Source organism: Haliotis cracherodii, unplaced genomic scaffold, assembly GCF_022045235.1.
Source record: "Haliotis cracherodii isolate W230 unplaced genomic scaffold, xgHalCrac1.p SCAF_9, whole genome shotgun sequence".
In the NCBI taxonomy this organism is placed as follows: Eukaryota; Metazoa; Mollusca; class Gastropoda; order Lepetellida; family Haliotidae; genus Haliotis; species Haliotis cracherodii.
In genome coordinates, this window is record NW_027266343.1 from 20,730,387 (window position 1) to 20,850,576 (window position 120,190).

Genomic DNA, 120,190 nt, shown 5'->3' on the forward strand with positions numbered 1-120,190 from the left:
GGGAATACTGGAACAGTACAACATGTGGGGCTGATTATTTCAGGAATGACACGATAACATGATAATGAGATATATGCATGTGAAAGCCCACCAACACAAAATCCGTCAAATTGATTTTCAGAATGATCGACTGATTCGCTTTTGAATAACAATTACAGTGCATATAATTATATTATAGACACACATGAGGGAAGATTCTCATCCATTGTACGCTCCTTAAGTGTAACCGATTCGGCATTGTTTAAAACATATACACGGAACATAAGGACATCATTTCAAGAAAATGGTCGTTAAGGGTATAAAAGCCAAACAACTTCTACCACGCAAATGAAAGATCCTTCATGAAACATGGTGACAATAATCCCGGACCGACATAGCTGGTTGTGGTTCGGATGCTGATTTATGACATAAGTATATTGGGAGCAGCGGAATATATCCGATCATAGACGGACAATTTTTATTTTTGTATCAACAATGTAAACACTACATAGGGAGTAGACGTCCGATGTGTTGCCCCAGACATGGGGTCTGACAGACAGCAGCATCAGAGGACGCGTGAACTGCTGGGAGCATCGTACCTGGCAACATCAATGAAGTCGATTCGTCATCCGCCATCACAGATCCACTGCCTGGACATCAATCCAAAAACCTCGATGCTTTGCAACCAATCTAAAAGCCAGAAAGTCTGGCAACCCATCCTCTGCCAGGTATCAACTTCCTAGCAACTAATCCACTGCCTGGGGCTAACCCACTAGCCAAATGGAGATACTGGCAACCAACATTCACACCTGGTGAAAGAGGAACAGTAAAGAAACCTTCCACATCTGTCCAGTAGTCGCCATATGGAGGTGAATACGTACCTAGACCATGGGGCACCACACTTTTTACATAATAATCAGTGGACTTGAATCAGACCTTTATCAGGGAGTACAGGTGACCCAGATGTCTGAGGTACTGCAATTCCCCATGAAGGCTTGCGTCTCTTAGGTGTGCCAGAACACGACGATCGTCAGCCTGAATCCCGTTTTCCTACTCCTCATGTTGTTAGGTTTATCAGCCACATGTCCTCCTACATCAAGCCGACAAGCCACGGCTGTCCTACATCAAGCCGACAAGCCACGGATGTCCTCCTACATCAAGCCGACAAGCCATGGATGTCTTCCTACATCAAGCCGACAAGCCATCGATGTCCTCCTGCATCAAGGCGACAAGCCATGGATGTCCTCCTACATCAAGCCGACAAGCCATGGATGTCCTCCTACATCAAGGCGATAAGCTATGGATGTCCTACATCAAGCCGACCAGCCATCGATGTCCTCCTACACCAAGCCGACAAGCCATCGATGTCCTCCAACATCAAGCCGACAAGCCATGGATGTCCTCCTACATCAAGCCGACAAGCCATGGATGTCCTCCTACATCAAGGCGACAAGCTATGGATGTCCTACATCAAGCCGACCAGCCATCGATGTCCTCCTACATCAAGCCGACAAGCCATGGATGTCCTATATCAAGCCGACAAGCCATGGATGTCTTCCTACATCAAGCCGACAAGCCATGGATGTCCTCCTACATCAAGCCGACAAGCCACGGCTGTTCTACATCAAGCCGACCATCCATCGATGTCCTCCTACACCAAGCCGACAAGCCATCGATGTCCTCCTACATCAAGCCGACAAGCCATGGATGTCTTCCTACATCAAGCCGACAAGCCATGGATGTCCCCCTACATCAAGCCGACAAGCTACGACTGTCCTATATCAAGCCGACAAGCCACGGGTGTCCTCCAACATAAAGCCGACAAGCCACGGATGTCCCCCAACATCAAGCCGACAAGCCACGGATGTCCTCCAACATCAAGCCGAACAGCCATGGATTTCCTCCTACATCAAGCCGACAAGCCATGGCTGTCCTCCTGCATCAAGCCGACAAGCCACGGATGTCCTCCTACATCAAGCCGACAAGCCACGGATGTCCTCAAACATCAAGCCGAACAGCCATGGATTTCCTCCTACATCAAGCCGACCAGCCATGGATGTCCTCCTACATCAAGCCGACAAGCCACGGCTGCCCTACATCAAGCCGACAAGCCACGGATGTCCTCCAGCATCAAGACGACAAGCCATCGATGTCCCTCTACAGCAAGACGACAAGCCATGGTTTTATTGAAAACCCAACATTCACTCTTTTACAGTCAAGTCATTTTCATTTGTCCATCGCAAAATAGTAGCTTGAAACTTAAAAAAAATATATTCATGATATTGGGAATGTTACGGATTACAATGACCTTTACAAACCCTCTAGTCTGCGGATAAATGGCTTAGCATTATAGTATAATCATTTGTCCAAATGAAAGATTGCGTGGATCGATGCTTATGATATCAATCACTGGATTGTCTGGTCCAGACTCTATTATTTACAGACCGCCGTCAAATAGCTGGGATATTGCTGAGTGCGGCGTGAAACAACAAACAAACAAAAACACACACAAAACTGAAAGATAGACAGAAAAGAGAGAACGGGTTTACTATACATGTTTTATTGTGAGAAGATTGTTTTTGTTATCAAGTGCTACACTTTCCAGACCATATATGAATATTTCAATGTTATAATAATGTTTTTTTAATTTGATCAATTTGTATTTTTGGGGATTTGTGTTGATATATGTATCATATACCTGTTGTTTGATGATTGAACATTGAAGGCTTTTAAAAGAAGCTTGGGGTATCAAGGCACAGAAGGATTTTGTAGATTTCCAAATGTTGGTCTTTGTGTACCAGAGTTTGAATCATTTTTCCAACAAGTAAGTATTTCTAAACGTTCATATATGTCACTGCAAAATATGCACACATTTAACTGGTTTAGGACTGAATTAGTGGTGGGTGAATTTATATTTATTTAATTTATCATTTGCTTTATCTTACTATCTATAGTATATTTTTGAATTAACAAAACGCTGTGCCAAATGGTCGTCAGGTAGCTCTGCATGTAGTTTTGTTTCCCATTTCGTGTGAATAAGTTAAGGAGGCTTCTTCCGTGGACATAACAGATTATTTATGAATGTGCAACACTAGATAAACATTTATTTGAGTTTGTCAAACGTTCAATTGTGTCCAGTTTGAGGGGATATAAACCGATGTGAATAAAACTATAATCTCGCTCAAGTTCCTGGCCATTAAAGTAGCATGTCATATTTCGAAATCCTTGCAAACTACCTTCAATAATGTGAAAGCCATAGCCTATCCCCAGCTAAAGCTACTAACTATTTCAGTAATAAATGTTACGAGGGCATTCTGTGCAAATTACCCCTGTTGTACAGAAGCCTACAGATTTGCCCTGAACCGTGTGAGCTATTCTGATTTGGGTTAGTTTCATTTCACAACCCCACAACAATAGCTTTAGCTCACCGAGCATCACTGCACCTTAAGTATTGGTACAGCGCTCAAAATTAACTTGACCCCAAAATAAAGATACTTAGAAATACTGATAGAAATAAGCTCCAAAGCAAAGGACGTGCATCTAAAGTGTGGTCAGAAATATCTCGGACATGACATGATTAGTCCTGGGTGTGGAATGTGCCTCGAGTGTGACAAACTCTCCGACCTTTGTGATCTCGTCTCGCTTCCAGCACACCCTCACGGCTTTCGTGGACAAAACGAGACAACTCTCTCCTTTGGGCTTCCAAGTCTCGACACCGTTACAGGATTGGTGTTTGCTACGCGTATATCAATGAATGGATGTATTGGTGCTCTATAGCAATCTGCTACTACAAATACTCAATGAATAAAGCCTTACATTTTTTATAGGTTTACGGATACACCGACGTCAACAAAGTATAAGTCGTGTTGATGACATTCTAGCGATGCTCTGTTACACTGGTTTGGAAGATATTGTCCGATTATGAAATAATATATATAATAATACCTCGCTCTTTACATCCTTGTGCTCTGGGTCAGACAGACAGATACCCAGATAAAAGTCTCCATAATACTTGACTTACAGCTTCTTTTACGTGTAAACGTTTACAAACTGTACATACAGAGTTACATCTTCTCAGAGACCACAAATGTATTTTATGGTGATTGTAATCAAGGATTGGTGAAAGACGCCCCAAGCCATATGCCCATGTCACGCATGTTAAGTCTTAACTTCATTACAGATAGCTAAGACTAAATGTCAATCAGGTAAAGTCAATTTATTCATGTCCATTCAAATGAAATTGTATACTTTTCATTGCATATATTGTCCAATAAGAATGTAGTACGTACTTCTGTACTATATAATTGGACTTGTATAAGAAAGAGACACGGTGGGGGTGGCAGTAGACACACGGTACTGCACATCCAATAAGAAATGTCTGATGTTCGATACCATATGGTCAGCCTGTGACCTTGTTACACAATATATACTCAACAACAAAAGTTCCTGTGACCAATATTTTAGTGTATTTTTCAAACAAGTAAAGTTTGGTTTTCAATATTGTAGTACATGTATGGAATCAAGTCACAAAAACGCACCTGCTACAGAAAAGCATGCATTCCATGCAAAAGTTGAATTTTCTGCAAGCCCAATGCATTTCACTACCCAAGAATGGGTATAAACACATGTGCGTTAGCGGGATTCCATATGCATTGTTTAGCATCATGCTGACAACAACCACTCAGAAAAACAACAAAATTACGCAATTATTCAACATTACGAAATGCCACGCCTGTCCGAAAATGACCGTCTGCGAGCCATTGGTATGCTTGAAGCAGGATCGAGTCAACGTGATGTTGCAAGACAATGTAATGTCCACAGAAACACCATTTGGTGTTTATGGCAACGTTGGCAACAGATGAATGCAGTCAGAGACCATCCTCGTAGTAGCAGGCCACGCGTAATCAATAATCGACGAGACAACTGGATTCGAACAACACACCTACGAAATCGATTCCAGTCAGCAACAGTGACTGCAAGAAGCATCCCTGGCCTTCGACGAATATCTTCACAAACCGTACGTCGTCGCCTCAGATGTGCAGGGATTGTCGCCAGAAGACCTGCCAGACGTCCCATTTTGACAGGAAACTACCGTCAAGCACATCTACAGTGGTGCAGACAGCGTCTACGCTGGACGGACATGCAGTGGGGAAAAGTTCTATTCACTGACGAGTCTCGTTTTCACCTCAGCCACAGCGAGGGACGGATTCAAATGTACCGACGTCGAGGTGAACGTTACGTCAATCATTGTGTCCTGGAAGAAGATCGGTTCGGGGGCGACAGAGGACAAGTATGATAGTGGTAGAGGGAAATATCAATGGACAGCGCTATCGCGACGAGATCATCGGCACTGTTGTTCTACCGTTTTCGCGTCGTCATGGCCCAGGCATTACCTTTCAACATGACAACGGCCGGCCTCATATTGCTCGATTTGTTCATGATTCTCTTCAACAAAACAACGTGAATGTCATCCCCTGGCCGTCTCGCTCCCCTGACCAATCGAGCACATGTGAGTGAGTGAGTGAGTGAGTGAGTGAGTGAGTGAGTATGGTTTTACGCCGCTTTTAACAATATTGCAGCAATATCACAGCGGGGGACACCAGAAATGGGCTTCACACATTTTACCCGTGTCGGGAATCGAACCCGGGTCTTCGGCGTGACGAGCGAACGTTTTAACCACTAAGCTACCCGACACCCCCTAGCACATGTGGGATGAGATGGATCGGCGCCTTCGGCGTCAACCACGTGTTCCACAGACACTCCAGGAACTTCGATACATGTTCCAGCAGATATGACAGACATCCCACAGGACCTTGTGCGACGCCTGGTCCATTCCATGAGACGAAGATGTGTTGCTTGCATCGCAATCAGAGGCGGACACACACGCTATTGATTTGTAAATTGACATTTAGGCATGTTCATGTTTTTTATGGAATCACGCATTTTCTGAAGTCAGTATGGCAAATTAAACCATTTGAACACTTACAGGGGTCTTTATCTGTTGCAAACCAAAATTGTAAAAGATTTGGTAAAAAACATAACTTTGCATTAAATCTTATTTAATGTCACAAGAACTTTTGTTGTTCAGTATACTATACTTAGGATAAGTACGTTGCATAAATATGTTGGACATAATGAATCATGTAATCACGTAATTTTCTGAGTGTTACATAAAGCCAGCCTGTAAACTGATACTGTGCCAGGGATTTTCATAATCAGATCGTCGCGTATATAAACGTTATAACGACCGTACAGAGGACTGAAAAAACGAAATGTCTTATTTGTGAAAGAAAAGTCAACTTATCACAAGGGGGGTGTTTGACGTCACAATCAATCATCGCTATGACAACTTGAGTATACTTCATGGTACAAGTGTACAGTTAGTTTTAATTAGCTAATTAGTTTTACATTCTTTTCACAATCAAATCTTTTCATCTAAAGCTATTACACATAAAGGGCCTGATGTGAATGGCCTGGCGGTGGTACAGCTGCTGTTCCTTGGGGAATAGGAACATACTTGTGCTACGTTTACATTGTTTTCTTTCTGTCTATTGTATGCAATATTAGCTGCATGCAATCTGCTTTGACATTACAAAAGCCAACCATTTACTCTCGCATTTCGTGTATTAGTTTTAAACTGATATAAATCATAACAAGCATGAAATACTCATACCCCCCGCCAAAATGACATGTCCGGTTGTATGCAATGCATTAGCCTTTTTGTAAATGGCCTAATTGCAGCACTAAAAAAAGTTATTACTGGTGTTGTTTTGACATCTTCAGTTTATGATAGAATATGTGACTGTACTTGTAATGAGTAAGTATGAGACATATGGATAAACAACTTCTTTATTACAATTAGGAGGGATGGTTTCGGTGTTGGTTCTAACACCGTTATCAAGCAAGTGATGTACAGAGTATGGTTGACAAGAATATATACAGGATAGGAGGCAGTGTTTATACAGTTGAGTAGGTTTAAGATCACTTACACTGTTGTATTTGTAATAATGAGTTTTGTTTCGGCATGAAGTTAGTCAGTGAATGCAACAACCGTGTCCATGACACTTTTGGAGGGACATACACACAAGCGATGCAGAACTTACCAACAAGAAAGGAAATGTTTTCAATGCTGTGAGATGACATTATGTGCCATGTTTGGTGAAGAAATATGGTACGGTGTTCAAGATCTGCTCCGGACGAAGACTACCGCCATTTTCAGTCTAAGTCAAAGTCGTTGCCATGGAAACCCGAAAAATGTTTTTCTTAAAAATCCCAAATTATCAAAAGGCATCAGTTCACCACTTGACCTATCTATGTGCCAAGTTTGGTGAAGAAATATGGTACGTTTTTCAAGATCTGCTCCGGAAACGAAATGTGACGGACGGACGGAGGGAGGGAGGGAGAGAGGGACGGATGGAAGGACGGACGGACGGACGGACGGACGGCACCCATTCCTATATCCCCCTTCCACTTCGTACCGGGGGATAATAAACTATCTCAGTTCCTACTATTAAACCAGAGCCTTACACTAATCACCCTAAGATGTAATACTATGTGCATGATGGTATCTCACAATATCAATACAATCAGATCCTTCACTCTGACGCTGTATCAGGTGGCCCCTGAGTAAACGTTGACTGCCTAGTTTAAAAGAAGAATGTATGAGTTCACGGATCTCGGATTTCTAAAATGATTTGGCTTCAGTCTTAAACATCTCGATACGGAAGTTTCAATTGTATTTCGATCGTAATCCTTTTGTTTGGTGCAGATGCCATGTCTGGCGAAACATATCCACAACAATATAATGGCGCGACTTTAGTGTTTGGCAGTCGGAAGTCCCTGACTATATATATTTTGTGTTCGAGATACAGAAATCAGGTATGCTAGTCTGGATGCTTCGCTCACTCGTGCTGTAAAAGTCAACGCAGATTGGAAAATTCACATCACGCGACCTCCTATCGAGGTGTCCTCAGATTTACAAGCAGAGAGATATCACATCAGCGTAAAAAAGCTGACATTAATGAGAGTGGTTTTCTCATAACTGGATCGTTTTGACATTGCGAGTTTCAACTGTTTGCTCTTAAACTGCCGGGAAAAAATTTTAAAGATTACACCCGAAAATTGGATTTGACCAAAAAAGGAAAAACGTTATCATAATGTTTCTAGGCTGAAAGCTGTCGCTGAAACACTGCAAATAAAGGTTCAAAACATAACTATGATATCCGTATTAAAATCATCGAATAACTATTTATGTTTCTTTCATTTTAACCGCCGTCAAAGGTGGATGTGTTACTTTCCTTTGCCCGGCAGTTCATGTTGGAACCGAGATAAATCAAGTGTTACATGTCACATCCTACACTACACACCGAGGTTGTTCACACACTAACAGCTGGCCTGAGTACCATCTGCACCGCGTGGATTCCACGACACGCGATCGGCCATTCAAAACTCAAATTAGTTGTGGTTATAGCGGTGATCATGTTTCTTATAGGCAGTATACATGGCGGCGGTAGTAGAAGTAATAGAAGTATCCAAGTAATATGTAGCAATATAACAAGGGGGCGACAGATGTAGCACAACAGCGGTTAAGTGGTTGAACATTCACGCTGTCGTTAGCAAAAATTCATCTATGTCATAGTAGAAGTAGTAGTAGTAATAGTACTAGTAGTAGTAGTAGTAGTAGTAGTAGTAATAATAATAATAGTCATAGTCGTAGTTACAGTAGTAGTGGTCGTAATAGTAGTAGTAATAAAAATTATAATAATAGTAGTAGCAGTAGTAATAGTAGTAGTACTAGTAAAAATAGTAGTGGTTGTAATAGTAGCAGCAGAAATACTACTACTACTACTACTACTACTACTACTACTTCTACCCATTTTTATCAGAAGAGGAATATTTCAGGGCGATTCTCTCAGTCCTTTGCTTTTCTGTTTGTTATTTAATCCTTTAAGTATTTTGCTTGGCAAAGAGGAAGGTTATCATCCTGGAACTCCTCAGCACAGATCCACAACACCCCTTACTCACCTCCTTTACATGGATGACCACGAACTTATTGCCAATGGCGGATACACGCTAAAAAAACAGATTATCCTTGTCGTGTCCTTTTCTCATGATATCGACATGTCCTTTGGACTCGACAAATGCAACGTTCTTCATCTGAAACGTGGCAAGGTAGAAGAGAGAGGATCAGTCAGTTTACTTGGAGGAGGAGTTATTGGCCATCTCGTGGAAGGTCAGGCCTATACGTACTAAGGGATGCAGATTAGGGACAAACTTCAGAGTGCCCATATCAAGGAAAAAAGAGTACAAGTGTAGACTTAAGAAAATCTGGAGTTCAGAGCTGAACGCTCGCAATAAAGTAAAAGCCACAAATACTTATGCTGTACCCGTCCGTTCATGTTCTTTTGGTGTTGTTGATTGGACGAAACAAGAAATTCAGGGTACTGACACCATCACACGAGGAATCATGTCAGACAATCGACCCCACCACCCTCGCTCTTCCCTCAATCGCTCATATTTACCAATCATTATGGGAGGACGTGGTTTGATTAACGTTGGGCCTCTTCTTTATAGAATTGTTTTGTGCACTTTTGCACACATTTATTTGTCTGATGATCCTCTTGTGAAGCATGTCATGATGAAAACAAGGCATTCCACAGTTTTCTAAAACGAGCCAAGGATGTGGGACATAATCTCAATGTCGGTGTTGATTTTGTTGATGGTTCTGTACTGTTGGACGGTACAGAAATGAGTGTCAACCAAGCGAAGTGCCATATTAAGTCGGCCCAGACTCAGCTTTTCAAGGAGAGGCTATCTGAACGACCACTGCATCAAGATCAGCAATCCCACAGACTCCTCCGCTTGAATGAAGTCGTCTGGCCTGAAAAATAAAAAGGAAAGGCTTTCTGTTTGCTGCTCAGGACCAGTCACTTCCCACTCGAAACCGTCAATTTTGCATCAAAATGTAAATATGAATTGTAGATTATGCAATGAATTTAATGAGACTGTACAACACATTATCAGTGGATGCCCAGCTTTGGCAAAAACACCGTACGTGATGGAGTGGCTCTGGGTAAGTCTTCATCTTCTCCGAAAGTTCTGGGTTGGTTTGACTAGGCAGCGCTTCCTGGGAGAAGTCCCATTCGCTGTCAGGGCTGTGTGGAGAGGGGGCAAGGGCCCTGAGCTGACGATGAACCTTACCAGCCTGGCTGTGCCAGAATCACACCAACCATCTTTGCTGCATTTTTTATTTTAATCTGTAAATAATAATAATAATGATAATAATTATAGTAGTAGTAGTAGAAGAAGTAAAAATCATAGTAGTAGTAGTAGTAGTAGTAGTAGTAGCAATAATAGTAGTAGCAGTAGTAGAAATAATAATAATAATAATAATAGTATTAATAGCAATAGTAGTAGTAGTAGTAATAGTGGTAGTAGTAATAATAATAGTAGTTGCAGTAGTAATAGTAGTAGTAGTAATAGTAGTTGCAGTAGTAATAGTAGTAGTAGTAGTAGAAGTAGTAGTAGTAGTAGTAATAGTAGTTGCAGTAGTAATAGTAATTGTAATAATAGTAGTAGTTGCAGTAGTAATAGTAGTAGTAGTAATAATAGTTGTAGTACTAGTAAACATAGTAGTAGTAGTACTAATAGTAGTAGTAGTAATAATAAAAGTAGTAACAGTAGTAGTAGTAATAATAGTAGTTGCTGTAGTAATAGTAGTTGTAGTAATAATAGTAGTAGTACTAGTAATCATAGTATTAGTAGTAGTAATAGTAGTAATAATAATAGTAAAAACAGTAGTAATAGTAGTAGTATTAGTATTAGTAGTTGTAGTAGTAGTTGTAGTAGTAGTAGTAGTAGTAGTTGTAGTATAAGTGGTGGTAGTAGTATAAGTAGCAGTAGTTGTATAAGTAGTATAAGTAGTAGTAGTATAAGTAGTAGTAGGTAGTAGTAGTAGTAGTAGTAGTAGTAGTAGTAGTAGTAGTAGTAGTAGTGGTACCGGTGGTGGTGGTTGTGGTGGTAATAGTAGTTGACATTTGGGAAATAAACATATATAAAATAACACGAAAGGGCACCTGGTTAAGCGTGGGTTTGATTGGTTCTACATATGAAGCATACCCATGATACTGTTTGACTTGCTGCTGTGAACAACCCACTCACTGACCCACATCCCTCTCTGGAAACAGTTACATTATATTATGAACATGTACGAACTATCGACTAAGTGCCACTACACCTACTCAACATTTCCGATTTCCTGACTTTCATCTTAAAGTCCACTGGTCGACATAGATAGGAGAGATGGCCCTTAGCTGACTGCCAATTGCAAGCTAAACAACTGTTCCATGTTTGACATATGCGTATTTTGATGTGTGACATAATGAGTATGTGATGTCACGTAATGTGTATGTAATGTGTGACATAATGTCGATCTGATGTCACGTAATGTGCATGTGACGTGTGACATAATGAGTATGTGATGTGACATAATGTGTATATGATATGACAAAATGAGTATGCGATATGACATGATGTATATGGGATGTGACATAATGAGTATGTGATGTGACATGATGAGTATGTGATGTGACATAATGTGTATATGATGTGACATAATGAGTATGTGATATGCAATGTATATTTGATGTGACATAATGTGTATGTGATGTGACATAATGTGTATGTGATGTAACATAATGAGTATGTGATGTGACATAATGTGTATGTGATGTGACATAATGTGTATGTGATGTGACATGATGAGTATGTGATGTGACATAATGTGTATGTGATGTGACATAATGAGTATGTGATATGCAATGTATATTTGATGTGACATAATGTGTATGTGATGTGACAAAATGAGTCTGTAATATGACATAATGTGTATGTGATGTAACATAATGAATATGTGATGTGACATTATGTGTATGTGATGTGACATTATGTGTATATGATGTGAAATAATGTGTATGTTATGTGACATGTATATGTGATGAGTTATAATGTGTATGTGATGTAATATAATGTATGTGATGTGACATAATGTGTATGTGATGTGACATAATGAGTATTTGATGTGACATAATGAGTATGTGATGTAACATAATGTGTATGTGATGTGACATAATGTGTATGTGATGTGACATAATGTGTATGTGATGTGACATAATGTGTATGTGATGTGACATGCATATTTGATGTGGCACAATGTATGTGATGTGACATAATGTGTGTGTGTGTGTGTGTGTGTGTGTGTGTGTGTGTGTGTGTGTGTGTGTGTGTGTGACGGATATGAAATCGTGATGGGATTCAAACCACGGGCCTTCTGAACCAAGGTCGGACAACTTGTCGAACATGCCCAAAGACGTTAATCCCGGCAGCATGCTAAAAAGGGATGACTCCACGCCCTTCCACGTGTGACTCAATCTGTATGTGATGTTGGACACGATCTGCTTGTAATGGGTGACACAATATGTATGTGATGTGTGACACAATCTGTATGTGATGGGTGACACAATCTGTATGTGATGAGTGACACAATCTGTATGTGATGGTGACACAACCTATATGTGATGTGTGACACAATCTGGTTCAGATGTGTAACACAATCTGTATGTGATGAGTGACACAATCTGTATGTGATGGTGACACAACCTATATGTGATGTGTGACACAATCTGTATGTGATGGGTGACACGATCTGTTTGTGATGTGTGACACAATCTGTATGTGATGAGTGACACAATCTGTATGTGATGGTGACACAACCTATATGTGATGTGTGACACAATCTGTATGTGATGGGTGACACGATCTGTTTGTGATGTGTGACACAATCTGTATGTGATGGGTGACATCTGTATGTGATGTATGACACAATCTGTTTGTGATGTGTGACACAACCTGTATGTGATGGGTGACATCTGTTTGTGATGTATGACACAATCTGAATGTGATGGGTGACATAATCTGTATGTGATGTTTGACATCTGTATGTGATGTGTGACAGAATCTGTATGTGATGGGTGACACAATCTGTATGGGATGGGTTACACAATCTGTATGTAATGTGGCATAGCATATATGTGATGTGTGACACAATCTGTATGTGATGTTTGACAATCTGTATCTGATGAGTGACACGACCTCTATGTGATGTGTGACACAATTTGTACATGATGTGTGACAATCTGTATCTGATGAGAGACATGATCTGTATTGTGATGTGTGTCACAATCTGTATGTGATGTGTAACACAATCTGTATGTGATGTGTGCAACAATATGTATGTGACTTGGTACACAATCTGTATGTGAGTTGGTACACAATCTGAATGTGAGCTTTGGCCACAATCTGTATGTGAGTTGGTACACAATCTGTATGTGATGTGTGACACGATCTGTATGTGATGTGTGACACAATCTGTATGTGAGTTGGTACACAATCTGTATGTGATGTGTGACACGATCTGTATGTGATGTGTGACACAATCTGTATGTGAGTTGGTACACAATCTGGATGTGATGTGTGACACAATCTGTATGTGAAGTGTGACACACTCTGTATGTGATGTGTGACACAATCTGTATGTGAGTTGGTACACAATCTGTATGTGAGTTGGTACACAATCTGTATGTGATCTGTGACACAATCTGTAAGTGAGTTGGTACACAATTTGTATGTGATGTGTGACACAAGCTGTATGTGAGTTGGTACACGGTCTGTATGTCACGTGGCATACGTAGATCAGCAGCATACATGTATGTATTCTTGAATATGTTCCAAATTTCAGTTTGCTTACAAGATTATTAGCAAGTTTGAAATACTTGCAAATAGTTCATAGTTTGGTGTGAATACTCTCGATCCAAAAGCTGTACAAGCTAGACTATGACAAGGTATTCCTCCATTAGTAGGCTGTGGGTCGGACGACGGAGTACCACTCTGGGCTACACGGATCACAGACCGGTGCTACAGTTTGCTCTTTGTTGTATATTTAATCATTGTTGTGCGTTAAAGCAGTCAATATTCTGGGCGATTACATGTGTTTAATTTATATGTCAAGTTAAAAGATAATTTAGAAGACTTTATTAGTACAAGTCTTTGGCATCAAAAGAGTGAGTGAGGGAGTCGAAGTGTCGAGGTGTTCAGCCAAGCCATGTGTACCACCATACCACACATTGACACCCGATCACCAATGCCGCTAATTTCCACGACGTCGTCAGTCCAGGAGTGGGCCTGTCACACCCCCGAGCACAGAGTACCCCGATTGGGAATTGCTGACCACGCTTGTCCACGCTACAGGGTCAGTGGATAGACTATACCAACGAGGCGTCCCTTATGACAAATGTCGTATTTGGGGATAATTGAAATACGTCACACATCCACGTGGGACAAGAAATTTCAAAGCTCCAATTCCCCATAATCCACACCCAATTCACAAGAATTTTCCAAATAAAGTCACGACAACGTTGCTCAACTCACGTGCTGTGCAAACACGCTTGCTGTGACGATTTAAAAAACATAGCATGCTTCGTCATATGACTCATAGTACAGTATCTCATGACACGGCAATGATAAAGAGAGATGTTACGTTGTTTCCAAGCGTAAACATAGAGAAAAGCACGTGTTTCAGTGCCACGCTTCCTCATCCCCGTGCACGACATCCTCGTGGTGTCTCTAGTACGTTATCTAAGTGAGGACGCCCACGCCCGAGACATCCACGCAGTGGAACCAACGCTGAGAGCTGAAGGATAACTGCAACTCATTTAAAATGTCAAGGTCACAGCTAGACGCTTCGTAAAAAGAGAATCATGATCAAGGTTTCAGCACCGCGAACGATTGGCCGTGCGGTACAAGTGATGTTGGAATGATTCATTCACACTGAAAATAGAATCTGCCTTACAGGGACATATATTTTCCTTTAGCGGAACTCTATATCTCAATGCACAGAGATGGACTTAGGGAATCCTCAAGAAATATATACTTTCAATTTTTTGTGTATTTCTAGACAGAATCTGACTATTGAAAAGGTGGTATGTGATAGGCCTGGAATATCTAGGGCTGGAATATCCAGTTGGTAGAATTGAGAACACAAGTCTCGGGAGGGAGGTGTGCTCAGTGGGTTGACGCAGGGAAGTCAGTTTAGTACTTTACTGTTTGAGACCGTAACATTGTTTAAAGAACATACATGACATCACCTATATCATCTGTTACGAATCCCTGGTTTTAGAGGAGACTAAATTAAGGACAGGGTGGCCATAAAGTCTAGTACTGTTAGATGACAATTATAGGGGAATGACAGACACCTGGCTGCTATTCTTACTTTGCCAGTCAAGACTTCCTCCGACCTTTGCATATGACGTGTTCTGAAGCTCACTTTACATGATTATACATGGACATGTACAAAACTTAAAAGCAAAATTTAGATAAGATGGAACATGCCGGCAATGTCAACTTCGTCATTCAATCGGTATCAGGACGACATAAGTTCACTTGACTTTCAGTTCGGTGATTTAACCGGCAGCTGAAATTTCATCGAAACAAATAAATTGTCCCCCAAAATGCTTTACAAAAAACAATTATGCTTCAGGCTGTTGGAAAAAAAGAATTCGCCTGAGAGTGCATTGTTGCCAGATGTCTTTCTTTAAAAAAATTATCAGGTTTATAGTTGTAAATATAAAAAATATATCTAGTTTTGTAGCTGTTGCTGAAAAATATCTAATCTCGATACACAAATATGTCACATGAAGTCTGGTGTTGATTTGTTTGTGTTGATATGTTTTCAGATTTTCGTTGAAGTCGTTACATTAGTGGATCAACAACGGAATTACAAAAAACAAAGTTAAAAATGTTACATGAATTCGGTTGTTGATATATTTGTGTTAACTTGTTTTTCAATCACAATTAGTGTATCGACAAAGCCCCATCCGTAGTTCCTAGCACTGAATCCAGACGCAGTTACACTTAGGACAATTCCGCCTTGACCGTAGAACTGGGAATGGCAGTGAGTTAGTGTATTACTTAATCAATGTCATGACTAAATTTAGTTAGGTTAAGGCTACAACATTTCAACGCATCATTAAAGCTTTCAAACGGGTTTATGGATAGGCATGTGGAGAACCTTCCAGATTTGAGACATTACTGACAAGAATGATTTCCGATGCCATTCCCTATTTTGACTTGATCCAAATGTTCCCGTGTGAACAATTGAGTTGTCTTTGCATGTGTTTGTAACGGGTGCCACCGGTGGGTCAGAATACGCTCATCTTTTTGTGAACCCCTTGTATCATCACTATGTGATAGTGATTCATAAACACATGCTCATGATATAGTCGGAATCGTACAATCGACTCTGCTTTTGGCAGAGATTTGTTATAACACTGAAAAGGGGTTTTGTCGCTTTATATATATAGAATACTAAACGAGCTCCCGTGTAATACCAATTTTATGAAACGAGTGAATAGTTCTGGTATCTGACGAGCGAAAGCGAGTCAGATACCACAACTATTCACGAGTTTCATAAAATTGGTTTTACACGAGAGCGAGTTTAGTATTTTATTTATTACTTGTCATTTATAATGTTTTTAGAATTATACTGTTGAGTGTAAATAGGCTGACACCTACACGATCCTAATGGCATAATCCAATTGAGTTTAACAGAATAATACTTCAAACACGTCAAAAGTTGAAACGTATGAATTTAATATCATACAATGGTCCACCTTTAGGATTCAGGCGTTCGTCCCACAAACGTATCGTAGCGCTAAGGCTATCACAACTCACATAATTTAACTTAGACCAACGACTGTCGTTGCGCTACCGCACGATCGCCTTGTGGAACGGGGCCTTGCACCTCAAAGTTTACATTGACGTCACAATACCCGATGACGTAATTTGTGGAATTTTGTTGCACGATCCATCGGCGAAACAATGCCATGTGACGTCAGCCTAGCAACAAGGTTGCTGGGGTCATCGAGTGTGCATAAGCTCCTCCCAGTGATCTATCATCTCCACATACAATGTCGTTGAATACGCCAGGGGATGTTGAGAGCTTTCAATATTTGTTCGTGAAACGTGTTCCGAGAGTACATAAGCACGCGTTTTGGTATTACACAATGTGTAATAAAGCTGTATGTTTATTAAACGGGTGATCTCTTCACGGGCAAGTAATAAACATATTCATTCTATCGTGATTTATACCCTGGACTCATTTGCTGCCATAGCTTGGAAGTGACGTCATCGTACCCCTCTTTCTTATCACTAGCTGGGCACAGAATTTCTGTCACTTACGAACTGGCAACCAAATAGCGATCGATCTACTTGACTTAGGAACATGAGTTCGAAATTCAAAATGCGGTAATGGAGTCAGAAATTTATTTTATTATCTGGAAATATATCTTCCTGTTTATAAGGACAGGAGGATGCACGTGCTTTTTTACCTGAGCGACATCCCAGTTATTTACGGCGGTGCCCTTCCATTGACTTGTACCACAGGCCAAGCAACTGATGATCATCTGCTGTCAGTTACATAAAGGTGTTATTAACAACCGTTAGGAGATTATGTTTCACTTTTTACTCATACACTTAGGTGATGATCAGTGTAACTGTCCGTGAAGATACGAGTTAGAATAGGTCTTCAGAAACCCATGTTTTCCGTAAGACGCGACTATGCTTGTCGTAAGAGGCGATTAACGGGATCGCTGATTTGGTTTATACATGTCATCGTATCCCAACTGTGCGGATTGATGCTCATGATATCAATCTCTGGATTGTCTGGTCCAGACTCGATTATTTACGGACCGCCGCCATATAACTGGAATATTGCCGAGTGCGGCGTGAAACAATAATCAAATGTGTAATTGGGTCTGATGTCTGGGGGTTCACATGGTAGACACTCTGTGGGAATTACACTTCTTGAAAGGAACTCTATCTCTAAATATGTGCTAGTCACAGAGCAAAGTGTGAATGCAGTGTTCGTACTTATGGACAAGTCTGTATTGGTCTGTACGGATTAAAGGACAAAGTGTGGAATTACTCATCTACCAGATTCATTATTGCATACCCTCATAATTATTGGTGGTGTATATATTCTAATTGGGGGACTTTAATGCACACAGGAACAGTGCAAGATTTTATCGATGGTGATATGGCAGAGAGATTAAGTACTGATCATTTTAGCTATTTGTTTGACAAGATAAACTTTAGAAGGTCCTCTTGTAATAGAACTTTAAATGTCTTTGGGAAAAAGTCAATAAAACTATGCTCTACTTCGGGTTTGTTCATACTAAATGGTAGAGCCGGGTCAAACTCAGACATTGGCGACTTCAGTGTGGGAACCAGCGTTGCCGACTACATCCTCGTGTCGGGTGGCTTGTTTAGATTGTGTCCTGACTTAAATAACCAACGTAAGTCAGACTCTAGCCACCTGCCAACCACATGCTCTTTCCCCTCAAAAGTACGCGAAGAACGCAGAGAAGGTGACTGCCAACAAGTGAACTCACGGGCTGCCTACAACAAGTACAAGTTTGTCTGGAAACTAGAACACAAAGACGAATTCCGTGCTGACCGTTTGTCCTACAGTTCTCTCACTTTATAAATAATAGAAGTATAGATAACATCACAATGCCAAAGAACTATGGTGGTCAATTTTCACTCCAATCCAGTTTTACACCAGATTTGTATGCTGCGTTTGTATACTTTGCTTAAGCCTTTGATTTAATAGATAGGTCCAAATTATGATGTGTCCAAAAGAACAGAGGAGTTCTTCGAAGATGTTAAGTGTTTTGCAGTCTATTTATAACTCCATGAGATCATGTGTAAGATATAATACTATTGTTTCATATGTTTTTGAATGTCCATTGGGTCCATTTGACAAGGGGTGTGTGTTGAGCCCATTTTTGTTCTCCATGTTTATAAATGAACTAGCTGATGCTGTTGGATCCTCGCGTTCGCATGGTATACAACTGCATCCTGCCTGAGTCCAAGTGTTTCTCTTACTCTTTGCTGACGACGTTATACTGATCTCCGACACTGTGTATGGTTTACAGACAAGTAGTAATGCACTGGAACGGTTTTGTACTGACTACCATTTGACTGTAAAACTTGAAAAAAAGTTGTGACGTTTACAAATGGGGGTATTTTATCTAAACACAAAAGTGGTATTACAGAGGTTCTTAAATCGAACATGTTTCATACCACAAATATCTTGGGAGTTATCTTCTCTAAGACATTGACATAGTCGAATCATGTTTAAAATGTTCCATGGAAGCCATTCAAGTAATGTATGCTATTTTAGAGTCATGGTATGCTCTAAAACCTATCCCATTAGATATGTTTTTTTTCTAAAATTTCTGTAATGCACAAGCCTGCTTAATTCTGCTTTATGGGTCTGAAGTTGTGGGTGTTGATGTAAGCAATGCTATTGAAAATGCTTCTGCCTGTTAACGCTTGTTACTAGCGAGGAATGCCACTTCAAATCATATTGCAAGAGGAGAATGCGGCCGATATCATCGCTAACTTTCTGGCGTGTCCAAGGGACGCAACTCTGCCCAGCGAATCGCGGCGCCTTAGACGATTGGGCCATCCGTGCCCCCCTGCCACTTATGAACATGTTGACATAATGCATTGTATGATTGAGTACACAAACACATGTATGGATTACAACGTCTTTAGTAGACTGTATAGGCGACGTTTCGCTATAGATCCGTATACCTTTGTCAAGCAAGACTGAATAATGATACAGAATTATATATGGTAGGTAAAGGATTACCCAGTAACAACAATTATCATACATGAGTGGGAATAGCATGAGTAGGTTAACAAATAACAACAGAAGGGTAATATTTTAACAACACAATGGACGGAGAGTACACGACGAGGAAGCCAACTAAACAGGATGAAATACTCGGTGGGACGATTGGAAAAACTATTGTTTGATAAGTTCATGGTAGGCGGACGGGGTGAAATAGGCTTGCTATCTGTTCATAGCAGGCTTTCGGTGGGCTGCATCTGCGAGTGTTCTTTAAGTGAAGTCACGGAGGTTGTTGCAGAGGATTTGGGTGTTTTCCCAATGTGTGTTGTGATTTGAGCAGTTGCTGACCTGGCTTTTGATGATCGACGACTCAACACACATAAGTCAGCCAATACAGCAGGCATCTCTGATAAAAGTTAGGAACATTTTGAGGAGAGTACTGGGCATAACAGAGATTGAGTTGCAAGGCTTCTGACTCCTGATCATTTGATCATAAACGCACCATTTACCCGACTCTTACGACAGACATCGGTTGTTGGGGATCTATATTCTTACCCAGAATGTACTCGATCATTATAAGAGATGTTTATGCACAAATGTCCACTGCTTCCATGGCTGGAGAGACAACAGCAACACATCAGAATAGATCAGGACAGAGTTCTACTTACATCGCAAAACAATTGAGAGAATAAAAAGTTCATGTCACATTTGAAATATTTGTTCGGATTAAATTGTGACTACGTCAGTCATAAACTTAATGTCCTATAAAGTACTGTTAACAACGAGAAGTAAAACACACAGTAACATTTCACAGGATTACATTTAAGACAGGTTGGAGGTCTTTAAAATGTTTAACTAGCACACAAAGACACGTATATACAGATAGATTGTTAGAAGCCAATTAAGATCAACTTACATGGGAAAGTGGGGCCTTACGGAACTTGTGCCTGCAACCCACATGGTCACCAAGAAGGAATTACTCAATTCCTTTAGCAGCTGGCTATTGTGGAAGCTAAGTCAATATTTTAAAGAAACAAATATTCGACGATTAAAACAGTTTTACATTTTAACTGTCTTTGAATGATCTTTAAGAAACAATGCTCAAAGAATAGTTATTCCTTATGATGGAAGATCCAACAAAGTGAAGAAGGGCATGCTTGACAGTCATCCTCTCATCACAACAGATGAAAGACCTCTTTAAATCTGGATTGACTACCAAAGAAGGTGTCCCATTTCTGTTGTATTAATGTCTGATGTAGCATATAATAATGATAAGTTTGTAATAACTGAAAGGGATCAGAAGGGGTGTCGAAGGTTGGTTAAATGCTGCCTTTGTGTTGCAGACATCCGTATAAATTAATACCAAACATGAATTGGTCATTCATGCATGGATTTTGATTGATTTGTGCGGTAATGCAGAATTATGGTTAAAAGATGGAAAAATCGCAAAAACACAAGAATATGACATGCACGTGTAACATGGCTTTGCCAATGATAAGGATGGGCTTTCATTTGCAGGCCATAATAATCTTATAGCAAGTGAACAGCGAAAATATGCCACGACTGACGGAAGCCCAACGCAACAACGTCATCGGCCGACTGCCGAATCATCTCCAGCTGTAGCCAGGTTAATCCACGTAGCACCAAGCACTATTACTTTACTGTTGAACCGTTAACGCGCTTAGGGTATTCGCGCTAGACGACCAGTTCGAGGTGTCATTTTGACGGACCTGCATCGTCGACTGCGACGTCAATGGTGTCAAGGAGATGCAGATGAAGATAGGTTTGGTTTTGTGTCGAGTTACGTTTCATGCTTTGCCGCGCGGATGGTAGATGGTGCGTTTACAGACATCGCGGGGAACGTTATGCACGAAATTGGTGGTGGCTGTGTGATGATGTGGGCGGCCATCTCTTACTGTGGTAGAACAGACTTTGTGCAAGTTCTGAGGAATTTAACGACACGACGGCACACGGGTGGCTTTCTTTGGTCACACGTCCTTCCCATAATGCAACAAAACAACGCCCGACCTCACACTGCAGGACTGACAACAGCCCTTTTCAGGAATCACAAAATACAGGTTCTGACATGACCCTCCAGGTCTCCAAATTTAAAACAATCGAACATTTATGGGATGCCCTGGATCAACGACTGCGAGCACGTCAGCAACAACCACAGAACCGCCGACAGTTGGCACAAACACTGCAGGCAGAGTGGGTTAACATTCGCCAGGCTACAATTCGGGATCTGATTGCTTCCATGGGTCAACGATGCCAGTCAGTTTTGGACTCTAATGGTGGTCATACAAGATAATAAGAACGGATAACGTCCCATGTGTGTCATATGTAATCTTGGTCATTACGTGCCCATTTTGAACAATCGATTATCAGCTGTTGATGATTTATATGGTATATAAAATATATATATAAAATCACTATTGCGTGTGTTTCTTTGCAGTGTCTTTATAATTCTACAATTTCTTAAAAATGTGAATGATGATGAGGAAAATGTGACAAACAGATATTTTGATTGGCTATCAATATATTCTAGAACTGTCAAAATGGGTTTGGATTTGGCTGTAAAAATGGAAGAGGTATCTGGTAGTCTTGAGAAGATCATATTGGATCCATTGATAGTGGCGTTAGTATCTGCGTCACCTCTCCTTGGATCAACCTGGAAATATGTATTTGTATTAATTATTAAAAAAGCATCTTAATTGATAATATTAATAATAAATAATATTTCAGATTGATGTTATCACTGATTGTCTGTGAACCATTCATATAATTGTCGCGCTATTTTGCCTTTACGCCCAATGGAATCTGTTTCGGCGGATAATAGAGACTGGTTGTTCTCTGGAGTTGACGTTTTATATTTAGCCCTGATAATGTGAGATCTACCTTTGGGAGTAGAGGACAGAATCTGGATGGGAGATATATGTTTTTGAGGGTTTATCTACAGATTTGTATTTGCAGGTATTATTCTTATACAAAGGGCCGAATATGGGATGGATTCTAACTGATTACGTCTTCATAGAGAGGATTAAAATCGTAGTCACATATGTTGGATTAGATTGATTTGAATAAACTTTTGTGATACATAGTAAGGCTAGTTTTATGCGACGTTGTTTAAGGGACGGATCATCAGCTTCTACACACAGACTTGAATTTCATGATGAACGGACAAAGACATGCAGTCATGGGCACAATGTGCTCGAGGCGCCTGAAAACCTGTGTTTCGATGTATCGTGACAGAATCGTTGCATATCATTATCAGAAAGCAAACAACATTTACTACCCCTCAGCGTCAAAGGCGTTGTTTGAGGATCGAAGAATTGGGCAGATGCACGGCATGCTTGACAATGGGTCAACACAACGTCTGGTTTCAAACGTCTTTGGTGTCAAGGTGTCATCAGCAAGGCATGGAATCGATACAAGACGTTTGGATCATCTACCCAGCGTCGACAGAATTCCACCACACAGTGGAAGACAACTTTCTCCTGATTGCAGCAGTACGTTATCACTTCATCGCTATACCGTGAAGACTCCGGGGTAGAAAAGTCTTCAGCAACCCATGCTTGCCGTAAAAGATGACTATGCTTGTCGTAAAAGGTGATTAACGGGATGGGTGATCAGGCTCGCTGCCTTGGTTGATGCATGTCATCAATCCCAATTGTGTGGATCGATGCTCATGATGTCAATCACTGGATTGTCTGGTCCAGACTTGATTATTTACAGACTGCCGTCATATTGCTGGAATACTGTTGAGTGTGGCGTTTAAACAACTAACCAACCAACCAACCAGCTTCATTGCTGCCACCACAGTCAGTAATTACCTGTGGAACGCCAGTGTCGTAATCGTTTCCTTGACGGAGACATCTTAGGCAGACATGTTTGGATTGGGCTGCAGATCACGTCAATTGAACAGGATTGGGCTCCAGTGCTTTTTACTGAAAAATTGAGATACTGTCTATACCTCACAGATTGTCGTGCCAAAGCTTTCACGATTCCAATGTAGCCAAGCATGACCACTATGCTGGGGGTTCAATCATGATTTGGAGTGGGATCAGTAGAGCTGGAAGAATGTCTGATCTCGATGTCCTACAGCGGGGCGCGATGTCATGTGCACTTCACACAAATTTGCATTTGGATATTTCAACAGAAGCACGCAATTTGACATTTTACCTTTTAAAGTGGTGATCCTTAACACACTTTGAGTAGTATACATGGCTAGAGATTTGATGAACTTCGTTATTTGTCTCTAAGATAGAAGATGAACAGGAACAGTTGTGGGAACCATTGGACTGTATCTTATATCTCCAAAAATAAACAACTGTCACTCATCGTCTGCCTAGTACACAGAAAAAGTGCACCTCACAATGTATTTACACACCACTGCCCACTTTTCAATAAGGGGTATTTGGGGCTTCCTATACCATATAGTGATTATTTTCTTTGTACAACATTGACAAAAACATGTTTGATTCAACATGGCCCAGACCTACCTTAGTTTCTCACTTACATAACAACAAAGGCAATAATCAATAAATAATGAGTACTGGTGATTATACCTAGTTTACTAAAATGAAGAAGATGCCATGTACATGTTTAAGGAAGGTGCTTGTAGTTGGCAAAATGTCTCCTTCATAAAGAATATGTCATCTACATGGGCCATGGCCTATGTTTGTCTTTATCTGTCCAGCAAATACTTATTTCGGCAAATCACTTTCCACAATCAATATCACATATAACATCTATTTTTTACACCCTTTCACATAAGAAATGTCAAAAGGATAGCCACAGTAAGTAATGTACTATAAAGTCATTTAGCCAGGAAGCTTCTTAAGGGCACCTTCGTCAAGTCTTCCTGAAGGCAGTGAGGTGTACCTTGTGATGGTAGAACTAGGTGGGCAGCAGGTGCTTGCTGGGGAATTGAGAACCTTGTTAGTAATGCTGCTGATTTTAAGGTCTTCCTCTACACACTTATGTACATTCGGGAAAGAACTTACATCTGATCAGACCACAATAATTGTACGACAAGTAGGCTTCACCATGTGAACACCTATCAATGTTACTAGCATACACACATAATACTGTAGATTTCCAGAGGAAGTTAATGATATTGTATGTATAAAGCCACCTAGAAAAACAAATCGTGACAAATCATCTTGCAATTGCTCATTGTTATAACTTGAGAGGTTTCAACTAGACAGTTGTTTCAGCATAAGGGGCACAGTAATATATAAAAACAAATAATATAAACATGTTTATGAGCTACTTGATTAATAAATGATTTTTTAATCACTGCCTATCATTTAATAGTCAACACCCATCACCAGAAGACAATTCATTTCAAATGGTCATACAAGAATTTTCAAAATTGTTAAAAGACTATATTCAAAATAATAATAAGAAACAATCTAAGTCATATACAGTAATACCAGTCACTGTTGAGAACATATGTTTGACATAAAATATGGAAAGACTCAAATATATAAAATGAAAAGTGAAAACTTTTCCAGTTGGCTCTGTTAAAATCTCTATAGTTTATTTTAACATTTCTTTCTGTAAACTTAAAGTAAAAAGAAAATGTTGATCCTGCCAGGCACTGTAGCTCACATAAATGTTTCTGAAATTACTACTCATGAGATAAAAGTACTATCTATCTATTTAAAGCAACATTACCTGTATATTTAACCATGAAAAATTGAACTTGGAACTGAACATGCAGCATGTGTATTCAAATGCTATATTTCGTACAGTTAAATATACAGGTAACCTAGTTCTAAATTAGTACATACATACACAGTACATTTTCTTCATTCTACCAACATTAAACACAACTATTTGGGGTAAGCGAAGATGCTGCATGGGTTTATTTCATGATTTTGAAAGGGATGTTGATTTCAGTTCAGGAAACATTGATGATGGCCTTTAAACAAATAATGATGCTGTATGTGCTTGAACATATACTTATTTCCATCAATACTAAGTGACTCACATATACTTACTTCCATCAGTACTAAGTGACTCACATATACTTATTTCCATCAATACTAAGTGACTCACATATACTTACTTCCATCAGTACTAAGTGACTCACATATACTTACTTCCATCAATACTAAGTGACTCACATATACTTACTTCCATCAATACTAAGTGACTCACATATACTTACTTCCATCAATACTAAGTGACTCACATATACTTACTTCCATCAATACTAAGTGACTCACATATATGGCAGGTATAGAAAGTGTGTAGCAAAAGTACTTCATAATCCAACATGACGTGGGCACCCCTAAACATGAGTAACAAGCATGCAAGGTTTAGTTCCACAGCGTATGTCACCATTCTGATGCCACACAGTTAAGTTGTGACCAGTCTGTCTGACAGGTCCACACCGTAGAGGTCAGAAAAATTGTTGTTGTTGTTGCATTAAGTGTTTAAGGGGTCACCTTCTGCCTAAGCAATTTCGGCTGACCTGTCCCTCTTTATGACTCTTGTGTGTGAGTAGGGTTAACACATCTATTGCGAGTTTGGTATTCACCGAATTTCTGTTTTTACACAGGTTTATATGAGCTGTGACCAATATGTCCGACAGGCCCACACAGTAGAGGTCAGACACATGTCCAAACACAGGTTTATATAAGTCGTGACCGATCTGTCTGACAGGCCCACACAGTAGAGGTCAGACACATGTCCAGACACAGGTTTATATAAGCTGTGACTGATCTGTCTGTCAGGCCCACACAGTAGAGGTCAGACACATGTCCAGACACAGGTTTATATAAGTCGTGACCGATCTGTCTGACAGGCCCACACAGTAGAGGTCAGACACATGTCCAGACACAGGTTTATATAAGTCGTGACCGATCTGTCCAACAGGCCCACACAGTAGAGGTCAGACACATGTCCAGACACAGGTTTATATAAGTCGTGACCGATCTGTCCGACAGGCCCACATAGTAGAGGTCAGACACATGTCCAGACACAGGTTTATATAAGTCGTGACCGATCTGTCCGACAGGCCCACACAGTAGAGGTCAGACACATGTCCAGACACAGGTTTATATAAGTCGTGACCAATCTGTCAGACAGGCCCACACAGTAGAGGTCAGACACATTTCAAGACACAGGTTTATATAAGTCGTGACCGATCTGTCCGACAGGCCCACACAGTAGAGGTCAGACACATGTCCAGACACAGGTTTATATAGGTTTTAATCTGAAATGTCTGTTTTGAATACCCAAATGGAATTGTCATACTTTTCTCAGTCATACATGGGTACGTTCTGGTCATTGCTATCATAATCATGTTTTACACAACAGAACAACAGACGCTGAACATAAAAACAAAAACTCCTTTCACAAAAACAACTGTGTGTAACTTTATGTAATGCCACAACCCACTTTTTTTATCTAATTTTATGTAATCCTTAATCAAAACTATTTGTATAATTGAAAAAAGATGTCCACATCTTTACATCCCCTTAATGGTGATCAATGCCCTTACATGAGGGTTATATAAACCCCTGATATACACACTTACACAGAGCTGACCAGAATACATGTCGCAATGCTGGTCTATTGCAAAATACTCCCACTCACAGAAACATAGACCTTGGTTCTTCCGCCTCATGTTCATAATGACATTGACAACATGACAGAACAGACTGTTCCATTTCAGTTTTAAAGGGAAGACTATATACAAGATGTGTAAAGATGTGTAACCACAACGTCTGTAGTAGAAACACAATAAATGACAAATCTAGGTTGCAGTGAAGTGGAAGCCATTGCAAGGCATTGCGAGGGTGGGAAGCTATCACGGCAGTGTCAATCAATACTGCCACAGTGCAATGGAACCTGGTGACAACTAGGCTGAAACCAGGCCAGGTCCGTTCCTGGATATCTCACTATAACATCTTGCCCCTAACAAACATTAGGGAATGGGTATGCTTGCATAAGGCATGTGAGTGATTGTGAACACACCCTATAGATCATGGTGATATGTTTTCATGACCCCTGCAGGTGGAAGGGTTTTCCACTGCTTCCGAAGAATTTGGTGACCTTATCACATATTATCTAATACCATGTTCACCACTTTGGTTTACTCATGACGATATGTAGCTGTTGAATTGTTAATGTCATTATATTAGCAATCACTCACTATGGCTTGGGGATAATTAGCCATTGTCAACAAACAATATACTATTAAACATACCGATATGTAAACATTACATACATTACAGGGTGAACCACACTTTCACATCCATCATCAGGGTGAACCAGGTTTTCACATCCATCATCAGGGTGAACTAGCAACACTTTTACATCCATCATCAGGGTGAACCAGGCTTTCACACCAAACATCAGGGTGAACCAGGTTTTCACATCCATAATCAGGGTGAACCAGGCTTTCACACCCATCATCAGGGTGAACCAGGCTTTCACACCCATAATCAGGGTGAACCAGGCTTTCACACCCATCATCAGGGAGAACCAGGCTTTCACACCCATCATCAGGGTGAACCAGGCTTTCACACCCATCATCAGGGTGAGGCACAGCTTCACACCCATCATCAGGGTGAACCAGGCTTTCACATCCATCATCAGGGTGAACCAGGCTTTCACACCCAACGTCAGGGTGAACCAGGCTTTCACATCCATCATCAGGGAGAACCAGGCTTTCACATGCATCATCAGGGTGAACTAGCAACACTTTTACATCCATCATCAGGGCAAACCAGGCTTTCACACCCATCATCTGGGTGAACCAGGCTTTCACACCCAACATCAGAGTGAACTAGCGACACTTTTACATCCATTATCAGGGTGAACCAGGCTTTCACATGCATCATCAGGGTGAACTAGCAACACTTTTACATCCATCATCAGGGTGAACCAGGCTTTCACACCCATCATCAGGGTGAACCAGACTTTCACATCCATCATCAGGGAGAACCAGGCTTTCACACCCATCATCAGGGTGAACCAGGCTTTCATACCCATCATCAGGGTGAACCAGGCTTTCACACCCATCCTCAGGGTGAACCAGGCTTTCACACCCATCATCAGTGTGAACCAGGCTTTCACACCCATCATCAGTGTGAACCAGGCTTTCACACCCATCATCAGGGTGAAGCACAGCTTCACACCCATCATCAGGGTGAAGCACAGCTTCACACCCATCATCAGGGTGAACCAGGCTTTCACACCCATCATCTGGGTAAACCAGCCACACTTTCACACCCATCATCAGGGTGAACCACACTTTCACATCCATCATCAGGGTGAACCACACTTTCACATCCATCATCAGGGCAAACCAGGCTTTCACATCCATCATCAGGGTAAACCAGGCTTTCACATCCATCATCTCATCTGGGTAAACCAGCCTCACTTTCACATCCATCATCAGGGTGAACCAGACTTTCACATCCATCATCAGGGTGAACCAGGCTTTCACACCCATCATCAGGGTAAACCAGGCTTTCCCACCCATCATCAGGGTGAACCAGGCTTTCACATCCATCATCAGGGTAAACCAGCCTCACTTTCACATCCATCATCAGGGTGAACCACACTTACAATAACAACAATACATTCAGAAGACACTGTCAGGCATATGGCTTTCTTGTCTAACAACAATACATTCAGAAGACGCTGTCAGGGCATATGGCTTTCTTGTCTAACAACAATACATTCAGAAGACGCTGTCAGGCATATGGCTTTCTTGTCTAACAACAATACATTCAGAAGACACTGTCAGGCATATGGCGTTCTTGTCTGTCAACAAATACATTCAGAAGACACTGTCAGGCATATGGCTTTCTTGTCTAACAACAATACATTCAGAAGACGCTGTCAGACATATTGCTTTCTTGTCTGTCAACAATACATTCACAAGTGACTGTCAGGGCATATGACTTTCTGATCAGTCAACAATACATTCGTGACCACTGTCAGTGTGATCAACTTGACATTTTAGCTAAAGCACATGACTTTTAAGATATTCTCTACAGCTACTCTTGAACTAGCATCAAAATGTCAAAAGTCTTTCTTGCTCTTCCCACACATTCTGTTTCAGATATGACATTCAGACAAAAAAGACACTAACTGACAAGGATTTGAATACCGGTATAACAGGAATCAGTAAAAAAGAAGAAGCAAAGGGTGCTACCCTCAAACAGTGTTTCAAATAACAAAATTGCCAGGCTGCCATCACGCCCCTCAGACTTAAGAAGCTGCAGGCCTACACTAAACTCTTCGGGCCCTCATTTAGAAAACTGAATCTTTTTGTGACAAAAAAATTGACACATAAATTGACTACAGGCCATAAGGACCCCTACAACTTTGAAACTACTGGCCCGACATGAGATCTACCTGACACGGGCCCAACACACGATTTACCTGACACAGGCCTGACATGAGATCTACCTGACACAGGCCTGACACACGATTTACCTGACACAGGCCTGACATGAGATCTGTCTGACACGGACCCTACATGAGATCTACCTGACATGGGCCCGACATGAGATCTACCTGACACGGGCCCGACACACGATTTACCTGACACGGGCCCGACATGAGATCTGCCTGACACGGGCCCGACATGAGATCTGCCTGACACGGGCCCGACACACGATTTACCTGACACGGGCCCGACATGAGATCTGCCTGACACGGGCCCGACATGAGATCTACCTGACACGGGCCCGACATGAGATCTACCTGACACAGGTCTGACACACGATTTACCTGACACAGGCCCGACACACGATTTACCTGACACAGGCCTGACATGAGATCTGCCTGACACGGGCTCGACATGAGATCTACCTGACACGGGCCCGACATGAGATCTACCTGACACGGGCCCGACATAAGATCTACCTGACACTGGCCCGACATGAGATCTACCTGACACAGGTCTGACGCACGATTTACCTGACACGGGCCTGACATGAGATCTACCTGACACTGGCCCGACACACGATTTACCTGACACGGGCCCGACATGAGATCTACCTGACACGGGCCCGACACACGATTTACCTGACACTGGCCTGACATGAGATCTGCCTGACACGGGCTCGACATGAGATCTACCTGACACGGGCCCGACATGAGATCTACCTGACACGGGCCCGACATAAGATCTACCTGACACGGGCCCGACATGAGATCTACCTGACACAGGTCTGACACATGATTTACCTGACACGGGCCTGACATGAGATCTGTCTGACACGGACCCTACATGAGATCTACCTGACACGGGCCCGACATGAGATCTACCTGACACAGGTCTGACACACGATTTACCTGACACGGGCCTGACATGAGATGTACCTGACACTGGCCCGACACACGATTTACCTGACACGGGCCCGACATGAGATCTACCTGACACGGGCCCGACACACGATTTACCTGACACTGGCCCGACATGAGATCTACCTGACACGGGCCCGACACACGATTTACCTGACACTGGCCCGACATGAGATCTGCCTGACACAGGTCCGACACACGATTTACCGGACATGGGCCTGACATAAGATCTACCTGATGCGGGCCCGACATGAGATCTACCTGACACTGGCCTGACATGAGATCTGCCTGACACGGGCCCGACATGAGATCTACCTGACACAGGTCTGACACACGATTTACCTGACACGGGCCTGACATGAGATGTACCTGACACTGGCCCGACACACGATTTACCTGACACGGGCCCGACATGAGATCTACCTGACACGGGCCCGACACACGATTTACCTGACACTGGCCCGACATGAGATCTACCTGACACGGGCCCGACACACGATTTACCTGACACTGGCCCGACATGAGATCTGCCTGACACAGGTCCGACACACGATTTACCGGACATGGGCCTGACATAAGATCTACCTGATGCGGGCCCGACATGAGATCTACCTGACACTGGCCTGACATGAGATCTGCCTGACACGGGCCCGACATGAGATCTGCCTGACACGGGCCCGACATGAGATCTGCCTGACACGGGCCCGACATGAGATCTGCCTGACACTGGCCCGACATGAGATCTACCTGACACGGGCCCGACATGAGATCTACCTGACACTGGCCTGACATGAGATCTGCCTGACACGGGCCCGACATGAGATCTGCCTGACACGGGCCTGACATGAGATCTGCCTGACACTGGCCCGACATGAGATATGCCTGACATGGGCCTGACCTGAGATCTGCCTGACATGGCCTATGGGCAGGTGCTTATTTCGAACACTGCCCTAAAATGAAAATATCAATCTTCATGATGATCTCATATCACAAGTATTATTTCACAAAAGTCAACATATCAAGAAATATTATCCATTAGGCCATTGCATAATATGATTTTCATCACAACCCACTTTTACTATTCCCAAATTTCCACAGATGAAGAGAATGCTCCATTAGTTCCCTATAATGTGTACTGCCAGTAGATGAAATACACACACTTGCACGCTTGCACACACGGACACACGCACGCATGCACGCACTGATCATTCATGCTTCATATTACTCAGACGAATCACTCTTTTTTCAAAAGCCCTCTTGTCTCAGATGAATAAAATCTTAACAAACAATTTGTAATGAACTTACAATGTGACCTTATGGTCAAAATTTTAAACAACTTTCCTCAATTTCTGGTAAATCTGTTAATTTGCTATTTGTTATTTCATCAGCTCATTGTCTGTAATATTATATGATTGTTCCAAGGAGTGCTGGGTCGTAGCTAAAGATCCCTGCAGCCAGCAGGCTGATACCTAGCCTGGCCCAATAGAGGTTGATACAGACAGAAATAGACAAGACAGTGTTTGAATGACAGATTTCATTCTGCTACTGGCATCTGATGGAGGTGGGGTTCTGTTTATAGCCCATGTTAATAAGCTTGCTGATTGATAAGGAATGTCTCATGGCTCCTCAATGTGAACTAACTTGGTTACTAACTTGTGTTGCAATACATGGCAGAATGTATGTCACCTGAGCTGTGAACAATTTCACATGTACTACATTTTATTAATGAGACATGACAAAAAATATTTATCTATTTTCTCTAGACAAAAAATATTATCATAAATGACAATATTCTCCATAAAACAGATATATTAAAAAAATAGAAAAAATGGTATATTCGGTTGTTGTTTGAATTTTGTATGACATATATTGAAACATTTCACATTTTAATCACAAAGAATAAATGTATTTGGGGAACTAAGACAAACACTTTATTCGTGTACTAGTTCTCCAAAGATTGACTGCAATCGTGTACATGTACATCTGAAGTTCTCCCATGATTGACTGCAATCGTGTACATGTACATCTGAAGTTCTCCCATGATTGACTGCAATCATATATATGTACATCTGAAGTTCTCCCATGATTGACTGCAATCGTATACATGTACACCTGAAGTTCTTCCATGATTGACTGCAATCGTATACATGTACATCTGAAGTTCTTCCATGATTGACTGCAATCGTATACATGTACATCTGAAGTTCTTCCATGATTGACTGCAATCGTATACATGTACATCTGAAGTTCTTCCATGATTGACTGCAATCGTATACATGTACATCTGAAGTTCTTCCATGATTGACTGCAATCGTATACATGTACATCTGAAGTTCTTCCATGATTGACTGCAATCGTATACATGTACATCTGAAACAAGACTGATACTTCAGATCCCTGTCTCGTTATTCTCATGTGACTTGATGCTGAATGCTGCTTGTCCCAGCTATGTCACAGCTATGTCCCGGCCATGTCCCAGCTATTTCACAGCTATGTCACAGCTGTGTCCCAGGCATGTCCCAGCTATTTCACAGCTATGTCCCAGCTATTTCACAGCTATGTCCCAGCTATGTCCCAGCTATTTCACAGCTATATGTCACAGCTATGTCCCAGCTATCTCACAGCTATGTCCCACCTATTTCACAGCTATGTCCCAGCTATGTCCCAGCTATGTCCCAGCTATATGTCACAGCTATCTCACAGCTATATCACAGCTATATGTCACAGCTATGTCACAGCTATATGTCACAGCTATGTCACAGCTATATGTCACAGCTATATGTAACAGCTATTTCACAGCTATGTCACAGCTATATGTCACAGCTATGTCACAGCTATATGTCACAGCGATTTCACAGCTATATGTCACAGCTATTTCACAGCTATGTCACAGCGATTTCACAGCTATGTCACAGCTATATGTCACAGTTATTTCACAGCTATATGTCACAGCTATTTCACAGCTATGTCACAGCTATATGTCGCAGCTATATGTCACAGCTATATGTCACAGCTATCTCACAGCTATATCACAGCTATATGTCACAGCTATGTCACAGCTATATGTCACAGCTACGTCACAGCTATATGTCACAGCTATATGTAACAGCTATTTCACAGCTATGTCACAGCTATATGTCACAGCTATGTCCCAGCTATATGTCACAGCGATTTCACAGCTATATGTCACAGCTATTTCACAGCTATGTCACAGCGATTTCACAGCTATGTCACAGCTATATGTCACAGCTATTTCACAGCTATATGTCACAGCTATTTCACAGCTATGTCACAGCTATATGTCACAGCTATGTCACAGCTATTTCACAGCTATTTCACAGCTATGTCACAGCTATATGTCACAGCTATATGTCACAGCTATGTCACAGCTATATGTCAGCTATTTCACAGCTATGTCACAGCTATATGTCACAGCTATTTCACAGCTATATGTCACAGCTATGTCACAGCTATATGTCACAGCTATATCACAGCTATATGTCACAGCTATTTCACAGCTTCACAGCTATGTCACAGCTATTTCACAGCTATGTCACAGCTGTACGTCACAGCTATGTCACAGCTATATGTCACAGCTATTTCACAGCTATATGTCACAGCTATTTCACAGCTATGTCACAGCTATATGTCACAGCTATATGTCACAGCTATTTCACAGCTATATGTCACAGCTATATGTCACAGCTATATGTCACAGCTATTTCACAGCTATGTCACAGCTATGTCACAGCTATTTCACGGCTATGTCACAGCTATATGTCACAGCTATGTCACAGCTATATGTCACAGCTATGTCACAGCTATAAGTCACAGCTTTGTCACAGCTATGTCACAGCTATGTCACAGCTATGTCCTGTTTAGTCTTGTCATGCACAGGATCAATATCAGGGAAAACACCCTGTGACACAACAGTGAGTGAGTGAGTTAAAGTCCCATCGAGTTGAGTCCCATTGGCTGTATTTCAGACATTTCGTGATTTGTACAAGTTATATATTACTAATCTGTGACACAAGTTGATTTCATGCATTTTGTGTAATGACATGCTCAAAGTGAGGTGAGGTGAGGTGAAATGGGGTTTAACGTTGCGTCCAAGATTATTGCACTTATAAAGGGATGTGCTTGCACGTATATGCGTGTGTGTGGCTGCTTGTATTAGTCCGGACTAATGCCGATTTATAGTGCTAGCTCACGGAGATACCATGCAGCAGTTTAACATGAATACCCCACTCAGACACAGTATACTGACTCCGAGCCGACCAGTCCTTGTTTTAGCCTTTTTATGCCTTTATGTCTTTTGGTATAATGCGGCCGGGGATCGAATCCCAGACCTTCCGCTCTCCGGGCAGACGTTCTACCACTAGACAACTGAGGCGGTCTGCACAAAGTGTTGGAAACAAAGAGTATATAATCTTTTGATAATGGTCTTCATTGTCTTAAGCAGATGGGCTAAAACCCTGACATGGAAGAAGGTCTCAATTACTTGATTATCATGGAATACTGAACAAAAAGGTTTTAGAAAACTCACAAACAGTCAAACATCTATATTATTATCTTCAAGAACCTGTTCTCTTTAAGTGTGGGGATATCTTAGGTCCGTAGTTGGGGTATCTTAGATCAGTAGTGGGGGTATCTTAGGCCAGTAGTGGGGGTATCTTAGGTCCATAGTGGGGGCATCTTACGTCCGTAGTGGGAGCATCTTAGGTCAGTAGTTGGGGTATCTTAGGTCAGCAGTGGGGGTATCTTAGGTCCGTAGTGGGGCTATCTTAGGCCAGTAGTGGGGGCATCTTAGGTCCGTAGTTGGGGTATCTTAGGCCAATAGTGGGGGTATCTTAGGCCAGTAGTGGGGGTATCTTAGGTCCGTAGTGGGGCTATCTTCGGCCAGTAGTGGGGGTATCTTAGGTCCGTAGTGAGGGTATCTTAGGTCCGTAGTGGGGCTATCTTAGATCAGTAGTGGGGGTATCTTAGGCCAGTAGTGGGGGCATCTTAGACCAGTAGTGGGGGCATCTTAGGCCAGTAGTGGGGGTATCTTAGGCCAGTAGGGAGGGTATCTTAGGTCCGAAGTGGGGGTATCTTTGGCCAGTAGTGGGGGCATCTTAGGCCAGTAGTGGGGGTATCTTAGGTCCGTAGTGGGGCTATCTTAGGCCAGTAGTGAGGGTATCTTAGGTCCATAGTGGGGGTATCTTAGGTCTGTAGTGGGGGTATTTTCGGCCAGTAGTGGAGGTATCTTAGGTCCGTAGTGAGGGTATCTTAGGTCCGTAGTGGGGGTATCTTAGATCAGTAGTGGGGGTATCTTAGGCCAGTAGTGGGGGCATCTTAGGCCAGTAGTTGGGGCATCTTAGGCCAGTAGTGGGGGCATCTTAGGCCAGTAGTGGGGGTATCTTAGGCCAGTAGTTGGGGTATCTTAGGCCAGTAGTGGGGGTATCTTAGGTCAGCAGTGGGGGTATCTTAGGTCAGCAGTGGGGGTATCTTAGTTCAGCAGTGGGGGTATCTTAGGTCAGCAGTGGGTGTATCTTAGGTCCGTAGTGGTGGTATCTTAGGTCCGTAGTGGTGGTATCTTAGGCCAGTAGTGGGGGTATCTTAGGTCTGTAGTGAGGGTATCTTAGGTCAGTAGTGAGGGTATCTTAGGCCAGTAGTGGGGGTATCTTAGGTCAGCAGTGGGGGTATCTTAGGTCAGCAGTGGGGGTATCTTAGTTCAGTAGTGGGGGTATCTTAGGTCAGCAGTGGGGGTATCTTAGGTCAGCAGTGGGGGTATCTTAGGCCAGTAGTGAGGGTATCTTAGGTCAGTAGTGGGGGTATCTTAGGCCAGTAGTGAGGGTATCTTAGGCCAGTAGTGGGGGCATCTTAGGCCAGTAGTGGGGGTATCTTAGGTCAGTAGTGAGGGTATCTTAGGCCAGTAGTGAGGGTATCTTAGGTCAGTAGTGAGGGTATCTTAGGCCAGTAGTGGGGGTATCTTAGATCAGTAGTGTTGGTATCTTAGGTCCGTAGTGGGGGCATCTTAGGCCAGTAGTGAGGGTATCTTAGGTCAGTAGTGAGGGTATCTTAGGCCAGTAGTGGGGGCATCTTAGGCCAGTAGTGGGGGTATCTTAGATCAGTAGTGTTGGTATCTTAGGTCAGTAGTGTGGGTATCTTAGGTTAGTGAGGGTATCTTAGGCCAGTAGTGAGGGTATCTTAGGCCAGTAGTGAGGGTATCTTAGGCCAGTAGTGGGGGTATCTTAGGTCAGTAGTGAGGGTATCTTAGGCCAGTAGTGAGGGTATCTTAGGCCAGTAGTGAGGGTATCTTAGGTCAGTAGTGAGGGTATCTTAGGCCAGTAGTGAGGGTATCTTAGGCCAGTAGTGGGGGTATCTTAGGTCAGTAGTGGGGGTATCTTAGGCCAGTAGTGAGGGTATCTTAGGCCAGTAGTGGGGGTATCTTAGGCCAGTAGTGGGGGCATCTTAGGCCAGTAGTTGGGGTATCTTAGGCCAGTAGTGAGGGTATCTTAGGTCCGTAGTGGGGCTATCTTCGGCCAGTAGTGGGGGTATCTTAGGCCAGTAGTTGGGGTATCTTAGGCCAGTAGTGGGGGTATCTTAGGTCAGCAGTGGGGGTATCTTAGGTCAGCAGTGGGGGTATCTTAGTTCAGCAGTGGGGGTATCTTAGGTCAGCAGTGGGTGTATCTTAGGTCCGTAGTGGTGGTATCTTAGGTCCGTAGTGGTGGTATCTTAGGCCAGTAGTGGGGGTATCTTAGGTCTGTAGTGAGGGTATCTTAGGTCAGTAGTGAGGGTATCTTAGGCCAGTAGTGGGGGTATCTTAGGTCAGCAGTGGGGGTATCTTAGGTCAGCAGTGGGGGTATCTTAGTTCAGTAGTGGGGGTATCTTAGGTCAGCAGTGGGGGTATCTTAGGTCAGCAGTGGGGGTATCTTAGGTCAGCAGTGGGGTTATCTTAGGTCAGCAGTGGGGGTATCTTAGGTCAGCAGTGGGGGTATCTTAGGTCAGTAGTGGGGGTATCTTAGGTCAGTAGTGGGGGTATCTTGGCCAGTAATGGTGATGAAAATGATTCTTTATAACTTTGTAAAACATCACATACATCAATTTGATGAATATACAAATCGGCAGTTTGGATTAGATATGGCAAGGGTTCTGTCAGATAAGACATTATTTATTCATAAAATTATCCTGATTACGTGCCAGTCCTGATTAATCAGATCAAGGACAGGCAGTTATGACAAACAGTGGATGTAAGCACTGGTCACAGATGCCTGTTACAGCCTGACAGCCATACGAACAGCCATCAGCTGATCGGAACCATGCTACACACTAATCACAGCACTATGCAGTCCTACATATTCTAAGCCGTGCAAAGCACAACACTCCGATAACGCCTACACAAATGTGCATGAAATCTAAAGATCGTACTTGAAACAGAAGTGTGGTGCATCTACTGACTGTATCTCACATAAGCATGTAGGTACATAATACAAGGAAGTACATTGTAGAATTCATGAAAGAGGACATTCTGGCTACTTCTAGATTTGCTGTGTTTCATACTAAATGACACAAACACTCAGGTTTTTATAATTTAAGAAAATCTTAAAATCTTTTTACGCAAAGTGAGTCAGCTAAATGGATAAATTATCAGTTTCCTGCAAAACACCAAGGATATTAGACTCAGTTCTAAGAATTCACCTGTCCTGAATGAAAAATGGGTTGTTGACACTGTAGGGTAAAAGTCCTTGGATTTTCTGATACTTTATAACAATGGTGTCACAATATAATAAATAACTGTCAAGGGATTTTCAGATTTTTTAGAATAAGAAATTTCAGGAAGACAGTGGGTATCGGATACTACAGGATATCACAGAAGGTCTCTCTCATGTTTTAAATAATTAAATTAGCATAATTATTGATTTTGTTAACATTATGAATATTGGCAGATTGGCTAGAATATTTAAGTCATGTCTGATGGACCTGAAATATGTTATTGGGTCTAGAGGTCATGAGAAGACAGCTGGTCAATTACTGGTCTCATAGCCTTCCCAGCTACACCAAAGGCAGCTATGCACATTGGTGCAAATCCACATGTTCACTTTTGAGATGACCCCTTAATTGATTTCTGCTTTCCGAGCATAAACTTGATTCAATAACTTGTATATATTTCAAACCTTTTGAGAATGAATGAAAGAATGAATGAAGTAACAAATGAACCTATATATATGTGTCTGTGGGTGTGTCAGTGGGTGTGTCAGTGGGTGTGTCAGTATGCACTTGTGTGGGTGTCATGGTGGTATGCTGCTGTTTGATGTTGGCGTGCCGAGGTCAACTTAACATGACACAGATCTGCACTACAATGTCAGTGTCAGGACAAATTCAAAGTTTGTAACCCAGGGGAAATTTTGTAAAACAAATAAAATTTTATCATTTCAATCTTGAACATGATGTGTTGATGATATAGTCTTCTGAGGACAACATAATATTATGTCAATGTCAAGTGTTGATGTTTTTCAACACTGTGTCATGACTGAAGTATACTTTAACAAAACAACACTTTATTTTTTGACAATTATTTACCAATGAATGATAAAGTTTACTTGAAAAAATACCCTCTGCTTGAAAACAGTTCCGTTAACGGGAACTAAGTGTTACTTGACAAATACCAGCTAGGACAAGTACACACACAAACAAATCCATTATACAGTTGTATCCTCACAGCAGGAGTACAACAGTACCTGTCTGTCATCAGTCACAGCAGGAGTACAACAGTACCTGTCTGTCATCAGTCACAGCAGGAGTACAACAGTAGCTGTCTGTCATCAGTCACAGCAGGAGTACAACAGTACCTGTCTGTCATCAGTCACAGCAGGAGTACAACAGTAGCTGTCTGTCATCAGTCACAGCAGGAGTACAACAGTAGCTGTCTGTCATCAGTCACAGCAGGAGTACAACAGTAGCTGTCTGTCATCAGTCACAGCAGGAGTACAACAGTACCTGTCTGTCATCAGTCACAGCAGGAGTACAACAGTAGCTGTCTGTCATCAGTCACAGCAGGAGTACAACAGTAGCTGTCTGTCATCAGTCACAGCAGGAGTACAACAGTAGCTGTCTGTCATCAGTCACAGCAGGAGTACAACAGTAGCTGTCTGTCATCAGTCACAGCAGGAGTACAACAGTAGCTGTCTGTCATCAGTCACAGCAGGAGTACAACAGTAGCTGTCTGTCATCAGTCACAGCAGGAGTACAACAGTAGCTGTCTGTCATCAGTCACAGCAGGAGTACAACAGTAGCTGTCTGTCATCAGTCACAGCAGGTGTACAACAGTAGCTGTCTGTCATCAGTCACAGCAGGAGTACAACAGTAGCTGTCTGTCATCAGTCACAGCAGGAGTACAACAGTAGCTGTCTGTCATCAGTCACAGCAGGAGTACAACAGTAGCTGTCTGTCATCAGTCACAGCAGGAGTACAACAGTAGCTGTCTGTCATCAGTCACAGCAGGAGTACAACAGTAGCTGTCTGTCATCAGTCACAGCAGGAGTACAACAGTAGCTGTCTGTCATCAGTCACAGCAGGAGTACAACAGTAGCTGTCTGTCATCAGTCACAGCAGGAGTACAACAGTAGCTGTCTGTCATCAGTCACAGCAGGTGTACAACAGTAGCTGTCTGTCATCAGTCACAGCAGGAGTACAACAGTAGCTGTCTGTCATCAGTCACAGCAGGAGTACAACAGTAGCTGTCTGTCATCAGTCACAGCAGGAGTACAACAGTACCTGTCTGTCATCAGTCACAGCAGGAGTACAACAGTAGCTGTCTGTCATCAGTCACAGCAGGAGTACAAAAGTAGCTGTCTGTCATCAGTCACAGCAGGAGTACAACAGTAGCTGTCTGTCATCAGTCACAGCAGGAGTACAACAGTAGCTGTCTGTCATCAGTCACAGCAGGAGTACAACAGTAGCTGTCTGTCATCAGTCACAGCAGGAGTACAACAGTAGCTGTCTGTCATCAGTCACAGCAGGAGTACAACAGTAGCTGTCTGTCATCAGTCACAGCAGCATCATGGTGATACTCTCTCTAATTGGCTGTCACCCCCCTCCTGCTCACACGGAGCCAACAGACCAGTGAAGGGAGGGAGCCAAATTGACAAGCATGTTTATTGGGTCGCTGTAAACTCCACACACCTCCTCTGACCCAGTTAGGAGCAGCGGCGTCAGAGCCAGATGAACGCCCACACTGCTTCACTTGATTCACAAGCCACAGAGACACTGTGGACGTGGCCAAATGAACAACAAATTAGAAGATGACCCTGACCTTTCCCCACCCACTATTTCCCCCACCTTCTCTTCTCTGTCCAGTTTCCATGGCAACTAGAAAGCTAATGGTTGAATTCTCATCCCACCCACAGGTGGGTTCATCTAATAAAACATAAAGAAAAGATGGTACAGGCATGAATCAAGACTGAGCGATCTATCGACTAGTGATTACAACTGTGTCCAGCTATCTATCCCTCGTAGTATTTGTGTGTGGGTAGCGTACTTCACATTCCTATCTTACTATACAATAATTCAAGGGCTTGGCACCTTACTCATTTATTCCTCTTCTACCATATGGGTAGGAGCTGAAGCTTTTCTAGCTCTCAGAGAGAAAAATCTCTCTAATTCAAATTTCAAAATTTACTTAATTGCGAATTCTAAAATTTGATTTATGTTGAGTTTTGAGAAATTGTTTAATATGGATTATACCCAAATGAATATTGACACTGAAAATGTTGTCACAACCGACCAGGACTCACCCAATCCAGGGGCTGGTAAGTGTTTTATTCAACATCAGACTGAAAGTTTAAAGTTTTTTTTTTAATTTTAAAAGTCGACAAATATGATATGTTATTCAAATACATCAAATATTCCTCATGTTTCTTCTTCCTTATCTCATTTGGCAATGTCATCACATATAATATATTATTAAAAATCATAAAATTTTGAATGTTTCAGTCTGAATGTATCATATTCCCTTTTAATACTTTACGTGTGATGTCATACATGTCTTCAGTTACAGCTTCAGCCCTCTCATTATTTATGGGGCGGTCAAGTAGCCTAGTGGTTAAAGCGTTCACTTGTCACGCTGAAGACACGTTCAATTACCGACATGGGTACAATGTGTGAAGCCCATTTCTGGTGTCCTCCGCCGTGATATTGCTGGAATATTGCTAAAAGCGGCGTAAAACCATAATCACTCACTCTCTCACTCATTATTTATGAAACAGTGATTGTGTTGTCATGTATTATTTTATTGAACATGAATGAATGCTTATAAGGTATTTCAGATTTTGAAAAGTCCACATAGGTTATATCTGTGTATGTTTTCTGCTCAATGTATACTATGTTCCTTTTATAGCATCTGTCTAGCTATGTACAGTGTGGTATAGATTGTTCAGCTGTGTGTGGCACTATAGCTGTCTAGAAACAGGAAGTATAGCACTGTCAGAATCCCATTTGGAGTGTCTGTCAATTCAGACATTGGGATAATGTACATAGGCCATCAGTTCACAACACAGTTCAACTTATTCATTTATATCACATTTATTAATTCTCTGGTTCAGTTGTATATGGTTAGATAAATATCATATCCTTGTTAATAATTAAGGACAGTCACTTTCTAGCCCATGCCATTCTGTAGATTGCTTGGAATCTTAAGAACATGAAAACAAAATTTTCATAAAAGTATGTTTAATGTCATTTCAAAATATTAAACCATATCTCCATAATTGAACATTTACAGTCATTGTTTATTATAAGATGATTTAATGTTTTACCTATTCTTAAGTTAAATACTATAACATCTATAAATAGATTTGATGTCAAACATACCATATAATAAGGTACTGTTCCACAGTGCTGTAGACATACATAATGTACATATTATTATAGACTATGTTTGACACACTATCATATCATAATTCTTTCATACCAATCCATCTGACATTCATTATCTTAGACACAATCTTATATTATACTTGTTTGGCATACCAACGATAAAATGATATAGTTTACTATTACATACAATAATATATCATTGTTGATTTCCATGCCATCATATTGAGTTATAGAGCCTGTTCACATGCCGCCATATAGTGCTCTTTTACTTGCCATCATATAGTGTTCTTTTACATGCCATCATATAGCGTTCTCTTACATGCCGTCATATAGTGTTCTTTTACATGCCATCATATAGTGTTCTTTTACATGCCATCATATAGTGTCCTTTTACATGCCATCATATAGTATTCTTTTACATGCCATCATATAGTGTCCTTTTACATGCCATCATATAGTGCTCTTTTACATGCCATCATATAGTGTTCTTTTACATGCCATCATATAGTGTCCTTTTACATGCCATCATAAAGTGTTCTTTTACATGCCATCATATAGTGTTCTTTTACATGCCATCATATAGTGTCCTTTTACATGCTATCATAAAGTGTTCTTTTACATGCCATCATATAGTGTTCTTTTACATGCCATCGTATAGTGTTTTGTGTTTACATACTAATATACAGTATCTGTTATTAATATTATTATTATTATTATATATATATAAGTGTTCTTGTTGAATGTGCAATTTGATATTATATATATATTCCTGATATTATGAAAATCATCATCTTTCATCACCATCACCAATATTATAATAAGTTCTTTGATAATATTTATGGAAACAACATCTGCCTATCACACATTTTTTACGTTTATCTGTTATACAGTGTATGCCATTCTTGCTTGACATACCATAACATACATTCTCTTGTTAAATAGTCATTCATCATTTCTGTTTAACATATCTCTCTTCAGGTGTTATATTGATGACCGCATAACAACATTAATATAACATCGTTATTATTCGATATAGCATCAGATATTATTGTATCCTTATATTGATGACTGTAAAACAACATTAATTTATTCCATATGACATCCTTATTATTCTATATAGCATCAAGTATAATTCTTACTTATCCTTATATTGATGACTGTATAACATTAATTTATACCAAATGACATATCCTATATAGCATCAAGCATAATTCTTACCTATCCTTATATTGATGACTGTATAATAACATTAATTTATACCATATGACATCCTTATTATTCTATAAAGCATCAAGTATAATTCTTACCTATCCTTATATTGATGACTGTATAATAACATTAATTTATACCGTATGACATCCTTATTATTTTATATAGCATCACCAACTCATACCATTCCATTTCACTACATATCATGTAATGCACCTTTATATTCACACTGTGCTAGAATATTTCTTCCTATAAAACATTTTCCCCATGCGAATTCCATGTAAGAAGATACAAGTCCCCAACAACCTATATTTGTCAGAAGTGGTAACTAAACCAGGTGGTCAGACTCAGTGACTTGCCATGATATCTCACTTGCATGAAGTGATGCTCATGATGTCATTCACTGGATTGTCTGGTCAAGGCCTTATTTACAGAGTGCCATCATGTGGCTGAGTGATGTGTTAAACAACATATAAACAAACCTATAACACTCTTTATGACAACACTCTTGATGTACACAGGCTAATATGTTTGTTCAAACAGACAGATGCTGTGCTACAACTGTTACCTTATGATGCAAAACACTGATATAAAAACTTAATATATTATCAGGGTTTGATGGGACTGGGAAATATGTGTTCACTGTACACATACATGCATAGAATGAACGCAGAGAAATAGGTTGATTCCCAAGGAATACACAATAATATTCATTTGACCAAATTCTTGACGAGAAATATAAAGACCTGTAATTAAAATTAAGAATCTAATCTAACAGTACAGTACCATTTCATTACATGACACATAATAATATGATAACAAGGTTTCTGCATTGGTATTTCTGCCTTGATGTCAAATAATATCAGCAAAACCACAATATTTCTCAGCTAAAAATACATTTCTATTACCTTTAATGTCATATCATTGATTTAAGAATATCGGACCATGTATATGCTATTGCACTAAAAACCTGTAAATGTGGTACAACATATGACACTTCTAAATGAGGAAACTAAAGTTTTAGCACTTTAGTTTATTTCAACTATTTTTCATGAAAAATCTTGGTGTTATGTTGTGAAAAGCTGAACCTTGTCATATATGTTCCTACCAAATGATAACACTAAAGTCTTTTTATGAAAAATGAGAAGCAAACAATTGAATATAAAACACTCCTTTTCACCGTGAGGGGATTACTGTTTCTTGATTTACACATTTGTCTGCCTTTCTAACAATGTAAGTTGTTCACTGTTGAAACAGGCAAGTTTCAGTGATGTGATACTATTTCCTAAAACATCAGTGTCACTGTAGCTCACAGGGAAATGCAGTTAAAAATGTCACCAAAAACAGGCACTTAACAAAAGTTGCTATCAGTGCCCCTATAACAAATCAGATTCAAACCTCTGGAACAAATTGGGGTGTCCTCATTGGCAGGAACAGGCATGTGAAGTTTCAGTTTCATTTGTCCAGTGGAAAGGATGTTTACAGTGCAAAGAAATGCATTTTGAGAGAATTCAGGAACATGGTCAAAGTGCAAAGGTAAACTAAAAGTCAAAATTTAAGACATCACAATATGGCAGACTAACTAAGATAGGCCAGTACTAGCTACACATACAACAATTTTAATTAAATTTTGAATAAAATTGCCTGAGTAATGGCCATAAATATCATTTTACGTGGGGGCCATGTCGAAAATCGGATTCAAACCTCTTGAACAAATTTGGGTATCATCACTGCTAGGGACATGTAAGTAAAGTTGAAGTTTATTGGTCTAGTGGAAGTCAGACGACTGACACCAGAAACAGGACATGTTATTAGCTTACTGGATTTAGTCTGGTGAGCTAAAATTCAAAGATTGAATTTCTTTCTTCAATGAAAGCGATTGGCCACTTATGGAGAAGAAGACAAATTATACGTATGTCAAGATATGGTTTCATGTTGATAGGCTAATTGATAAGTGAAGCATGAAGCTTAATGAAGTGTGTACACTAGAAATAATACCCTTGTCTTGGATCATTATTCAGAGTGTTTTGATAGGCACTGGATCATTATAATATGAATCTAATGCAAATCCAATCATATGGTAAATCTTGTTACAAAGCCACTCAAGACCAATTATCTGGACAACCCTTGCATAAATCCAACCTTGTAAGGATTCCTTGGAGGAAGTGGTGTCCAGGAACCTGTTCTTGTCGAATGGATCCACTAAAATGGAACAGGTGATCAGGTTCAGTGACTTGGCTGGTTAAGTGTCCCTATGCCTGATTATGTAGATCAGGATCTGTGACTAGGCTGGTGAAGTGTTCCTATGCCTGATTGTGTAGTTCAGGTTCAGTGACTAGGCTGGTGAAGTGTTCCTATGCCTGATTGTGTAGTTCAGGTTCAGTGACTAGGCTGGTGAAGTGTTCCTATGCCTGATTGTGTAGTTCAGGTTCAGTGACTAGGCTGGTGAAGTGTTCCTATGCCTGATTGTGTAGTTCAGGATCTGTGACTTGGCTGGTTGAGTGTCCCTATGCCTGATTATGTAGATCAGGATCTGTGACTAGGCTGGTGAAGTGTTCCTATGCCTGATTGTGTAGTTCAGGTTCAGTGACTAGGCTGGTGAAGTGTTCCTATGCCTGATTGTGTAGTTCAGGTTCAGTGACTAGGCTGGTGAAGTGTTCCTATGCCTGATTGTGTAGTTCAGGATCTGTGACTTGGCTGGTTGAGTGTCCCTATGCCTGATTGTGTAGATCAGGTTCTGTGGCTTGGCTGGTTAAGTGTCCCTATGCCTGATTGTGTAGTTCAGGATCTGTGACTTGGCTGGTGAAGTGTCCCTATGCCTGATTGTGTACTTCAGAATCTGTGACTTGGCTGGTGAAGTGTCCCTGTGCCTGATTGTGTAGATCAGGATCTGTGACTTGGCTGGTGAAGTGTCCCTGTGCCTGATTGTGTAGATCAGGTTCAGTGACTTGGCTGGTGAAGTGTCCCTCTGCCTGATTGTGTAGATCAGGTTCAGTGACTTGGCTGGTGAAGTGTCCCTGTGCCTGATTGCGTAGTTCAGAATCTGTGACTTGGCTGGTTAAGTGTCACTATGCCTGATTGTGTAGTTCAGAATATGTGACTTGGCTTGTGAAGTGTCCCTATGCCTGATTGTGTAGATCAGGTTCAGTGACTTGGTTGGTGAAGTGTCCCTGTGCCTGATTGTGTAGATCAGGTTCAGTGACTTGGCTGGTGAAGTGTCCCTATGCCTGATTGTGTAGATCAAGTTCAGTGACTTGGTTGGTGAAGTGTCCCTCTGCCTGACTGTGTAGATCAGGTTCAGTGACTTGGCTGGTGAAGTGTCCCTATGCCTGATTGTGTAGATCAGGTTCAGTGACTTGGCTGGTGAAGTGTCACTATGCCTGATTGTGTAGATCAGGTTCAGTGACTTGGTTGGTGAAGTGTCCCTCTGCCTGATTGTGTAGATCAGGTTCAGTGACTTGGCTGGTGAAGTGTCACTATGCCTGATTGTGTAGATCAGGTTCAGTGACTTGGCTGGTGAAGTGTCACTATGCCTGATTGTGTAGATCAGGTTCAGTGACTTGGCTGGTGAAGTGTCCCTATGCCTGATTGTGTAGATCAGGTTCAGTGACTTGGTTGGTGAAGTGTCCCTGTGCCTGATTTTTTAGATCAGGTTCAGTGACTTGGCTGGTGAAGTGTCCCTGTGCCTGATTGTGTAGATCAGGTTCAGTGACTTGGTTGATGAAGTGTCCCTCTGCCTGATTGTGTAGATCAGGTTCAGTGACTTGGCTGGTGAAGTGTCCCTGTGCCTGATTGTGTAGATCAGGTTCAGTGACTTGGTTGGTGAAGTGTCCCTGTGCCTGATTGTGTAGATCAGGTTCAGTGACTTGGTTGGTGAAGTGTCCCTATGCCTGATTGTGTAGATCAGGTTCAGTGACTTGGCTGGTGAAGTGTCCCTATGCCTGATTGTGTAGATCAGGTTCAGTGACTTGGTTGGTGAAGTGTCCCTGTGCCTGATTTTTTAGATCAGGTTCAGTGACTTGGCTGGTGAAGTGTCCCTGTGCCTGATTGTGTAGATCAGGTTCAGTGACTTGGCTGGTGAAGTGTCCCTATGCCTGATTGTGTAGATCAGGTTCAGTGACTTGGTTGGTGAAGTGTCCCTGTGCCTGATTGTGTAGATCAGGTTCAGTGACTTGGTTGGTGAAGTGTCCCTGTGCCTGATTGTGTAGATCAAGTTCTGTGACTCGGCTGGTGAAGTGTCCCTTTTTATCTTTGCTGAGGTAATGTTTTTGAAAACAGATATCATGACATATTGCTGTGTCATAAAGTTTTGTTCTACAATGGCTAGAGAATTCAAACATCTCGTCTTGACAACGTGGCTTCATAGGCAAATAGCATAAAGCCTCTACACAGGAATCCAAGACTCTCACTGGGTGTAAGAAATGACAGTGTACAACATAAAGTGACATTCGATAAGTGTACGGCATTCAGTCATAACCATCCCTGTCTGACCTACAGGTGGCGCTGCCCTCATTACTGCTGTCTGTTGTAGTGGGAGGAGACATGCATTTACTGCTGTCATATTGATTACATAACAAGTCAGCACTAGAGGCCACCTGTCACTTTCACACCACATTAACTTGTCAATATCATGTCAATTTCACCCTTTTCAGGAACTCTCTAGAATCAAGTTTCACAAATTAAAAACTCAGGAAAATTAATGAGCCATTTGTGTTGGTAACAGTCTTAAACCTAACCTTATATCCTTTCCACCTACATATTTAAAAATCTGATTTATTGTAAGTCATATATGGCAGTGATGTATCATGTCATATTTTATCCTATGTTAATGGCATTTGTGGACAGAATTGTTGATTCAAGTACAAATAATTCTATATGAAAAAATATAGGAACAGTTTTACCTACCTACCTACCTACCTACCTACCTACCTACCTACCTACCTACCTACCTACACAGAAGCAGTATGTTTATGTTTGACAAGATGCTTCTAGCTACCTACCTACCAGGGGGCATGGGTGGCCCAGTCATCTAAAGCGCCATGATTAGCTGTGCAGAGTTGTGTCCCTTGGGCACGCCAGAAACCTATGATTGTAGGTTCGAATCCCGGTTCGCCCAAATTATGTTTCTGGGTTTGGCAGCACCATATCCGTGTTCGGGCTTTCTTTCCACATTAAGCTGACACGCTGTGATATAACTGGAATACTGTTAAAAGCGGCATTAAACCCAACTCACTCACTCACACCTACCTACCAACACAGAAGTAGTACCGTATATCGCTGTGTATAAGGCGACCCCACGTATAAGACGACCCCCCTGTACACGCCTTAAAAATCAACCCCAAATCCTATACTCCGTGTATAAGGCGACCGGGAATCAAACACATCACAACTCTGACTGACATAGAAGATTTAACGTGCGCTTTCCGACTGATGCGTATTTCGCACACATCACAAGTGCGCACACAAACCTTATATATGCAATGAAGTAAGACAAGTTCTATGGATGAACAACTTCTTTATACAATTAGTGCAACCACAGAAGTAGAATGTTTATGTTTGACAAGATGCTTATAGGTACCTCCCTACCTACACAGAAGCAGCACGTTTAGGTTTGACAAGATGCTTATAGGTACCTCCCTACCTACACAGAAGCAGTACGTTTAGGTTTGATAAGATGCTCCTAAGTACCTCCCTACCTACACAGAAGCAGTACGTTTAGGTTTGATAAGATGCACCTAAGTACCTCCCTACCTACACAGAAGCAGTACGTTTAGGTTTGACAAGATGCTCCTAAGTACCTCCCTGACTACACAGAAGCAGTATGTTTAGGTTTGATAAGATGTTCCTAAGTACCTCCCTGACTACACAGAAGCAGTACGTTTAGGTTTGATAAGATGCTCCTAAGTACCTCCCTACCTACACAGAAGCAGTATGTTTAGGTTTGACAAGATGCTCCTAAGTACCTCCCTGACTACACAGAAGCAGTACGTTTAGGTTTGATAAGATGCTTATAGGTACCTCCCTACCTACACAGAAGCAGTACGTTTAGGTTTGACAAGATGCTCCTAAGTACCTCCCTACCTACACAGAAGCAGTATGTTTAGGTTTGACAAGATGCTCCTAAGTACCTCCCTGACTACACAGAAGCAGTACGTTTAGGTTTGACAAGATGCTCCTAGGTACCTACCTACCTACACAGAAGCAGTACGTTTAGGTTTGACAAGATGCTCCTAAGTACCTCCCTACCTACACAGAAGCAGTACGTTTAGGTTTGACAAGATGCTCCTAAGTACCTCCCTACCTACACAGAAGCAGTATGTTTAGGTTTGACAAGATGCTCCTAAGTACCTACCTACCTACATAGAAGCAGCACGTTTAGGTTGGACAAGATGCTTCTAGGTACCTACCTACCTACACAGAAGCAGTACGTTTAGGTTTGACAAGATGCTCCTAAGTACCACCCTGACTACACAGAAGAAGTGCGTTTAGGTTGACAAGATGCTTATAGGTACCCCCCTACCTACACAGAAGCAGTACGTTTAGGTTTGACAAGATGCTCCTAAGTACCTACCTACACAGAAGCAGTACATTTAGGTTGGACAAGATGCACCTAGGTACCTACCTACCTACACAGAAGCAGCACGTTTAGGTTTGACAAGATGCTCCTAGGTACCTCCCTACCTACACAGAAGCAGTATGTTTAGGTTTGACAAGATGCTCCTAGGTACCTACCTACCTACACAGAAGCAGTACGTTTAGGTTTGACAAGATGCTCCTAAGTACCTCCCTACCTACACAGAAGCAGTACGTTTAGGTTTGACAAGATGCTCCTAAGTACCTACCTACCTACATAGAAGCAGCACGTTTAGGTTGGACAAGATGCTTCTAGGTACCTACCTACCTACACAGAAGCAGTACGTTTAGGTTTGACAAGATGCTCCTAAGTACCACCCTGACTACACAGAAGAAGTGCGTTTAGGTTGACAAGATGCTTATAGGTACCCCCCTACCTACACAGAAGCAGTACGTTTAGGTTTGACAAGATGCTCCTAAGTACCTACCTACACAGAAGCAGTACATTTAGGTTGGACAAGATGCACCTAGGTACCTACCTACCTACACAGAAGCAGCACGTTTAGGTTTGACAAGATGCTCCTAGGTACCTCCCTACCTACACAGAAGCAGTATGTTTAGGTTTGACAAGATGCTCCTAGGTACCTACCTACCTACACAGAAGCAGTACGTTTAGGTTTGACAAGATGCTCCTAAGTACCTCCCTACCTACACAGAAGCAGTACGTTTAGGTTTGACAAGATGCTCCTAAGTACCTCCCTACCTACACAGAAGCAGTACGTTTAGGTTTGACAAGATGCTCCTAAGTACCTCCCTGACTACACAGAAGCAGTACGTTTAGGTTTGACAAGATGCTCCTAGGTACCTCCCTACCTACACAGAAGCAGTACCTTTATGTTTTACAAGATGCTTCTACCTATAAAAGAAATAATTTTGAGTCTGTTGTTATTTTGTTTCATCAGGTCTCTGACACAAAACAATTTGTTAGATGCCAATAACATAAACATCGTCTCATTCACAAATCACATAAACATGTGCTGTTACACGAGCCCTGTTATGCTGGGTAAAAACGAGTTGTGAATGAGTTCTGTAGTCATTGACTAGGCTTGACTGCAGGGACGGCACACTTCGTGGGAGGAGAAGCTCATGAATGCTGCCGCCCACGCTTTATATAACATGTTATCGTAGTCAATAAAACTCTATCTCTTGGTATCCATGCACTCACTGTCAGGGAAACTGACATGGAATGTGTGTTATTAAGAAAATCACACTAAAACACCATGCCTCGGGTGTAACATCACTTAAGAATTCATCCACTTAGAAGATATGACATACTGATTCCTACCTTTATCTATACATTTGATGCACTGTTACACTTCACTTGGGAAACAAGCAACCATTTTTAGAAATGATCATCATGGAATCTTACCATTTTGAAAGAACTTTACTCCTTGAGAGGCATGGGATTAATTGTATGTGGAAAAATAAACTTTGCGAAAAACTCTTTATATACATGAAAAAACATGCTTTGAAAAAAATCATTTTATAGTATACTAACATTATAACATTGGTCAATACACTGGACGAATTAAGTTTTTAAACTATTGAAAGGTGTATATATACAACTCAATTACCAGTATAATATTTAATGAATTGGGAATAAATCCATATACTTAACCTTCCCATGTTCTTGTCCGGAGCATGTGCATATACATATATACCCAAGGCGCAATACACAGTCTTATATATTTGTTGTAGAAACTACATAATCATTTTCCTACCTATACATACACTAAATCATTATAATTCTTCTTGTAGACTATATACATCATCACTATAATCATGATAATGCCACTTCACCAATACTTAGATTTTTCACCCTGATTTACATTTCATTGAAATATACTTTGAACAGCCTATAGTGACAGCCAACCATATCTTCCCAAAGATGTTTACTGTTTGTCATCCGAAACATAAGTACAATGTTATCCCGTGATGGTGTTTATTTCAAACATTGTTGTGACATTTTTGCAGCTATATAGTAAGATTTTGAAACACAATTTTTAAGAGGGTTAGGTGGTCAAAATAAAATTGATTTAATTTAACTTTTTCTGCTTCATCTTTTCACAAGATTCCTTGCATATTTTAATTCATTCAACACAAGCTATGACTGATTTCTTGAATGAATATGAGAATTAATTCAATGTATACAATAACTGCAGCCTTAATGAGAAATAGAAAACTGTCAAACGTCTTTCCACGACAGCTTGTGTCCACCCCGTGTAAAGGTTGGAAAAACATAATCAGTGTCAGAGAAAGTGGCATATAAAACCACTGATCCTTTGCTCAAAATATCCAAGCTTCATCAAAACATGCTGTGTGTCCATCGGACGCTGTCCATTCATCTTACAATCTACGTAAATAGGCTAGCTATTTCTGCCTGTATCTGATGTAACACACTCTAATTGACGGCTGGTGACCACTGAGCATGCTCCGATGTCCTCTGTAGCAGCAGTGAACAGAACATCAACCTACGTCACAATTCACAGCTGTCCTGCTAGCTTGGCTGTATTTGGTGCATTGCTCAAGTGTCCAGGAACACAGAACACTGAAACCCCAAACAGTGAGTTAGTAATGCTAGGTATTACAGCCTTGTATTTTGGTCATATGACAATCATAGTTTTATAACAGCATCACGCGATTATAGGCTCAAATAAATCTTCAAATTGTTTGGAGTTAGTCAGTTTTTGCTGTATGGCTGAAATTATTTCAATGTGACGTTAAACATAAACTCACTCACTCACTCTTTTAAGTAGCTTTGTACAAAATTTCCCACACCCATCAAAGTAATATGTTTGGACAATATTTTGCCACTGTGTCAATCAAAATGGACCATTGTCCATTTTGGCTCATGGGTCGAGGGTAGTCCTCATAATAGAACATAATAGAACTATCAAGGATGCACATAGCCTAGGACATATGGTACTATACTTCACAGTGTGTTGCTAGTGCCCTGTGAGAATTACTGAAATAGTTCTGAAACATCAAAAGTCAGCAATATGCAACTGGTTACAAAACATCAAAAACTAAATCTTAATCCTAGTTTTGAAACCTCTCTCATCAGCAACACAAAACTGGTTCTGAGACATCTGTAGACCACATCACAATATTAAACTTGCTCGGAAACCTCTCTAGTCAACATCACAAACTTGCTCAGAAATCTCTCTAGTCAACGTCACAAACATGTTCTGAAACATCAGAACCATGTCACAATCATGCTCTGAAACATCAGAAGTGAACATTATGAAACAAATGCTGCAACATCTAAAGTCTGCAATACAAAACTGGTTCTAAAACATCCAAATAAATAAATCTCAAACCTAGTTCTGAAACATCAGAAGTCAACATCACAAAACCGGCTCTGAAACAATTTTTAGGCAACACCTTGACAGATTTTTAGCACAATTGTTCTAGGATGACTCAGGTCCTGACAAGCAGTATGAAAAGATGCCAGTTGAGTATTAACCATAAATGAAATCAGTTGTAAAGTACATGATGGCAGATCTACAAACCAACTGCCATTGACATCTTGAAGGGCAGAAACAAGGTTTACTCTCAACACTTTGATATTTCCATCATAGACTTTGAGTTGACAAACTTGATGTCATACCCTCATATCACTTATGTAATGTCATCTGTAACAAGATATTATTTCCAAACAGTGTGGCATGTACAAGAACATGTCCACGTCTCCTCTCCCTCCTCCCCCACAGGAATTCAACATGATGAGGACAAGTGTGTAGGCGTGAAGGTGTTCTTTGCCAAGTTGTTTTCACTGTCAAGATCACTACATGATGTTTCATGACAAACACAGACCAAAATAACAGCAGGAAATTATCTATGTCTCTTCTGTGACATCCTCCAACATAAGCTGAGACACCTCAGGCAGATTTTAATATTTCATAGAAGAAATGAGATATTTGGCACCGATACTCCATCCATAGCCTTAAAATATAGCAGTGGTATTTGCAGTTCATTCAAGTCAATGTTATAAAAAGCACAGTGTCATCTGTCAAGTTATGTGTAGGAGCTACAGCTCACACAGACAAAGTGGACACAGATTTGTGTAGGAGCTACAGCTCACACACACAAAGTGGACACAGATTTGTGTAGGAGCTACAGCTCACACACACAAAGTGGACACAGATTTGTGTAGGAGCTACAGCTCACACACACAAAGTGGACACAGATTTGTGTAGGAGCTACAGCTCACACACACAAAGTGGACACAGATTTGTGTAGGAGCTACAGCTCACACACACAAAGTGGACACAGATTTGTGTAGGAGCTACAGCACGGACTCCTCCTGGGTTGCACACCGCCTCCTCCTGGGTTGCGCAACGACTCCTCCTGGGTTGCACATCGACTCTTCCTGGGTTGCACACATGGACTCCTCCTGGGTTGCACATCGACTCTTCCTGGGTTGCACACACCGACTCCTCCTGGGTTGCACACACCGACTCCTCCTGGGTTGCACATCGACTCTTCCTGGGTTGCACACACCAACTCCTCCTGGTTTACACACTGACTCCTCCTGGGTTGCACACACCGACTCCTCCTGGGTTGCACACACCGACTCTTCCTGGGTTGCACACACCGACTCCTCCTGGGTTGCACACACCAACTCCTCCTGGGTTGCACACATGGACTCCTCCTGGGTTGCACACCGACTCCTCCTGGGTTGCACACACCGACTCCTCCTGGGTTGCACACACCAACTCCTCCTGGGTTGCACACACCGACTCCTCCTGGGTTGCACACCGACTCCTCCTGGGTTGCACACCGACTCTTCCTGGGTTGCACACACCGACTCCTCCTGGGTTGCACACACCGACTCCTGGGTTGTACACACCGACTCCTCCTGGGTTGCACACACCGACTCCTCCTGGTTTACACACTGACTCCTCCTGGGTTGCACCACATTTAGAAAGAGGCCCATTGGGCCTGTATCGCTCACCTGGATATTTACGCAATCATGACAAAATATACATTTGCATTGTACATGTTAGGGCTGGGATGGGTAACTCGGGTACCCGGGTCAGGTGGGTACTGAGTAGGACCCGGGTACCCACAGGACTACCTGGCCCGTGGTTAGCCATGTGATATATAGTTTAATGACAAAAATTATCTAGAATTCTATGTTTACACAACAAGTCACTAATGTTAGCATTTCTTTGATGACTATGCACCCATTCCTTCTGACTTTTCATATGGTTGAATAAAGATATAACTTAAGTCAACTTCAGTGTATGCATGATCAAATCATTTAATACATGTATCTAAATACATTTTTGCAAGTGCTGTGGTAAAAATAAATTCCCAATTGGACATTTTGCTTCTCTTGAGTCCTACAGTGGGTACCCAGGTAGGGTCGGGTAATAGTGTGGTGGGTACCCGGGTAGGGTCGGGTAATAGTGTGGTGGGTACCCGGGTAGGGTCGGGTGATAGTGTGGTGGGTACCCGGGTAGGGTCGGGTAATAGTGTGGTGGGTACCCGGGTAGGGTCGGGTAATAGTGTGGTGGGTACCCGGGTAGGGTCGGGTAATAGTGTGGTGGGTACCCGGGTAGGGTCGGGTGATAGTGTGGTGGGTACCCGGGTAGGGTCGGGTGATAGTGTGGTGGGTACCCGGGTAGGGTCGGGTAATAGTGTGGTGGGTACCCGGGTAGGGTCGGGTGATAGTGTGGTGGGTACCCGGGTAGGGTCGGGTGATAGTGTGGTGGGTACCCGGGTAGGGTCGGGTAATAGTGTGGTGGGTACCCGGGTAGGGTCGGGTAATAGTGTGGTGGGTACCCGGGTAGGGTCGGGTAATAGTGTGGTGGGTACCCGGGTAGGGTCGGGTAATAGTGTGGTGGGTACCCGGATAGTAAATTTGGACTTGTCACAGCCCTAGTACATGTATATAATACTGCAAATATTTCTTAATTTTGACTCTGTCAACTTTTAAAAGGGGTGAATGGCAAATCTGACGGCATGACCGTGTACTTCTCTAGATACAAATGTGACATAAAGATCTGAACCGTTTCCATGTTATGATCCAGGATCTAAGTTTCCAGAGGCAAGGCTGGACCCAAGGGCTAATCCTAATGGCATAAATGTATTATTCTCTTCATAACAGACAAATGTATACAATGTATTTGTTTATTATAGGTTGGGGATGATATTGGTTTGCATGTTATAGTCAAGGTTGTAACTCCTTATGTAGTGCCAAACAGATGAACAGAAGGGCCAGTTCTGGTAGTATATGTATATTTGTCTTGTTAAACTATGCAATTACATGTATACATGTATATGGTAATAGGGTGGGTATCTCAACTGTTTCCAAGTTTTATCCCTAGTGGTGTGGCAAGACCCCAGGTTCAATTCTAATATCATGATTGTGTTTGTCTCTTTAAGCCCAGCAATTGAATATATGGCTTTGGGGTGGGGATCTCAACTGTTTCAAAGTTATGACCCAGGGGTTAAGTCCATCTGGGGCATCCTGGTAGCAAATGTGCATTCCTCTCATTATACTCAGCAATTGTACATATGGTTATACGGTGGTGATCTTAACTGTGTCCAAGTTATAAACCCTCAGCCCCTTGGGGGGTCAGCCCTTCCACTTGTACAATTTTGAATTCTCACCACCAGTGAATGCTTCCAACCAAATATGGTTGATATCAATCTCTTAGTTCCAGAGAAAAAGTCGTTTAAAGCAATATAGCCAAATGATCCCTATTTCACCCCGTCCCTCAGTCCCCTGGACTTTCATGCTGCATGTGATAATATCCATGCACACTTCATGCCCACAGAGGCCTCAAACTATTCATCCAAGGTGATGAAAATCTCATAGTTAATTTATTGTGGCCTATGATGACTTCAGTTATGTATATCACATTTTTCTATGTATAATCAGGAGTATACTGGTAGATTTCACATTTACATTCTGGTGTTCATTTCAGTTACTGCTCAATATTAATTGTCATAGTTGAAGTAAATGGGTCAGTTAAGAGTAGCCTTGTGGTTAATGCATTGACATATTCACCCCTGAATTTGATTCCTTCCATTGTCCTCTATGTCCTCTATGTCCTCCGTGTCCTCTATGTCCTCCATGTCCTCTATGTCCTCCGTGTCCTCCATGTCCTCTATGTCCTCCGTGTCCTGTATGTCCTCCGTGTCCTGTATGTCCTCCGTGTCCTGTATGTCCTCCGTGTCCTGTATGTCCTCCGTGTCCTCTATGTCCTCCGTGTCCTCCATGTCCTCTATGTCCTCCGTGTCCTGTATGTCCTCCGTGTCCTGTATGTCCTCCGTGTCCTCTATGTCCTCCGTGTCCTCTATGTCCTCCGTGTCCTGTATGTCCTCCGTGTCCTCTATGTCCTCCGTGTCCTGAGCTGTGCTGTGCTGGAATACTGCTGAAAGTAGAGAACTACTCACTGAGCAGTACAAAGACATGCCATACACCAATATACTTTATCCTTACTTAACCAATATATTGCCTGAAGTGGAATAAAATATCAACTTACAAGCTGGTCAAAGGGGGATAATTCTGTGGCGGTGAGTGTTTTTTTTGTTCCCTTATCAAGCATAAGTTAGAAACCAAACAGTACATATGAATGAATCCAAAATCTATGTTGGTCATAGAGCTGTTTGGGCAGATCTACGCTATGAAAGCAGTCTATAACTGGGGGAAACTCCTCTAATGCTTATACTGATGGTTATAGGTGAAACTTATAAGTACTTACCTTTTGATCATATTTGAAAATAATAATAATTCTTTTACTTACTTCAGTTTATTATTAGTGTAGTGTTTTACAAATATATAGAGGTTATCACGCTTGTGTGTTTTGCAATGGCAAAGAACTTGTATTTGGAATAAACATTGTATTTAGTAAGCCTTGGCAAGCTAAATATATAAAAATAATAATGTCTACTTATATTGTGCTACCCTACATCCACCAGTGCAGGCTCAAAGTGCTACAGTTAAACAATATATCAATTCATATAGGTAGCAACAGTAACGTGGCACAGTGCCCCAGAACAGTGTCTCCACATCTGCCTCATGCCTCACACACAGATACATACATAGTGACCCAGAACAGTATCTCCACATCTGCCTCATGCCTCACACACAAATACATACACAGTGCCCCAGAACAGTGTCTCCACATCTGCCTCACGCCTCACACACAGATACATACACAGTGCCCCAGAACAGTGTCTCCACATCTGCCTCATGCCTCACACACAGATACATACACAGTGCCCCAGAACAGTGTCTCCACATCTGCCTCATGCCTCACACACAAATACATACACAGTGCCCCAGAACAGTGTCTCCACATCTGCCTCACGCCTTACACACAGATACATACACAGTGCCCCAGAACAGTGTCTCCACATCTGCCTCACGCCTCACACACAAATACATACACAGTGCCCCAGAACAGTGTCTCCACATCTGCCTCATGCCTCACACACAAATACATACACAGTGCCCCAGAACAGTGTCTCCACATCTGCCTCACGCCTCACACACAAATACATACATAGTACCCCAGAACAGTGTCTCCACATCTGCCTCACGCCTTACACACAGATACATACACAGTGCCCCAGAACAGTGTCTCCACATCTGCCTCATGCCTCACACACATATACATACATAGTGCCCCAGAACAGTGTCTCCACATCTGCCTCATGCCTTACACACAGATACATACACAGTGCCCCAGAACAGTGTCTCCACATCTGCCTCACGCCTTACACACAGATACATACACAGTGCCCCAGAACAGTGTCTCCACATCTGCCTCATGCCTCACACACAAATACATACACAGTGCCCCAGAACAGTGTCTCCACATCTGCCTCATGCCTCACACACAGATACATACACAGTGCCCCAGAACAGTGTCTCCACATCTGCCTCATGCCTCACACACAAATACATACACAGTGCCCCAGAACAGTGTCTCCACATCTGCCTCACGCCTCACACACAAATACATACATAGTACCCCAGAACAGTGTCTCCACATCTGCCTCACGCCTCACACACAGATACATACACAGTGCCCCAGAACAGTGTCTCCACATCTGCCTCATGCCTCACACACAGATACATACATAGTGCCCCAGAACAGTGTCTCCACATCAGCCTCATGCCTCACACACAGATACATACACAGTGCCCCAGAACAGTGTCTCCACATCTGCCTCATGCCTCACACACAGATACATACACAGTGCCCCAGAACAGTGTCTCCACATCTGCCTCATGCCTCACACACAAATACATACATAGTGCCCCAGAACAGTGTCTCCACATCTGCCTCATGCCTCACACACATATACATACATAGTGCCCCAGAACAGTGTCTCCACATCTGCCTCATGCCTCACACACAGATACATCCCCTGTGCCCCAGAACAGTGTCTCCACATCTGCCTCACGCCTCACACACAGATACATACACAGTGCCCCAGAACAGTGTCTCCACATCTGCCTCATGCCTCACACACAGATACATACATAGTGCCCCAGAACAGTGTCTCCACATCAGCCTCATGCCTCACACACAGATACATACACAGTGCCCCAGAACAGTGTCTCCACATCTGCCTCATGCCTCACACACAGATACATACACAGTGCCCCAGAACAGTGTCTCCACATCTGCCTCATGCCTCACACACAAATACATACATAGTGCCCCAGAACAGTGTCTCCACATCTGCCTCATGCCTCACACACAGATACATACATAGTGCCCCAGAACAGTGTCTCCACATCTGCCTCATGCCTCACACACAGATACATCCCCTGTGCCCCAGAACAGTGTCTCCACATCTGCCTCACGCCTTACACACAGATACATACACAGTGCCCCAGAACAGTGTCTCCAGAACTGCCTCATGCCTCACACACAAATACATACACAGTGCCCCAGAACAGTGTCTCCACATCTGCCTCATGCCTCACACACAAATACATACACAGTGCCCCAGAACAGTGTCTCCACATCTGCCTCATGCCTCACACACAGATACATACACAGTGCCCCAGAACAGTGTCTCCACATCTGCCTCATGCCTCACACACAGATACATACACAGTGCCCCAGAACAGTGTCTCCACATCTGCCTCACGCCTCACACACAGATACATACACAGTGCCCCAGAACAGTGTCTCCATATCTGCCTCATGCCTCACACACAGATACATACATAGTGCCCCAGAACAGTGTCTCCACATCTGCCTCATGCCTCACACACAGATACATACATAGTGCCCCAGAACAGTGTCTCCACATCTGCCTCACGCCTCACACACAGATACATACATAGTGCCCCAGAACAGTGTCTCCACATCTGCCTCATGCCTCACACACAAATACATACATAGTGCCCCAGAACAGTGTCTCCACATCTGCCTCATGCCTCACACACAGATACATACACAGTGCCCCAGAACAGTGTCTCCACATCTGCCTCATGCCTCACACACAGATACATACACAGTGCCCCAGAACAGTGTCTCCACATCTGCCTCATGCCTCACACACAGATACATACACAGTGCCCCAGAACAGTGTCTCCACATCTGCCTCACGCCTCACACACAAATACATACACAGTGCCCCAGAACAGTGTCTCCACATCTGCCTCACGCCTTACACACAGATACATACACAGTGCCCCAGAACAGTGTCTCCACATCTGCCTCATGCCTCACACACAAATACATACACAGTGCCCCAGAACAGTGTCTCCACATCTGCCTCATGCCTCACACACAGATACATACACAGTGCCCCAGAACAGTGTCTCCACATCTGCCTCATGCCTTACACACAGATACATACACAGTGACCCAGAACAGTGTCTCCACATCTGCCTCATGCCTCACACACAAATACATACACAGTGCCCCAGAACAGTGTCTCCACATCTGCCTCATGCCTCACACACAGATACATACACAGTGCCCCAGAACAGTGTCTCCACATCTGCCTCATGCCTCACACACAGATACATACACAGTGCCCCAGAACAGTGTCTCCACATCTGCCTCATGCCTTACACACAGATACATACACAGTGCCCCAGAACAGTGTCTCCACATCTGCCTCATGCCTCACACAAAGATACATACACAGTGCCCCAGAACAGTGTCTCCACATCTGCCTCATGCCTTACACACAGATACATACACAGTGCCCCAGAACAGTGTCTCCACATCTGCCTCATGCCTCACACACAGATACATACACAGTGCCCCAGAACAGTGTCTCCACATCTGCCTCACGCCTTACACACAGATACATACACAGTGCCCCAGAACAGGTAGATGACACATGCTCCATCTGATCACAAATACTGCATCAAAGCAGGAGTAGAGAGCTTACATGTTATCTCCATCATTTTTCAAAGCTGATGTTTCTTCTGAACACCAATCATCATAAACATTAATATTTCATGCTCCCCTTCTTTTTTGTGAAAGTCTGTATGTAGAAATTTTCTGTTTCATCTGAACAATAACTACAACTTTTACTATCTACATATTACAACTTATATAAGGAGATATAGTTTCTATATGAAGCAAAATCTGATACTGAGCCATTGCAGCTTTGTCATATTTGTGCAACTTAAATGGATAGAATTGATACTCTTCATATTTTCAATATCGTGTCCAAGTTCGTATTCCCATTCAGCAAAGAAATTATTTTGTTCCCATATTTTGTTAACAAGTATTTTATAGAAGTACATTTGTATTATGAATCTCCTTTAGATTCGTTCAGATGACATACAATGGCAAAAAGTGAGATTGAAGAATAAAGTGAAATTTTAATAACAGTAATGGTTTCAACAGTGTGAACACCTGTGTAGGTTAAAAAAATGTTTTTCAAACTGAAAATGATTCTAAAAGTTTCAAATGACATGAATTGTCCATTAATGTCTACAGGATCATAAATGAATCGCATCCCTCTCAAAAACCATTGAATATAAAATATTCTGGTATTTTCTATTTTTATGTCCTCATTGTGCCATATATATTGTGCTAGGATACCCTTGTCATTATACGCTCCACGTGGATGTTATCTATGAACTTCCACCAGGCCTTGTTAAGGTTGTTCTAGTATGTGTTGCTTATCTTGGTAATCATGCATGGTCTCTTGCAAGTAACTGCATACTAGTGTCACAAACAGGGTGTATTTAGAAAGAGTAATGGCCACCAATGACACCACTGATACATCACATAGAATTTGATTTTTCATTACCTCCTCAAATGAATGAGAAAAACCTCTTTTGAAACTTTTAAACTTATCTGATGGCTCTAATAGAGTTCAGAATCAGCCTTTTATTTTACTTGCCATTACTCAGATCTAGTGAGTCAGGTACATACCATACAACAACCTTTATAGAGATCTAGTGAGTAACATACACACCATACAACAGCCTTTATAGATGATCTAGTGAGTCACATACATACCATACAACAGCCTTTATACAAATCTAGTGAGTCACATACATACCATACAACAGCCTTCATACAGATCTAGTGAGTCACATACATACAATACAACAGCCTTTATACAGATCTAGTGAGTAACATACACACCATACAACAGCCTTTATAGAGATCTAGTGAGTCAGGTACATACCATACAACAGCTTTCATACAGATCTAGTCAGTAACATACATACCATACAACAGCCTTCATACAGATCTAGTCAGTAACATACATACAATACAACAGCCTTCATACAGATCTAGTGAGTCACATACATACAATACAACAGCCTTCATACAGATCTAGTGAGTAACATACACACCATACAACAGCCTTTATAGAGATCTAGTGAGTCACATACATACAATACAACAGCCTTCATACAGATCTAGTAACGTACATACAATACAACAGCCTTTATAGAGATCTAGTGAGTCAGATACATACCATACAACAGCCTTCATACAGATCTAGTGAGTCAGGTACATACAATACAACAGCCTTTATACAGATCTAGTCAGTCACATACATACCAGACAACAGCCTTTATACAGATCTAGTGAGTCACATACATACAATACAACAGCCTTCATACAGATCTAGTGAGTCACATACATACAATACAACAGCCTTCATACAGATCTAGTGAGTCACATACACACCATACAACAGCCTTTATAGAGATCTAGTGAGTCAGGTATATACCATACAACAGCCTTCATACAGATCTAGTGAGTCAGGTTCATACCATACAACAGCCTTCATACAGATCTAGTAAGTAACATACATACAATACAACAGCCTTTATACAGATCTAGTGAGTCAGGTACATACCATACAACAGCCTTTATACAGATCTAGTGAGTCACATACACACCAGACAACAGCCTTCATACAGATCTAGTGAGTAACATACACACCAGACAACAGCCTTCATAAAGATCTAGTGAGTTACATACATACAATACAACAGCCTTCATAAAGATCTAGTGAGTCACATACATACAATACAACAGCCTTTATAGAGATCTAGTGAATCAGGTACATACCATACAACAGCCTTTATACAGATCTAGTCAGTAACATACATACAATACAACAGCCTTTATAAAGATCTAGTGAGTCACATACATACAATACAACAGCCTTTATAGAGATCTAGTGAGTCACATACATACAATACAACAGCCTTCATACAGATCTAGTGAGTCACATACATACAATACAACAGCCTTCATACAGATCTAGTGAGTCACATACACACCATACAACAGCCTTTATAGAGATCTAGTGAGTCAGGTATATACCATACAACAGCCTTCATACAGATCTAGTGAGTCAGGTTCATACCATACAACAGCCTTCATACAGATCTAGTAAGTAACATACATACAATACAACAGCCTTTATACAGATCTAGTGAGTCAGGTACATACCATACAACAGCCTTTATACAGATCTAGTGAGTCACATACACACCAGACAACAGCCTTCATACAGATCTAGTGAGTAACATACACACCAGACAACAGCCTTCATAAAGATCTAGTGAGTTACATACATACAATACAACAGCCTTCATAAAGATCTAGTGAGTCACATACATACAATACAACAGCCTTTATAGAGATCTAGTGAATCAGGTACATACCATACAACAGCCTTCATACAGATCTAGTCAGTAACATACATACAATACAACAGCCTTCATACAGATCTAGTGAGTCACATACACACCAGACAACAGCCTTCATACAGATCTAGTGAGTCACATACATACAATACAACAGCCTTCATACAGATCTAGTCAGTAACATACACACCAGACAACAGCCTTCATACAGATTTAGTCAGTAACATACACACCAGACAACAGCCTTCATACAGATCTAGTGAGTCACATACATACAATACAACAGCCTTGATACAGATCTAGTGAGTAACATACATACCAGACAACAGCCTTTATACAGATCTAGTGAGTCACATACACACCATACAACAGCCTTTATACAGATCTAGTGAGTCACATACACACCAGACAACAGCCTTCATACAGATCTAGTGAGTCACATACACACCAGACAACAGCCTTCATAAAGATCTAGTGAGTTACATACATACCAGACAACAGCCTTTATACAGATCTAGTGAGTCAGGTACATACCATACAACAGCCTTCATACAGATCTAGTGAGTAACATACACACCATACAACAGTCTTTATAGAGATCTAGTGAGTCACATACATACCATACAACAGCCTTTATACAAATCTAGTGAGTCACATACATACCACACAACAACCTTTATACAGATCTAGTGAGTAACATACACACCATACAACAGCCTTTTAACAGATCTAGAGAGTCACAAAAATACCATGCAACAGCCTTTATAGAGATCTAGTAACATACATACCATACAACAGTCTTTATACAGACCTAGTGAATAACATACATACAGACAGACAGACAGACAGACAGACAGTTTATTCAGTAAGAAGGCCATAGGCCCATAATACAGACAATGGTTGATTGCATGAACTATGCATGCCAAGGAAGTAGTCAACTTAAGTTTCTTTTAGCCATTGGACTTTATACATGTATAGATATAAACATGTGTCATATACAACATCAAAGTTTTCTGATGAAATAATTTCAGTTTAAGATGTTACAGTTTGAAACTTGATATACTATTTAAGATACATATTTCTTAGGGCTGAATAATGCTCACATACAAGTAAAACATGAAATTCATCTTCAATAAAATATACAATATTTACATAGTTGTTCAGTGTATGGGACATTTGTGTATATCCCCAAGTCAACTGCAAGTTTAAACTTGCTACATCTGAAACGAATCATGCATATTCTCAGATGTACTGGTATGGGGAGTGTAAGATATTTTTCTACATTTAACAGGGATTAAAAATGTTTATAATAAAAGGTATCAGATATACTATTGATAGAACTACACCATGATTGTTGAAGGTTATCAAATAATCTTTGCTTAAAAAGATGAATAAATATCTTCACATTGCCTACATCTTGTGTTAACCATACATATCCAAAACCTAATTTAAACAAAATATTCTTAATGTGAGTAGCCCATGTGGTGCGACCAGAATGGTCCAGTGATTTGAGCATTGAATAACATTGGCGAGGCAGTCTGCGCTCGTCCAAACGCAGTAGCCTGCACCAATACTTGATGGCCCTTGTGGTATACACAAGTTGGAGAGGGGCTCTTCCGCTCTCTCCTAAAACCATTGCATTGTTTGTTGTTTTACCTGTATTTAGAAACCATCTACACATTTTATTCTGTACATCTTCAATAATTTTACAATATGAGATGCCCCATATTTCTGCGCCGTAACAGACAATAGGCACAATCATAGCATCAAAAATCTTAAATAAATCTTGACAGGGTATATTACCAACTTTCTTTTGATATCTATATAATGTCATAATGGCCTTGTTACTCTGTGCAGCATGAGTATTTAGTGCCTTAGTCCAAACAAGTTTGGGCGTGAACACAATACCCAAATATCTATAAAACGACACAGTTTCAATATATCATTATTAAATTTCCATTTTTCATAATGTCTACGGGGTCCGCCATTTCTGAATACCATAACTTTAGTTTTCTTCAAGTTTACCTTCAGGCCTCTGGTAATGCTAAAATGTTCCAAGGCATTGATCTTCTTTTGTAAATTTAAAGGTGTATCAGCAATAGATGACACATCATCAGCAAACAAAAGTGCATATATTGCTGGGCAGTCTTTAGTAATAAAGACGGTTTGTCCTCCATAATTTTCCATAAAATTTACAAGTTTATTTATGAATATCAAAAACATCTAAAGGCTGAGGATGCATCCTTGACAGGTACCTATATATTTTTTAATTTTTATTTTATTTTAATTTTTTTTTTTTTATTCAATTCAGTATATGACATTACAGAGTTATACATGGAGTAGCATGTCTTGTAGCATACTTGTTAGGTATTGGTTACCTATACAGCAGACAGCAGGTCAGCAAGTTTAAGTTCGCTACAGGTGTCCATGGTGAAAACGGGCAAATGTTTGTCATATTTATTAACTAAGAGTGAAGCTAAATCCTTACAAATTGGTTGTGTAAAAATAATAATAATAATAATAAAAAAAAAAAAAAAAAAAAAAAAAAAAAAAAAATAGAGACATATTAACTGGACAATAATTTGGCAAATCTTTCCATTTTCTGTCAAACTGTCTTATTGTATTGTTTTTGTGTGGAATTGATTTCTCTATTCGAAATATATCAATTAAAGTCTTCAGAAACGTTTCAATTGTGACAATTTGTTTTTCTTAATACTTGATACATGTATATATTTTTTGCATGCCAGTATAAAGTGATTTAACAGAATGTTAGAGTTGTACCCAAGTAAAACAGAGCATTTTGTAAATGTAAATTGTTTTGAATATTTTGTATTCAGAAAACATTCAACTTGAGCCCAAAACTCTTTAACATGCTTACAATCCCAATATACATGAAGTAAGGATTCAGTATCAGTTTCACAAAATGAGCACAGATCATCATCGAGAATTTTCATTTTAAACAATTCTTTCTTTGTATAGATGGTGCGATACATAAATTTATATTGAAAATCAAGTAATTTTACATCTTTTGTACATTTTCTATATCTGATAAAAACATACTTCCATGATATATCTAAGTCGAGAATGGTATCCCATTTTTCACAGACTGTTGGGAGATTTTCTGTAGTTATAGTCTTATCATAAAAATATCTGGAGCCTCTAGGCGCTACAAGTAAGTCCATCAAAGTTACATTTAAATGTTGATTAGATGAAATAATGTGATTATTTCTAATAGTATCTTTCCAGGATTTTGGTATGTTTAATAGAACTTGGTAATAGTCAATAATTGTGCCTTTAATTTGGTATTTTCTTTTAAGTTCACTAAAGGGCATTATATCATCTTCATTGCAGAGATCTTTAATAGTGTAAATTCCCTTTAAAAACCAATTTCTTATAATGAAATCCTTTTTTTTAAAACTGATGGTTACACCAAAGAGGTTGTGATACTACTTCTTCAATGTTTGTGGAGTTAGTTTTGTGTCTTCTATACAGTGTTCCCCAAGCAGCCAAAACATCTCTCCAGTAAGGGTTAGCTAAGTGCATAGAGTTTTCAATATTGGCCCCAAGTAGGAATATGTTTTTGGGTGGAAAGATGCTAGGGTTATTACAGTTTTGATTTTGGAGATGTTTTTTGAGAAATGACAGTTTTAGAGCAATTATAAAAGACTTTACCTCTATCATTCTCAGTCCGCCTTCATCATATTTTCTAATTAAAGATGTTAGTTTTATTTTGTCCCTTTTGTCATTCCATATGAATCTGTACAATATTTTGTTAAGTTCATCAATAAATTCACTTGGAGGGTTTGGAAGAGAAGAGAATATATGTACTAAGGTTGATAGGGCCAAGGCTTTGACAACAGTAATTTTACCTATCAATGTTAAATTTCTTTCCCTCCAATTCCCTAAAATTTGGTTAATAATTTCAATTCTCTTCTTTGTATTGATTACCAACAGATTGTTTAAGTTCAAGTTAAGCTTTGTTCCCAATATTTCAAAGTCCCCACTGTGCCAGTCTAGTTTCAGATCCTGACATAATTTGCCTGTCTTTGAGCCTATCAATATCGCTTTTGTTTTATCAATATTAATTTTTAATCCTGACATTTTATAAAAATCATTTAGGGTGTCAACAGCTGTATTTAAACTTTCGTCAGTCCCATCTGGAAATACTTCAGTATCATCAGCATATTGTCCAAGTTTATGTTCCACATTATTCAGTTCTATACCTTTTACTGCATTATTATTACGAATCATTATTCCCAAAGTTTCTGCAACAAGCAGGAATAGATATGGAGACAATGGGTCTCCTTATCTACATCCCCTTTCGTTACAGAAGTATGTAGATAAGTGTCCTTTTTGTATGATGCAAGATGAAGCATTATTTGTAAGTATGTATATCCATTTTCTTATATTAGGTCCAAAGCCAAACTTTTCAAGTGTCAGCATGGTAAATTGTTTTGAAACAGTATCAAAAGCTTTTTCAAAGTCTATAATTAATAGTAAACCAGGCTTATTTTGTAATTTTGTCTCAAACAAGATATCATATAGTAGTCGTATGTTTTCGCTAATACATCTTCCAGGGATAAAGCCAGTTTGGTTTTCGTGTATAAGAGTATTAAGTGTTGTTTTAATTCTGTTTGCTATACATGTACTCAAAATTTTATATAGTGAATTTAAGAGAGAAATTGGTCGCCAGTTTTTGAGTAGTTGTTTATCTTTAGTGCCTTTGGGTATACAGGTAATGACTCCTCTATTCATTGTTAGACTTAAAGTGTTATTTCTAAATGTTTCTGTAATATATCTGTATACCCATATTCCAAGATCTTTCCAGAAAAATTTGAATAACTCTACAGGGAATCCATCGATACCTGGGCTTTTGTTATTTTTCATAGATTTTACGGCCTTTGTTATTTCATTCATGTTAATCATATCTTCTAAATAATCAAACTGTGATTTACTAGGTTTTGATGTGTTAAGTTTGTGTAATAAATTTTTGGATTTATTAGTTATTTCTCCACTTGAGGAGTATAGTTTCTCATAAAAATGTCTTTGTTCAGTTAAGATGGATTGTCCATCGGGTATTAACTCCCCCTTTTCATTTATAATACTGTGAATTAGTTTACTGGTAAAATTCCTGTTTTCAAGATGACAAAAATATTTTGATGGTTTTTCTCCTTCCTCGTACCACTGGATTCTGTTTCTTATTTGTATTCCCCTTGATTCTTCTTCTTTTAATTTTTCAAAAAGTACTTTATAATTAGACCGGTCTGCCAGCTTTGATTCACTTATATTCTGAAAATTTCCTCCAATTTCCTCTTCTATTTGCTTTATTTTTTCCTCTAAGTTTTTACTTTCTTCATTTTGGGTTTTCTTTAAATAAGTGGAAAAAGATATTGATTTGCCTCTCACTTTCATCAAAAATGTTTCTAAAAAAAGAGCATCACTGATTTCTAATTTTAAGTTTAGATCTTTAGTTTTTCTTGCTTCATCTTTGGAATATTTATTGCTTGAATATTCTAGCTTTGTTTCTTCTAGTGTATCTTTCACTATTTGGATATATTCATTGTTAAACAGTAAAGATGTATTCAACTTCCAGTAGCCCCTACCGCTTTCTTTGGTAAGTGTATTTGAAAAAGTCAAAGTTATTGCTGAGTGATCAGACGTGTATCCTGGTATAATTGTAGAGTCAATAGTTATATTTGCAATGTCTTGTGAGACCAAAAGGAAGTCATGTCTAGCTTGTTGTTTAGATTTTTTCTTCCACCATGTGTATTTCATCTAGATTTTTCTCTCTCCAAATATCAATTAGATCAAAGCTGCTTTTTTTCAAGTACTAACTTTCTTGCTTTGGGATTGTTGATATGTTTATAATTTTCCAAATCGACATCTGGATTTAGAACCAAGTTCCAATCTCTGCATATAACCATTGATTCGTTTTCAAATTCGTCAATATTATTGAACAAAGTATTGTAAAAAGCAGGTTCATCTTGATTTGGCCCATAATATTAGTCAGAGTTAACCTTATGTCCTCTATTCTGATATCTGCTATTATATTGTTTCCATTAATATCTTGTTTAAATCTATGGATTTTTATTTATAAAGTATTACAGAACAAAATGGCAACTCCTCTTGCATTTGACTTGTAAGGTGCTATCATACTTTGAAGTCCCCATTCATTTCTCATTAATGTTTCGTTTTCTTTAGAAATATGAATGTCCTGTAAACATATTATAGAAAATTTCTTCTTTCACCAAAGGTTCATTACTTCTTTACATTTCCTTTTATCTGCTAGGGCCCAGCAGTTTGCTGATACTATTCTTATTTTGTCATCCATATTCAGTGTTTTCCAAACTTAACAGATTCATATTGTTGTCAAGGTGGTTATTTATATCATACATTGGTCCATCACCTACTGAATTGAATGTTTTTAAACTTTGTGGGAAAAGCAGATTGTATGAAAACATACAATGATAATAAAAACAAAATACAAAGGGTAGCGTTTCCACAAGCTATATCCACCATGGAAATTATAAATCAAACAGTATTACCATGGCCAGAATTGGGTGTGTTACTATAGCCATAAACTGACCTGTCTTCAAACTGGGCCAAGGAAGGGAAATAACTCACGGGTGAACATGGCGATGTGAGAAAAAAAATGTCCACAGCCTTATATCATCCAGAGATGTATGAATATAGTGATACAATTTGGATCAAATATATTAAAATGAAACAGCTCCGCGAATGGGCTATCGCTGTGAGGAGCTTGCCTTGCGGAGTGTACAAGTCACGTGATCTGTAGTACTGGTACATGACGGGTATCTATATTACACTTAAAGTATTTGGATAACCCAGTAGGTGTTCTAACACAGGCACACAGTTTATTGTACATTGATGTAATAATAGACAAAAACTTTCCGCAGACACCAATATCAGCCAAACTCTGTAACAACATATTGTGATCAACATTATCAAAAGCTTTTGAGAAATCTACAAATAAGCAGTGGAACCTTCCTTTCTTTTTACATGCATACTTTTGGATAATGGCCTGTAGTGAAAATATATGATCTGTGAAATAGTCTAAATCCAGCTTGAGATTCGTCAATGATATTGTTATCATCACACCACCTCTGTAGTCTAGCATTAAGAGTAGATGTAAACACTTAGCATATGGTATCAAAGAGTGATGTACCTCTATAACTGTTGGCATCATTCATATCACCAGACTTGAACAGAGTACTTGTGCAAGAAGGTTTCTTTAGCACCTTCATTCCACACATATTTCTCCCAACTGCTTCCACCTTCCTTTTCCAGATAACATACACACCATACAACAGCCTTTATACAGATCTAGTAACGTACATACAATACAACAGTCTTTATACAGATCTAGTGAGTCAGGTTCATACCATACAACAGCCTTTATACAGATCTAGTGAGTCACATACACACCATACAACAGCCTTCATACAGATCTAGTAAGTCACATACATACCATACAATCACCTTTATACGGGCCCTTTATGAGCTGACTATAGTGGCACTTGTTTATTGTACAATGTAAGTATATCATTTATGTATGGTTTCGACGTTTGAAATCAATATTAACCTTAAATGAAATATTTCCTTAGTGAAACTTTTCATTTTTATAATTTAATTTCCTTAAAACCAAGATATATTTAGAGAATAATAGAAAGGATAACTGGTAACACTGATTATCTACCAGGAGAGGTTAATGCTGCATTTGGCCATGGAATATATATTCATGATGGAGTGATTATGTATAAATATCTTTTACTATATTATTCCATGGTACCAAGAGTCATTTGGAGATAGAAAATGTTTAATGAGGTCTTTTTTCATATTGACCACCATGACATTTACAAAATTACACACTTCATCTTTCAATTCTTAATGATAATATTTGTTAATTATCCAGGCCCAAATCATGGATTTTCTGAAGTATATATGACAATGCTACTATACACTACCTGGGCAGCAGTTGGTTGCAGAACAGTGTTGTTGCAAGAGTGTTATGAAACCCTAGTATTCATTAGATAGGAGTCCTGCTTCCCTACAATAAGGAGCTAGACCAAGGTTCTTTGCTGAGCTGACGCCATGGTCATGGAAGCCCCAGCACAGGGACATAATAACTTGATCATTATCTACGGACAAAATGCTTCATTTTGAGAACTAGTGACAAGAATATATTCTCAGAATCAAAGACAGGCAATGTGGTCATCATGGTGACACTGCCAGGAACAGATGTCAAAAGGATTTCACTTCATTTGAAACGTTTGTTTGAAAACTGCATGCACTTGGTACTTCAGCTGGCATTCAACATTTACTTACCAGACAGTTACTCTAACATGACCATTTTTATACCTCTATCAGTTTCCACTGTAAATACTCAATATTCTAAAATGACTGCCATAAATCAAGTGATTTCACTTCCAAACCAAGTCCCTCTCTTACAATGTGAAAACCTTCACATGCTCCTTGCCAGTCAGGCCTGTCTTATCTTCTTATCTCCATATCTTGTTGGAAATAAAGATGAAGGTATATTTTGGTCAAGATGTCATAAAGGTTTCTTCAATTTCAAAAGTGTTAACTGTAATTTGCTTCCAAACCAGATGAAAATTCAATAGAGTTTGTTGAAAAACCTAAATTCTATCTTGTGACCAAATAGAAAGGATGAGAGTAGGATGGCTTCTGGGTAAAGTGTAACTTGGACTGAACAAAGATTGGGCAGCTAATTTGCTGGTTCTTTAAAATAACTAGGAAAAGATTTAAGCTAAAGAAATACTGATTGTTGTGTTACAAAAGTGCTGTGTGACATCACAATGTTTCATGGTGTGACATCACATGACGTCATCCTTGATGGCAGCCTCACTCTGCTGGGCCGGCCTCACACGGCTGTCATTCACACTTTCGTATGCAGTGTCTGACCAGGGTGTGTCATCAGATTGTTCCTTTAGTACATTTAATACTCATTTATTTATAAAGGCATAAAAAGAGAGGTAAAGATAAAGTAATAATAGTGCAATTAAGATGCGTATCTGAAGCACATTGTTGCAGAGGGTCATAATTTGTAATCACGTGGTTGTGAGGTGGCTGTCAGGTCTTCATTGTATTGTGGTTAGCAGTAAGCCTGCATTGTCCAGAGTCATGTCCAGCCACCCAAGGATGATCGGAGGTAGGGCTAGGGGGGATAATGACAGGGGAGTAAGTGGTCGGTGTGTGGTCAACCACAACTTCACTGGCCGCTCCTACAGCTCAACTGGCCTTGGTGTTGATGTTTCTGTAGGTTTTAGCCTGATCCTATCTCCTGAGGGTATTCCTGGTGTTTCTAAACAACTGCTGATTAAGACTGGGATGGTGTGGCTGTCCATTTATCACTGACCAGTCTGGGCAGCAGACAGTGAGGCTATAGTAACAATCCCAACACCAGGGTCATCACAACTTTTTGTGACAGTGTTAACTGCTGTGTTTGCTGAACCAGTTGTTGGAACTGATCCATGCCACTCGCATGGCAATTGCTTTCTTCAATATTCGATATGTTTTTTTCTACGTGTTTGACAACGATATAGGGTTATCATTGTCAACCAGTGGCTAGATAGATACTTAATTGCAGGGCACTATTTATGGAGATGGTGTAGTTAATATGCTCTAAACAGGAACAAGAAGAAATGAAATTCAATCACTTAATTCCTGGACAACAATGATTCAATGATGTGAAGTGTATTGAAATGTACATATGTCAAGTTCCCTCTGGATTATCATATCACTCAATCAGTATGTCAGTATGTTAGAGATAAACAGGGCGCAACATGGTGGAACCTGGGGCTTGTGCTAGAGACAGGGCACAACATGGTGGAACCCGGGGCTAGAGACAGGGCACAACATGGTGGAACTTTGGGCTACAGACAGGGCACAACATGGTGGAACTTTGGGCTACAGACAGGGCACAACATGGTGGAACCTGGGGCTTGTGCTAGAGACAGGGCGCAACATGGTGGAACCTGGGGCTTGTGCTAGAGACAGGGCACAACAGGGTGGAACCCGGGGCTAGAGACAGGGCACAACATAGTGGAACCTGGGGCTTGTGCTAGAGACAGGGCGCAACATGGTGGAACCTGGGGCTTGTGCTAGAGACAGGGCACAACAGGGTGGAACCCGGGGCTACAGACAGGGCACAACATAGTGGAACCCGGGGCTACAGACAGGGCACAACATAGTGGAACCCGGGGCTACAGACAGGGCACAACATGATGGAACCTGGGGCTACAGACAAGGCACAACATGGTGGAACCTGGGGCTACAGACAGGGCACAACTTGGCAAAACCTGGGGCTACAGACAGGGCATAACTTGGCAGACCCTGGGGCTACAGACAGGGCACAACTTGGCAGAACCTGGGGCTTGTGCTAGAGACAGGGCACAACAGGGTGGAACCCGGGGCTACAGACAGGGCACAACATGGTTGAACCTGGGGCTACAGACAGGGAACAACATGGTGGAACCTGGGGCTAGAGACAGGGCACAACATGGCAGAACCTGGGGCTAGAGACAGGGCACAACATGGCAGAACCCGGGGCTAGAGACAGGGCACAACATGGCAGAACCTGGGGCTAGAGACAGGGCACAACGCTGCAGAACCTGGGGTTAGAGACAGGGCACAACATGGCAGAACCTGGGGCTAGAGACAGGGCACAACATGGCAGAACCCGGGGCTAGAGACAGGGCACAGCATGGCAGAACCTGGGGCTAGAGACAGGGCACAACGCTGCAGAACTTGGGGCTAGAGACAGGGCACAACATGGCAGAACCTGGGGCTAGAGACAGGGCACAACGCTGCAGAACTTGGGGCTAGAGACAGGGCACAACATGGCAGAACCTGGGGCTAGAGACAGGGCACAACGCTGCAGAACTTGGGGCTAGAGACAGGGCACAACATGGCAGAACCTGGGGCTAGAGACAGGGCACAGCATGGCAGAACCTGGGGCTAGAGACGGGGCACAACGCTGCAGAACTTGGGGCTGCTGTTGAGAGTATCAGCAGAGGGTAACAGGACATTGACCATAGACGTTTCTGATGATGACGACTAATTACTTTGTCTCTTATCAGTATGTATCATTTCCAGAGTTGTTGTTTTGTGATTTGGTATTAGTATATTCACAACATATAGCACTTGACAGTACACCTCGCCTGTGTTCTGGACATAGTGGTTACATAATAATGAGAGGGATTTTATGCATCTTGAAGCGTTATGTTGATCTGAAAATAGGCTGCTAAGTTTTTGTTAGATGAAGAAGAGAACAACCCATATTGCACAGTGCAGTAGGAATTATCAAAAGAAGTATGACTTTAAAAACATCCATGTGGATCATGTTGCATTTGATACAAGCAAACTTTGTCATTATTTCCTCTTTGACAGTAAATTTAGATTCAGGGGAGACTACTCTTTCTGCCTTCATTGTTGATAACAAGCCACGAACTCACCAAAACAAGAATGAAATTAAATCTATTAGTAATAAGTGAATAATTTGTTTGAATTTTATTCTTAAATTACTATGATTTTCTCTACTTACTCAGGTATGGACAGACCAATGCAGGTATTTTCAACAGTTGACAAATGTGAATTGGTCAATGAAATGTATTGTATATCATATTTATGGTGTGTCACACATTTGAAAAAATTTGTAAAGTTTGAGTGATAATATTAGAGACAGTTAACTGATTTTCAGTTTTGTGAAAATTGCTTTGCTCCACAGACAGATCCTTTCAGAACTGATTCCTGTTCCAAACACCTTTCAGCAGCACGTTACAGCATACATTATGTTGGGGACTTTAACATAGTGTTTATTTCTAGTGAATTTCCATGGTGTATATATCCTGCAAACATATCTGTTTTCATTTTGTAATGGTATATATATTTAAGAAATAACGAGTGAGAGTTGTTTATTGAAAAATAAAATACTGCAGGGAGAACAAACCATGAGGGAAGAATCCCCGAGAGGTTATTTCTCCCTGCAGTGTCTTATTGTACGATAAACAACGACCACAAGTCGTTTATTTCTTATATGAGATGTCAGCATTAAGCACAGCCTGTTGATGAAATGTGCAAGATTTAAAAAATAATTACCTAATTTTAATAATGATGACTCCCTGAATAGAATACAACCTTGGCATTGTCAGACAAGTCCATTTTCTGAACAGTTTAAGTTTGCTGTTTCCCCCATATTCTCAGGATCCTCAAATCGATTATCTGTACCTTTTCTCCTAATACTGATTGTCATATCTGACCCACTTTTGGATGTGATCGTTTGGCCACTGCGTTTACCTGCGTACACCAGGTACATCTTTCGGGAACAACTCACAACGTCATCAAGTTGCGAGCGCATATTAATTCTCCAGAAATGATATGATAGAAAAATGTTTTATCGTGAAATACACTACACTTTGCTTCATTGCTCTTGGTGATTTATCAGCCAGCTATCTTTTATATCTTAATCAGATATCAAAGCTATAGTATGCCTGCTGAAAGATTCCTAGTATTGTAGTTGGTGAAATTGTTACAAGTTTTGTTATATTTTTGGGGTCAATGCTTCAAGTTTTTAACTCTGAAACCAGGAGCAGAAATATTTATGTTTTAGAAACATTTATTCTTGGCAAGCTGGCATGACCAGTGAAATATTTGTTGTTGTTGTCAAACCTGAGGCAAAATGTTTGTTGGGTATTTCAACGTGTTGCTGCCTTAAATACAATAGCGAAACAAATATCCCAGCTACTTTTAACCCACAGCCAATCAGATTTCTTTATTGCTTTTGAAAATTCAAATTATTTGAACTGTTCATTTCAAGTTTGGGAAAGATTAAATCTGTTCATTTGTTTTCAAGCCATAAAATTTTCACAAAATCTTACAGAACTCTTTCATAATGAAAGAAAGAACAGGAAAAAAATGCCCTCTGTGTAAATAAACAGTTATTTTTACATGCTAACTTCTTCTTTTGGCTTATCAAGCCTGAAATTAAATAGACGATAAACCTTTTTGTTAAGTCCAGACACTTTAAAAAGCTTTTCCACTTGTTTTTGGGGTGACCCTGTCCTTAAATTGCTAAAGCAAAACATAAAATATTGTAAAATAATAACAACCTTTCGTTTGTGTGTCTATTTTGAAATGTCCATGGAGTGAAGCCTGAAAAGAGTATTTCATGTCAGTATAGGCCTGCATTGTCAGCCAGGACACAAACAAGTGTAAAGTAGGAGAGAAACAACATATTATGGTGTGACAGAGCAAGGACTGGTCTCAAGTGAAGACAGTTGTTTGTTGCAGGACCCTGTGGGTGACAGGTTATAGTGACAATGCAGGATGTTGAGTTTGTTGTAGCTATAAAAGTAAACACTTTTTTCATACAGCATTGCAGCGATTGGATGAAATGTACTTTTTTTAATCTCTATGGAAACACCTTCCAAAATTAGGTATTGTTATTGTATTTTTCATGTATTTGATATGAAATGAATCTTTTTGAACAAAAACTGAGTAATTGGCACCACTTATCATTATCACTTCATTTTTGTCTCCATTTGATGTTTCCATAATAGTTAATATCTCCTGCAAATTTTCAAAATGTAGTGCTACTGTTTTCTGTAGTATACTGCATATTTATCAGTGAAATATGTCTGTAACCAATAAATGGAAAGGCTCCCACACCATATATCTGGTAAACATATGTTATCATGTTAGTATTAGTTTATAGTCTTTAATTTCTCTTGATGACATCACACCCATACATTAGTTCAGGACAATTCATGCTCTTGGCTGAATCCATACCACTGACATAAGGAGGGTCAGTGAGTTGTTTAATGTCATAAGGAGGGTCAGTGAGTTGTTTAATGTCATAAGGAGGGTCAGTGAGTTGTTTAATGTCATAAGGAGGGTCAGTGACTTGTTTAATGTCATAAGGAGGGTCAGTGAGTTGTTTAATGTCTGAACAGTGAAAGATATAACATAAACAAAAAACCTATACCTCTCAGTTAATTTTATCATATGTTTAATTTCCAATTGAAAATATCTAAGTTAGCGATATTATATGCTAAAAATGAACTCTACTGGCGCTTATTCAACACCCAAAGAATACTTCTACAAGGTTTTATTTAAAAAAAATATAATTTGATTTAAAACATTTAAAAATTAAAAATGTACATTTGCATAAAACACACGATTCAAACAAGGCAAACACCTATGTACAGCTGTTATCAACCGAATATGTTTGGTAATACTTCCCTAAAAACCTCCACACCACAAAGTGTATTTGAGTGCAAACTATTTCTTTTACTTAATATCATTTTATCCCAATGGTGATGCTGTTCAAAATATAACGATGTTCAATGCATTTCTTGTCTTAAACTGTAAGAAACTTAACATGTGGAAAGCCTAAGATTATTGTCTGACATTAACATTTTCAACTGCATCCTAAATAACCACGTCAAACACAAAAATGAGAACTATCATTGAAATAATACTCTTTAGTATTGGGCCACAGACTGCCACTGTCTTTACAGGTCCAAAGCTTCTATGGAGAACTGTATGTTGCATGTGCTACATGTAGGATAAAACCTATTTAATGAAACTGAAATACTCCAAGGATACATAGGGAATGTCATGCGAGTGTGGTTTTGGGCAGTAAATATCCTGTATTAGGAATAAACATTTTATTTAGTGAGCATTGGTGAGTTAAATACATCGTGTTTTCATGAACACATTTCAACCTGAAACTAATAACTCTTTTCACTTTCTATCTGTATATATCAAATCCTTTGTTCAAGTTTTTCAGAGAGATATACAATATGATACATGTAGTTTCATTTTGAGCTTTAGTTTCTTTGCTTTCAACATTTAAAATTTGTTTATAGTACTGCGGAAAGTAGTTTTATTTTTGAGTACAATAAAACTCAGTACTAATACCCATAATGTTAACAACATGAAGCAGCTATGTCTGGGCCTCTGAGACTGTTGACAGTGTTGCTAAGCAGCTCCATGTTATTGCCGCCGCCTACATGCTGACGTGACATCCAGAATGTAGCATGCATGTCAAAGTTCACCCTGCTACACACATACACTTACAGATATACCTGACACACAGCTACTCCACTGGGCTAATCAGTGACGACAACCTTGCATATCGCAGTCTAATTTTAACTCAATTACCTTTGAGCAAGTGTATTTGTTACATGAGAAACCTTCCTTTCAAAATTCTACTTCCTTGTTAATTAAATATTTATATGTCACCAAAAGAGGAAAATATATCAGTCATATTTGGCAAACTAGATTTTCAAATATTCAAAATGAATAACTAATGTACATATTAGTCACGACATCTTAAAACTTATCTCCCCTCCCTGACACACAACATCTTTCCCCCTCCCTGACACACAACATCTTTCCCCCTCCCTGACTCTCCACATCTTTCCCCCTCCCTGACTCTCCACATCTTTCCCCCTCCCTGACACACAACATCTTTCCCCCTCCCTGACTCTCCACATCTTTCCCCCTCCCTGACTCTCCACATCTTTCCCCCTCCCTGACTCACAACATCTTTCCCCCTCCCTGACTCACAACATCTTTCCCCCTCCCTGACTCACAACATCTTTCCCCCTCCCTGACTCACAACATCTTTCCCCCTCCCTGACTCACAACATCTTTCCCCCTCCCTGACACACAACATCTTTCCCCCTCCCTGACTCACACCATCTTTCCCCCTCCCTGACTCACAACATCTTTCCCCCTCCCTGACACTCAACATCTTTCCCCCTCCCTGACTCTCCACATCTTTCCCCCTCCCTGACTCTCCACATCTTTCCCCCTCCCTGACTCACAACATCTTTCCCCTCCCTGACACTCAACATCTTTCCCCCTCCCTGACTCTCCACATCTTTCCCCTTCCCTGACTCTCCACATCTTTCCCCCTCCCTGACACTCAACATCTTTCCCCCTCCCTGGCTCTCAACATCTTTCCCCCTCCCTGACACTCAACATCTTCCCCCTCCCATACTCAACATCTTTCCCCCTCCCTGACACTCAACATCTTTCCCCCTCCCTGACTCTCAACATCTTTCCCCCTTCCTGACACTCAACATCTTTCCCCCTCCCTGACACACAACATCTTTCCCCCTCCCTGACACTCAACATCTTTCCCCCTCCCTGACTCTCAACATCTTTCCCCCTCCCTGACACACAACATCTTTCCCCTCCCTGACACACAACATCTTTCCCCCTCCCTGACACTAAACATCTTTCCCCCTCCCTGACACACAACATCTTTCCCCTCCCTGACACACAACATCTTTCCCCCTCCCTGACACTCAACATCTTTCCCCCTCCCTGACACTCAACATCTTTCCCCCTCCCTGACACTCAACATCTTTCCCCCTCCCTGACACTCAACATCTTTCCCCCTCCCTGACTCACAACATCTTTACCCCTCCCTGACACTCAACATCTTTCCCCCTCCCTGACTCTCAACATCTTTCCCCCTCCCTGACACTCAACATCTTTCCCCCTCCCTGACACTCAACATCTTTCTCCTCCCTGACACACAACATCTTTCTCCTCCCTGACACTCGACATCTTTCCCCCTCCCTGACTCACAACATCTTTCCCCTCCTTGACACTCAACATCTTTCCCCCTCCCTGACTCAACATCTTTCCCCCTCCCTGACTCACAACATCTTTACCCCTCCCTGACACTCAACATCTTTCCCCCTCCCTGACACTCAACATCTTTCTCCTCCCTGACACACAACATCTTTCCCCCTCCCTGACACACAACATCTTCCCCTCCCTGACACTCGACATCTTTCCCCCTCCCTGACTCTCGACATCTTTCCCCCTCCCTGACTCTCAACATCTTTCCCCCTCCCTGACTCTCCACATCTTTCCCCCTCCCTGACACTCAACATCTTTCCCCTCCCTGACACACAACATCTTTCCCCCTCCCTGACTCTCAACATCTTTCCCCTCCCTGACTCTCCACATCTTTCCCCCTCCCTGACACTCAAAATATTTCCCCCTCCTTGACACACAACATCTTTCCCACTCCCTGACACTCAACATCTTTCCCCCTCCCTGACACTCAACATCTTTCCCCCTCCCTGACACTCAACATCTTTCCCCCTCCCTGACTCTCCACATCTTTCCCCCTCCCTGACACTCAAAATCTTTCCCCCTCCTTGACACACAACATCTTTCCCACTCCCTGACACTCAACATCTTTCCCCTCCCTGACTGTCCACATCTTTCCCCCTCCCTGACACTCAACATCTTTCCCCCTCCCTGACTCACAACATCTTTCCCCCTCCCTGACTCACAACATCTTTCCCCCTCCCTGACTCACAACATCTTTCCCCCTCCCTGACTCACAACATCTTTCCCCCTCCCTGACACACAACATCTTTCCCCCTCCCTGACTCACAACATCTTTCCCCCTCCCTGACACACAACATCTTTCCCCCTCCCTGACTCTCCACATCTTTCCCCCTCCCTGACTCTCCACATCTTTCCCCCTCCCTGACTCACAACATCTTTCCCCCTCCCTGACTCACAACATCTTTCCCCCTCCCTGACTCACAACATCTTTCCCCCTCCCTGACTCACAACATCTTTCCCCCTCCCTGACACACAACATCTTTCCCCCTCCCTGAATCTCCACATCTTTCCCCCTCCCTGACTCTCCACATCTTTCCCCCTCCCTGACACACAACATGTCTCCCCCTCCCTGACACACAACATCTTTCCCCTCCCTGACACACAACATCTTTCCCCCTCCCTGACTCTCCACATCTTTCCCCCTCCCTGACACTCAACATCTTTCCCCCTCCCTGACTCTCAACATCTTTCCCCTCCCTGACTCTCAACATCTTTCCCCTCCCTGACACACAACATCTTTCCCCCTCCCTGACACTCAACATCTTTCCCCTCCCTGACACTCAACATCTTTCCCCCTCCCTGACACACAACATCTTTCCCCCTCCCTGACTCACAACATCTTTCCCCCTTCCTGACACTCAACATCTTTCCCCTCCCTGACACACAACATCTTTCCCCCTCCCTGACACACAACATCTTTCCCCTCCCTGACACTCAACATCTTTCCCCCTCCCTGACACACAACATCTTTCCCCCTCCCTGACACACAACATCTTTCCCCCTCCCTGACTCACAACATCTTTCCCCCTCCCTGACACTAAACATCTTTCCCCCTCCCTGACACTAAACATCTTTCCCCCTCCCTGACTCTCCACATGTCTCCCCCTCCCTGACACTCAACATGTCTCCCCCTCCCTGACACACAACATGTCTCCCCCTCCCTGACACACAACATTTTTCCGCCTCCCTGACTCTCCACATGTCTCCCCCTCCGTGACACTCAACATCTTTCCCCTTCCCTGACTCTCAACATCTTTCCCTATTCCATATTTGTCACTCTCCCTCAATGTCTCCATCACCCTCCCTCAATGTCTCCGTCACCCTCCCTCAATGTCTCTGTCACCCTCCCTCAATGTCTCTGTCACCCTCCCTCAATGTCTCCGTCACCCTCCCTCAATGTCTCTGTCACCCTCCCTCAATGTCTCCGTCACCCTCTCTCAATGTCTCCGTCACCCTCCCTCAATGTCTCTGTCACCCTCCCTCAATGTCTCCGTCACCTTCTCTCAATGTCTCTGTCACCCTCCCTCAATGTCTCCGTCACCTTCTCTCAATGTCTCCGTCACCCTCTCTCACACCTCATCTCCATCCTTTGTCCTTTGAGTCTCCATTCACTCTCTTATAGCCTTTTGTAGATTAGCTGCCCTGTTCCTTGGACGCTAAGTCACCAACAGTCCGTTGGCATTTACTGAGGCAGTTTACCAAACAAGATCATTTATTTCTTGTTCCCTGCTCCATCTTTAATCACCCATGTAATGTCCGTGCCCACCTAGCGCTACTTATTTGGAGCTATTATTTGTTTGCACTTATTCAGTCAGTCATTACTGCTTTATGTGACAAGTAGACCCAAACAGACAGTATTGCACTCCATCAGACACAGGGTTTCATTACTGTTTGTGCTAGAATTACATGGACTAGTAATTGGAGTCATTAGGAGTCAATTAGCTTTGCATAAGAGTAGATGTGAAATATTTGCCTAACTCATTCAATAGCATTCAATGTGTTACTATTATTTTACTCAATACATTTAACTGATACTTGGTACAGAGACATTTCAATTCACTCTTTCCCATGAGAACTTTGACATTCCATATACCACCCAGAAAACAATGACAGCAAGCTAATAATCACCCAACACCCCTTTCTGACATCAATGAAACTGTACTGAGTATGAGATTTATATTTGTCATAATCATTAAATCACATTGCCAAATTAGGCATATTAACATAATTGTAGCAATTTACCCATGACGCAACTGTGCACATTTCTAAATAGACATGCATGTATTTCCAAATTCACAACCATCTTTTATGCATTGCAAGAATTCCCCTTCCCTCCTGATATACCAATGTTCATTATGAATTTCTTTTGGAGTTAATCTCTATCCGACATTGTTCAAGAAAACAAGGTCAGTTTGGAAAAGACAAAATGACAATTTTTGGTCAAGTTCCGTTGCATTTCTGTGGGAATTTCTGCAAGACATGAGCCCACCCACATAACTCCATCCTGTATAGAACACGAACATATACAAAATGATCATTCTTTAAGTTATAAGTGTCATCGATATTACAATACTTGAAATCTTAAGCTTACCCGTTATATGCTATTAGAAACATTCAATCACAGTAGTACTTATCTGTTGGCCCCTTAAATAATTGACAAGAAACCTTTCAAAATGCATCTTGAATATGAACACATAATTTTGCTATTTTAGGGTAATTTTTATTGTATTTATTTGTTTTGGTATTAAGAATGATTATTTTTTAGATAAATTTTCATTATATTCTCAACCATGCATTGAAAGATTCATTTAGAATTCAATCTTTTAATAATTTATTACACTGAAATATTCTCATCACAATGTTTATAACTCATAAAATTTTATAGAAAACATTTAATTAGTAATTTTCAAATTTATGGTCAGTACAACATGTACAATAAAGCAGCAATGTTGGAAGCGGTTTACATTGTGAATGAGAAAGCTAGATCTCTGCCTGATGCCACTTTCTAAAACACTCTAAGACTATAAATACATATGAATCAGGTTTCTTACAAGCTAGACTAATCCATAATAAGATAGGATCACACATATTAACTAGACTATTAGATAATAAGCTTTCAAAGGGATTTCTAGATTTGGTTTCAAATTTGGAGAAAGTGCTAAGGGCAATATAGACGATTGACATATCACAACATGTCAATTACATCAAATACAATCCATTATAATGTTGTCTTTCAGAAGGAAAATGATCTTGTTCCTAAACTAATGAATGACAGAATGACTGTGGCAGGGCTGTGTGGCTCAACATTCCTTACAGTGCTGTAGTAATGAGAGTCTCAAAATATCACTCAGCTATGGGCAGTTTGTCTATGATCCCAACTATTTTTATCCTAATTGGATATGACAGACCCTGTCACTTCATGATTGTCTTCCATGTTTCGCAACACAGTGTGTTATCTGAATGAGTCCAGACTTGCCCCACCATGGCGCTGGAGGAGATGACCCACTTTCTGTATGTCACCCACAGATTGTACCAGTTCATGTAGACCTGGCATGTATGTGTCACACACAGACTGTACCGGTTCATGTAGACCTGGCATGTATTTGTCACACACAGATTGTACCGGTTCATGTACACCTGGCATGTATGTGTCACACACAGATTGTACCGGTTCATGTACACCTGGCATGTATGTGTCACACACAGATTGTACCGGTTCATGTAGACCTGGCATGTATGTGCCACACACAGACTGTACCGGTTCATGTAGACCTGGCATGTATGTGCCACACACAGACTGTACCGGTTCATGTACACCTGGCATGTATGTGTCACACACAGATTGTACCGGTTCATGTAGACCTGGCATGTATGTGTCACACACAGATTGTACCGGTTCATGTACACCTGACATGTATGTGTCACACACAGATTGTACCGGTTCATGTAGACCTGGCATGTATGTGCCACACACAGACTGTACCGGTTCATGTACACCTGGCATGTATGTGTCACACACAGATTGTACCGGTTCATGTACACCTGGCATGTATGTGTCACACACAGATTGTACCGGTTCATGTACACCTGGCATGTATGTGTCACACACAGACTGTACCGGTTCATGTAGACCTGGCATGTATGTGTCACACACAGACTGTACCGGTTCATGTAGACCTGGCATGTATGTGTCACACACAGACTGTACCGGTTCATGTACACCTGGCATGTATGTGTCACACACAGATTGTACTGGTTCATGTACACCTGGCATGTATGTGTCACACACAGATTGTACCGGTTCATGTAGACCTGGCATGTATGTGTCACACACAGATTGTACCGGTTCATGTACACCTGGCATGTATGTGTCACACACAGATTGTACCGGTTCATGTACACCTGGCATGTATCTGTCACACAAAGATTGTACCGGTTCATGTACACCTGGCATGTATGTGTCACACACAGATTGTACCGGTTCATGTAGACCTGGCATGTATGTGCCACACACAGACTGTACCGGTTCATGTACACCTGGCATGTATGTGTCACACACAGATTGTACCGGTTCATGTACACCTGGCATGTATGTGTCACACACAGATTGTACCGGTTCATGTACACCTGGCATGTATGTGTCACACACAGATTGTACCGGTTCATGTACACCTGGCATGTATGTGTCACACACAGATTGTACCGGTTCATGTAGACCTGGCATGTATGTGTCATATATAGCTCCATGTAAATACCTGGCATCTATATGTCATGTCAGTTCATGTATATACCTGGCATCTATATGTCATGTCAGTTCATGTAAATACCTGGCATCTATACGTCATGTCAGTTCATGTATAAACCTGGCATCTACATGTCTTGTCAGTTCATGTATATACCTGGCATCTATATGTCATGTCAGTTCAAGTATATACCTGGCATCTTTATGTCATGTCAGTTCATGTAAATACCTGGCATCTATATGTCATGTCAGTTCATGTATATACCTGGCATCTATATGTCATGTCAGTTCATGTATATACCTGGTATCTATATGTCATGTCAGTTCATGTAAATACCTGGCATCTATATGTCATGTCAGTTCATGTATATACCTGGCATCTATATGTCATGTCAGTTCATGTAAATACCTGGCATCTATATGTCATGTCAGTTCATGTATATACCTGGCATCTATATGTCATGTCAGTTCATATATATACCTGGCATCTATATGTCATGTCAGTTCAAGTATATACCTGGCATCTATATGTCATGTCAGTTCATGTATATACCTGGTATCTACATGTCATGTCAGTTCATGTATATACCTGGCATCTATATGTCATGTCAGTTCATGTATATATCTGGCATCTATATGTCATGTCAGTTCATGTATATACCTGGCATCTATATGTCATGTCAGTTCATGTACAGTGATCGCTCGCTATTGCGCTCTTCGATAAAGCGCTACTTCGGTTACTACGCGCGGTAAAGCATGACTCCCAAAATTTATGTACACTTTTTTACTGATAGTTTTACACAGACATAATTGTATTGTTGTTCGTTGTTCATTTGCACATAACGCTTCTCATTGCATAATCAACCGTTTATCGCTGAATGGAGTTCTAATAATCTGTTTGAAAACATCCGCGGCAAGTCCGGGAAATACGATTGTTCAACTAGTTAACTTTTCACACTATCGACCTTTGATCTTAGAAGCGCATGCATGCAATAAAAGAGAACCACAAGCGAAGTTTATATTCTTAATTAGTGGGCAATCCAATGTATATACCTGGCATCTATATGTCATGTCAGTTCATGTATATACCTGGTATCTATATGTCATGTCAGTTCATGTATATACCTGGCATCTATATGTCATGTCAGTTCATGTATATACCTGGCATCTATATGTCATGAAATTGTGCTTGCTGTATACATGAAACAGTGCTTGCTGTACACATAAATCAGTGCTTGCTGTACACATGAAACAGTGCTTGTTGTACACAGAAAACACGTTTGTTGTAACATTGTAAATGTGGACTATTTTGAAATGCAAGCTTTCCAGTGAAAGAAAGGTTTAAAAAGTAATTGTTTGTGAAACATTTCCATAAAATCCAGACACAAATAGCATCAGTGAACATTTGAGGCGTGATCTGAATGTTTTAAACATATTCAACACACTTTAACAAAACTGATCTGTAAACTGATGAAGCAGAAACTTAAATTATAAACATCACTACATTTGCATTCCAAAGCAACACACCAAATGGATACAAACATATTTTCTTTCAAGGGTTACTCTTGTAAATAGTTCATAAAGGACTTACTATTACATGTAGTTTTAACCTAATGTACAAAAAATTAAATTTCAAGCCCTTTATGGATTATAACTTGTATTTTCCTGTAATCCACAGAGAGTGAACCTGGATGTAGATCCTGTGACCTGAACACTGAACAGGCTGTCTGACCTCATGTTACCCCACCATGTTATTAACTGTATTCTCACAATGAATAATAATATTGATAACAGGATCAAAACTCATTTTAGTTTCCTTGTTTTTGTCCTGCACACTATTTGATACGATCATTGGACATGTGTTGCCTTTAAAGGAAAAATAATTTATTTGAAAATCTTTTTCACCATTTAACAGTTGGCTGTGAAGGAAAAATGCATATCATCTAAATATTTCAATGACATTCCAAACAAATGGTCAGGAAATGTCTTGCATAGATTCATCTGTGTTACTGCAGTAAGGGCCACACAAACCAGTGTATAAGCAGTGAGCCTTGCCATTAGGGTATGAGGACACATGCAAATTAGGCAAGTTGAACGGTAAACCAACAACATTTCCATCATAACTCTTACAACAAGAAGGAGGTGGTGGGAACCTATTCTTAACGTTTCTATTGGTTCCTCTGTAAGGTGAAATACAGTTAGTATCTGGATCGTGATGTGAAATGCTTTTGTGTTACACACACAGACTATACAACCACTGATCTGCACAGAGATATATACAAAACTAAATATGTAAACTGCACAACTCCTCCTCCTCTACCAATGCTTGCAATGTACTGCAGGTATATGGTCCAGATGGTGGATTCCAGTAATGTTGGATTTGTTAGGATGCACAGGTTGTATGTTAAAGCAAGTAATCTTAACAATAGTTTGAAAACATAGCTTCAATTGTGGCAATGGATGGACAATACTGAATAATGTGGTTTCAACATTATAAACATGATAGGGTATGATCTGTTTTTAATGTTGGGAGACATAGTACAATGTGTTGCTTTAGGTTGGCATAGTTCGAACAATGTGTTACTAATGTGTTACTATTGTTACTAATGTTACTAATGTTACACAATACATTAGTTGCTAATGTTTGGAAACATAGTTTAGTGTCTTGCTAATGTGGGGATACATAGTACAATGTATTGTTTATATTGGGATACATAGGACAATTTGTTGTTAATGTGGGGATACATAGTACAATGTATTGTTTATATTGGGATACATAATACAATTTGTTGTTAATGTGGGGATACATAGTACAATGTATTGTTTATATTGGGATACATAATACAATTTGTTGTTAATGTGGGGATACATAGTACAATGTATTGTTTATATTGGGATACATAATACAATTTGTTGTTAATGTGGGGATACATAGTACAATGTATTGTTTATATTGGGATACATAATACAATTTGTTGTTAATGTCGGGATACATAGTATGCTTGTTGTTAATGATGGGAAACTTAGATCAATTTGTTGTTAATTTGGGGATACAAAGTAAATTTGTTGTTAATGATGGGAAACATAGGACAATTTGTTGTTTATTTGGGGATACATAGTATGTTTGTTGTTAATGATGGCACACATAGGACAGTTTGTTGTTAATTTGGGGATACATAGTATGTTTGCTGTTAATGATGGCATAGAAAGGACAATTTTTTGTTAATTTGGGGATACATGGTATGTTTGTTGTTAATGATGGCATACATAGGACAGTTTGTTGTTAATTTGGGGCTACATAGTATGTTTGTTGTTAATGATGGCATAGAAAGGACAATTTGTTGTTAATTTGGGAACGTATAGTACAAGTTTTGTTCATGTAAGGGTAACTTTGTTCAATTTGTTGGTCATATTGGGAAACATAGTAGCATACTCTTTTAACATTCATGGCAGCAACTAAAAACTCAGAAACAAAAGTTTGCCATTAACATGGCTATATCCCCCGCCCCTGGTGCAGAATTTATGACATAATTATATCTAAACAAACCCTAACCATTTTTAACCGAGGTGGAACTTGTTGTCATGGAAATTGTTAAAAAAAGAAGGGTTTGCCTCTAATGTGGCCAAGTCTCCTGCCCAGCAAATGAAGTGTATATTATGAAATTTGATCACACAAACACATACATTTGAAAATATTCAACATTTTGTTAGGAGTGAAAAGGCAGCAGCGGAGCATCTACTTGATGTAAAGAAAAAAATGAAACCTTCTCCACAAAAACATGATGGAAGAACAAACTGTTGAGATGGGGCTCATTGCAGAAGATCAAGTCTAGTGTACCCCCAAGGGTGTGGGTGGGATCGCTGATATACTGGGCGTATGTAAACTGCTCCATGAGTGTGGATAGTGCATTGTTGTCACGGACAGACTGGTCCATATTGAAGTCCCCAGTGATAACAATCCTATACTGATTTTGTTTTTGGCATTTAAAAGAAGAATTCATAAATTTCTAAAAGTTCAACTTGTTGCCATGGAAAAATAAAAATAAATGAATTTCCAAAATGTTTAAATAGTAAAAGGCACCAGTTCAGCATGTACCTGACAGACCTGCAAAGTTTGAACGGTTTATGAGTTATGCTCTGGAAACGAATCCTAGCCTCACAGAACCTAAGTCCATCTTGTTGCCATGGAAAAATAAAAATAAATGAATTTCTAAAATTTCTAAATAGCAAAAGGCACCAGTTCAGCATGTACCTGACAGACATGCAAAGTGTCATGAAAATAATATAGACGGACGGACGGACCCCGTTTCTATATCCCCCACCAACTTCGTTGGGCGGGGGATAATTACAATTTGGTGATGCAACTCCATCTCTTGCACGTTGTTAAAACTTCCACATGATAGCTGTCATTGAAACCTGCTTTACCTGCTCATCAAGTACAGACACGCAAGCCCGAGGTGTACAGTGTTCCACTAACTGTGTTTGGATGTGGATCGTGGACTTTGAATACCTCTTGCGTCATAAAAGCTTCAATATGCTAAATCATCTAAATGCTTTCATAAACATTATAGAAGTGGCTGTTGCTAAGATTCTTTCTCTATGCAACATGATTCAGTGTATATATGAACTTGATGTCACTTACGTACATATGCACGTATATTGTTGAACAACTTTGAATATGATTACATCTATGATTGTCCCAAACTTGTAGAGGGAGAGTCAGTGTTGGGTCTGTGCTCAGTCTGCCCATCCCAGTAAATTGGTGTACCTGGCCTGATAGAGATGGACCGACATGCAGAACCTCGTCCTGCCACCCACCATGATGTGTGTGTGTGTGTGTGTGTGTGTGTGTTATTATTCTTATACTTATGACAAGCATGGGTTGCTGAGGACCTGTTCTACCCCTTCATGTAATCACATGGTGTGTCCAGTTGTGAGCTGAGGCACAGCAGAAACCTATGTGTCAAGAAATATATCATGTATTCCATATTCAACTTCTCCAAGAAATATGGTTGTTTTCTTGAAATACTCCATAATGTACATGCATGATGCACTCAATCTAAACTGTGGGGCAAAAGAAAATATACAAATAACCATGAAAAAGAATTCTTTGAGTGTCAGTACAGTTCATTCTTGAATATGATATCACTTACTTATGATATTTTCAATTGAAAAACATATGATAAAATCAACTGAGAGTTATAGTTGCTTTCGCTCCTCAGTTTATAAGCTGGATTAGTCTGTTCAAAATAATTTGCAATTGTGATGAACATGATAACATGGTCATAAGAAATATGCCCCCCTTAATTAATTGATTAAGTCATTACTGCTATGTTATTAAACCTCTACTTGTTCAGGATACATCAAGAACTTCTCATCATATCTGTACAAATGTCCATGGACTTTAAAATACATGATCTGTACTCACCAAGAGTGTTGTAAGAGATGGTAGAATCGTTCCAATATAGCTGGTGATTAATGTACTGTTATAGATCACCTTGTCTGTCTTCTTCCGGAGCTTGAATTTGAAGAACAGACAACCCTAAAATTGTGAAAAATCCAAACATCAAAATGAACACTTACCGGTACATAAGGATGTTATCATGATGACGTAGCAATATCCCTAAATACATATGTTGTTTAAATAATAAATGGAGAGGATTTCAATTATTATTGATTTGCCCAAAACTTGAATATTAATTTAAAAGATTAAAATATACATCTACAAAATAAAATAAAGAAAAACCAAGCTACTTGTAATTATAAATATTTATCTACCAGAAGCATAGTAAGTGTCTGGCACTGTCATCCATCTTAGGAAGAGAACAGAGCATTCTCCGCCACAGGGACACACCTGTACTTAGTAACAAACTAACTACCCAAACCACAAAATGTCATGCCAGAAACAAAAAAATCCATATTCACAAATTTATTTGTATTAAAACTGTAAACAATATTTCGATAAGGTTTGGCTAAAACATAGAAGATGCGCTGCATGTACAATTATCTGCTGTAACACACAAGTCTTCATCTTCACTATTTTCTATTTCACAGAGAAGCATAGAGTCTAAAACATTAGTTGATACGAGTTATTAAAACCAGGTAAACAATATCTATAACTTTGCCAGATCCTTGCCAAATTATACAGCATGGAGTATTATGAGATAAACAAATAAAAGATTCATAGCAATAACTTGATCTTCTTTCATTTTTTAAATACTGACTCAAAAATGTACATAGATTATGAAGTACAAATTTCATAAATAAAAGCGACAAAACCCTTTCCATATTCAATAGAAATCTCTGCTAAAAGCTCTTTGAGAACATATTTTTCAACAAGACAGTGTGATTGCTCTAGTCATATACCATGTATATTCACTATCCTACATACATGGACAAATTTAATACATATTTTGATTTATGGATTATTTAAACAAATATGCAGAAGGGTCAATAATTTGTTTAATATTCAGCTAAAGAGCATGAACAATTCAGGATGCTATCTTCAAAATGTTTTCTCATATTTGCCCTCAAATATCCGCTCGAGTTCTGAAGAATTTATTTAACTACTTTCAGACTATTAATTAGAGTTTGATGACATTTGAATCCCAGTTTTATGTTTTAGAGTGTCAATGAGAATGACATGCTATTTCATTCCAATTTTATTTACTTGCAGGAAATAATAACAGGTGAATTCTTTGAAATAAAATTGATAGTATATTGTACATATTCTTTCTAAAATATGTTAATGAATTTAACCTAAATGTCAGACATATTCCTTCTATCCAGATCTATAATGGTGAAACTTGCACATTTATCAGGTAGACTTTGTGTAAGTGTGCGGCAATGTGTGGGCAGGAGGGGAGACGCCAATACCACAAGGTAGAGGACTGGAATATAGGACAAGTGGGGTCAAGGGGGACCAAATGTAGCACACAAAAAACTATTATTTACATAAATTTATGAAAGATGATATTAATATCAATATTGGTATAAGAAAAAGTACACAAAATCAGGTGGCATGATTTTCTGAGTAACAATTGAGTCAACATGTCAATAAAAATATTCAGTTTTAAAGCTATTGATGTTTTAAAATCTTATATTTTACCAAGTAATCCGTCGAGAAAAGGAATTCGAAACTTAAATATCACAGATTATGGTTGAATATTGAATGGAACCAACTACAATTGATTCGTGTCTTTCAGCAAGACATGTCAGCATGAGTCACATTCCCATATTGCTTGTACTTCAGTATTAGTTATAGGGTTTCTGTGCGATTCCAGTATAACCTAAATGTAGGTATTAGCTATATATAGACAGGATTACATCGCATCTGACATAATGAACAAGTGAGCAACAAAAAGTGTGGACACATGGATAACTGATTGGATTGATAGAGGAATGAATTAAAATAGAATGAAATAAGATAGTAAGCCTAATGATTGAACCTTCATCCAACTGGCAAATGAAATAAATCTGATATTTGATAACCATTATTATTTCACAATTTGTGACTGCTCCTTTCTTCAAGGGTGTCTTGTTCCCCCCCAATATAGATGTGTGATGCGGCGTGGCTGCCGAGCTGCATCACATGGTCAGGGTTTGTAGGTTAATTGGAGATGTGTTATGTATACTTATATCTTTCTCATCGTTTTTCTTCCATAGAAAGCATATCTGGGGAAGGGGAGTGTACTGCTATCAATCACTATAGTGACAGGTCACAGTTCTGGGAATATATAACATGCATGGTGCAAAAAGTAACAGTTTGTTAAAGTTAAATCCCTTTTCACATAGAAATGTACTCATGTGCCAAACTCTGGAACAACTACTTCCTTGTCCTGTGATGTACACCTAATAGATTATCAAAAACCTAACTCTCCAAATGAGAAAAGAAGTGTGTTAGTGTGCATTCTATTGAACAAGACACACTTATCATATGCTGTGCCAAATTCACACTTTATAGATTAACATATAGTCCCTAAAATGAAGTTATGTATAAGGTTATATAAATTATGGGAAACTGGTTTAATTCTCTGTGTTGTTTCTGAACAGATGTCACAGCATAAGAACTTCAGCCGTGGACATTATGATTGCAGCAGTGAAGGAACACAGAAAACCAAGGGGTTTCATGGCTAGTCATGTGTTGAGCTTCAAGGGTATTGTGGCTGCTTGTACTAGTCTGGACTAATGTCAGTGTTATAGAGCTAGACCACTGATATACCATGCTGCAGCTTAACATCATACCCCACAGTATACGGACTCTGAGCTGACCAGTGCTTGTTTTAGCTCCTTCATGCTGAGCGGCAGGCTGGGTACCAACAAGTACCATCTTTCAGCGGCTTTTGGTGTGACGCAGCCAGAGATAGAACCCCCGATCTTCCGCTCTCACAGCGGTCACTCTACCACTTGACCATTGAGGCAGTCCAGTTCAGTTAATAACTCTACTTACCTAATCTTCGCAAAAGTTAACATCAACTAACCTACTCACATTACTAATCTAGCAGCTGACTTAAACTGAAATATAGTACCTTCATCTCCTCAGCCAGGTCTTGAAAATGCCAGTCACTGCTATTGATGTCATTAAAAATCAAAAACAATCCTAGCTGTCCACACAAAAAGGTAGAACCATCAAGACTACACAGAACATTTTAATTCATTTTCTAGTTCTAGGTAAGTTTTGGTTCTGTCTGCGGACAATTGATGGATTAATTACATTCTAAAATGATCTTCATGCCTAAATGTCATTTCTTACTAATTCTTGTTTGAAGAACTGACAATAACTTAAGTGACAGTTAACACCAGTGCCCCAATATCGGGATATAACGATCAATCTAAATATCAGTGATTGACACATGATCGCATCATTTTAATGTATAAACAAAGGAGAAAATAAATATTTGTTGTATATCTTCTCCTGTGGTGAGATTTAAAAAAAAATCATTCAGAATTAAAAAACACAAGAATATGAGTTTCAATTTGAGACTGGAAAGCTGGTACCAGTTCATTTCACTAATGACAAATGTTTCAAGAATTGAATACATTATTAACCTGCTGATTACCTGCCATCAAAATTAAATATTTCTTATCAATAAAAACACTAAACACAAAAATCCTTCCATATCTTTATTACCAGGTATTTAGAGTGATGTGATAATTGTTTGTGTTTGATGATGAAAATATTGTGGGGCAGGCCTCCAGCAGTTGCCAATGACTTTCCATCAATAATTCACTCGGCCAAACACTATCTGTTATTTATTTCATACGCTGTTAGAATGTAGGCGGACTCACATGCTCTTGCACAATCTCAGGTGTGTGATATCATATCAGCTTCTTCAGCACAATCAGCTGCTAGACTTGATTCAGACAAACAAATATTGCGGTTGTCAAACACTTAAAGGATATTCAGTGCCCACCTTGTCCAAATGTCAATCGTTTTCTGGTCGTGAAATAAGACAAATATGTTTTTTGACAAGAAGAGCCAAATATGAATTATTATGTATTTACCTACCTGTATCAGTCTTAGAACAAGAAACAGCTGAGGCTTGCTGAACGTATTAATTGTATATTTTCAAATATATGAAGCATTTCAACACTCAACACATAACAGACTTAAACAACAAATAATCCCCTTTTCTTTCCTGCAGTACTTCTCTGGCATTTGGGGGTTGGAGGGATCAAATACTAGTATAGGATTCCCCCTGAATTGTGATGATGTTCCTGTCACTATCACAGCCCCAGCCCCGGCCCCAGCCCCAGCCATAGCCCCAACTTCTTTATTACAATTCAGAGCGATGTTTCAGTGTAGGTTCTAACACTGTCATAAAGCAAGTGACAACGTCGCTCTTAATTGTAATAAAGAAGTTGTTCATCAATAAATGTCTTATCCTGACTTAGTACTCCAACTTCTAAATGCCTAATAAAGAATTGTAATATTGTTGTAAGCAACACTTAACTCACTCACTCCTAATTGTAAATCATGACTTTTTATAACAGCCATATTGAAGAAGTTCATATTATAAACAATAATTTGTAGAAAAAAACATATTGGAACTGGCATGAAAATGCTGTCCTTGTTTCTGGGTGTTGCTGATTGAGAGTTGTAGATTGGTCATGCTGTCATGCTGTCATGCCACACTCCATCTGACATCTCATGACACTATACTCAGGGTAGACGTCATTGCCATCCATCCATCAATCAGTGGAAAAGATATATATATCAAAACATAAATAAATGTAATAAATTGTAAGAACAAGGACTCAATTGTAAAGCCTTTCACAGTTAAATATGTTAAACCCAATCTATCAAATGAAAATATACTTTTCTGTAAAAGAAAATGACAAGTTCATATTAAGTGTGTATGTTACACAGTGAGCAACACAACAGAATAGCTGTTTTCAAGAATTCATGGCAAAATGCCTTCATTCCTTTTAGGTTTTATTAAACTAATCCATTTGTATGGCACTTTTCCAAGCTGAATATCATGCACAGAGAAATATTACCCCGATGAATGGTTTTGTTTGTTTGTTGTTTAACGCCGCACTCAGCAATATTGAAGCTATATGGCAGTGGTCTGTAAATATTTGAGTCTGGACCAGACAATCCAGTGATTGACATCATGAGTATCGATCCACGCAATTGGGAGCTAGTCAGCGAGCCTGACCTCCCGATCCCGTTAGTCGCCTCTTACAATATGCATAGTCGCCTTTTCAGGCAAGCATGGGTTGCTGAAGACCTATTCTAACCCCGATCTTCACGGGTCCCCGGTGAATGGATCAGTATGTACAAGATGTTCATTCTCAGCAACCTGGGGAGTATGCAACCCAAACTAATTGTGTCCTCCTGTGATGCCCTACATATACAACATATACCTACATTTCTTAATCTCCTCCTGTGATGCCCTACACGTACAACATATACCTACATTTCTTAATCTCCTCCTGTGATGCCCTACATATACAACATATACCTACATTTCTTAATCTCCTCCTGTGATGCCCTACACGTACAACATATACCTACATTTCTTAATCTCCTCCTGTGATGCCCTACATATACAACATATACCTACATTTCTTAATCTCCTCCTGTGATGCCCTACATATACAACATATACCTACATTTCTTAATCTCCTCCTGTGATGCCCTACATATACAACATATACCTACATTTCTTAATCTCCTCCTGTGATGCCCTACATATACAACATATACCTACATTTCTTAATCTCCTCCTGTGATGCCCTACACATACAACATATACCTACATTTCTTAATCTCCTCCTGTGATGCCCTACATATACAACATATACCTACATTTCTTAATCTCCTCCTGTGATGCCCTACATATACAACATATACCTACATTTCTTAATCTCCTCCTGTGATGCCCTACATATACAACATATACCTACATTTCTTAATCTCCTCCTGTGATGCCCTACACGTACAACATATACCTACATTTCTTAATCTCCTCCTGTGATGCCCTACATATACAACATATACCTACATTTCTTAATCTCCTCCTGTGATGCCCTACACATACAACATATACCTACATTTCTTAATCTCCTCCTGTGATGCCCTACATATACAACATATACCTACATTTCTTAATCTCCTCCTGTGATGCCCTACATATACAACATATACCTACATTTCTTAATCTCCTCCTGTGATGCCCTACATATACAACATATACCTACATTTCTTAATCTCCTCCTGTGATGCCCTACACGTACAACATATACCTACATTTCTTAATCTCCTCCTGTGAAACGTCCGAGACCTGCTTCACTTCGGGCTTTCCTCCCACATTAAGCTGACACGCCGTGATATAACTGGAATAATGTTAAAAGCGGCGTTAAACCCAACTCACTCACTCACTCAAAACTCATGCATCAAGTTAAAATTTTAAACCAGATAAAACACATGCTTTGTGTTACAATAGAAATGCCTCTGTTAATGATTATTTCAAGTTGAAATTTAGTAACAAAGTAATGTAATTTGCCTTAGAATATTTGATAAAATTCAAAGGTAAATCTGATGGTGATAAAACTTACAAAGTAAGGAATATGTTTTTAATTCATCTTCTAAAACATGGCTGATATTTCAGTATGGGTTAAAAGATTTAATATTTTTATTTTTATAAAATCTTTTAAACAGTGCTGATATAATGATTCAACATCTAAGAGATGAAACAATGTCAATATTGGTTATAATATATCCCCATAATAAACCACCACTATATTCACTGTCTTCATGTGCAAATTGAATAAGAGGATAGTCAGTGGAGTAACTATACATCTGTTCTCCCAGTCACGTGATGGTTAATTACTGGCCGGTTAATCAATGAGAAAGGTTTGCATTATCTGACGATTGCTCAAGTGACTGTTATCTACAACCTGGAACACTCATTGTCCTCCTACTCATACACTTGGTTACTACTGATATTGAAGTTCAAAACAAGTATAGGAATTGCAGAAAAAAAAATTTATGACATGCATCTAAGATAGTAAACATATATCAATAGTTTCCTCACCTTTGAAGCAAAGAATATTTGTTGGTTATTTTGTAAATTTCTATTAAAGGAGAAACTCCTTTTAAATCATGAATAATATTTACACAAAATAAACTACATCCTGACATAAAGACAGCAAGTCAAGAAGGACAATACATTTGATTAAACTGATGAAGTATAAAGAAAATTTAAATTTAATGTAATTAAACATATATAACCAATCAAAGAAGTATATATGTATTATGTATATATGTATACTGATATAAAATATGACCAGGTAGGTAATTCATGAAACGTTCATAGCTCCACACTAAGAATGTTATTTTACATTTGCATTATCCGTTTGTGTTTAAAAAATACAGACCAAAATGACAATTATTACTGAAGTGTTGTCGAACACCACCGCCCCCGTATGTTTTGTGCCATATGTCTCTCAGTTTACTAATCAGGAATTGTCATGTTCATATGTGGGATTTTTCTCTCCATTTCTACTCTCTCAAATGAAATACCGACCAGGACTGATTCGTCGGTAACATGTATGTTGTTGACCAGATTTCTATCTCTCGTGCCTCCCACCTACTGCCTGCCCTCACAAACTCTTGCGAAATCCAGTTAATTACAAGTTATTTTGAAACGTGACAGTTGAGATTTGCTTAACTTTCATATGAATTGTAAGTCAATGTCGGAGTAGTAAAATTCCATCGATATTATATTACTTAAACAATTGCGGCGGGGTTTTCGCGACGACGCTAATCACCCAGAAACAATTGACAGTCGGAATGTTTGAAAGTGATACAATTTGTCTGAGCTACGGAGCCCAGTGTAGAGTCCATTGTTTAGTTGGGTAACAAACAGCAACTCAAACAACATGTCAGAATGAATGACAAAGCGCTAGGCCTAAGCCACACAGACCCGATCGGCCTTGAAGCTCTCTTTCTATCTTGCCAAACCACCTCAAAATAGATTCTGAACCCTCTGAATACTATCTCTGGCCTGTCGGCCGATTCATTGTTCGTTAACATCCGTTGGTTTTCGTACGTGGCGAAATCTTCCATTTTTAGCGTCCGTGGTCCACGATTCTTGCCGAAGTGATCGGAAGACTAACATCCATATATGGTCAGATTATTTCCTATTGCCTGTGACGTCGGTCTCCACATAATTGTGGTATTCACACTTCGGTTACGTACGGCATGCTTTGTGTCCCATATATGGAAGTTTCCGAGCCGGGGTGATAAAGGTCATGCCGCATTGGAGGCTCATGAATAATTCATAGTTTTACTATGTTTGCGATTTTCTCGGCCATTTCAAAATGACATGCGTCGGGTTTGGTCTTATTTTGTAGATATTATACCCCTCTTTAAAATGGCCGTTTCAGAATTTGCATTTACTCGTTCGATATGCTTCAATTCCGCGTGACCTACTTGTGAGCCGGCGATAATTGATTGTAAAGGTTATCACTTATTTATGCCTACGTCACATGACGTCAATGGAGCTCGACAGCAGATTGGCTGAACCTGCAGGGCCTATGCCATATATGGTCATTACGCTCCGGTCGAGTTTCATTCATAAAAGCAAGACGTTCATTCATAAGTTCATACTCAGTCTGTCGATGGTAGGAAGAACACCGTGTGATACGCAGGAGTATTTACTACCACAACACACACAGTGGTAGCCACACAAACACTGTGGACGCTTTTAATCGGAAGTGAATACTGTTGACTGTCTTCGCAATGATTATGGACAGTCTAGATACCTTAACAAGAGTGGCTCTCGCCGACATGTGTGGGGATTTAGTGACAGGATTATCATATGATTCTCCGTCAGAGGCGACGGTTATAATGGGAAGAACTGCTTCAGAATCAGTGGATGATTCTTTAAACACACCCGTAACAACATGTTCGGAAACGACTTTCCAGTTTGGTACGGATACATTGGAACCTCCACCGATCACCGCTACTGGTAGGTTCCATTCATATTGTACGGCGATCAGCTGTTCCACCTGTCTCCTATGCCTGGTGATGACGGGGTCAGCTGCGCTGCACCATCCACTTGCTTGATTTTAATTCACTTCTGAACATGACATTGCTTAATATAGTCCCTTAACTTACTTGACATCGCTATGTTTCATTTGGTTCGGTTGTCATTTGGAAAATAACATTGGAATATAGCGTGGGAAATATAGAGCGGGCTGCGTCCATATTGAGTGAGCTAATTATAGTTCTACTCATTCATATGCAGCCACAGGCCAGCATTACGCATGTCACAAACCATTATCATAATTATGTATGAATGATCCAGACTTGGATTTTGATTAATAATTCGGCGTGATTATTGATTTTCATTAAGTATGGACGCCGGTCCTACCGAAATACACGCGAATCTGTTTGTGTGTACAGTCGCCTACGCAAGTTGGGGGCGTGGCTTAATTCAAGTGTCACAACTGCCGGCTACGTCAGTGCTCTTACGTTCATTCACTCGGTCCGCGCGCTTTTGAGATTGCTCACTCCACATGATGATTTTGCACGGTACAGTTTTTGTAAATAGGAAATTTTTAAATGAACTTTTTTCGATATAGTGAACGTTTTAAGACAAGCGTGGGTGGACATATTTGTATTTACTTAGATCAGGTTTTCGTTTCTGTTGCTGAAGCATGAACCTTACATTTGTATTGTGATCTGTTTGACCATATGGTATTCATTGGACTCATGTTTTTTTTAATTATGAATTATATGTATTTCAGGAAAATAAATATTTTTTAGTATTTTAAACAAATATTTATGAATTGATTTTTTGTATTTTCAGCCAATATCCTCGCCTCCATCAACATCCCCGAAGCTGGCAAGGGGGATAGCCTATTCCCTACACGTACCCAGGGCTCCCAGAGCGGCAATGTGACGACACATACCATCTCCTACAAGGGGACGCTAGTCACGACTGCCGTCACGCCGGCCTCCACCGTGTCCGATACCAACCCAACGAACTTCGCCTCCATCCTCACCCCACTGTCACCCCTCATCACCATCCTCTCTCAGGCCACCCAGAACCCGGGACAGGGTTTCCGAAACTACCCCACTAACTTCGGTGACTTCGCCACCTTCACTAGCCAGGCGCCGATCAGCTTCGGGTTCAAGTCTCCAGCAGCCTCCCCGGTTCCCGCTCAGTCGCCACAAGCTCACAGTGACGCCTGTTCCATGGGGCAGCCAGACCAGGGCGATCACTTCTCAACTGGGTTCGGATCCCCAATGACCCCCCACTCCACACAGTCCACCCCAGAGCCTCAGATTCCAACTGTGTCCGATGCTTTCTCCAGGAGCGATGACAGCATCAGCTATTCGTCACCTCCTCCACCACCGCCGTATTCACAGTCGCTACCCATGTCTCTGGAGCAAGAGCTGCCAGGTTTGGCCATGAAGCAGTCTCCCTGTTACACCTCGTGTAGCCAGGTGCAGCCCAATCAGACACAGCAATGCGACCAGACATCTCTCATAAACTTTGCACCCAACAACTTGCCAGAAACTGTGTTACAAATGCAATTCTCGGACTTGAGCAAAGCTCAAACAATCACAGGGGACCTGAAGTGGTCTATATCATCAACGAATACTGCGTCCCAGTCTCAGCTGCCTGATTTTCCCGCCCTTCAGATCGGGGCTCCCCAACAAACTGTACAAAGCGTGTCAAATGTACCCATGCAGCCCTTCCATGTCCCAGGGACAATCAAGTCAGAACCAGGTACATCCACTATTGATGAACGCTTTTTGCTGTCGTCTGCTGGTATGGACTTTGTTACTGCGTCTTCTACTGCTGACGTCAAGCCTTCAGTCAGTTCTATAACCTCCACACTTAACCAGCCCTATCAACAGGGCACCCTCAAACTTTTACCTGTTAAACCTAGAAAGTACCCAAATCGCCCCAGCAAAACACCTCCCCATGAACGACCATACCCCTGTCCAGTTGACAATTGTGATAGGCGGTTTTCAAGAAGTGATGAACTAACACGGCACATCCGTATTCACACAGGACAGAAACCTTTTCAGTGTAAAATATGTCTGCGGAGTTTCAGCCGCAGTGACCACCTGACCACCCATGTTCGGACACACACTGGCGAAAAGCCCTTCTCCTGTGATGTCTGCGGTCGTAAGTTCGCCAGAAGTGATGAAAAGAAAAGGCATGCAAAAGTGCATTTGAAACAACGCATTAAGAAAGAGGCTAAAATGCTGGCAGCCAACGCCCCCCTCCCTACAACTCAAGCGACGACCTTGTCAGGTGCTATGGTAGACTCTATATTAGACTCAAGCAGTGTTAGCGGGTCTAACACAATGTGCTCTTTACCCCTCGTCGTGACGACGGCGTCGCTGTGAGAAGCCCCTTCAAAGATGGTGCTACGCAATTGTACTGGTTTATGAACATTGAAACCGTTGTTGAATCTGACTTAATATGAAACAATGAGGGCCTACAGAGGTAATTTCTGCCCCTCAATTTGTTGAGTCGGACTGGTCCGGTTCCCGTTGAGCGTTGTCTTCTCTTCGGCCTCTTTATCTGCCGGTGAAGTTTGTTACGGTCTGTGACTGTGTGTTCTTAAATTGTGAAGTATTTTATCCATTGTGCCATTACTGTATTCAATTTGTTTCTCAGGTTAAGAGGAACTTCACTGTTATCGTAACTCACATTTCATTTGTTTTTTTTCATTTTACCCGAGCGCTTTGATCAGTCTTCGCAGGCAGCAGCTGTAAGTTGTTTTTGCATCATAACGGTTAACCCTGTTATGTGTTCAAGGGTTACATTGATAGCATTTATCTGTGTCCATGTTATGTGTACTACATCAAAATTATCCAAATACATTAAATTCTTTATCTATTTTTCTATATTGTTATGACTGAAGTAATGTTGTTACTCTTTGCTTAAGTCAGTGATCAAAATGTCTCTTGATTTTCGTTGATAGTTTTAAGTGCTCCCACTTTTGTTATAACATCACAAGTACCGGTTCTGTTTGATTTTGTTGTTGTGTACATATTGAATTCTAACTGAATCGCTTTCCAACGTGATATGTGTTACGTCAGCCTTCTTTTACTAAATGAATATAGAGTACTATATTTTGACATTGAAAATTATTTTCTTTATGTTGTTCAACAAACTACTGATGTAAATGAATTGACTCCCACGCGCATATGTGTCAGATAAGGGAAGAAACTGTTATAACAACTTGCATGATCTTGAAATCCATATAATTATGTGCTATATACTATGGCATAGTGCATTTAGACCAATCCAGATTGCCAATTTTACCATTGTGACAAAAGAGTCCTACACCCTAGTGGTGACAGTTGGGGCGAAGAGGAGTTCATTCATTTTCATAAATACAATGCTACACCGTTCTTGCTGGTTGAGAGTACAGATGTATGGCACAGTGCCAAAGAATGATTGTTGACTGGCATATTAAAATGCGGTTGTCGTGAAAAGAAACCTATCTCTTTGTCTTTTTTCTTCATCTTGGTTGTTACAAGTTGGCAATACCGGAACAGAGTTATCTTCTCTTGATGTCGGTATGTAATGGCGGCCCGCCAGTGGAATGCTACTAAGCGGAAGAGCATGTCGTCTTTGGATTCTTAGCGTTAGTCAGAGCAACTATATACGAACCATGTCATGTGGTTGGAGAGAACACACCATTGTTGTTTAGATGTCTTGATATCAGACATCTAGAAAACAATGGATTTTACTGGAACCACTGCTACATTATTGAGTTAACAAAAAATAAAAACCCTAAACACACTGCATTTTCACGCTGTGCATATCTACCACAGGGTCTGGGAATAGGAATAACTAAGAAACTCAATTTAATTAAATATCAAACAATGTTTCATTTTCAACAAAACAAGATTTCCATGTCCCCGTCACAGGCACTGAACTTGTCAGATGTTGTCAGAACACAAATATGCTGTCTTCATACAATATGTATCAGAACTCGACAGAGCTGACTCCCTGCCAGTATACTACCTAGTGAAATGTCATACTTCCAGGAACAACTCAGTCTGATGTAGCGTCTGTGTACAACAGGCACATGAACCACATAGAAACACCGACGTAGTGTCTGAATACTACACACATCTGAACAGCACCCTATACAAGAACACCGACGTAGTGTCTGAATACTACACACACCTGAACAGCACCCTATACAAGAACACCGGTGTTGTGTCTGAATACTACACACACCTGAACAGCACCCTATACAAGAACACCGACGTAGTGTCTGAATACTACACACACACCTGAACAGCACCCTATACAAGAACACCGACGTAGTGTCTGAATACTACACACACACCTGAACAGCACCCTATACAAGAACACCGACGTAGTGTCTGAATACTACACACACACCTGAACAGCACCCTATACAAGAACACCGGTGTTGTGTCTGAATACTACACACACACCTGAACAGCACCCTATCCAAGAACACCGGCGTAGTGTCTATATACATCACACACCTGAACAGCACCCTATACAAGAACACCGGTGTTGTGTCAATATACATCACACACCTGAACAGCACCCTATACAAGAAGACCGGTGTAGTGTCTATATACATAACACACCTGAACAGCACCCTATACAAGAAGACCGGTGTAGTGTCTATATACATAACACACCTGAACAGCACCCTATACAAGAACACTGCAATCATGGCTCTTTAAAAGACCAATCTATTTTCTATCGTTCACGTTTGTGTATATTTAGCCATCATCTGATTGCCATCTGTGGGTCAAATTGCACTTTAATCGGAATAAGCGTGTGTTTTATCCAGTCCTTGTCAGAGACTAATTGGGGTCACACTCCCAAACGTACATGTGAAGCCTTGAGGGAGTCCTATCATGAGGACAAATTGCCTGCATCTGTGTGTAAGATAGCAAGTAAGATAATGATATACTCCACGTATAAGGAAGTGAAATCAAGAATTATTTTTATCGATAATACTATGACAATTTGCAAGTGACAAACAAATATTGTAAGGGCATTGTGTCATTATTCAAGAAGAGGAAAAGAGAACAGGATGAATAGGTTGCAGAGCCCTTTCACATATACTGTATACACAGGAGGAAGTGTTTATTCTATGAAAACCACCAGTGGTGGTACAACATAGTAGAAATTTATCACGCAAATTTACAAAATTATGACAGATCAAATGACACTTGTATGTTCCATATAACATTCTTTTGCTAAATACAACATATAGCGTTCGATGTTAAAATGCTTATGATATTTTGGTATTTGTCAAAAATATTTAATTTAAGTAGTTTCACGTTTCATTGTTCGGCTGAATTTAAGTTACGCCTCTTCTACACTTGCCCAATTATATATAATTCTTGACTTCGACTCAAGCGGAGTTTGTGATATTTGTGATATGAATCTGAATACTATAGCCTTACAGGTTAACCTGAGACGTCTATTGTATAGGTGAAGAACGTGGATAGAAAAATCGTTAAGCATATTCTCGAGTCCGTGACTGACCGGTAGTGACCAGCATCCACTGGGAACCGAGCCGAGGTACATATTATTAATGTTATATATATTTTGTGGTATCTCTGTCTAAGATATCTGCAAACAAGGTCAGAAACGCACTTAACAGCAGTGACAAAAGAGTGGTCATTTTCACCAGAAGGAATCCGTCAGTCGACCAGGCGGAAAGTAAACCGCTGACTTGATATGATATACAACATGGCGGTGCTCGGTCTCGCTGTCACGAACAGTTGGGTCTCAAGGGTCATGTATGGTCAGATATGACGTCAGGTTGGCCGACAGTCTGATTACAGTACAAATCTTCTCTTGTCCTCTTCCAAGGTTACGTTTAATTAGATTGTTGTCAAGCACATGGGACCGACTGTTCGTCATGTTCTAGACGAGACCTGAGTCTGAGCTTACTAAGCACGTCACGCAATGCCGGTTTCGTCTCATACATTTCCAATCATTAACAACCCTCTACTCAAGCATCACTTGACCACCCTTCCCCCTGCTCTGAATATGTTTGTACATGAACCTGGACCACATAATGTAATGACTTCACATCAAATCCTCATGTTCCTATATACTCCATTCCCTTTCACATTTGGTTTATTAAAAAAGGAAGTCATCGATCGATACCCAAAGGTTATAAGACTTTAAGTAACACGTGACCTGCACACGTCACAAGGGAATATTTTTGTTTGTTGCATGTGATACCAGTGTTATAACTACCACTATATCTACACCATATTGATCAGGCGTATCTCGAAAACATCGAGGTGTACATAAATTCCATGACATCTGCCAATGTTCCCCTTTAATGTCATGTACAATGGTGATAAGAAGACATTTGTTGTGGCCAGATGTACGTGAACCGTACTTCTTTGTCATAGAACGACGTTGACTGTCTCGCTTCGTCACCATATAATATGTCTTTGAGCACTAGGCAATCGACAAAGGTATCCATTGATCTGCGACCATACAAAACACACACAGCGCCCTCGTGTGGACATCCCCGAATTGACATGGATGTTGGCACGTCTGAGATATGTTTACAAGAACAATAATAACTAGAGTATTCCTTCCGTTAGATTACAACTTGCTAACTGTTTCAGATATTCTTTGATTAACTGTAACAGATGTCATGTAAATAACTGTTAATAAGTACAGACAATGTGTTATGAACACAATCTGTATCCCTTGACCCGCCGCCATACACGACACAAACCCCTACGTGAACTGACAGACCTATTGGCCAATGGACTATTAACTCTTTCATTACAAAATCCATTTCTCTCTTCATGTCATTCCTATGTTAACTAAATTAAACTCAGATATCCCACAGTCTCGATTGAGGACCCTCTGTGGTTGACCGATCCCGCCCCAGGAGTTGATGATGGAGTGACCGAGGAAAGCTATAGCCTGTCTTTCAGGGGTCCGGAGATTCGTGGGAATCATCCGAAAATAATATAAGATAAATAAATTCTCAGAAACTATCTTGTTTTATGAAAATATCCGAATTGATGTAAAAGAGGAATGTTACTAAACTGACAAAAAGTAATCACAACCTTTTTTATTGGAATATATGGGGATTGAAACCTCAACTAAATATTACAGAAAAATAACATTATGAATCTGAAAACATTAAAACCTGAGACTAAACTATCATATTTCTTACTATAATGCAAAATTTACAGAAATAAGCAAAATTTACTCAGTGTTATTTTAAAAAGATTATATTATGAAACAAAATGCTCGATATTGGAAAATATCCTGTAGGAACATGTATCTCTTGTAGACTAATTATGATAGCATACACTCTTCAAAAACACAACAACGCACAGGTAGATTTTTAGTAAATTTATTATACCTAATAAAGTCGATATATTTTATTTATCATTATAGATACAAATATAAAAATTTGGAGCTCAATAGTCCCATGTCGTTGTACAAAGGCATTGACAACTGTTCATTGTCATGTCACAAAAGGCCACAAGGTTGCGCTCAACTCAGTATCTCGTGTGACAGCCCCGAGCAGCAATCACGGCTCTGCATCTTCTCGGCACTGACCGGAAAAGTGTACGAATTCTGTCCTGCGGAATTCTGCGCCATTCTGCTTGTAACGCGTTGGCCAGTTGTGGGAGTGTCTGCGGCGTGTTCTGACCTTGACGTACACGTCGATCGAGTTCATCCCAGAGGTGTTCGATTGGGTTGAGGTATGGAGATTTCGACGGCCAGGACAAGATGTTGATGTTGGCATTATGAAAGTAGTCTACCGTGACACGAGCTGTGTGTGGTGGAGCGTTGTCCTGTTGAAACAGCACCCTCTGGCGGTCAATGATTGGAGGAAGGTAAGGTTGAAGAATTTGATTCATGTAGCGATTTGCTGCCAAATGTCCCTGAACCACAACCAAGTCAACCAAGTGTAGGATATGACCCCCCACCCACCCACACCCACACACACACCAACACCCACACCATAACACTACCGCCACCAAAATTGTCGAATTCACGTACACAAAGTGGTGGCAAAACGCTCCTTTCGACGACGATAAACACGTTCTCTTCCATCTCGCCGGTGAAGAGGAATACGTGATTCATTGCTAAACCACACTCGTCTCCAGTTTCTCAAATTCCAAGGCTGTAAAGTATGGCACCAACGCAAGCGTCGCTGTTGCAAAACAGGAACGATAACTGGTCTTCTTGGTCGAAGTCCAGACTCGCGAAGATGGTTCCTGACAGTCAGGTCCGATATGCTCCTCAAACCAGGGATGCGTCCTGCAGTCTCCTTATCTGTGGCATTGTGATGACGTTGGCGGAACAGTCGAATGTAGCGATAATGTGCAGGGGTGGTAACTCTTGGTCGGCCGGTTCAAGGACGGTCTGCAGTGGAATTGAACTGTGTGTATTGGTCACAAAGGCGGCAAATGGCGCTGTTGTGGACGTTGAAGTGGCGTGCAACTGAATACTGCGATTTCCCTCTTTGGATACGTCCAATGGCGATATTCCGTTCGGAAGCGCTGAGTCTCGGCATTTTCGAACTTGAAAAATGTAGACAAGTGAATGACAAATTATTGACTCATGCTTGCCTTTTTATAGCCACTTCCACGAGTTACGAATGCCATTACGTGCACGTGAATTTTGCTTTAGTTGTTTTCCTCCATGACATTTTTGAACAAGTGTGATAACAATGCCGGTGGAGACATTGCAAATCGACAATGGCTACGTTTTGACGCACCGTTTATCGAATATCAGGCCACCAACATTTTCCAATAACGTATATCCAATAAATATACCGGATTTTTTTTCAGGTTCAATGAACTACAGACTATCTGTGCGTTTCTTTTTTTGAAGATTGTACCTTTCAGATGCACCGATGACATACAACTGCAATATTCCAATACAAACTTCTACACCACTTTGTACCCACAAATGATGAGTTATTTTAAGATAAGATATGTAGACAGCAAGACAGCAAGAAAAGTCGTAGTATGAGCGACTGACCACAGATTGGGACACACCTGGGACACTGAATATATACACATGCTCACACAATTTTGCCCTGTAAAGTATATCCTCACCCTCCCACATCAACGACCACCCCCCAACCCTCAATGTATTATTATGTATTCTGAAATATAGACTCTTAACATAGCATCGGGCATTATATATTCTGAAATATACACATTTGACATACCATCCCGCTTTATGTATTCTGAAATATACACTCTTAACACAGCATTGGGCATTTTGTATTCTGAAATATTCACTCTTAACATAGCATCGGGCTTTATGTATTCTGAAATATTCACTCTTTATACAGCATTGGGAATTTTGTATTCTGAAATATTCACTCTTAACATAGCATCGCGCATTGTGTTCTGTAAAACATATAACCTGGACAAATACTCAAACAATTCTCTGTGAACTATACGCCCGGTAAATTTCACCCAGTAGTATTATCGGTATAAAGCATCCCCTGTTAATATCCCCCGACACAGCGCCCAGTGAGACATACTACCCAGGCATATCACCGAAAACATTGTCCTGTGATGTAAACACATCTTCAAATATCTTTTAGACTTTGGTCCTGCGATATAATCATATCTTCAACTATCACTTTGCATTTTGTCCTGCGATATAATCATATCTTCAACTATCACTTTGCATTTTATCCTGCGATATAATCATATCTTCAACTATCACTTTGCATTTTGTCCTGTGATATAAACATATCTTCAACTATCACTTTGCATTTTGTCCTGTGGTATAAACATATCTTCAACTATCACTTAACATTTTGTCCTGCGATAAAAAAAACCCACATCTTCAGCTATCACTTTGGATTTTACCCTTCGATATAAACATATCTTCAACTTTCACTTTGCATTTTATCCTGTGATATAAACATATCTTCAACTATCACTTAGCATTTTACCCTTCTATACAAACATATGTTCAACTTTCATTTTGCATTTTGTCCTGTGATATAAACATATGTTCAACTATCACTTTGCATTTTGTCCTGCGATGTAAACATATCTTCAACTATCACTTAGCATTTTATCCTGCGATATAATCATATCTTCAACTATCACTTAGCATTTTATCCTGCGATATAAACATATGTTCAACTATCACTTTGCATTTTATCCTGTGATATAAACATATCTTCAACTATCACTTTTCATTTTGTCCTGTGGTATAAACATATCTTCAACTATCACTTAGCATTTTATCCTGCGATGTAAACACTTCAACTATCACTTTGCATTTTATCCTGTGATATAAACATATCTTCAACTATCACTTTTCATTTTGTCCTGTGGTATAAACATATCTTCAACTATCACTTAGCATTTTATCCTGCGATGTAAACACTTCAACTATCACTTAGCATTTTATCCTGTGATATAAACATATCTTCAACTATCACTTAGCATTTTATCCTGCGGTGTAAACACTTCTTCAACTATCACTTTGCATTTTGTCCTGTGTTATAAACATATCTTCAACTATCACTTAGCATTTTATCCTGCGATATAAACATATCTTCAACTACCACTTAGCATTTTATCCTGCGATATAAACATATCTTCAACTATCACTTTGCATTTTATCCTGTGATATAAACATATCTTCAACTATCACTTTTCATTTTGTCCTGTGGTATAAACATATCTTCAACTATCACTTAGCATTTTATCCTGCGATGTAAACACTTCAACTATCACTTTGCATTTTATCCTGTGATATAAACATATCTTCAACTATCACTTAGCATTTTATCCTGCGATATAAACTTATCTTCAACTATCACTTAGCATTTTATCCTGCGATATAAACATATCTTCAACTATCACTTAGCATTTTATCCTGCGATATAAGCACATCTTCAACTATCACTTTGCATTTTATCCTGTGATATAAACATATCTTCAACTATCACTTTTCATTTTGTCCTGTGATATAAACATATCTTCAACTTTCACTTAGCATTTTGTCCTGTGATATAAACACCTGGTTCAGACTGCCCTGTGGCAAATACACCCGGTGTTTACCAGCCAGTTGGACACCCTGTGATGTATACACCTCTTCAGACACAACTTAGAATTATGCACTACACTCTGTATATCCTGGTAGATGCAGCGCAGTTGCTACGGCTTGTCAGTGACATCGGCGGCCTGCAATAAACATCGATCAATAGCCTGGTTGGGCAGCATCGGAACTCCGTCAGTTTGCGCTCGACATTCAGGACGGACGCCCGTGACGTCATCCCCGTTTCCGATGTCACCACTGTCGACGCACGTAGCCCCGTATTTAATCATGTATCTGAATCTAGAAGTGTATTCTATCAACTGTGTTGCCATGGCCTATCGTCGGCGCTACCTGTCAATCTTCGAACTGTGAAATCCACACCATTTCATCATAAATTCAATTCACGTTGTCGGCCTGTGACGTCATATCTCGCCCTGCACGCAACCATTAATCATTTAATAATCTCAATTTGTAAAACGAGCTCCATCGGCTAGTGGCGACAAAGGTCATACGTTACATAAAATACAAATAATCATTTCGTTGGACGAGCATATGCACTTACAAAGTGCCGGAAATAAATAGTTATTAGTTAGGTGGGCTGTGTCCTGTTTCAAAGACAATGTAATAGACACACACAGAGACGTAGGCCATGTCAGTCAGTGCTCACCTAATTGGACAAATCGTCCATTATATTCAGGGGGATGTTTTTTGGCACTTTCACAGTTCATGACTTTGACTTGTTTGTCTGTATAGCATGAGATACATCCATGGTATAACATGTCCCACTTGATCAGGCTGAAGTTGTCAGTAGCTGCTACGTTATTCTAGCCTCTATATTAGGCAACCACGTGTAGTCCATTAAAAGCTCATTTGAATATAGCGGTAAAAAGTAGTGCATGTTTTCTAACTTACATACGCAATTGGGATACGATGACATGCATCAACCAAGTCAGTGAGCCTGACCAACCGATCCCGACAAGCATATTCCTCCTCTCACGGCAAGCATGGGTTGCTGAAGATCTATTCTAACCCGGATCTTCACGGGTCGTGTATATGTTGGTCGATGTAAGGGCTGGGATAGGCATAGGGGCAGTCCATTTCAATAACTTTAAGTCAACACGGCATACAAATGTTATCGTTCTTACATCAGAGGGAATGACAAAAATGCACGTGCATTACATAATGGAAGGCAGTGAATACGTCTCAACTATTCTTCACTGACAGTCATGTCTACTTTATGAGACAGTGGTGTTTGTTTCCGTATCAAGCCGAGTTCACGTGTTCATTGGGATTGCGCGTCTGTCAGGCCAATGATTTCTTATTAAAGACTGGGCTCTGACTGTGAGGCGTGCTCATTCGTGACGGAGTAGGTCTGTCGGGCCTACACAGTCAATCTATTAGGAATGTACACCACACAATGCCAGGAACTAGACTATTGATTATGTGCTTCGAGTACACAGCAGGGTTATCGAAAGAATCTTCACAGACATAAGATACAAGCAGGGCCCTTTTTGCATCGTCAGGAGACCGCCATACAGCACACCAGTGACATTTCCCAAGTGCTTGTCAAATGTTATTGCATATTGTATTTCATATTTTGTCAGCACCTCTGTGTGGTAGTCTTTTTTGTAATACCATCATTACAGTAGGGTACAGTAGTACTGTCTTGTCCGTGGAGGCGAGGCGAGTGAATGGAAGTCGCAGTCTTCATTCCCAGTCCAGTATTACCCTTGGACAGGACAAACCAGTGGACGATAGAGTGACCAGTGCACCACCGAGTCGGGGTGCGAGAACAGGCAGGGTGAGATCCTCCGGTCACTGTTCGGTCATCATCTCTTAGACACCAACCAGTTCATATTCTATATGGGGGGTGGGGTGGGGTGGGGTGTGTGTGTGTGTGTGTGTGTGTGTTTGGGGGGTGGGGGTGGGGGTGGGGGGTGTAAAAATAACTGATCCAGTGTAACAACTAGTATAAGGCAAATGTATTAAACATCTGAAAAAGTTCTGCCGAATAAATATAATCTAGCTGTAAAGTGTGTTAAGATGAGAGGCTGTAGCACGAGCAGCAGGCTACATGCAGGTGATAGTCAGTTATATGACATGGTTATAGAAGCTGTAGCACGGGCAGCAGGCCACATATAGGTGATAGTCAGTTATATGACATGGTTATAGAAGCTGTAGCACGAACAGAAGGCTACATATAGGTGATAGTCAGTTATATGACATGGTTATAGAAGCTGTAGCACGAACAGAAGGCTACATAGAGGTGATAGTCAGTTATATGACATGGTTATAGAAGGTGTAGCACGAGCAGCAGGCTACATATAGGTGATAGTCAGTTATATGACATGGTTATAGAAGCTGTAGCACGAGCAGCAGGCCACATAGAGGTGATAGTCAGTTATATGACATGGTTATAGAAGCTGTAGCACGAGCAGCAGGCCACATAGAGGTGATAGTCAGTTATATGACATGGTTATAGAAGCTGTAGCAAGAGCAGCAGGCCACATAGAGGTGATAGTCAGTTATATGACATGGTTATAGAAGCTGTAGCACGAGCAGCAGGCCACATAGAGGTGATAGTCAGTTATATGACATGGTTATAGAAGCTGTAGCACGAGCAGCAGGCCACATAGAGGTGATAGTCAGTTATATGATATGGTTATAGAAGCTGTAGCACGAGCAGCAGGCCACATAGAGGTGATAGTCAGTTATATGACATGGTTATAGAAGCTGTAGCACGAGCAGCAGGCCACATAGAGGTGATAGTCAGTTATATGACATGGTTATAGAAGCTGTAGCACGAGCAGCAGGCCACATAGAGGTGATAGTCAGTTATATGACATGGTTATAGAAGCTGTAGCACGGGCAGCAGGCCACATAGAGGTGATAGTCAGTTATATGACATGGTTATAGAAGCTGTAGCACGAGCAGCAGGCCACATAGAGGTGATAGTCAGTTATATGACATGGTTATAGAAGCTGTAGCACGAGCAGCAGGCCACATATAGGTGATAGTCAGTTATATGACATGGTTATAGAAGCTGTAGCACGAGCAGCAGGCAACACAAATAGGTAATAACTATGTGACATAGTTTTAGGTGGGAGACTGAAATTTCCCAGTTACATGATACAGACACAGACGTAGATACTGTAAACCAATTGTTATATACACCATCACGGTAATCGGGGAATGAAGACGTTCTTTACTATATTGTTGTCCACATTGTGAATGAAACAGGACAGATACAATTGTAGCCGTTGTTTCAGCGGATGGCAGTCACGACAAGGCATGTGTCTTGGACCACATGAGTTCGTAGCTGTACACAAATGAAAACAAAAACACTCTTTTTTTACGACATTATATATTATAATGTGTGTACAGGTTCAGATTCCTGCGGTACAAGACATATGCCTTGCCCATGGAGGACGAGAGCGTATATGTGTTGAGGGTACTAAGATTAACGCGGTCCCATCCGCTGTCACAGTAGGCTAGTCGACCCGTGAAGGTCCAGGGAAGAGTATGTCTTCAGCAACCAATACATGCCCTAAAAGGCGACTGTGCTTGTCCCAAGAGGCGACTAACGGGATCGGGTGGTCAGGCTCGCTGACTAGGTTGATGCATATCATCGTATCCCAATTGTGTAAATCGATGCTTATGATGTCAATCACTGGATTGTCTGATCCAGACTCAATTATTTACAGACCGCCGTCATATAGCTGGAATACTTCTCAGTGCGGCGTTAAGCAACAAAGAAACAAACAAACAGACGAGGCTAGTCCTTCGCCATCAAACTAAACCAAGTCTAGTTTTCTTGATTAGGAAAACAGCAGAAGGGGAAAGGTTCTATTGAAAAAAAATGACATAATAGACTAAATGTTAGTCTATCACTGAATAGCACACACACAAAACAAACTTCAGCAGAAGAACAGATACCAGGCCAAATCTTCCGCTGTCTACCCACAGCTACTGTAATATCACGGCAAGTCGCATCAGTGGCAATTGAAAACAACGTCGATGTATTTATTATGTTGATGACTAAAGCTGCTGATGCTGCGTTCGGAATGATTCACTGACGATATAATCTTTACAATTGATCTCCCGGAGTGAAACCATGTTAAGGTTAAGAAAGATTTACTTTCGCGTGCCACAAAGCCAGAAGACAACACGCTTGTAATGATGATGTCATGTCGGATCCCAGGTGTGAATCAGCTCGCCGGGTGGTTCACGTATGTCCTGATACTCCACTCAAAGCAGTTAATTCCTTTCTCTCCTTATAGCGAATCTACTGATATCGTGTACATGTCTCCGTATGCGGACAACAGACAAATCAACGTTCACCCTCGAGATGCATTGTCAAACTGGTCATCCGAAATAAGTACAGTCGTACTCGTAATTCTTTGTGGAATAAGTTGGTACTGAAGATGTGGAACACCCAACTACTGACATCCCAACATCTGGCTACCTCCAGTTGAAAATGTTTTGTTATTAAAAGATTTGTATTTCTCACGAGAAGTAACATATATAACGTAACGTCATATTTCACGGGTGGCCCTTGCCTGATTTTCTCAAGCCCAACATGTTCATAATGACTGACCCATTTCTAAATGTGCTTTCTTTGACGTTTCCTAAAGTGTCTGTGCAGAGTTGCGTCCATTGGGCACGCCTGAAACCTAGGATTGTGGGTTTGATTAATATATTCGCCTCGATTATGTTTCTAGGTATGTCGGCACCATACTCGTGCTCGTGGGTTTCACCAAAGTGGTAAACGTCCGAGATCTGCGTCACTTTGGGCTGTCCTTTCATTATGCTGCCACGCCGCAATAATAACTGGAATGAATACTGTTATGAATACTGTTAAAAACGGCGTTAAATCCAATTCGCTCACTCACTCCTAGAGTGTCATAAATGTTGTTCACACACAATGTATCATGTACTTATGTTTATATCGCAAGGAACATGTGTCATACTTCCATTGCCAGTGGTGTCCGTCAGTCAGGAAGCTGTGGGTCTCACTAATGGTGCACATGTCTGTGATGTACATTCACATTTAATATTAACCCGAAAAGATCCGGGGTAGAAATTGTCTTCAGCAACCCATGCTTCAGTAAGAGGCGACAAACGGGGTCGGGTGGTCAGGGTCCTGACTCAGTTGATACCTGTCTTCGTATCCCATCATCGATGTTCATGATGTCAATTACTAGATTGTCTGGTGCAGACTCGATTATTTACAGACCACTGTCATGTAGCTGGAATATTGCGGAGGGCAGCGTTAAACACAAACAAATCACATTCAGTATATGTATTTCTCACACGCCACAGCACTGGCAGAGTAATGGAAATTTATATATTTTGAAACTGCAGAATGTTTCCTTTCACAATGATAAACGTATTGAACTATTTTCAAGCAAACTGTGACCTACAAGTTCAGCACAGTTGAATAGGCTACGTATATGACTATATACCACGGGATGAGAAGCAAATGACGTCACTACTACAAGACACACAATAGAAATCCATACCAGAGCCTATTAAATGGTATGCCTATGAATGTATGCAACCAACCAAGAGATGTCATAAACTTTAGGAATAAGTATCATAATTTTTTCCAAAATGTTGTTTCTCATGTACGAAAATGGATAAAAGCAATTTGATTGATTATTCTTCACATATATTCTTTGTATATATGAATATTTATAGTCAGTTTTTCAGTCTGGGTAGCTTGATGTGCTGGATTGTCTTTTTTCGTACACATGTCACAGCTGTATGTAGTTGCGAGCAGTGGAGACAAGCAATACGACATTGAACTTTCTGAAAATAATACGAGGTTTATGACGTCAGCAATGGATATATATTGGGCTCTCTACTTGGTCCCCTCCTCACCCAGATGTAATGAGATTTAGATACGTTTACGTTATAAAAAGTTTCCATATCACCACATTACAGAAAACCCCAATTCTAACAGAAATTCATTTGAACTGTAAGACAAGGTTTGCGGGAAGCTGGGCTCTCAAGGAATTGCAACACAAATTATGGATGAATTACGCTAAATTCAAAAGCAACAGGACCTCAACTGCCATTCGACTGTGACACCACAGTTATGCCGACATTAACATATGATGGTCATGTCACGTCGTCGTTACTCTGGGTTTCGAACCTAACGCGACGAGCAGACACTATGTTTCTTCTTCGTCCGTTTGAGTTGATCTCACCATCTCCAGAAGCATTCTGTGAGTAATACTTAAGAATGAAATCAGAAGTGTACATGTGATTACACAACTCTGCAACTTGTCAAAGACGGTTCACTATAAACTTCCAAGGCAAGTACTAGTATGCAATTATTAAGACAGGCATGGCTTTGTATGGTCAACGCATTGACCACGGCCGCCTGGAGCACCCCAACCGTAGCATCTATCACTGATCAGGAACAGACTCCCTGTAACAGCATTAGCTGGGAGAAGAGAAATCGGGGAACGAAACATATTACGTTGGACATTAACCAGGTGGTTTGATTTGTAAACATATTACAGCGCAGAAAACTCCATGATTCATCATGTCATCAGAAAATGATAATAATCTAGAACAAGACCAGGTACACATGCAAGTACAACCAATAGATGCAGTGCATTTGACGTTCACTCTTATTAGTGTCATGGTATTGAGTGTGCTGTGGTTACTAGACTATATGGAACTGAGATATGCTAAATATACTCGTGCAAATCCCTTCTGACGCCTAGAATATGGAACTGAATAATGATAGTTATATGCTTCATGTTCTTTGACATTGAAAACGTGGAATAAAAAAAAGTTGTGTCACTGTACAATAGGACAGTCACACTTGAAATTCTAACTTGTTCTTGACGTACAATTTGCCGGCATTGATTCGAACATGTACACTATTGAAACTCAACCACTGCAACCGCATCTGTTAGCAATTATACAATTTGTAGACACCCTACACCAAAAATAAACCTGCTACTAAAGGCAACATTGCCACAGAAACCCCGACCTACACATGACCGTCACGTGGCAAGGTCGTTACTGCTGTATCAGTGAAGTCATCTGCTGACCATTGTAGGACACCCTGGCGACAGTGCAGTCATCTGCTGACCATTGTGGGACACCCTGACGACAGTACAGCCATCTGTTGACCATTGTAGGACACCCCGACGATAGTACAGGCATCTGCTAACCATTGTAGGAAGGACACCCTGACGACAGTACAGTCATCTGCTGACCATTGTAGGACACCTTGACGACAGTACAGCCATCTGCTGACCATTGTAGGACACCCTGGCGACAGTACAGTCATCTGCTAACCATTGTAGAACACCCTGACGACAGTACATCCATCTGCTGACCATTGTAGGACACCCTGGCGACAGTACAGTCATCTGCTAACCATTGTAGGACACCCCGACGACAGTACAGTCATCTGCTGACCATTGTAGGACACCCTGGTGACAATACAGTCATCTGCTGACCATTGTGGGACACCCCGACGACAGTACAGTCATCTGCTGACCATTGTAGGACACCCCGAAGACAATACATCCATCTGCTGACCATTGTAGGACACCCCGACGACAGTACAGTCATCTGCTGACCATTGTAGGGCACCCCGACGACAGTACATCCATCTGCTGACCATTGTAGGACACCCTGACGACAGTACAGCCATCTGCTGACCATTGTAGGACATCCCGACGACAGCACAGTCATCTGCTGGCCATTGTAGGACACCCCGACGACAGTACATCCATCTGCTGGCCATTGTAGGACACCCTGACGAC

At 40.7% G+C, this 120,190-nt stretch overlaps 1 protein-coding gene across 2 annotated transcripts; it reads left to right on the forward strand.

The window, feature by feature from the left end:
* Positions 1–41,664: 41,664 nt before the first annotated feature.
* Positions 41,665–104,819, forward strand: LOC139452648 (E3 SUMO-protein ligase EGR2-like). Of its 2 annotated transcripts, none has more exons than XM_071234186.1 (2): positions 41,665–41,862; positions 102,162–104,819. In XM_071234186.1, the coding sequence occupies exons 1-2, from the start codon at positions 41,760–41,762 to the stop codon at positions 103,715–103,717; spliced, it is 1,659 nt and encodes a 552-aa protein (XP_071090287.1). In that variant the 5' UTR covers positions 41,665–41,759; the 3' UTR covers positions 103,718–104,819. The 2 variants fall into 2 exon arrangements, with proteins under 2 accessions (XP_071090287.1, XP_071090286.1); XM_071234185.1 differs by lacking the exon at positions 41,665–41,862 and adding an exon at positions 100,971–101,318.
* The last annotated feature ends 15,371 nt before the right edge of the window (positions 104,820–120,190 follow it).

Bases quoted from the DNA above. Each gene is read 5' to 3' on its own strand.
- LOC139452648 (XM_071234185.1), top strand. From the start codon at position 101,090: ATGATTATGGACAGTCTAGATACCTTAACAAGAGTGGCTCTCGCCGAC. The intron at 101,319-102,161 runs GTAGGTTCCATT...TTGTATTTTCAG, and splicing joins TCCACCGATCACCGCTACTG to CCAATATCCTCGCCTCCATC.